Source organism: Mytilus galloprovincialis, chromosome 2 (assembly GCF_965363235.1).
Source record: "Mytilus galloprovincialis chromosome 2, xbMytGall1.hap1.1, whole genome shotgun sequence".
NCBI classification, from domain to species: domain Eukaryota; kingdom Metazoa; phylum Mollusca; class Bivalvia; order Mytilida; family Mytilidae; genus Mytilus; species Mytilus galloprovincialis.
The window spans coordinates 96,949,979-97,091,874 of record NC_134839.1 but is presented as its reverse complement, the minus strand read 5'-3'; the positions used below and the strand labels follow the sequence as shown (position 1 = coordinate 97,091,874).

General features: G+C 32.5%; 3 protein-coding genes and 2 long non-coding RNA genes across 6 annotated transcripts in view; 1 reads left to right on the top strand and 4 right to left on the bottom strand.

Moving 5' to 3' along the window:
- Positions 1-33,129: 33,129 nt before the first annotated feature.
- Positions 33,130-96,946, bottom strand: LOC143065018 (calcitonin receptor-like). Its single transcript, XM_076238289.1, has 13 exons — positions 96,568-96,946; positions 56,147-56,251; positions 54,376-54,446; positions 51,183-51,286; positions 49,254-49,380; positions 46,825-46,978; positions 45,552-45,609; positions 41,298-41,361; positions 40,932-41,011; positions 38,707-38,842; positions 37,614-37,655; positions 34,123-34,251; positions 33,130-33,573 (listed from the first exon to the last, which is right to left on the bottom strand). The coding sequence occupies exons 1-13, from the start codon at positions 96,662-96,664 to the stop codon at positions 33,520-33,522; spliced, it is 1,221 nt and encodes a 406-aa protein (XP_076094404.1). The 5' UTR covers positions 96,665-96,946; the 3' UTR covers positions 33,130-33,519.
- On the top strand, positions 76,599-83,362 carry LOC143065016 (uncharacterized). 2 transcript variants are annotated; one of them, XM_076238288.1, is made up of 5 exons: positions 76,599-76,722; positions 77,433-77,600; positions 77,806-77,964; positions 78,478-78,654; positions 81,889-83,362. In XM_076238288.1, exons 2-5 carry the CDS (start codon positions 77,433-77,435, stop codon positions 83,095-83,097), a joined length of 1,713 nt encoding a protein of 570 aa, XP_076094403.1. In that variant the 5' UTR covers positions 76,599-76,722; the 3' UTR covers positions 83,098-83,362. The 2 variants fall into 2 exon arrangements, with proteins under 2 accessions (XP_076094403.1, XP_076094402.1); XM_076238287.1 differs by having other exon boundaries at positions 79,408-81,930.
- Positions 96,947-110,937: 13,991 nt separating the features above from the next.
- Positions 110,938-116,843, bottom strand: LOC143065015 (uncharacterized). The gene is made up of 2 exons (XR_012975382.1): positions 116,710-116,843; positions 110,938-115,274 (listed from the first exon to the last, which is right to left on the bottom strand). It is a non-coding gene; the product is annotated as an uncharacterized LOC143065015 (long non-coding RNA).
- A 7,604-nt stretch (positions 116,844-124,447) lies between these two features.
- LOC143062469 (uncharacterized) lies at positions 124,448-127,254 on the bottom strand. The gene is made up of 4 exons (XR_012974768.1): positions 127,109-127,254; positions 126,438-126,525; positions 125,012-125,123; positions 124,448-124,539 (listed from the first exon to the last, which is right to left on the bottom strand). It is a non-coding gene; the product is annotated as an uncharacterized LOC143062469 (long non-coding RNA).
- Positions 127,255-133,169: 5,915 nt separating this feature from the next.
- The window catches only part of LOC143065014 (uncharacterized), a 22,966-nt gene continuing 14,239 nt past the window's right edge, over positions 133,170-141,896 (bottom strand). Inside the window, exons 7-10 of the mRNA XM_076238286.1 lie at positions 140,978-141,472; positions 140,079-140,290; positions 138,263-138,341; positions 133,170-135,309 (exon numbers count right to left, since the gene is read on the bottom strand). Coding sequence (XP_076094401.1) covers positions 134,918-135,309; positions 138,263-138,341; positions 140,079-140,290; positions 140,978-141,472 — 1,178 coding nt within the window. The 3' untranslated portion in view covers positions 133,170-134,917. The remainder of the gene's footprint in view (positions 135,310-138,262; positions 138,342-140,078; positions 140,291-140,977; positions 141,473-141,896) is intronic.

The following is a 141,896-nucleotide window of genomic DNA, read 5'->3' as shown; positions in this document are numbered from 1 at the left end:
AGAAAATTTGTATAAGATTCTATGAACATTAGTTCGGATTGAACGTTATATCTAAACTACAACGAGTGTACTGATTTCCTATGGCATACGCTAAGACATATCTGGAAAATAATAATGCCAATATTTATATAATCATCAAAGTTCACTGCAGCAATTATAAAAGTTGCGAAATGTTATCAATTAAATGGAAGAATGGTAAGGCGTAATATTATAAATTGTCTTATATAACCTAAAGAAGATGCCTTACATCAGCCTGATGAAAATTTCCTGGCTTCTTTTAAGACAAAGAACTTCTTAAAGTGCCTGTTAGCAGCAATATTATCCTAGTTTGAGACATCATTTGGTTACATTAAAAATTCACTCTTGGAGAATTAATTTAGCAGATTATAGAGGTGTTTTGGTTGTTTGGTTTTAATACTTTCAAAGCTTTTCATATTTTTTGACTCACGATCATAATATAAAAAGATGTGATATTATTGCCGATGAGATACCTCTCCAGCACAGCCAAAATGACATAGAAGCTAGGAATTATAGGTCGGGGTAAGGGCCTCAGCAATAAGCATAACCAATTCACGTAGCAGGCTATAATATGACCCGTAATGTCAGGATTACAGCACAAAAAGATGATGAACAGCAACACACGAAAACCACTGAATTACAGGCACTTGAAATTGTAATTGTATAAACAGAATGTGTCGTTTTTGAACGTGTTTGCGGTGGTCGAACCCTTCCCTTATCTTGGACAGTTGTATATCAGTTAAACATTATAAAAAAAATAGGTGTAAAGGTTTAACTCACCTGATCAATATAAATCATAAACAAACTATAAAGAACCAACGAAAGACACAAAGTACAGATCTGCAAATACTCGCAGTTAATAGCAGCTAGTACGAATCCAATACTAACTATTTATAAAATCATGTATTTTAACTTTGTTATCAACTAATACACATCCTACATCAAATGGATGTAGTTAAAACCAGCATGATAGTAAATAGTAAACATGATCTTGTGTAATAAAAAAATATAGGATTTGACAGAAAATGGTAATGTTGATTTTCATATGTGTATACCAAGAACATTTAGTTGGATTAAGTAAATTAATAACAAAATCAATATTTATACCAAAAAAAGCAGTAGTCAATGATCTTATTACATTGTTGAATTATTAATCTTATAGAATAAGTTTACTTTAAGAATCTATAAGTTTACCCATATAGAATCTAAATGTACTGGCTCGGTAAAGAACATCAACGTAAAAATTGAGATGTGCTATAATCGTATGAAATAACATTTCTTTCAATAGTTCATGAATAGTTAGACTTCAAAAACAATATCAAATATCTTAAACTTGGAAATGAGTGTTATTGTTGTTAAAATCTGATTTATATAGAGTAATATCATTTTGGTCAGTTTCTGTGAAATATATAAACAAAAAATATCATCAAAATTATATAAAGTTTTGTTAAATTCTCCAATTTATTAATTGGAATTTAGACGGGTCTCTACTTAATTTGAACATAAACAGTGATTCATAACAATACACGAATAAGTCTGACATTAAAGGACGATTGCTAATAGTTATAGTATAACTAATCGCCGTATTTGAATATCAAAAATAAGACAACGCGTGACCGAACGACGCATGGATTAAACGAGTGCGCAGCACGAGTTTAATCCATAGCGGCGTTCGGTCACAAGTTGTCTTATTTTTGATATTCAAATACGGCGATTAGTTATTCTTTTTATTACATTGGCAAATGACTTTTTTTATGAAATTAATGTAGAAAATGTAAGGAACTATATCTTTTTCCTACGCATTGACAATTTGTTTTGATCCGACGTTATCGACGTCTTGACAACGCCTATTGTTGTATGACGTCAGAGAGTGAAATAACCACGTTTATTTCACATGTGAAATTATCAGTTTTTATCTAACTGGGGAATCAATGTAATTCATTGCAACCAATGTAATAAATGAATGTTTCTATGTTTGACCTTCGAAACTCACAGTCTCAAAAGTACCTGATTAAGAATTGTTTTCACTCTTCAAACTCTCGGTCTCAAGGATATCTGATAAAGGTTTTTATGTTGGATTCTCAAAACTGTCGGTATAAAGGGTACCTGATGAAGTTTTTTTTTTTATGTTAAACTCTTTAAACACTCGGTAACAAGGAAACCTGATAAGGTTTTCATGTTGGACTCACCAAACTCTCATGGGTATCTAATAAAGGTTTTTATATTGGTCTCTCAAAACCCTATATCTCAAAGTTACATGATAAAGGTTTTTATGTTGGACTAACCAAACTTTCGGTCACAAGGGTCCCTAATAAGGGTTTTTATGTTGGACTCACTAAACTTTCGGTCACAAGGGTACCTGATAAAGGTGTTTTATTTGGACTTGCCAATCTTTCGGTCTCAAGGGTATCTGACAAAGGTTTTTTATGTTGGACGTTCCAAACTCTCGGTCTCAATGGGTACCTGACGAATATTTTGATATCAGACTCCCCAACCCTAGGTCTCAAGGGTACCTGATAATGGTTTTTATGTTGGACTTGCCAATCTTTCGGTCTCAAGGGTGCCTGATAAAGGTTCTTATGTTAGACTATACAAATCCTCAGTATCAAGGAAACCTGATGAAGGTTTTAATGTTTGACTCTCAAAGCTATTGGTCTCAAGCGTGCTTGTTAAATGGTTGATATATTGGACTCTCAAACCTCTCGGTCTCAAATAATCCTGGTGAAGAAATTTTTCATGTTGGACTCTCAAAACTCTCGGTTAAGCGTACGTGATGAAAGTTATTATTTTTACCTCTCATTTTGCCTCATAAATAATTTTAATGAAAGCTTTCTGAAGGTATTTAATTTGATAGGGAGCCATTGATTAATGAGGGCGTGACAAATTATCTTTAATGTCCTATTAGCTTTTCTGTTGTCCAAAGGTTGACGTGCGATGCTGATTGAACAGTGTAAAAGAGGGACGAAAGATACCAAAGGGACAGTCAAACTCATAAATCTAAAACAAACTGACAACGCCATGGCTAAAAATGAAAAAGCCAAACAAACAACAGCACACACGACACAACATAGAAAACTAAAGAATAAACAACACGAACCCCATCAAAAAACTAGGGGTGATCTCAGGTGCTCCGGAAGGGTAAGCAGATCCTGCTCCACATGCGGCACCCGTCGTGTTGCTTATGTGATAACAAATCCGGTAAATAGTCTAATTCGGTAGGTCACATTCAGGAAAGGGAAGGGGATTGTAGTTACGACGTAAGGAACATATCCGATATCATTTGTGAAACGGTTATTCCATAACGGTCAACCAACTCGTGATGGCGTCCGTAAAATTTACGAAGGGATGATTTCAACTTCACCATTTGGAACTCTTGGTTTAATAGCTTCCTTGTGAGCAGCAACCCTCTATCAAGAAAATCATGATAGGAAATGCAAGCACGGGAATATCGTATCAATTGGGAGATATATACCCCGTATGGAGGTGCTGCTGGAATGTTGCTACTTAGAAATGGAAAGTTCACAATTGAAAAGCTGAAATTATCTCTTTTGTCGTAAAGTTTTGTTTTCAACCGACCCTCATTGTTAATTTCTAGATGTAAGTCAAGATATGAGGCCGCCTTAACTGTATCTGTAGTATCCTTTATCTGTAGCTCGATTGGATAGATGCGTTCCACATTGCCACCAAATTTTGAATTATTTAGTGAAAGAACATCATCTATATAGCGAAAAGTAGAGTTAAAGGATATTGCTCATTTCTTATCTTTCTTCCTAAGAAGTTCCTGTATGAAGCCAGCCTCATAATAATAAAGAAACAAGTCGGCAAGTAGAGGGGCACAGTTTGTTCCCATTGGAATGCCGACAGTTTGTTGAAAAACACGTCCTCCGAACGTAACAAATATGTTGTCAATCAAGAAATCAAGCATCTTGATAATATCAGTTTCAGAGAATTTTTTGTTCGAATCAGAGTGATCCTTTACAAAGTAGGATTTATCCCTCCCTAAGACAAGATACTTGTATCTACGTTGGTCATTCTTTTTTTACGAAGCAAAGCAATACCAACTCTTTCAATTTGTCTTTTAGTTTGGAATGTGGAATACTAGTGTACAGAGTAGAAAAGTCAAATGTTTTAATACTGTTACAAGATGAAAGAGAGTTAGATTGTATGTACTCTAAAAGATCTTTGGAATTTTTAAGTATCCACATCTGATTCACGCCCCCTCTAGAATATGCAGTTTCACAATAACTTTGAAGCCCGTCTTTGATTGCTGATAAAATAGATGTTAATAATTTAGAAAGAGGTTTCGTGGAGCACTTGGAAGACCCAGCAATATACCGTTGTTTGTAAGGGCACTTATGTAGTTTAGGTATCCAATACAGTGATGGCAGATCCAGTTCTTCATCTTTGGTTGAAATTCCAAAGGAACACAGAACAGACCTATGATTATCCAGGATTTCCTCTTTGGTAAATGTCGTGAGGGTATATGTTGGGTTTCCAAGTGAATTGTCAATACCTAATTCGTTTATCAAGCAGTTAATGTAATGAGTTTTACATACAAAAACGATGTTGTTTGGGGCTTTATCTGCGGGGACAACAACATATTTGTCATGGAGGTAGGATAGGTGTTTTGCAACATTTGGGTCTTTAAAGATTGACGTAGCATGGGCATTGATAGACCCATTCAGTTTCTTAATTCTGATTTGTATCAACGACCTCACTGCCTTAATCCATTCGGAAAGAGTGTCTACGTCTTCCTTCTTGCGCTTAGCCCATTGCCTGGCATAATCCTCAACTGAATCCATCAAAATTTTAAAGTTGTATTTCCAATTGATGGATTTAGGCTCACGATATTTCGGACCTTTCGATAACACATTTCGTATAGAAGTGTTATTAACAATGTTGAGGTCACAGGTAATAACGTGGCCAGCAGGATTATATGTGAATTGGGAACTAGCACAAGTGCAATCAGGAGGTTTAGACTTGAAGTCGTCAATATCGAGATCCTGCAAAACGTGTTTGTAATTAAAAATTTTAGTTGCAATAGGTTTGGTATAGGTATAAGAAATGATTGGTACAGACTGGTCTTTGAAATAAGGAGGTATTTTCGATTGAACTAATTTATGATGAAGGATATTGCCTAAGTTGACGCCATCGATACCTTTGTTGGCAAAGGAAAGATTAAGGAACGATCTTTTCTCTTTTTCATCGTTGCCAATGCGGACTGGCTTGAAAAGTCTGTGACTTGCAATATCCGAAATTATAGCTGTAATTTTGTATTGGTTTGAATGAGGGTTTGTAACAGTGGATTCCAAACATAAATTGAACAGAGAATGAAGTTTTGAAAGGGGTAATGAATAAAGTTTCGTGCGAATGTGCTGAATACCTAACGGCTTTTGTATAAATGGCAGCAAGTCATTAATAGATACATCATGCAGAGAAGGTGATGTATAATGACGATGACTATGATTGCGTCTACGTCGAGGAGTCGAGTTGAAAATATTCATCACATTCACCGAGTTACACAAAGGACTAGATAGAATACCTATACCATCAATTTTGTCATTGCAACCATAAGGTGTCGCAGTTCCCAATTGTCTAATCCAGTAGTCCTCTTTTTGTCTACGGAGAGTTGTTGAAAGATTAGGATTGTTAGAGCTATGGTATATCTTTTCGATAATGCGAACTGTCATGGAAACGATGGAATGATCGGGCTGATTGAAATGCTGGTATAGAATGTCGTTAGCATTGAGGTTAATGTCTGATCTATGACCGCACATACGTTTGTTTAGCCTTCCTTTCGTTTCACCGACGTATACCAATCCGCAAAGGTTGCACTCTAATCCGTAGACGACATTTATCGATTTACAATTCAGATCATCGTAACTTCTGGTAAAATATGACTTCTTGGTCAAATTGCTAGTGAATTCAGCATCTGTAATTAAAAATTGCACAAGTTTTGCAGCCTTTGGTCTCACATTTCGAAATGCGACAGTGTTGTACTGTGTCATCAAAAACCAAAATGTCTTTTAGGAGAACTGAACATGGCTGTATATGTGTAATTTTGCTGTTGTCACTAGGACGATGATCTAAATGAGTCATGTTTGTGATATTTGTCATGTCTGGTGATGAGGGGACACCTGCCGTATCAGACGACACCGTGTCCATGGTGACGTCTGTTTCGGACCTTTTATACTGGGCGACGTCCGAGCCAGTTTCCCGTTAGATCTTCGTAAATTCATGCAATTGTAGTTTTGCTACTGGGCGGATGATGTCCTCGGGGAAAAAATGTAAATGTCATTGTAATAGTTTAATGACATTGTCTTAGAACTTAAAATTACTATTGACTATACTATTGTGACTCTGTCATCTTTATTCAATATTAAATTGATTAATATTAAATAGGTGCTTTGAAAACGCTGATGAAAAGTGGAGTTTTAAAATTAATTATTTTTGTTTATTGGAAACATTTATGATTAATACAATAGAACAAGATTTAGATTTATGAGTTATACATCATAATATAATATTTGTTTTCCATTTTTGTTTATTGGTTTTGACACTTTGAAAAAACATTGGTGCTTAACAAGCAGCGACATCATAAACTCAGTAAAGTAAAGGAATAGTTATTAAAGGTACCAGGATTATAATTTAGTACGCCCAGACGCGCGTTTCGTCTACATAAGACTCATCAGAGACGCTCATATCAAAATATTTATAAAGCCAAACAAGTACAAAGTTGAAGAGCATTGAGGATCCAAAATTCCAAAAGGTTGTGCCAAATACGGCTAAGGTAATCTGTGCCTGGAATAAGAAAATCCTTATTTTTTCGTAAAAAGTTTTGTATACAGGAAATTTATAAAAATGACGACAGTATTGAAATTCATGTCAACACCGAAATGTTGACTACTAGAAATACATTCATACTTATCTAGTTTTTTTTATCGAATTAGTTGGCCACGGCATTAACTTTATCGTAATTTACAAGCATCAAAACTAAATTTGCGTTCATGATGGCTGCACTTAGTAATCAATATATATAAAACTAAGTTCCAAACTGTAAGGTAAATCATAAAAAGGGCAGTCTTTATAAATTAACAACATCAACCCTTAGTGAAAAACAACTGTTTCATCGTAATGCATACTTTTTGAGTTGTCTTTCTTAGATACATCTTTATATTCAATTGAAGATTCGATTTTCTCCTGACCAAAAAAATATCTTTTGGAATTTTCCCAACAGAATTTAGCCGTTTTATTGACAGAAATATATTCATTGTCAAATATATATTATAACTGTCATATAAAAATAATCAAACTTAAATAAAATATTTAATAATTGAAGTATAGGGAAATTATACAGACATGCAGCCTTATTTCAGTAGTTAATGACAAATACGAATTGACATTGTGCCTTCCTGGTAACTCATCAGTAAACATAAGACAGGCAGGTTAAGAAAAAGTCAAATATATTGACACTACTCCATAATGTAATCTTATCAATCGAAAATAGTTGGCAGCCGAATTCTGTTTTTTTGTAATTATAGAGTTTATAAATACCAAAACATATACCAACTCAAATCATCCAGACGGCCAGGAATTTCAATACGAATTTCATCCTTGTAAACGCTTATATTCAGCAAACTATTATTGAAATCCTACCAACTTCTAACTGAAAAAAGAAAAATGTTAAGAGAATTAGACCGATCAGAGAAAAATATTTATGTACGGTTTGCCTTCACTTATGTGACTTGTTAATATTCTAAGAATTTTTATAATAGTAATAAAAAAAATTATGTTTTACAGTTGAACTTTCAATTAATAGTCGCCAAGTATTTTGATATTAAATTACAAAATACCATCTTTAAGGAAAATATGTAAATACAATATAAAAGCAAATATAAAACAAAACAGCCTACTATGCGGTAAGGGCTTTGCTCATTGTTGAAGGCCGTACGGTGATTTATAGTTGTTAATGTATGTGTCATTTTGGTCTATTGTGGTGAGTTGTGTCATTAGCAATCATACCACATACACTTTTTTTATAGTTATGTTTTTACTTGGTAAAGACACATATCATGCATATCGCAAAGCTATTAGTGGCACAGCATACATTACGACGCTAAAATGTCATCCCAGTATTACAATCGTTTTAGATGTCGTAAATGTCATTCCAGTATTACAATCGTTTTAGATTCAAATTGTAACACACAAACTTTTGTAGGGTCGATTTCAGGCATTTCGACGTTACTCCGTAAGAGATAGGTTAGTTGGATCAAGTATAGAATACGTGATTGTAGTACCATCGGACTTATATTTAAGTCAAATGAAGTAAATCGGTTCTTATACAAATTACATAATTGTAGTACCATCGGACTTATATTTAAGTCAAATGAAGTAAATCGGTTTTTATACAAGTTAAATTATTTTCCAGGTTTATTATTTGAAGATTGTAGTTATGTTTAATCGCCATATTAAGTTGGGATTGACAGGTCGACAGGACGACAGGTCGACAAACCGATAGGTCGACAGGTCGACAGGTCGACAGGCCGACAGGTCGATAGGTCGAGAGGTCGACAGGTTGACAGATTGACAGGTCGACGGGCCGACAGGTCGACAGGCCGACAGGTCGATAGGTCGACAGCGACATGTCAACAATTAGCTTGATTGACAGTCCGACAAGTCGAAAATGTAGCTATTTCTTTTTTTATAATTTTTAAAAGTTTAGGCAAACGGTTCTACAGATAAAAAAACATAAGCATCAACACATCCAATAACAGTATAAGCTATTTATAGTTTTTCATCTAATATATAAAAGAAGTGATTGTATATTTTATTTGAGAGGAAAAATTAAATTTCAACAAAACAAAACTCGTCAATTACTTTTTCTTTAAGTTTACAGTGGCGCTTTTTAATCCATTTTAGTTTATCTTTTATTGGCCGTTTCATTTTTTTTCATTAAAGATTGCAATGTCCTTTAAAAATTTATGGAAAACGTCTCCATTTGAAAACCCGTATCTGTATCTGTAGCAAAATTCATTTAATATGTCACCGATTCTTTCATGTCTCACTCCTTTCATTGATTTGATTTTCAGTTTTGCAAGCCCCCATATGCCTTCAATTTCATTTGTGCAGGTTCCATCTTGTGCTTTAAATTCTTTACTGTGGTTTACAGTTTTATGCACAAATCCTTCCTTTTCCAATGTGTTATACGCCGCCCAACAATCAGAGTTAATGTGTGCTCCTTCGGCAACATTTTCCTGAATAATTGGTAACAAGGTCTTACGATCTCTTTTTTCCACTATTTGCATGACCTGTTGACCTGCTGACCTGTCGACCTGCTGACCTGTCGACTTGTCGTCCTGCTGACATGTCGACCTGCTGACCTGTCGACCTGCTGACCTGTTGACCTGTAGACCTGCTGACCTGTTGACCCGTCGACCTGCTGGCCTGTCGCCCTGCTGACCTGTCGACCTGTTGACATGTCGACCTGCTGACCTGTCGACCTGCTGACCTGTCGACTTGCTGACTATTTAACTGAGTACCAAACCTTCCCTCTACACAACATAGTGACTTAATGACTAATAATCTATGGATAACATGAAACATCTTCTGACCTGTTGTCCTGCTGACCTTTCGACCTGCTGACCTGTCGACCTGTCGACCTGCTGACCTGTCTACTTGCTGACCTGTCGACCTGCTGACCTATCGACCTGCTGACCTGTTGACCTGCTGACCTGTCGACCTGTAAACTTGCTGACTATTTAATTGAGTATCCAACCTCATGCTAGTCCCTATCCACATTGACATATTAACAGCTGTTATGTTAACCCCCAAAAACACCGACCCACAAGAACATATTTAATGTTTCAGCGAATGAATATTTCGATTATTGCCGGAACTAGGCCTTCAGATTGTTGCGCGCCTAAACATATTTAAAGTATTGGCGTATGGATATTTCGAATATTGCCGGAACTACTTAAACGTATTCTATACTTGGGCCGGTTAGTTCAAGGGCACACCCCGGTTGATGACGTCCGTATAGTTCTGACATGCACACAAGCATCACTCAATTTAAAGTTTGTAAACCCTGATTAGTAATGCAGAGGGTTTAGTACTGCTTCGAAAGGGGAATTTGGCAATTAATTTGAAAGTTTAAATTATCTCTTTTATCATAGACTTTCGTTAGATATTGTCCATCATTATCAAGGAAAAGATAAAGATTTGAAACAGACCTTTTATTTGTAGTAATATCCTTAATTGCTTGTGCGCTGGTACATTCTTTGCAAGCACTAACAGATTATGTGACAGGAGATCATTAATTGACTAGTATCTTAAAGTGGAAGTAAATAATTTTGCAAGAGGGACGAACGGATATTTAATTGTTCTAAAATTTCCTCTTAAGTGAATGATATAGGGCTATATGTGCAATTCTTACGATTGCTGTGAATTCCTAGTTAATTTCAATTATTTTTTAACATATGAAACAATATTATTAGGTGCCTTGGTAACAACATATTTGTCTTGAAGACATAATAAGCATCTTCAAATTCCATCCCTTTTAAAGAGTTTTAAAGAGCCTAATGACCTTCTTTTACATCTTCATCATCCGCTAGGGTCATATTATATTAGAACAAATGGTTTTTTTCACTGTCAGTTAATTTTCTAAATTATTTGATAGATTACACACTTAACAAGGATGCATACATTCATTTTCTCCAATATGGAGACTTGTCAGTATAATTTGTGATGTATCTCTTTTCCGTCCTTTTAAACCAGTAAGATCGGAACCATTACATAATGAAAAGAGAAAAACTCCTTGCAGTTCAGTTTTTGAAGAAAGGAATTGAACATCAGCAACGTTTATCATCACAAACAAGTAGCATCTAAAATTCTTCGTTATTTTCAAAATCAGTCTTTTCCTATTGTATCATACACTTATAAGAAAACCATTTCACCTATAGTATTTAACTATAATGGAATTTAAGTAAATAGACTTAAATTCAGTTATTGCTGGGGCCACTGACGGATTGTGTTTCATGTTTTAGATTTACCTAACATGAGTGACGTTATATTCTGTGACGTAATTTAGTCCTTTTTAGAATTTCATCGCAGCAAGCAAGATGTTTAAATTTTGTAAGCGGAAAAATTGAACCCCCCCCCCCCCCCCCTCCCACTCCTTTTTTTTGTACGAGATACCTTTTTGTATTTATTTTTCAGGTTTGTGTCGGTGACACTGGTGATACAGATTTGACTGATGATGTTAACTTGTTTGCAGTTGAGAAAAGAGACTTTTATTTGAACTTTGAGCATCATAAATAGATTCCCAGTAACGTCAGAATTCGCTGCAAAGAATTTTAATGTTAACTATGAAATTTTGGGTTTTTGGATAATACAGACTACACTTGTGTATCCCACGGTGTTTTCTAAATTTAAAGCACCAGTGTATCCCACGTTGCATCTTTACATTTTCATATATATCTATCTATCTATCTATCTATCTGGTTGCCATATTAACTTCAAAGATATCTACATATACATATCTATCTATCTATCTATCTATCTCTCTCTCTCTCTCTCTCTCTCTCTCTCTCTCTCTCTCTCTCTGTCTATCTATCTATCCATCTATCTAACTAACTAACTAACTAACTAACTAACTAACTAACTAACTAACTAACTAACTAACTAACTAACTAACTAACTAACTAACTAACTAACTAACTAACTAACTAACTAACTAACTAACTAACTAACTAACTAACTAACTAACTAACTAACTAACTAACTAACTAACTAACTAACTAACTAACTAACTAACTAACTAACTAACTAACTAAAACTAACTAACTAACTAACTAACAGGATCTTGATTTAAAAGAATACAGAATGATTCAAAACAAAACCTGGTAAAACGACGGATTTTTAAGTTAAAAAAAAATAGTCTTTGTATGTAAATTGTACTACTGCGAGTGTCTTGGAAAACAATTATGAATAATTGAGCGCTCAGGTAATCACATACAAAAACATATCATTTGGCAAGGATGAGATTTTCGCGGAACATTAGTCCTTCGTGGTTTCAATAAGCGTTACATCGGCAGAAGGCGGCTTACATATATATGATGTGGCGCTGATTTCGTATTTGATACATCTTGGGAAAAGTTGTACCACTGATCAGCTTACATGCATTTATTTATTTTTTTCTTTTTCCCTTTACTGTTTTATCAGTCTGATACTGTCTGAATATACGTGAATAACTGATGTTTTAACAAACAGTTTACGACTAAAAAGGGTCACTCGATTTCCATAATACGATACTTAGTAAGCTGTTTGGTAACTTCACTATGTTCTTAATGACCGTTAATCTTCTCCGGCAAACAAAATGGAATCTTTTAGTATATTTCATTAAGAGAAGAAGGGAAGACCAATCGACTTTTATGGAAGATCATTTATTTTATTGTCCTGTAAAACTATTAGAAGACTTGTTATTTTGGAAGAAATGTGTCTGGATAAATAATTTCCATTATAATCAGTAACGACTCCCGAAAATAAATCAAACGTATAAATGGTAATGTCCATAGAATTATATAATTCAATTTTGTTTTTGAACCTTATATGGTTAAATGGAGAATAGGAAAAGATTAGTTCCATTAAAGATTTTATTTGATTGAAATTGAAGACGCTCGAGATATGTACTTTAGTTAGATGACAAAAAATGACGTTTGATTCTAACGTGGAATTTCGTTCCACTTAATTAAATGAATCTATTACGCACAAAAATGGGCAACAGAATTGTTCAAGCCGCACTTAGTTCAACAAGGGGAAACTTAGGTAGTGGAAAGCAAAAGGTAAACCTGCAGCTACAGATGTCGCTACAGTGAATGATAGGTACAACAAAAACATTCAGCCCTGTAGAAGTCTTCTAATTGAAATTTAGAATATGTACTGTTAATTGTTAAGGGCAGAGGATCGATTTCTGATTTTCAAACAATTCGTTATATATCAGAATTTGAGTTACAAAACAAAGGGAAATATAGATTGAACATGATGAGGGCGGAAATACAGATGAAGAGATATTTAAAAATGGCATTGTTGATATGCACGATGGTAAAGCACACAACAAATTTTCTCAAATGAAGTCCAGTTTTAACGATAGGTTTCAATATATTCAACAATGTACTAATCTTTTGGTATTAATATTGATTCACTCATAGGATCTTTGCATAAAAATCAACACATATGTTTTTGAAAACCAGTTGTTAGCATGATACGGGTTATGTTATTCACATATATTTTTATATATATGGTATGATACTAAACCCCTAACAGCGGTTAATAAGTAATAAAATTATGAAGATTAAAATGAATTACAACGAAGATTTTGCTACAAACAATGCACATTTTGCAAAAAAGCGAAAATCGATAAAACCATGGCTGATATCTTATTTTTTTTAAGTGTGAACAGGATAGGCATTTGAAGTCTGATTTGTCTATTTCATTATGTATATATAAATAAATATGGTATCTTTGATGAGTTTTAAAAACCATATATAGATATCACTAGGGAATAACTAGTAGTCAGTGCAAAGTTAAGTGAATAACTACGCTAACACGTTTAAACTCATTAACTAGAAATTGATTCAATTATCGAGGTGTTCTTATACTAACGTTTTCTTGGAATATTTAATATCAGGAACATTAAACAGTCAAGCAATTACAGTTGCAGCATCCGCAAATCGCTTTATCCCAATCATGTCAATAAATGCGATGTTAAGATTACAGAAGACTGGACTCTTGTACATTTTGCCATTTTAGGTCACTTCAATGTTGTATTTCGGCACTTAATGTCCAGATAATATAAACTGGTTATTTTTTAATCGAATAAACACGATTTTGAAAGGTTTGTTAATTATTTTTTTTGCAATTTCAAGTGTCAGATAATGGCTCTGAATGAATGAAGGAATGAATGATCTTTATTCTCATAAACCAAATACATAGTTACAGAGAAGATATTACAATAATATATTACATATATATGATATAGTATGTGTGAAATACAAATTAATATGATAAATATTTACAAAAATGATAAATAAACATATAGTTGTATTAACCAGGAGGATAGACTTTCACAGAAATAGATTTATTAAATCTATAAAGTTTCTCAAGCTCAACAATATTTTGGGTTGAACATACTTGTTTGAATTTGATAACATTTATATTTTTATTACAATATTGTGGTAAGTATTTGCATCTTTCATCTTTGAAATAATTACATGACATGATATAATGGTATTCATCACCAATGTCAGCTGAGGCGCAAAGGTGATACAATCTTTCAGATCTTGGGATGTTGCGCCACCTTCTCACCTCAATGAGCAAACGGTTATTCCCACATCTAAATTTACATAAGGTTATTAATAAATTAAATGATAGTACTGATAAATAGTGTTCAAATTTAAAAACATTTTGTACACCCCTTGGGCAAATTGTTCATTTCTGTTGACCATTCTTGAATCAACTGATCTCGTAATCTTTGCTGAACACTCAATACAACCCAACGTTTCTCAAATAAGTTGTGACTTTGCCATATATTTGACATTCCAGTCATCAAAAATTTTCTTTATATATAATATCTATTTACTATCATAACCATAGTTCTTGAGATTTACATATAACAGTTTATATAATAGACATGATAGTTTGCTCTTTTTCCCTTCTTGTAAACGACACCAGAAATTAATCATACGTGACTTGACGGTAACTGAAATCGGGTATCTTCCCAATTCCCCATAGACCATAAAATTGGGGGTTGAATTTTTTAACCTCAATATAGGTTTGCAAAAACGCAAATGAACTCTCTCAAGAATATCTAAATTTTCAAATCCCCATATCTCACACCCATAAGTTAGTATAGGAACAATAGCCTTATCAAACATATCGAGTTGGCACTCGATCGACAAGTTATTTAATCTGGATTTTTTTATTACAGCATACATTGCTTTAATCACTTGGTCATGTAGATATTTTCTGGTGAAAAGAAATGAGCCACTTCGAGAAAAAAAATACCAAGATATTTATAGCTACTGACTATCTCAATTTCATTTTCATCTATCCCAAATAAATAAGTTTCCACGTCCCCTTGTATTTTTGTCCATCTGATGAGTTAAGCCTTTTTCAACTGATTTTTATAGTTCGTTCTTATGTTGTACTGTTATACCACTGTCCCAGGTTAGGGGGAGGGTTGGGATCCCGCTAACATGTTTAACCCCGCCACATCATTTATGTATGTGCCTGTCCCAAGTCAGGAGCCTGTAATTCAGTGGTTGTCGTTTGTTTATGTGTTACATATTTGTTTTTCGTTCATTTTTTTTTACATAAATAAGGCCGTTAGTTTTCTCGTTTGAATTGTTTTACATTGTTTTATCGGGGCCTTTTATAGCTCACTATGCGGTATGGGCTTTGCTCATCGTTGAAGGCCGTACGGTGACCTATAGTTGTTAATGTCTGTGTCATTTTGGTCTTTTGTGGATAGTTGTCTCATTGGCAATCATACCACATAATCTTTTTTTATATATTCTAGGTATTCTACCTTTTGAAAATATCATAATTTTCATTTTATTTATATTTATTTTCAATTTCCATTGTTTACAATATACTGAAAATTTGTTCAACATACATTGTAAATCATGGCTAGATTCAGCAAGTAGTATTGTATCATCAGCATACAATAACAGAAAAAATTTAAAATATACAAAAAGTTCATTTTCAATATCTTTTGTTAAGCCCCAGTCCCACTAGACCACGATCGCACTACGCTCATCGCGGTCTAAAATAAATTCAGATCGTGGTGAGGTCGCGGTATGAGCGGCATGAAAATGATAATTTTCATTGCTTTCACGATGCTACTACGTCCTCATTACTCTTCTACAACGATCCCGCTATGATTATACCGAGTTCTTACCGCGCCTATTTTGCGACCTCACTACGATTATCATGATCTTTCTACGCTCACCACGTTTTCACTACGACCAAACCACGAGTTATCCGATTGCAACACGATCTTACCACGCTTTTACTGCGATTATAGTACTTTCTTACCACGATTATGCTACGTTCATACCGCGATCTTACTACGTTGTCAGTAATAACGTCAACATCGTGTTCCATATCAATACAATTCCATTCCTTCTATTTCTGATTAATACATAGATTTCTCGGAAACAATACAGTCAGGCCAAGAAACCTTCTAGATTACGTGGGCGTGGTGGTAGGGGTTGATGTAGAGGCAGAGGGAGCTCTGATAGTATCGAATCCTGATCAAGAAGAGATTTCAGACCAACCAATCCAACCTAAATTACAACCTTTTGCTGGTACATAAAGCTCAAATAACGATATTTTAGTGAATGATAGGAGAGATGACACAGGCAGATGTGTCAATAGATATAGGAAGATGTGGTATGAGCGCCAATGAGACAACTCTCCATCCAAGTAACAATTTATAAAAGTAAACCATTTTAGGCAAAGGTACGGCCTTCAACACGGAGCCTTGGCTCACACCGAACAGCAAGCTATACAGGGTCCCAAAAATTACTAGTGTAAAACCATTTAAACGGGGAAAACCCACGGTCTAATCTACATAAACGAGAAGCATTTGAGCCGTTAGAAAAAATGGACAAAAATTACACACAGACAAACAAAACCTGAATATATATAATATATTTTATGTGGAAATGACAATGAGAATGGTCGTAGTATAAACGTAGTCAGATCGTAAGAAGAGCGTGATGAGGACGGCAAAGGCGTGCTAGAATCGTACTATGGTCTTGAACAGCGTTGCGTAAACGTGGTATAGTCGTAATGGAAGCATAGTTGGGTCGCGGTGAGAACGTGATGGTCGTAGTGAGTTCGTAATAACGTCGCTGTGAGATCGTAGTGCAGTCTCTCCGAATAGAATCACGCTTCCGCTACGCTCTCGCTAAGATGGTACAGCGACCTTTGCGATCTTACTACGACCTTAGTGCGCTCTCACTACGCTTCTACTACGATCTGATTTCGCCACGACCGCACCACGATTGTTTTGAACATGTTCAAAGTTGGCCACGCTTATCACGATCTTGAAGACCTCACAACGACCGTGATACGACCTTACTGCGAGCTACACGATCGTACTACGATCATCAACATTTGCATTTTTTTCACAGATCGTAGTGCGATCGTGGCCTAGTGGGACTGGGGTATTACAGACTGAATTCCTTCAATATTAGAATTTTCTAAAAATTCTTGTAAATCATTTAGATACAAGGTGAATTTCTTATTGCATGCCTTGTCATGCCTTGTCATGTATTACATAAATCCTGTAACCTACGCAGAAAGACGAGCCCAACGAAATAAAACGTAAGGTTAACGACACTGTCGAGTGTGAATTAACCTTATTTCTTGTAATAAAATGCTTGAAGTAACGATTGATATAAAAGTCATCAGATATAAATTTCGCATGACTTATTTCTGTTTATATTTCTGAAAACGATTTAAGTCTTTGTAACAAATAACAAACTCTGTTTAATTATTGGTTGAATGACAACATTCTGTTAATGATAAGTTCCTTTCTGACAGTAAATCCATTAAGATATAATACAACAATCATTATGCAGCGTAATGTTGCATGCGTTTCAAAAATAAAACTTCGTCTTTTATCAGTGGTTTTGTTTTCGACCATTACAGTAACATTAACAATGACAAACGGATAAACAATCGAAAATAATTAAAGAAATAGAGATAACGTCTAGGGAATAACGTTTTTGTTTTGTCAATATTGGAATAGAATGTTTTTAATTATTTCTACGTGTATTATTTACACAATCACGGTAGCTCAAGGTCAACGTGTGATCTTCCACAATATAAAAGTGTATAAACAATTTGAGAAGATCTGAATCGTTCCTAGTTTGTTAAGATATGAACAGAGACATTCAATTTGTCAAACAACGTCTAGTACTTTTTCTAAAAAGAAAAGTTCATAAGAAGGTTCCAATACCTTGTTGATAAATACTGTGTATCAACTTCAAGTATAAGGCAACAACCATTTTCTTATCTGGGGGGGGGGGGGGGGGGATTGGGGGGGGGGGGGGGGCTGGGATTTTTATTATGTTCATAAATTTTTTTTCAGAACCTTCCTCCGATAAAATTTTTTTTTTCTTATGAGAAGGAAAGCAAAATTTTTTTCCCCATAATGTGGAACAGAAATACATTTTTTTTTTTTTTCTCAAAACCATAAAATTTACATAAAATTCATTTTAATTTTTTAATTGATGTAAAATGTAAAGTGCATGGCTCTGTCTGTATCCTGGCATTGGCTGTTGTCTCTGTTGTTTTTTTAGTCCACTTTCTACATTATGATATTCTCTGAGTCCGTCATACAGGTACCACAGTCCTTGAATTTTAATACTGCAATTGAAGTGGCCACCATTGCCATATGTAATGGCAAAGAGTGAGTAGCTCCAAATTATAAACATCCACTGTTTCCAACTATGATAATTGACATTCCATTGAAAAAAGAGGTATAAAGAATAATACAGAATGATACAAAGGAAAATACTACCGGTATACAAGTCTGTGTCATACACAATCAGGGCTACTTTAAAAGACTGTTTTAATATGATACCATATCTATCCCTGTTATAAAATGACCATATCATGTTTATAATAGTTGCAGTTTTAAGTATGTCTTAATGTAGTAGCATACATGCGGGAGATTTGGAATGCTTTTAAATATTTCTGGATCAAACACTATTACAGGAAAATACAAAAAGTAATAAGGTATAAATATAAATCTTAGCTTAATCTGTAGACTGGACAGATGTTTATAATCTGCTGTTCCGCTGTCTCAACTGTTGTTATTTTCACTATTCTCAAATTCAGCAGTGCAATTTTTTTTTTTCAAGCAGGTGACAGCATAATTTTTTTTTCAGCTACAGTGCAAAACATAATTTTTTTTTCGTTCAGCTAGGCCATCAAAATATTTTTTTCAAAAAAATCCCAGGCCCCAGCCCCCACCCCCCAGATAAGAAAATGGTTGTTGCCTAATACACGATGGTCTTGAAGTATATAGTCTAGGTACAGATGTTGTTTATCATCTTAATAATGTGTTATAGTATCTTGTCTAACCGTTCTTAATACAGTCTGGTTTTTTTTGTGATATCCATTTGACATGGCTCTGTACTTATACATCCCCAGTGTATGTAAAGTGCGGATCCTAAAATACCATTTTCACTGTATATGCCATGCATTTCTGATGTAGAATGGTAAATAAACAGACGAAAAAATTATGATTTTTGAAGAAAATGAAGAAAATTGTTCACATGTACTATATTTAGTAATAAATAATACAAGTTATACAAAATAAGAGATGGGAACGGGTTTTTAACGCGCCGAGAGCCATTCATACGTGAAATATATACCGAAATAGGTGAATATTTAGGACGTTTTACGAACAAATCGTGCAGGTGATTAAAAACTAGCAGGGAAGATGTAGTTGCAAAAAAATATTCATTACAACACAATTATTAATGTTGTATAACGTAGAATAGCTTTTGTTATTCAGTTTGCCCATATTGTATTGAATTCCACTATGATGCTATCTTTATGCGAGTCATGTTTACTGTTGAATAATGATACTTTACTTTCATTTTCACTGTAGAGCGATTCATTAGTATTGTATATGCGGTGCATTTTCATTGTATGAATTTTATTAATTTTTATGCATTAAATTCCAAATTCAGCCGACTTGCACAAACAATAATTAAAGTAAGAAAAGGATTTGATAGTGCTGACTTTGAGATGAAAAGTTTGATTGAACACTCCAATAAATTCAATAGAATTAATATTTATTTCAAATAAAACACATCGTTGTCATAATATAACAATATGTGGATCATTTCAGAGTTGAAAGTGTTTTTAGATTAATGCAAAATATTTTCAAATGCATGCCAATTTGATAAAATTCATGTTTCTGCAGTAGTCATTATACGCATGTGCAAACAAATTTTATCATTGGATTTCGAGTATGGGTCTATTTACCAATCAGAAGAAGCATGTCATAGAATTTTTTATAATTCATCAGAATCTTTATTTAAAGTGTAGTTATATTTATCCAATGCATTGAAACTTCATCACTGAATACGTACATCTCGCATGTGTATCGAAATAGAATGGGATAAAAACAACAATACTTTCTAATATTTTTTTATAAATCACTTTTTGACCAATTTCAATGAGGTTTTGAAGTAAGATTTTTGATTTTGGGTCCGGTTTTAAATTGGCCCACAGGGTCCAAAATAAAATTTGAGGTTCTTTGGTAGGCTGAATCCATACATGATTGTGTTTATTATTATTTTTTTAAATTTTTGGCCCATTTAACAAGTTTGTGGGATTCTTTTGGATTTCAACAACAGTTGAATATTTGGGGTACTTTGGAATGCTGAATCTTGCCGTGTTTTTAAATTTGGGATTTTGGTATTTTGGGCCAAGTTATCGAAATAGTCCACATTGAGGCCCAAAGGGTCCGAAATTCAACATATATTTTGATTTCATCAAAAATGAAGTCTAGCTTGAATGTTGTGTACATACTTACCCCATACTGTTCAAGGTTCGACCTCTGCGGTAGTATCAAGGGTGCTGTACAACACGTACATCATGTTCCAATGCAACTTTATCAGTATACGTTTTTGACAGATAAAATTTGCCATACACAACTTGACTTGCATTTCAAGCTTTAATGACTTTGGATAATTATATGTCACATTGTCGTTTTATTTTATACAATAAAGAACATGCAAGCAACAATCGAGCTAAAAACTATCTTTCCTTCAGAATATGGATGTTGAGGCATTTGGGGGCTCAACAATAGGGGAGGCAAGTGAAGATGAATCACAGAAAAAAGAAAGAAAGTTAAGGAGGGGTCTTCATACCAATGCACGTATTGCACAAGACAAAATGGGTAGCTAGTTTTCCCAGGCATAAGAAGATCCACACTAATGGGTTAAACAAATGTGACCAGTGTGAATTAAAATTTTAAGACTTCTCAATAAGCATAACATAACAACTGATAGCATGGAGAAAGCCTGATTTGTACTCATTATTCCAAACACTTCAAAAGCAGAACTGGGCATTGGCGGATCCAGAAATTTTTGTAAGGCGGGCCCGATGGCTGACCTAAAAAGGGGGGACGGGGCTCAAGTCATGCTTCAGTGATTCCCTATATAATCAACCAAATTTTTCCAAGGCCCCCTGGATACGCCTATGCTGGCATAGCTTACCATATGAAGAAAGCAACAGGAACTTTTAATCACATCTGCTCGTTTTATAGTAAAACATTAAAAATGCTGACCGCAGAGATCGAACCCTGAACAGTTGGGGCAAATTTGGACATAATATTAAAGCTTGATACTATCTGAATTTGGATTGTGATCAAATTTATGACGTTATACAGGTTTCTGACACAAGGTAAATGTGGTCGAAGATCTAAATCGTATGCGCAATACTGTGCTGTCAACGTATATTTGTCCCACCTAACAGAAGTTCCAATGGAAACTTTGTTATAAACATTGTCATATCTATTCCTGTTGAAACAAATATTCTATAACATTTATTCCGTTAGGAACATATACTGTAATATTTCTTTCTGTGGAAATAATATTCCAGAATATCTTTTCCTTTTGGAACTTATATTATGAAGGAACTTCTATTCCGTGACAGTGCAACTGAAGGTTTCTTCCCGCCCATAACATTTTGTTTTCCTTCTAGGATAAATAACCATCAAACCAAATCCCAGTCTTTCCTTTCTGGTAATGAACCTTGTAGTACAATTTTAGAGAGGTCTATACACTTGAACACAAGATATTGTCTGGAAACTAGAAAAATGTTTGTTTTGCCATTTCTTTTGTCCCTAATTTCTGCATGTTTGGGGCAATTATCCCCGAACAAAATCCCAGTCTTCCATTTGTGATAATGCGAAAAAGATCCAAAAAACGTCAAACAAGTAATTATCCGGAAACTACAAACATGATTGTTTTTTGTCCCTTTTTGTTCCTTCATTCCTAAACTGTTAGTACCATAACCCCAAAATGAAACCTAACATTCTACTTGTGGTATTGAACACTGTGGTACAATTTCAGAACAATCAAAATTCTTATACACAAGTAATTATCCTAAAACTAAAAACATGCTTCTTTTAGGCCCTTTTTTCGTAAACGGTTGGAACCATCATCCCCAACATTATCCCAACCTTCCTTTTGTGGTATTGAACCTTCTTTAAAATTTATATAGATCCATTTACTTAAATTAAAGTTGATCGGAAACCAAATGGGTCTTCGGACGACGCAGACGATAACGACATCATAGCAATATACGAACCGAAAAAAAAACATTGCGGGGAAACATTTCAGTTTACAGTTCACACATGTCAATACTGTGGGAAACGTATAAATGGCCAGCCAGTTTCTATAGACATATACAAGTTATAAATAGATATAAATATTAAAGTAATCAAATAAGTTTTTCATTTGTTGCAAGTTTAATTATTACATTAATCTACAATAAAAATTCATCGCATTTTCGAAATTTCTACATCAGAAATGAATGCCATACAGTGATAATTCATCGCATCTATAGTGAAAATGGATTGCTTTTAATAACTGATATCCTATGTTATAAAATTGAGAATGGAAATGGGGAATGTGTCAAAGAGACAACAACCCGCCCAAATAAAAAACAACAGCAGAGGGTCACCAACAGGTCTTCAATGCAGCGAGAAATTCCCACACCCGGAGGCGTCCCTCAGCTGGCCCCTAAACAAATATATACTAGTCCAGTGATAATGAACGCCATACTAATTTCCAAATTGTACATGTTGCTTTTATTACACATATTTGAACTTTAATACTGTTATTTTACATTAAAAAGACACATCATAATGAAAATATGTTAAAATTTAGTTTCAAATCAATTATTTTGGTATTTTCAAAACGTAAACAAATAAAGTTTTCCCATGATCCTTTATTCTACAATGAACATACTCGCATACAACAGTGAAAATGAACTGACTGGATTCGCACTTTATATACACTGCATCCCGTCATTGTTTATTGTACTATGGTAAAAAAATATATTCTTGTCTTTCATTTTTGCTAAGTCACTTTGTCTATATGCCGTTTTGTTTTTCATTGCATTGTACGTATGACGTGGCTCTGTACATATACATCTCGTCATTGTGTTATTGTGATATTGTATATTTTTGTCTTTCGTTTTTACTTTGTGCTTTATCTATATGCCTTTTTGTGTTTCTTTGTTACATATTTGTTTGCGTTTTAATAGTTATTATGATTAAAACGCAATGTTGACTGCCGTGACCCTATTTTTGACATGTTGGCCTATTATGTATATTTGTTTTGTTCACACATCGTTTGGCATGCCACAAAACCAGGTTCAACCCACCATTTTGTCATAAAATGCCCTGTACCAAGTCAGGAAAATGGCCACTGTTAGTTCGTTTTTGTGTGTGTTACATAAGAAAATTGTGGATAAAACCTAGATTTGTAGCTAGCTAAACCTCTCACTTGTATGACAGTCGCCATAAGTGTTTAACATTTCAAAAATTGGGTTATAGAAGTCAAAATGGTGCTATAATCTTAATCACTAAAAACAAATAAATATGTAACAACGAAACACAAAAAGGCATATAGACAAAGCACAGAGATAAAACAAAAAGCATATTGCCGTCTAATAACAAGCCATCTTGTAGTGTCATAATTTGAAAAAACAAACGCGCTATTCGTATCATCACACAAAAATTCACGTTATCCACAAAGGTGTAATGCCAATCCAGAGTTTTTAATAAAAGGGTTCAAAACTTATTCATTTTATAAATAAGGACTCACTCGAAAGAGTTGTTAAAGTACATACAGATTATTTCTGTTAGGTCGAAATTACCTAAAAATAAAAATAACCTGAGATGACGCATTCGCATAATAACATAACTTTATATGTTCAAACTCTTTTAGGTCATTTTTTAGTAGCAATAAACAAAAAACTATGTCAATTGGACATACTTTGATACTATATCTGCTCTTGAATTTTTACTAGATAACATTTTTGTTCGCTTTGGAGATTCCGTATATCGTCAGGTTATCGGAATTCCAATTGGGACTAACTGTGCACCACTTATTGCGGACCTGTTTTTGTATTGCTATGAGTTACAACTTATGACAAAAATCAGCAAAGACCCATCGAAACAACATCTGATACACAAATTTAATAATACTTTTAGATATTTGGATGATATTTTAGCTCTCAATAATGACGACTTCAGTATGTATACTAAAGAAATTTATCCTGTTGAACTTACTTTAAATAAAGCTAATATTAAGAATGACCACTGCCCTTTCCTCGATCTTGATATATATATATCATTAACGGAAAGCTTAATACTAAATTTATGATACAAAAAAGTAAAATCACAAAAATACTGAACTCAGAGGAAAATCAATTCGGAAAGTCCATAATCACATGGCAAAATCAAATAACAAAACGCCAAAAACGAATGGACAAGAACTGTCATATTCCTGACTTGGTACAGGCATTTTCAAATGTAGAAAATGGTGGATTGAACCTGGTTTTATAGCTAGCTAAACCTCTCACTTGTATGACAGTCGCATCAAATTCCATTATATAGTCACCGATGCGTGAACAAAACAAACAGACATAATAGGTAAAAATGTCAAAAATAGGGGTACAGCAGTCAACATTGTGTTATCATCTTAATCACTATAAAAACAACAAATGTAACGAAGAAGCACAAAAAGGCATACATCAAATTAACATCCTCATTTTGATTATATTATACGATTATATTTGTCTATGTAAAATGCACCCATCAAGGAAGGAGGGTATGGGTACTGGTGTAAAATTGCGCGTTTGAAATTCGCACAGGTAGACATGAAATAATTTTGTCGTTCAAAGTATGTCGGGATGCATAAATACAGTCACGCAAAATAGATATAACAAACACTGACTTAGCAGTTAAAGTAATAATAATAAATAAAATAATAGTGTGGTTCAAAGTATGACGTGATACATAAGTACAGAGTCACGTAAAATGTATATCACAAAAAAAGTTGGTTAACAGTAAAAGTAATATTAATGAATAAAATAATTCTGTCATTCAAAGTATGACAAGATACATAGGTACAGAGTCACATCATAAAATAATTTTGTCATTCAAAGTATGACAAGATACATAGGTACAGAGTCACATCATAAAATAATTTTGTCGTTCAAAGTATGATGGGATACATAAGCACAGAGATACAAGAGATGATTTCTCATTTCCTATCGTTAATTATCCATTTTTAGATGGTGACGTTCCCTTGTCACCATCTTACGGTGTTTATATATCTCAACTTGTACGATTCGCTCTTGTATGTAACAATGTTTAAGATTTTAACGAGAGAAATCTATGTATTACTGAAAAATTATTACACCAGGGTTTTCGATATCACAAACTAGTCAAAACATTTACTAAAGTTTATCATCGGACATCATTCGTAAATATAGCTCAACATGAAGACTTTCTTTATAAAGCACAAAAATGTCAGTATTCACCTCAGAAGCTAACAAAACCTTTAAATAGACTTATTAAGAAGGGATATAGTTACGATACTGTTGTCAGGTCATTAAAGATTGCATATTTTGGCGTTAATATTGATTCACTTATAGGGTCTTTGCATCGGAACTAAACACATTTATCATTAATAAACCAGTTGTTGGCATGGCACGGGTTATGTTCTTCTCATATATGTTATGATGGTATGATACTAAACCCCTCACGGGGAGGATTGTGCCTGATATTCATATGATGAAGACATAGTTTTTCAATCAGTTTAATTGAAGTCCGGAGCTGGCATGTCAGTTAACTGCTAGTAGTCTGATGTTATTTATGTATTATTGTCATTTTGTTTATTTTCTTTGGTTACATCTTCTGACATCAGACTCGGACTTCTCTTGAACTGAATTTTAATGTGTGTATTGTTATGCGTTTACTTTTCTGCATTGGCTAGAGGTATAGGGGGAGGGTTGAGATCTCACAAACATGTTTAACCCCGCTGCATTTTTGTGCCTTTCCCAAGTCAGGAGCCTCTGGCCTATGTTAGTCTTGTATTATTTTAACTTTTAGTTTCTTGTGTACAATTTGGAGTTTAGTATGGTGTTCATTATCACTGAACCAGTATATATTTGTTATGGGGTCAGCTGAAGGACGCCTCCGGTTGCGAGAATGTCTCGTTGCATTGAAGACCTGTTGGTGACCTTCTGCTGTTGTCTGCTCTATGGTCGGGTTGTTGTCTCTTTGGCACATTCCCCATTTCCATTCTCAATTTTATTTAGTGTACTGTCTTAATGAAGCGAAGGTTACCATCAATCTGTGACCATCTATATCAACCGATAAACATACCTAGCAGACATACAATCCCTTGTCTCTTTCATTTTAACAGTGTAAAGCGAAAACATAGTCTCATCAAAATATCACACCCTTGTCTCTTCTTTTTCTCCGAGATTATCAAGATTATCACTTGCTTCGTAATCTGAACAGATATTAGATGATTTTGATTAAATCTTGCCTTTCAGTTTCACATTAAATGTGTCCTTCATTATTTTTTGTATCACAAAATTATTGAAAGCAAAAGTTTATGTGTTCAGTTTACCCGTTTTTTGTTTGTTTTGTTGTTTCACAAATATAATACGATTGAGCTGACAAAAGTACGTTATATTAGCCGGATTTATCTTTTTAAAAAATGGGAGAGATATAACTAAAGGGCAAACAGACACTCTAAATCGAAAAAGATAGATGACAACATTGACATAGGTATACATTGTCATTGCTAATGAAGTAAACAGTCAACAACAGACACATTTCTATTAATGTCCTACTCATAATAGCCCAAAATATAAACCACCAATAAAAAATTACAGCCCTAAATTATTAGAAGAACATGAATCGACACCGAATTCCTGATTCAATTTTAAGCAGTTGTGTAGTATTTATGTAGAAGTAAACGTGTTTAACACTTATCAAAAAAAAAGAAGGAATATCTTTCAATATACACTTTGATTTCCGTTCGCTAATTCTCACGAGGGCACCTCCTACTCTTTGTCGGTTAGTGGAACAATATTATATACAGTTGTTATTGGATTTCACTGTGCTTATACATATTTGCATAACAGAATATTTATGTAAAAAAGAATTGTTATTGTACGACTTTTTTTCACACAAATCTTGAAAATTCTGACAATGCAGTGAATATTTGAATAATTTAATGGTAACTAAAGCACGAAATAGAACAGAATAATTTTGTGTTACTAAACACATCACCACAGTCTAACTTGACCAAAACAGAGTAAAATGGTTCTATTCATTTAAGTTATGATGATTAAATTCGATGGAACAAACAATGAAAGTAAAATCAATAGACTTTTTTATATGGTATATGATTCTATTGTATAAAAACTTAACACTTGAAAAAGTCCGAGAATGAAGAGTATAATACATATGTCTAGAATATCAAAATTACAAGGACAGTGACTTGGTAACATAAAGGGAAAATTGGTAAACCCATATTGTTTGTTTCAGTGAAAAATTACAGAACAAATCATTCAATAGCATTTCAAAAAAAGTTAAATAGTGATTAATAATCAGTAATCGTGTTTCTTTAAAACAATAAGACAAAGAAGTGATTGTACACAGGCATCAGAGATCACGAGCCAAACCATCATAGATTGACTCTTAATTTTTAAATTAATTTATACTTATAATAAAGTCTCTCATATAGTTCTCTCCACTCGGAATATTATATTTGAAGCAGCTGTAAAATGTATAGGCAAAACTGTATCTGGTGTTCAATTCAATTAAACAATCTTTATGTACTTTACATTACGATAGAACACGATTAGAGGTTGACAAATCATATACAATTTATAATTGGTTTGTGCGTGTTTTTCAATTATCTTGCCGGCGCAAAGTCTGTAAAAGTTATTAGCTTTGCTTGTCAACCTTGTTTGTACTGGTCTGACAAAAGATGTTTTGGTTTAATATAGATTAAATTGCACTTTGACAAGAAACCTATTTCATGTCCAAACAAATACAGACAAGACAAAAAATTCCTAAGAAAATAAATTTAATGTAACATGCTTTTTATCATAGAAGCACTGGCATGTCGTTATTTTGATTACGAATAAAATGTATGTTTTTATCAATAACCTGTTGCGTAACAAAAGACTGTTGTGAATAGTATTGTGATGATATTAGTTAAAAGGTTTGAATATCAAGAAAAACATTAGATCAAATATCAAATTAATATTTAATTGATTAAATAATATAATACTGACCGAGATTGTATATTTCAAAGTGCACTTAGATTTGATTTAACTTTCAAAGAAGTAGAAAGGTAAAGCAGTTTCTGAACTACAATTTATGTTCATGCAAATATGAGGTATTAATCGGAGAATTATAAATCATGGCATTGATCCCTTTGAGCAGAACATATCGACATCATAATATATGTACCGACGTTGATAAGTTTGACCCGAACTTCGATGACTGGAACAATTCGATTCCTGATAATGTGCCAGTACTTTGGTACTTTGGTACTTGATAAAATATGTATATCTTTCAATAAAATTAGCGGTTACAAAATATCAAAATAATTCAAGTTTAAGAAATATATTTCTCTTACGCAATCCTCCGTTTTCTTGACTGGGTTTGGCTTTACTTTTCCTCCTTTTTTGGTTTTTACCACTTCCTCAAGGATTTTGGAATATTTTTACCTAAAGACACCAATATCGAAATGCGCATCTGGTGCAATGAAATTGCTACTGTTAAGGATATTGTAGAACGGTCAAAATATTTCTTTTGTTTAATTTGCATCAAAAGTTAAAATCCGATCTTGGTAAGGCAAATCATTGTAATTTACCAAACTTTGATGGCTTTAATGTTTGAAATCGTCTCCGAAAAACAAATACACTTTTGAGTACAGGACGGCGTTATTACATATTTACATGTTATAAAGCTCTTTGAACTTATTTTCAGTTACTTTATGCAATTCCTCGACATGATATTGTTTATCATTGTTACTTTGTTCTTTGGTTTTCGTAATCTTGGATAACGATAGAAAATAGAGAGCCTTTCACTTATAGATTTTTATTGCATGTTCTTACGTATACCCTTTTCTGATGATCATGATAACATAGGGGACAGGTGAGATTGTAGGTAAAATTTCAACCCCGGCATCTGTCTATTTGCCTGTCCTATTAAGGTGGTACCTAACACTACAGGGAGATAACTCTGTAAAATCAGCTAACCGTTTTAATTACGTTGTGTTATAAAGGGGATAGTAAGCTTCTCAATGATCAAAATAAGTGTTTGTCAAACTGCTATATAACCAGTGTAATTTTTCTGATAAAAAGGTTGGTTCAATTTTTTTGAAATTTTTATATTTTTGTCAAAGGGTCAAAGTAAATACTTTGTCAAAATTTTAAGAAAATTAAACGAGCCAAATTAATTTTAGTTAAAGTGTTGTGTACCACCTTAAGTAAGGAACATATACAGTGATTATCGTTTGTTATATCTTTTTGCTTTTGTCATTTAGGGTACGTGGCATTATTGATAGATATGTTAACACATGATTGCCACTTAACCCACACATATGTTATTGTCCATATTTAAAGAAAAATGACTGCGTTTTTCAATAAATATACAAATAAGGAGATAATGTATAATTCCAGTGATACAAATAACACATAAAGTCATCGTACGGTCTTCTGTATTAAGATTATTGCAATTGGAACAATTATACGTTAGCATATATCTAAATTATGACAATAGCATATGTTCTGTTCATACCAATGACATTTAGATAACTGAGACCCGGGATAGCGAAGTGTAAAGCAATTAGAGAAACCCAATGCTATAGCATAATCAAATGATAATGTTTGCAACACCATGTCGTATAGTAAGCAATACCTGGGATCACAAAATGTTCAACAATCAGAGAAAGTTTTGGTTCTGATACATGAATAACGGAGACAGTAATAAAATTAACGGTACCACTTTTCTTGCACCAGATGTGCATTTCGACAATACATGTCTCTTCAGTGATGCTCATGGCCAAAATATTTAAAATCCAAAGCTTATATAAAAGATGAAGAGCTATAATCCAAAAGGTCCAAAAAGTATAGCCATAACCATCGACAAAAAGATGGGACCTGGACAAGAACATAATGAATATGTTCATGAGATCGTATGCAGTTTGATATCATTATGGGTAAAACCCATGTTGTGTCTATCTATATGATATCAACAAGAACATTTTTGCGCGAAAATTATAAAAAAAAATATTTGAATATAATACATTAAAACAAACACATAAATGGTATACCGATTTGTGTATACACACATTTTAAATCTGAATCTTTTAAAGGTATTAATTAAAACCAATGCATCAACGGCTTTATAAGATTTCGTTCCTTTTTATGGACACATGCATGTTGTAGTAAGTTTTGTTTTAATGCTTTGTCTCATAAATATGTTTAACAAATATTTTGGTAGGAAAAACTTGCATCTGATTTTGGTGTGTTATATTCCTTCAAATATATGATTATTTATTGCGACGTTGATAACATCTTCCACTTAAACCAGCATGTGAACAATGTTCAACTCCTTAAAGGGAAAACAAAACAGAATGTCATATTTACAAAAAAAAAAAAAATATAAATTCAATTTATTTTTAAAAAATTTGATAACCATACGTTTGTATATATGTCAATTTATATAGATTATTTTAAGACACTAAAATCATTTGAGTAGAAGTACAATAAATAAATATACTTGATACACTTGATTTTAACTCGCCATACAAAATAGAGTCATTTGACTTGAGATAACACCATAGTCTAGCTGCTAAATTTGTACGATAGTAAAACTTGCAAACCTCCATCTTTGTAATTATTTGATGGAGTTTGTACGACAAAATATTGTTACTGTTACACCGCTGTCCCATGTGTAGGGAGTGTTGGGATCCCGCTAACAAGTTTAACCTGGCCACATTCTGTATGTATGTGCCTGTCCCGAGTTAATAGCCTGTAATTCAGTGGTTGTCGTTTGTTGGTGTGTTGCAAATATGTTTTTTTTATTATTTTTTTGTACATAAATTAGGCCGTTAGATTTTTCGTTTGAATTGTCATTTCGGTGCCTTTTATAGCTACTATGCGGTATGGTGTTTTTTCAATGTTGAAGGACGTTCGGTTACCTATGGTTGGTTATTTCATTTGGTTACGTGTGGAGAGTTGTCTCATTGGCAATGATACAACATCTTCTTTTTTATATGTTTCAGATTTGCGTCTAAGTACTTGACAGATCTTTGTCTAAAATTCATGTATAAAAACTATCACCAAGAAGTGATCTACAAATAAGTCATCATGGAGTAATTGCCCTTAAATGGCTATTGTTTACCTTTTTTGCGTTTTAAGCAAAAAAATAAAGAGAGTACCTGTATATAAGAAAAAAAGACCGAAAAAAAACAAGATAAATTTTATTCTAGTCTACAAAGTTTCAGAGGATTGTCATTTGTAAAAAGAGGGACGAAAGATCCCAGAGGGACAGTCAAACTCATATATCGAAAATAAACTGACAACGCCATGGCTAAAAATGAAAAAAAGACAAACAGACAAACAATAGTACACATGACACATCATAGAAAACTAAAGAATTATCACCACGAACCCCACGAAAACTAGGGGTGATATCAGGTGCTCGAGAAGGGAAAGCAGCTCCTGCTCCTGCTCATGTTATAACAAACCCGGTAAATAGTCTAATTCGGTAGGTCACATTTATGTTTAAAAGATGTCCAGGTACCAAGGTAAAACAGCTTTTAAACCATACTTCTTTATATTAGAGAATAACGACGCCATACAGATTAGGGTTTGATAAATAAAGGCAACAGTAGTATGCAGCTGTTCAATAATCATAATATGATTGAGCAAACACAAAAGCGTTTGCAACCTTGACTAATATCGATATCATCATGCAAGACTGACATATAACAGTTGCTATTGATCGTATTACACAACTACTTTTTCTATTTACTACTAAGTATATATTAATTTCAAATATCACCTTTTAATGAAGGACGTAATTGTGTAATTATACTGAACTATATTTCAAGTTTAACGGTTGAAAACCAGTAGTCAGCACGTCGGTGTTGACATGAATATCAAGTATTTGTTTTTTTTTTAATAAATTTACTGTTTGCAAAAGTATAATTATTCGAAATACTAAGGATTGTTTTATCCCATGTATAGATATATTTGGCACAACTGTTTGGAATTTGTACTTATTTGGCTTTCTTTTTATTTTGATCTGAGCGTCACGGATGAGTCTTATGTAAACGAAATGCGCGTCTGGTGTATTAAATTATGAGCCTGGTACCTTTGATAACTAAGCCCACTAGTTATTTATTCGACATTGATTTTATTTGTTAATTTTACTTATTGCAAATTGGAAGACAAGTGAAAGGTTAAGCTAAATATAAAACCAGATTTAATCCACCATTTTCTACGTAAAGAAATAGTTGTACCATGCTAGGTATATGTTTCCTTGCGTTTGATGTTTTTAAGCTTTTGATTTGCTATTTGTTAAATGATGTTCCTTTTGCAATTTGCTGAGGAGTCGGGTTGTGTTTGTTATTTCACGTTTTGCATTCGCACAGTTTTTTTCTAAATAAAAACATGTATTTTTTTTTTTTATTTAATTTTCATTTTTGTTCATATACGTTAGTATAATGATACACCTTAATACCATCACACAACTGCAAAAACGTACAGCCTTTGGATATCAAATACCCGTATTAGAGTGCAGGACGACGTTGTTACATATCAATATGTTTTTAAGTACTTTTAACATGTTTCAGCAACAGTTTAAAATGCTTTGAGATAGCAATGTTTTTTATAGCTTAGTAAAGCTTTTAACTTTGTTTTTTTTTTGTAATCTGGAATACAGATACCAGCAACAAAACTGCGTTTCCTCTACATATTATTTATTGTATGTTGTTATATTACCTTTTTGGATCTACATAACTATACATTTTCAATGATAAAACATTCATAGTATACAAAGATAATATTAAGAAATGTTTGTTTTTAATAAGATCGTATACCAAAGATTTTGGTAAAATTGTTTAGTGAAAAACTTTATAAGTTTTTGTAATATAAGACATAACGTTAAGACACAATTTTCATAATAATTCCGTACACCAAAGAATATGGAAAAACTGCATTACAAAACACTACATATCGTAAGCGACTACAAAATGATATATAAAAAAACTTCTATTCTTAATTCAGTTTATCGCTGATGTTTTGCACTTCTGTTTTCCCTGAAGAATTATTTGTATCTGTAACTTGCTACATCTATACATCACATACTGTGTCTTGTAGTGGTACCATTTCTGGCTTATCTGTGAACTGGAATAGGATTATCATAGTATTTTTATCATTTTATCATGGTATTTTTATCATTTTATCATAGTATTTATATCATTTTATCGAGACTAGGGTTGAAATACATTTTAATATAAATGTAAACACAGTAGCCATAGCGTTGTCAGTTTATTTTCGACTTATGAGTTTGAGTGTTCCTTTGGTATCGTTCCCTTGTGTGAAATCGTAAGTAAACTCATCAACTTCATAAATTAAAAGCAGTTTGCTTCGTCTTTGTTTTTGTGAAATCATATAACCTATAAAGAGAAACGGCGAACAAGACATGACACAATGATCGTAACAAATCTCCCTTGAAGTTCAACCGGTTATTTTTTATTGGAGTTTAGGATAGTCCTTACGTTTTTAAAGATGACCCTTCTACACTGTTTTTATTTTCTACAAAATATTTTAAAAGTAATGCAAGCTTTAATATGAATAAAAATTGAGTCTAAATTCATAAACAGGCACGAACAGGGACGAACAGAGGCTCGAATAATCAGACTTTATAATTGAATCACAATTCTAGTAACAAACCTTTTTGTTACAATCGTCAGCCATATTTTCTGTCACGGTATAATGTGTAGATGAACAGCGATGTTTTCGTCGCCCGCTTCCATACATCAACCAATGCTGATCCCATTTACGTTTCAAAATCGCAATGATCTATAAAAAAAGAAAAAAGAAGAAGAGTACATAAAATCTGTTAAGGTATTGTCACTATTGATTTCGACTATTTACAAAATAAAGATGAACAACTGTTATAAAAGCTTTTGAAAATTGTTAGTTGTATATAAGTGTGTCAATTCACGAGGCGAGTACGCTACTGTGAACGTGGAATAGTTCGTTTTTGTTGGTTTGTTGGTATTTGGCTATAATTGCTGGAATGAAAAACCAATTCTTTGTAAAATAATAGATCTTTATTAATTGCTGGTCAATGTTCAAGTGACCACATGATAAACAATACATAATAAGTTCATACATATATAATTGAAATAAACAAGTCATTTAAATTGAATGCAGAATAATATAACGATGGAAAATATATATTCGCATTATAAAACAATAAAGATAAAATGGGGGAGCTAACTAGCTCAATTAAATTAATGTGCTGATGCCAAATAATGTCAACATGAGTGAGACAAGGGCCTCTTTTTGAATTTTAATAAAGTGTTGCTATGGTAACCAAATTATTCACTTTAAAACAAGGTTAAATTAATGATGCGTAAACAGAACATTATTACTTAAACACAAGAATATAAAAATGTTATTATTATAAACAACAATGGAATCTGGACCATAAAATGCATATGGAAATAAGGAGAGAAATGCGTTTTATTTTCATTTCTCGTTCTGACTTTAAAACAAACATTTATACATGATTCAAACGCATACTTAAACTGTATAAATTACTAAAACAATATACACAACTCTGGTTGTTACCTTTTAGCCTTCATAGTTAATAAAATACACATTCTCAATAATTTTGCATTTGACGCTGTTTATTTTATTCTTAAAAATGGGAGATAACTCTTTAAGATATAGCTAATACCGCTATGTTACTTGAAATAAATAATGGAATGAAACGTACTATAACTACTTGCGCTTTATAATCATATTCAATATAACTACTAAATAACTCAATAAAAATACCAACGCTTAATAATATTTACACGATAAAGCAAATGACTAATATAAGTAAGTCTTGTCTTTCAAATACTTTAACATTACGAACTATGAAAATATGTACAAAGTCGCTTTATTTAAACATTACAGTTAGATAGTTATTAATAAGAATGATAAAAATGCTAAATTCAATAATAGAAAACTTTAAGACTTTGTCTCTAAAAATAACTATTTACATTAGAAAATTCTGTAAATGTAAAAATACTTTTAACTTCAATTAAGCTGTTACGAATGCAACTATACCCTTTTTAGTTTCTAATATCTTAACATGTAGAAAATAATCATTTAAAATATCAATGCATAAAACATTAAAATATTCATATTAAAAATATCAACTTTTAAAACATAAAGTGACACTCACCTGGAATGAAAAACCAATTCTTTGTAAAATAATAGATCTTTATTAATTGCTGGTCAATGTTCAAGTGACAATTTCATAAAATACAAGTTTTGTTTCATTCCCAGGTGAGGCCCAATTAAGGTAAAATAACTATGTACACAAAGTAAAATATCTCATAAACCCTGTCACTGGCCCCATGTCACCTAAGAGCTCAAATCTACGATAGCGTGGTCTTAATCAGGACATGCTAATCCAGCATATTGTTAAAGGTTACATAATATTTGCTATCGCTAATAGATAATATATTAGACTCTAATTTATAGCTTTTGTAAATCTTTTGTAGAAAAATGTCAAATAATAGCTATTTTAATTCTTTGTCAAATTCTGGTATTTTATATAATCTCTTTTAAAATTAACTTATAAAAGTTGGGTGACATGACGACAGTGAAATTCTTTTATTTATAAAATAAATCAAAACTCATTTCTATTAAAACTATAGTAAAAATATGTAAAAGATCTATAAGAAAAGTGATGGTGCATTTTCCCCTATCACACTACCAAGAGACCACAGAGTCGGTTGAACAGTCTGCTAAACTTTTTTTAATGATGTTTTCGTGTATATTCGTGTATATATCAACGACAAACCTCTGTTTAACTCTTCAAATTAAAAAAAATGTCTATATAAGAAAATTTATTTCACGTTTTCATAATTGTAATAGCTCGGATGTATTTTTTTTATTCCAACTCAAGAAGAGTTGGAATAAAGTCTTGAAGTGTATTTTTGATTCATTCTGAAACTAAATTTTATTGAATTTTGTTGTGTGTGGTCTCAAACATTCTGTCCATTTAACGTTTCAAGGGATTAATTGCGACGTATCTTCCAGATTTAAATTATTTGTACGTACATCAGTTCTGTTGCTCTTTGTCTACTTTGATATAGCTAGTAGCCTCATATTAATTACCTATGTAATTGAGCATTTGACATTTATAAATATTCATTAATAAGGAGACAAAAAATATCTTGCAATTTTTATGAGATCAGAAGTAATCCAAAATAACCCATTTTGATTGTGCATTCCTTTTAAAATAGAGTGGTCCAAATATTCTTATTTAAATGTCACATGTATCAGAACAATGAGTCTACACTCATTTCAAGGACCGATATTTCGTTTTTTACATTGTCGATACTTCTAATATACTGCCTTGTTTAAATAAGGAAGTGTAGTGTAGTTTGCAATTATAGGAAATACCTTTGACAGCCCTTGTCATTGATTTAAACAACAAATGTTTTTTTAGTATATGCAATCATTGAAATAGTCAAATGCTATTGCACCATCGCAAATACGGTCGTGGTATAACTAATACCCACATTAAAGTGCAGGACGACGTTGTTACATTTTAACATGTTTTGAATTACTTCAACAGTTTAACTAATGCTTTTCATAGCTTAGTTTGTACTTTGATTTTTATAATCTGGTTTACCGATACTATTAAGATAAGTGCGTTTCTTGTACATATGTCTTGTTGTGTGTTTTAACAAGGACACTTTAAAAATATAAATACCTCAAAATTGAAAAAAAATTATTAAAGGTCCATGTTCTTTTATTTCCAAATGAGATCTATGGCCATAAAATTTGCCATATATATTACCAAGAAATTACTTTTTCATATTGAACTAAATGTTGACCAATTCAAAACTTTGTCTGTTCCTTTTTGAAAAAGGAAATTGTGAACCTGTAGTTCGATAAATTATATGACAATGTTGTTAATACTTTTAACTCGATCTCTGTATCGTAATAGTAACTAGTATGATATAATATGCATACGGATAATAAAAAAAGAAATACCAATTAACAAAGGCATCCTCAATTGGCAATTATGTTATTGTGAGATACTATTGATAAATCACGAAACAGATTGTATCAACTAAGGTAAACTTGTTATACCAAGCATGTAATGGTAAAGACAGGATAACTGAAATCTGTAAATAAAATGAACTTACCTCGCTATTACAAAAGCAATACATGATGGATACGAACGAACCCTAGAAATAAAAAAAAATCAACTGGATTATTTTCATTAACTTTGTACATAGGAGTCCTTAGTGATTTTTTAACTAAAGTAATTTCATTTCAGTTTTTTTCATTTGGTTTGTATTCACTTATACTTGGACATTTATAGCTCCTAGTATATCCATGTTGATTTTATTATGTTTACGAAGGAACCAATACTCCGTTGTTTTCAAATGATTTCTGCCTCTTTATATCTTATTATGATGTATAATTCACCCTTAATGTTACTTTGAAGGTTATATTTATGTATATGAAGTGTTTAATAAGAATAAAACGACAATAGTCATTTCGCGATCATTAAATCCATTTATTTAAAGCTCTCTTACAACTAATGAGCATTGTATAATCTGGTAATTACGGATTCATTAATTTTACGATTAATGTATTTCTCAGTGTTCATGGACCAGTGTTACAATTTATAGACCGTTATTGACACAAATAACCTAGTGGAGAACGATTTATTTACATCACGCTAAAGAAATAGTATCACTTGTCACATGTTTCAGAACGTTCCTTAATATCTTGGGGGAAAAGAATTATATACACATTAGAATATATTGGTAATCATAAACGAGGTCTGCGAATAATGTAATGAAAGAAGTAGAAGAAGTCGAAGTTTTTTTTTATATAGTATGAAAGAATGAAAGAGAGTCGACAAATACCAAAGTAATATTTAAACTCATAAGTCAAAACAACTGCGAATGAAAATGTGTGTGCTAATTAATTTCAATAGAAAATATCAGACTTTTTTCCTTTATTTGTATTTCTATAATAAAGCGTTTCCGCTTAAGATGTTGGCATTTGACCACAAGTTTTCCCTTGAAAGTTCGTATGATTTGCAGACGCCATCATGGTTTGGTAATACAATGAACAAATTCTATGATACTGATTTCCGTGTTCAAGACAATTTCATTTACATATATTTTTTTTCATGATAAGTATTCAGTATTCTTTATCTATTAGAATAAAATGTTGTAAAAATATTTTTCCATTTACATAACTCTTATCATAGGTCAACAATACCTGCAGTGAAGTTAAAACTGCCACTGAATACACATAGATATCTGATAAACCAGAACTTTCACTTGGTCTCATTGGTAATACAAGATATTGTAATCCTAGTAATGGAAGTAACACCAAAGTGGCTCTAGCTGCTTTCCTAAAAATTTATATTTGTATATTTGTTTAAACAGTGACTTGAGTTTACGAAATAGTATTAGGCAACTTCAGAAAATATTCAAACATATTGAGCTGTAGGAAAATCTAGATAGAATATCTACATAATCAACTTGTATTGCAACCATAAGATGTTGGACTTCATGAATGAAGATGACTTTCTTTTATCTAGAGGAGATGTAATAAGATGATAATTGTGGTAGATGTGTTTGATCATACTAACTCGCTTGGAAAAAATTTAATGATCAGAATGAAAAAAATATGGACAAACAATGTTATTCATTATAGGATTAAACACATTTTCTAGAGGTTATTGATGTGTAAACCGGGGCAATTAACTCACAAACTGAAAAAGTTTGTGAGTAAGAGCCCCAGTTTACACATCAATAACCTCTAGAAAAAATGTGTTTAATCCTTATAATTCTTAAGCCAAATAACCGTGATTATTAATTAACATTTTTTTGTGTAAACGCTAATATAATAACCATCGAATGTACAATTCGCCGTTTCAGAATCTAATGCATCCTAAGTAATATTTTCAAAAGTGTACACAAAAACGTCCTGATTGGTAAACAATGGAAATTTAACAAATGACATGGCATTATTTTCATTTTAGGGTACGAACAATGAAATTACCAATGATGCTTTAGATTTTGAAACAGCCAATTGACATGCCGTAACTCAAGGAGTTGGCCACTTTTTAAAATCCATAAATTCGTAAAATGCAAAGGAATCTAAAATAAAATAGCACCTACCTCCAAAACTTCATTTTAATGAGATATTATCTGAAGTGTTCAAGTAACGAAATAATCTATCTAATGGAAGTTTTATTCGTATGACGTCGTGTTTTGCCATGACGTAAATTCGCCAAATCATTTTTGAAATTTCGCGGAATTTTATTTGAATTCGAATTCGAATTCGAACTGTTATGCATTTGTTTTTTAATCTCAATTTGCTGAAAATCCCATGATCACTGCAAGCTTGTGTATCGCGCATGAATAGATTACGAAAGTAGTTTCGGAAACATGGTTTATCGACGTGTAAACTTAGAGAAAAATTCTTATTGACCAATCCAATTCAAGTATTCATAGATATGCAAATCATATAATAATTATAGTGTTTTAAATTTAGAATGGACATGGGGAATATGCCAGAGACAACAACCCGACTAAAGAGCAGACAACATACTTATTCAAATCAGCAAGGAATTAAATATGAATTAGTGTATCGTAGTCCTGGTGAAGGAAAAAGGTTTAATTAAATGAGTTATGCAAGTGAGGATTAATTTAGGTTCGTTATTGAGAAAAGATGATTTTCAAATACATGGCCGGACATTGTGTAGATTCAGACATATGGTGACCAACAATGTTGTCGGTACACAGATCTCATAAGAGCACTTTACTTGCTCTTTTAATGGTTAATAAATGTTACATTTTCATAAACACAGAACACATTTCTTTCGACACATTTATACAATGTAAATACAGTTCAAATGAGCATTTAGTCATACACTGATCGTACATAACAGGCAAAAGTAGTTACCGATACTCAAAACTTGTACATTATACACCCATTTTGTATTAATGGCACATGGAAAATTTCAATACCTCCAAACGGAATAAGACGAGGCGAATCGACTCAGTTAGAGTCCCCTGTCGATCACGCACTGCCCAAAATTCGAATCCAGAGTTAGTGACAACTTCCGTGACAGAAAACAGAAAACAATCAGACTACTATCGTTGTGTCTTCCGATCTTTGACTTCTTACACATGTATCTGGTGAATTCAGAAACAGGTACTTCATTTCTTTAGAATACCGAGGGATTGCCATGTTCTTATACCTTATTGTCAATTGTAGTTCTTCTTTCTTTTTAAGAATTTTGTTTTTATACCCCCAGGTATATATGATATACACCAGATTTACAACACTGATCGGAAATTGTATTTTCAATGCTCATCATCTTTTAAATGATTTTGTAATGCAATTGGTTTGTACTAAAGTATAAGCAAACTATCTTAGATGAATCTCTTCCAAACACCGTGGAAGGAGTCAAGTCTTAAATCGTAACCTACTTGCTTTGTGATGCTTCTGGAATTTTCTGCAACTTTGTCATCAATAGTCTAACAATATTAACAAGGAACCCTATGTTGATCTAAAATATGCAAAGTTTGATTTAACAGAAAAATTTACATGTTAAAGACATATAAATATTTGATGTGATGTTTAAACATGTGTAAGCCAGTTAAAGAATATAATAGCAAACACATTTAAACTTATGGATGATAGCAACCTTTCTGTAGATTTTTTTAAAACTTTTTTTACCATTATTTACTTGCATTTTCATGTAATAAAAAAAAAACAAAAAAAAAACAGCATAGATATCTTTATGCAAGTAAAAAAAATTGTGTCTATCAATTCAATGCATTTTGAATACTTACACAAATGGAAACAACTATTGGACCATACATAATCCATTGCAAACTACTTTCTTCATGCCAACATCTAAAACATAACATGTAAGAATTACAACAATATACTGTAACATATTATATCAATTTTAATGATGATAAATATAGATTCTAACATGGCATGTTTCATATCATACCATTTATCAGTCCTTGGTCATGGTATCATCCCGAGAGCCGACAGGCTCGAAGAATGATTTTAATCATGGGCTTATAATGGGTCTGACATGAAAAATGACATGTTATGTTCTTTTTATAATATACTTCAGCAAAGACATAAAGACAGGAACTTTTTTAAACTCAATTTCACATTCTGTCATCATCGGATTTATCACAAATGATAGGCAGGGAATTAATCATTTTAATATTTAAGACTGTATGACATTTTGACAATTGTATGGATGTGTAGAAGCTATCATCAAAACACATTGGCGTCACTGATCATTGTTTGTAGACTAAACGCGCGTCTTGTGTATAAAATGTAATACTGTTATCTATGATAAGTTCATTTATATTGCATTACGTTTGATATTTTTCAACTTGCAGCTGGATATTGTCCAATATCCACCACACTGACACGGGTCGACGATAATTATATGCTGAATTTACATCAATGATTTCAAAAGAAATACGAGATTTGATGAAACATATTGACAATTAAGTAAACATTAAAACGCTTAAACTAAAACTTGCAGTGAGGTGAGAGTTATTATTTGGGCAGTTTTGAGTTTTGCCTCAATGTTCCAAGATTTAGAACAGCAATAAAAGCATTTGTCCTTTGATGCATGTACTTATTTTGTGTCTTTGATGGAAATCCCATATCCTTTTGTTTTTCTGTTATTGTTTAGACGAATGAAAATTGCTTTCCGTATCGGACTGGGGGCTTCGCAGAGATTAGTTACATTTAACCGTTAGTCAATCACACGTTTACTTTTTCAATATACTAGTTATATATATTAATTTGAAAAAATAATGAAATTTTACACATTTACGAGTAAATGTCAGACTAACAGAAAAACAAACAGCAATTAACGTCCCTGTATCTATGAAACTGGTATTGAAGAAGGCATTCATTACGAAAACCAATCGTCGAAATGTCGAATGTCATTAACTAAAGCACTATATATCTTAAAATAATTCAGAATGTGTCAATTGTTGTAAAATACCTTATGATATAATCACTTTTACAACATTCAAATTATCTTAATCTGCTGTTTTCACATCTTTTAATGTAAAGATATTTTCTGTGGGAATATCAATCATTTTCGTAATGTATATTGCATGTAGATTTTAATTAACGAGTAGGATTCGATCAATTTCTAAGATGAAGCTGTTGAGTTCAAACAATCAAGCATGAACCAATCAGACGGTATAATGAATTGCTAACAAAAGGTTAAGACAATTCCTGAAGAAGTATTTAAGGACGACCATATTTCTGCACTAATACGTTGTTGTTTTTATGACATATGTTGGAATGAATAAATGTATCCAATTTAAAACAATATGTTTTGCGTATCAAATACGGAAAATGTAATGAATTTTTGAACTATAAAAGTACTTGATAATATTTTTAATTTTTAAGAAATTGTTGTTCTGTAAAGCCTTTGTTTATTCACTATTTCAATTTTAATTATAGACAATGTCAAAATCAATCCATACTCCATTAGAACTACCAAGATTTTAAGGATGATAATCGTTGTTGCATATTTATAGAAATAAATCAAATTTGAACAAAATCTAGAACCATTTCAATTTTTTAGCCTAATGTCAAACCGTTCCTGGTATTTCTAAATTTAATACGGTGACTTGATTTCGGGCACACCGGACGACTCATTATTGCCGGAACTTTCAAAACAGGTGACGTCTTTGTAAACAATGATTTAAAGAGTCTTCTTAATTTATTTCCGTAAATTTTATATCAAAATAACATCCTGGAAAATTACTTTTTTGGGATAATTTCAAAAGTATTGAATTCTATGCATATTAATATTGAACCGGCTTTTAAAAAAATGATATTTTTACTTTTTTCCCACGAAATTCTTTTACATGCAAATTTCAAAATTAAATATGAAAAGTGAGTTAAGACGGTACATTTGTATTTGCATATTTCAATAGTGCATATCATAACTGACGTGTGAAATACTTCAAGGAACAATCAACGAGAGATTTTTTCTGTATTGTTTGTCCTTAAAGGGAGGTATACTAGTTGCCTCCTATGTTTTGGTTGTTACCAGAATCATGGATAATTTCAGTGACTGGAAATGATTAAGGTCTATGATCCCGTCAATGTCCCATAATATTTGTTCGTATGGTAGGTATACTTTGGATCAAGTATTGAATGCAAATTTGTGTGCAAATACATCAGATTTGCATTCGCTAATGACGGTTTTCTATGTTAGAATAATCATAATTCCATTATGTAGTGTTTTCTGTTTTAAAGCGATTTGTTTGCCATCTCCCGTGAGACTCTCTAAACCAATGTCAATTACCATGGCGTCAAAACAACCTTGTCAATCGTTATTCAATGGTGTTTTAGTTTCTTGATTGGTATACCCTTTGCTCATTTGTGTTTCATGTTATTTGCAATTTAAATTATTATTATCGTGTTCAATGTTGAAAATATTCACATCTTTAATTTATCTATGCATTAGTCGATGCTTATTTAAAAACAATAAGTAAGTAATCACAAATTATTAGTAAGTACATTTTAGATAAATGTCCACGAGATACCAATCTTACAGCAGAAAAAATCAAACAGAACCAAACTTCTGGAACAATTGATATCAAGATGTCAGCATGTAGTTTTCAACGATAACATTGTTTCGCTCTATATCACGTCTTAACACACAGCGTTCTAAATGGTATCGAATCACGCATTGCTCTAAATTGAATCGAGTGACACAGCTCTCTTAATAACATCGAGTCACACAGTGCTTCTAGACACATGTACATATTCTGGCACCGAGTTAACAGCGCACTATATGGCATACAGTGGAGATCACTTCTCACCTTTCATCAAATCTGTCAGAATTTGTCAGGGAAACTGTTCTAGGACAGTATGTACAACTGTCATCCTGACACCTTTTAGACAGTTCAAGCTAGAACAGTTCAAAGCTAGAACTGATTTGGTCAGTTCTACCCTAGAACAGTTTTAGACAGTTTTACGACTAGAAAAGTTCTAAGACTAGAACAGTTCTACGATTAGAACTGATTTTGTTAGTTCTACGGCTAGAATTGATTTAGTCAGTTCTATTCATAGAACAGTTTTAAGAACTATTTGTCTTAAATATAAATAAGTCAAAAGAATATAATATATATATTAAAACATTCTTTATCAACGATAATAATAACACTGGATGGTGACCAGTGAGATTCCCTAGCTGCAGGGACTTTGTTTAGAACAGGTTAGGTCAGTTCGGCTAGAACAGCTTTAGACAGTTCGGCTGACACTTCTACAGTTAGAACTGATTTGGACAGTTCTACCTAGAACTGAGTCTGACAGTTCTAATTATAAAATTAACAGTTCTAATGTAGAACGGTTCTAGATAGTCTAGAACAGTTAAGAACAGTTCTATGAGATGTTATTCTGACAGTTCTAATGAGAAGTTAGAAGTGAATTCCACTGTATATGGTATCGTGTCATACAATGCTCTATGTGTCACACAGCGGTAACTATTTATTCGTCCTCAATGCTTTTCAACTTCGTATATTATTTTGGCATATTTGTTTATATTCGAGCGTCACTGACGATTTATTTGTAGTCGAAACGTGCGTCTGGTGTACAGAATGGTAATCCTAGTATATATGATGAGTTTAACTGCATCGACTCGCATCTAGTTCAATGGAATATAAAATTGAAAATAGATAAACAGAGATGGTGAGACCAATAGGCGTGATTCGTGTTTGGAGATTAGCACATACAGGTGATGGTTAAATTAGTTTTTTTAATACTGAGCAAATCCTTGTAAACATTTCAATAACTTGAATTATTCAAAATTTTATTTGAAATAACACAAATAAAACAGAAAACCTAAAATCTAATTAACCTCTGTATTATGTATTGTTATGTCGTACATGTAAATCAAACGATAACAAAGCATCACAGAAAAAAGTAAAATCACAAAAGATTTATTGGTTTACAATAATGACACAATGAGGTATCATAACGTCACATGTTGTATACTAAAGTAAATTAAATCTTTTAATGTTAAATGGTTTCACTCTTACCTTTTTCCTGTTCGACTTCTGAGAACAGTATAGATAATGGTTGGAATAAGTGGGTATCCTGCAACATGATATCACTTGTTTATTTATTTATAGTCAACATGAATGTAAATGTAAAAATGTTTTAAGTAAGGAACAATTTAAAAATGTTGCTTGACGAGACCGTAAAGATCTATCTTTTCACTACGTTATCTAAACCGGCTTAAATTTCGAGATTTTGATTTACCTGCAGGATGAAAATAATATAAACCTTTGTTTTAAATGTTTTGCTCGGTTAAAAGTTTCCACTGGAGCAGTTCCTGAACACAAGGCAAAACTACAACAATCAAAGCTTGCAAAATTCTTCATTGATATTTAAGAAATTAAACACAAAAAGATATATTTTCAATCATAGATACAAGTGGATACATATTTGTACTGTAAATACTTTCCCTATACGTTCAGACATTGTTCCTTAGGAAACACTAATGTGTACTCCTTTATTGGGATAACAAAATATTTGATTATGCTTAAATCGTCTTTTTTATATTTTTAAGATGAAATTGTATTATTATAAAAAGTCTTTATCATTTAACATTGGCTATTATCATCTTTTTTTGCATTTAGTTTCCTGTTTAATGCACCTTGTATTATGATACGAACATTGTAACTAGTTTCCGAATTTAAGCTTTTGTTCCGATATAAACAGTATTTACTATGATTACAAACAATGGACACTTGATACTTTGTATTTTGCTGTTCACATTTAAACCATTATCTTTTGAATAAGTGTTTTGTTGTTATAAAACGACTTCAATTTCAGTGGAATTTATGAAAAAAAAAGTCACATATCTCAGATTTCAGGAATTGGATTCTAGCTTCAAAGTTTGAACAAAACTAAAGTTTTCCATTGTAAGGTTAAAAGGCATTGATTTATCAAATACATGGCATTTTTTGTTTGTTTGTGTAAGGTCATACCTGGAACCAACTTTACACGTTTGAAATTGTATCACATCACAGGAAAAGGAGATAGATTCTTATCATATAACAGTACATGTATCAGAATAGTTTAAGGGTAATGATAATCATATTTGAATCTCTATCGAACTGTCCTATTCAAATTCATTAAAATGATTTTCTTCTTTTAAATTTTAGATAGTACATGTTTTGTTTCAGATAACCAATTGAAACTTCAGTTTATTTTTTTTTATCTCTAGCAAACTCGCCATATTGGTTGCTATGATGAACAAAACAAGTGTATATACTTTAAAAAAAATATAGAAAAGAATAAGCTTACCCCATCCAATTGCATAACATATAAATGTTAGTATTTTTCCGTTGCTGAATACTCTTATTAGTACTGTGTGAAGGTAAAGTCCTTCGCAAAACATCCAGGCAAAATTACATTGCATAAAATACTGTGCTAACACGTGGAGAAATTGACACCACCACTGAAAGAATGATAATTTTAATCTTTTACTGCACCAGTTGTGCCATTCTTATTTCGAATAGTACATGTCTTATTCAATATGAGTTCTTCGTAATATCAAGATTAAAAAAAACAAAGATCAACAAAAGTGGGGCGAAAGATACTAGAGGGACAGCCAAAGTCATAGATCGAAAATTAACTGACAACGCCATGGCTAAAAACAAAAGGACAAACAGACAAATAATAGTATAAAAGACACAACATAGAAAACTAAAGACTAAGCAACACGAACCCCAACAAACACTGGGGGTGATCTCAGGTGCTCCAGAAGGGTAAGCAGATACTGCTTCACATGTGGCATCCGACTTGTTGCTCATGTGATTACAAACCCGGTAGATAGTCTAATTCGGTAGGTCACATTCGTAGTGAAAAGGGAAGTGGATTGTTGTTACGACAAAACATATCCGAAATCATCTGTGAAACGGTTATTCCATAACGGTCAACCAACTCGTGATGTCGTCCGTAAAATTTACGAAGGGATGATTTCAACTTCACCATTTGTAACTCTTGGTTTAATAGCTTCCTTGAGATCAGCAACCCGGTATCAAGGAAATTGTGATAGGAAATACAAGCCCGGGAATATCGTATCAATTGGGAGATATATACTCCGTATGCAGGCGCTGCTGGAATTTTTCTACATAGAAATGGAAAGTTCATGAATTGGAAGCTGATATCATCTCTTTTGTCGTAAAGTTTTGTTTTCAACCGACCCTCATTGTGAATTTCTAGATGTAAGTCAAGATATTAGGCAGACTTAACTGTATATGGTATAACCTTTATCTCTAGTTAGATTGAACAGATGCGTTCAACATAGTCACCAAATTTTGAATTATTTAGTGAGAGAATATCTATATAGCGGAAAGTTAAGTTAAAGGATATTGCTAACTTCTTATCTTTCTTCTTAGAAGTTCCTGTATAAAGTCAGCCTCAAATATTAATAAAGAAACAAGTCGGCACAATTTGTTCTCGTTGCAATGCAATTGCAACAGTCTGTTGAAAAACACGTCCTCCGAACGTAACAAATATGTTGTCAATCAAGAAATCAAGCATCTTGATAATGTCAGTTGCAGAGAAATTTTTGTTTGAAACAGAGTGATTCTTTACAAAGTAGTATTTATTCCTCCCTAAAATACAGTACTTGTATCTACGTTCGCCAGTCTTTTTTTATGAAACAAAACACACGTGTGTTACGACATTTCTACACTCGAGACAGTTACATTTTGATTTTTTTAAATACTTAAAAATTAAGTGTTGAGAGTGGAGAAACATCGTAATACAAGAGTTATAGTGGTGGAATCTGTTTATCTTATGATTTTTATCCTTCTTTTTCAAAGAATGGGGACCTTTGTGTACTTTTGATGTGAAGTCATCAGGCATGGTCGCCTTTTTTATGACGTCACAAAGTAAACTTTAAAAGAAGTCAAGACAATTTAACGTCACAATTATATTTCGACCAATCATTTGCCGAGACCAGATTTTTCACTCGCGGGAAGAAATGTTTTTTCTCACACCGATCAAGAAATATGAAAAAAGCACAACAATTAAAGAAACGTCAATCCTTGACATTACTGAATAGTCCTTGTAATATATACCCCGTTTCTATAGGATAGTTTGGTGTGCAATCAGGAAAAAAAACAAGTCCTTGATATTAAGAAAACATCACTAGTTACTCTATATTTGAGTCACCTTTCTATTTTACTTTTTTGCTTAAAATATCTGTATGTTACTATGATTTAACAGCATTATTCATTTGATAATCTAGTTCCTTTATGTACCATACTTCAAAAAATACCGTACCAGAAAAATATTGATCAAGAAACAGGCGTCATTCGCACTGAAATCGGTATCATACGGTAGATTAGTGTCACTGGGCACGTCTGCTGATTGGTTCGTGGCACAACAAAGTATCAAATTATATTCTTCTTAAATGAAGGCATGATCTTAAGAATATATTTCATTTCCTTAATTTTATAACTGAACTAGAGCTGCGGTTGTAACTTCCTCGTGCAAACTTAAAAAAGATTATTTTAGAAACATGTCCTTGAAAGCACGTTAAGACGTATCATGCTTATATTTTCATTCAAAAAACTGCTTATCGCAGCAAACCCAAATAAAAAAAACACCCGCTGTATCATGAATGACTATTGCTTTTTTGTGTTGCAGTTACCAACTTTGCAATTATATTGGAGTAAATGTACTGATCACCTTTTCGGAGAAACTTACAAGAATATACTTACCGGGTTAGCATCTATAATATCTCCGTCTAGTACGACTAGTTTGTAGTAAAGGATCCAGGTTAAACCAGTAAACACGTATGATAGGAAGAGATTTTTATGGATCAGCACCCTTCCACATCGCAACTGTCTAAAGACAAAGAAATTAATAATTATAATTCGTTTGAACCAAAATGTTCGGAAAAAAGTTTTGAAGAGATTGTTTGCATAAAGTTATCAGTAATTATACACCATAACAAACACAAGAAAATTCTTTAAAGATATATTTAATAAAAACATAGAAGTTTTCATACTAATTAATACTTCGTATTCAGTATTTGTAATCCTGGGTTGGTTTTTCAAAAAATATTTGTTTTGGTATGTGCAGAATGCGATAAGATATAATAAGCAATCTATATAGCACTCGATGACCTTTAGACATGATCAAAATCCATTCTGTATAGTAAGATACAAAAAGGCGCCATCATCACACAATGAAAATAAATCTAAAAGAGAAAACTAACGGCCTCAACAATTATACATAAAGCGAATGTGGCAGACTGCAATCAACGACAACGACTGCTATAATGGCTGACAGATATCCGGAATGAGGCAAGGTTTAAATATTAATGAGCGCTTAATCCTTCCTCTAGTTTATGACAGTGATGCTACAGCACAACATAAAAATAAACGAAAAAACTCAGCTTATCTCCTCAGATCGGCATTAAGAATTTTTTTTTAAAAAGACAAAAAAAAAGCAAGTTACCGAACACAGAATACTCGCAATTACTGGATGCTAGTTCAACTAGTAGATAATCTATTTTTACTAGACTTAAATATAAATCCATAGTAGGTTTTGGTGTCCCGGAATCGTAAAGAATCTGAGCAAATCATAGTAAAAAGCACTGTCAGACTGTAAGTGAACAGCCATATATATAAGATGATGTAGTATGGGTGCCAATAAGACAACTCTTCATGCAAGTCACAATTTCTAAAAGTAAACCATCATAGGTCATATGGTGTTCAACACGGAGCCTAGGCTCACACCGAACATCAAGCTATAAAGGGCTCCCAAAATGACTAGTGTAAAACCATACAAGCAAGGGAAGAACCGTCTATACACATTTGTATTTAGTTATATTTTAACTTATTAAAACACAATCTATGTTTGTACCTATGACGACAATATGCATGAATGTAAAATCGATAATCTAAGTCAATTCAAAGAATCGATCAGATTAAATGGTTCATTTCTAAATTTATGGGCTCTACAAACTACATCACCTTAAAATTTAGCATGTTATATTTCTTCAAGTAAAGCCAAACTTCCATGCAAACCAACCTTTGTATCTATGAAACAGTTTCGTAAACGTACATATAGGTGTGGTATGATTTTTTGTGCCAAAAACAGCTGTTTTTGAATAACATCTTACATGTAAGATTGAACAAAAATTGAAACCATAAAATATAAAATATGATATACGTACTAAACGTGGGGGAAATATGAAGAAAAATTAAATATGTTATTTCAATTTTCCAATGAATATTAAACATTGATGCTAAGGACACATGGATAAATATGACTCTAGATTTAATATCCTTGTAACTTTCACAAACTAGTGTTGTAATCATAGGTTTATAAATATATTCATCACTAACGTATAATGTCGAAAAACAAAATTGAGTTCGAGGCTATCTCTTGATTGTAGATATGATAAGTTTTGTTTTCAATATTTTTGACAAAGTACGTGTACTTTTATACTTTTATTAATTATATTCTGCAATTTAGTATTCCTACTGTAATGATTAAGTTGGAATTGTTTTTGTTTTGCATTGAAATCAGTATTACATAACCAAGGGTACTTCTTTGTCTTTTATCGTTTGTTAAAAAAAGATCTAAAATATAAGAAGCCATTAAATTTTACAGAACTTGAAAATTTCATCGTTTCCTACCTGAATCCGAAGAAAATGGATAATGCAATTGTGAGCAGCAGTAAAGACAACGCATTTCCAGCAATATATACATAAACATAACCTTGACTCTCATGGCTAATATCCTACAAAAGAAGACAACATTTCAACTTTAAATTTAAGGATTTCACTGATTTTGAATTAACCAAAACCAAACAACATAAGTTTTTATTTAATTTTTATAATAGCGAAATAATATATTGTGGGTTTCCGTTCATATTCCTAAATTAAATAACTGCAATGATATAAGTTATTTTTAAATTTTGTCAAACATAATATATATATGTATATCCTTATTATCACAAATAAAAAGTTATTGTGGAAGAAGTATTCTGCATGAATTAAATACGTATCCATTTTTTAATACCATTTCGCTATTCCATTATAGTTCGAACTGAGTGAAAAATAAAAGACACCAAGGATTATTTCCACGATTTAAAGAAATCAAATAAAAACATGGACAAATTACCATCCTTTCTGTCTGAACTTTGTTTTGATGTTATCAAACATGTTTGATGGTTATATTGTACATAGAAATGAAATAAGATAATGCATGTTTTGCTTTATTACAGTAAAGGAAACCGTAAAGATTTCAGCGTAGTCTTTACATCGTTATTTATTGCACAATATTGCCAATGCATTTTACAACATTTTCGTTATTGCATCAACTACATCAATACTGTCCATAAACAATTATTTACGCTTTGACATAAGACTAAGAGATCATATGCAGACTAATGTTGCGAAACTTCTATAGTAAGATCACTATACCGGTATACACGGGGTTCTTTTAAACAATTATGATATACAATGTAAATTGTTGATGGTCCAGCAGACAAAACATTGTTCTTTATTGAAGATGGTTTGCTGATTATCTGCAATTATTACCAAATAACAAGATGGCTTAAGACAAAAGCTACATGAAAATTAGAAAAATACTCCTTTATTAAGATCGATTTCCTACTGAATCACTATATTTAAGGTCATTCAACGATGGTTTGCTTTATATAATTTGTTTTTGTAATGCAAATATATTATTGCATAACTAAAGCGACTTGTCACTGCAAATGTACTGGTCGTGAACATCAAAACGATTGCCATTAGTTGAACCGGAACTGTTTACTATTCTGGATGGCTTTTGGCCTTTCTCAATTTTCTTGGTGTTTTTGTGGCTCACTCTTGAAATCCTTTGTATTTAAATTTGTGGACTTGTGGGTTTTTTCCCGTTAATTTTTTGCCAGTTCCTTAACTCATGTTTTTTATTGGACTTATACTCATGGTATTTGTTTTCATATACGTATGGATGATTGCAGTCGATCGCTTTTTATAGATTGTTAAGTATGGGATCTTTCCTGAATTATATTTATGCCAGACTCCAGTTGGAACCCTGTGTTTTGAATATTTACTAACATCGACATCATGCTATTTACAAGCGGTATCGATTGTAAGTCTTTCAAAATATACAGCGCGGTAAAATAAATCCCAAGAAATTAATTTTTCACAGCTGTCTTGATTTAATCAGTTTTTGCAGATGAAAAAATACATCAAATAAGCGAAACGATAAAAAGAAAATAAAGCCCAATTGAGTACCTTTATATTTAAAGTGCAACATGCAGTGCTTTGAACAGCAATACATGGTAACTATTAAACCTCTTCAATATTTGAAGCAGAAGAATTATAATAGCATGCTGGTAATATGTAAATATATATCTGTTTTCGACTAGATTTTATTGAACATTAACTTAATAAAGACACAGGTTTGTACCAAACAGTACTACACAAAATCTGTTTAGGCTAAGGTTTAAAAAAGTAAGTAAATTATGCAAATAAAAATCATGATATATTCCTTTTACGTAAGCATTAATTTTAATCAATTTTTTGATATGTCATAAGTACATTAAATGTATATACAAACATTGCGATATTGTTTTGAAGCTATGGTACGCTCGCATTACCTGTAAAGCTAAAATTTGCCACATTTTTGAAAACCTATGACATTTTAATTTGAGCATTGTAAATATCCTATCCAAATGGCTATCATTTACTTTGAAGAACAGTTAAATGTAATGTGGTTAATATTAAAGGAAATGTGGACGATACCTTTGATTTATAAAATGACAGCAGTCGAACGTCACAAATTAAGTAAAGGTCGGGTCTTCAAGAGTTGAAAAATAGTTGTGAATTAATTAAAAAGGTCTGCCATCGAAAGTCTATGTTGCGAATAAAAAAAGCATACTTTTCTACATTGGCTAGAGGTATAGGGGGAGGGTTGAGATCTCATAAACATGTTCAACTCCGCCGCAATGTTGCGCCTGTCCCAAGTCAGGAGCCTCTGGCCTTTGTTAGTCTTGTATATTTTTAATTTTAGTTTCTTGTGTATAATTCGGAGTTTAGTATGACGTCCATTATCACTGTTCTAGTATACATATTTTTTAAGGGGCCAGCTGAAGGACACCTACGGGTGCGGGAGTTTCTCGCTACATTGAAGACCCATTGGTGGCCTTCGGCTGTTGTCTGCTCTATGGTCGGGTTGTTGTCGCTTTGACACATTCCCCATTTCCTTTCTCAATTTTATTAGAATATGACTGCAATAAGACGGTCACTTACGATGTTCCTGACTTGCAAGATGCACATTATATGTGACGAACTTAGAATAGTCTTTTATAGATTTCATCACTCCCCTTTGTTTGTCTCTTTCACTTGACTATCATATGGCCAGTATAGAAAAATACTAACATCAAGTATAACTAAAGATTTTTTTTTTATGTTTTGTCAGTTTAGATTAAAAACAGAATTTGGGTTCAAACTCTGCAGCCTTATTTTTAAGAAAGAGAGGATGTCATAGGAGGTAGGCTTGTAAAACATTATTCAATCAAAACAGACAACATGGAAGGAAACACAAAAAACAACAAAATATCCACTAAACAATACATAGAAAATGCTACACAGAAAACTAGATATTAAGCAACGCCAACCAACAAAAACCATTGTTGAAATGAGATGACCCAGAAGGGAATACAGTTACTGTTCGATTTGTGGCAATTGTCGTGTTACAAATTGCAAGTTTAAATTATTAAAATTTTTGAAACAATGTATATTTCAATATTTTTCGTTCTATATAATATAAGGTAAAACAATGCAATAATAACTTTAAATACATTTATGTATAGCTTACGTTTAAGTGAGTATAATTTTCCCCTCTGATGTCCCATGTTCCGTTTTCTGTACAATGATAACTTATTCGGTCTGAAATGGAAACAATATTTTGCTTTTTACAGCGTTCGTAGTTTGTCTATCAAAACATTTCAATTTCGGAAGAAATAAGAAGCATGCACTAAGTTTACCAACTAGAGATATTTAGTGGAAAATCAGTAGCCGTTAACCCTAGCTTGCACAAGGCTTTGACAAATTGTAACAGCATGAAATAGAGTCGCACAAATACTTAAATCCACGAATTCGAAAAAAAACATAGATAGAAGAAACATATACAATTAGAAAGTTAAATCTGTTTTACACGATTTCAAATGTGGGCAATGATTGTTTATCCTCATGGAAGTTAAAATGAACAACATATCAGCAATAAAAAATATATAATTTGAAGCTTATTTTGGAATGGCGACTGATAAAACAAAAACCCACGCGAAATGATGATTGTAATTGATAACAGAATGCCAGATCAACTAATTTACACTGCAAGGATCAAACCGGGGTAAAACTATGATAATCCCTAAAGTTTTCTCATCTAGCAGTTAAAATTTGGCAAGTTCTTTCGGAATGAAGATGTTACATACGATGTTTCTTAGCTGATGAGTCTGTATGCGAGTTGTTGCAAGGAAAGATGTATGCCCTAACAAACCTGCCCTGATTTTCGATTGGCAGTTCGAATTTCACGTTCGTTCTTAATTACTTTGCAGACTGACTTATCTATTGTATTAATTGGTAAGTTGTGCTCCTTCTGGATACGTGTGACAATTTGCAACTGGTTATTTAAGCAAGCAACAATCAATCTATCTATTAAATTAAATATCTGCAATGGATGTTTGTCTCCTCGCGGTTTCAAATTCAAACAAATTTCATAAGAAAAAAAACATTCTTAATAGTATGAGGTACAAATGTATACAAGAAGGAAAAGCCTTCTTTAAAACTAACATATACGGAAACAATCCCAATGAGACAACTATCAATCAGAGACCAAATGACATAGATGAACGGCCTTGAACTACGAACAACACTCATACTGTATAGTTTGCTGTAAGAGACCCCAACATGACAGAATGCAGTATAAAGTAATGTCTGATGAATAAAAAATAAAATGAAAAGCAAATATTTATAAATAAAACACCAAAAATCGACGGTAAACCCACTGAATTACAAACTCCTGAAATGGGAAGGCGCATACAGAAGGCGACAGGGTTAAACATATTTGCAAGCGCTCAACTCTCCTCTAACATGGTAATCAAAATGGTTTACATCATAATTATATTTTGTGAAAACGAGATTTTTATAGTTCGTTCTTATGTTGTACTGTTATACCACTGTCCCAGGTTAGGGTGAGGGTTGGGATCCCGCTAACATGTTTAACCCCGCCACATTCTGTATGTATGTGTCTGTCTGAATTCAGGAACCTGTAATTCATTGATTGTCGTTTGTTTATGTGTTAAATATTTGTTTTTCGTTCATTTTTTGTACATAAATTAGGCCGTTAGTTTTCTCGTTTGAATTGTTCTACATTGTCATTTCGGGGCCTTTTAAAACTGACTTTGCGGTATGAGCTTTGCTCATTGTTGAGGGCCGTACGGTGACATATAGTTGTTAATTTCTGTGTCATTTTGGTCTCTTGTGGAGAATTGTCTCATTGATAATTATACTACATCTTTTTTTTATATTTCATCGTGGTTTTTAGATTTTTAAGTAAGAAAGAAAAATAAATTAAAACTAATACGCACAGCTATTGATTGCTAGGATCCTTGATTGAACTGCTGTTTCACCAGCCAGTGTGTGGTTCCAACATGCTCCCATCCTTCCAGCTGTGCCATTACAAAATAAGTTATCTTAAAAACAAAACATAGTACTTATAAAGTTTAATTCACCGTTCACCAACTATTCATACAATGTTATGACATGCACAGAAAAATAAATGTTATGATACAGAAAGACAACATCAACAAGTGTAATTTCGGTCAACCTATTCAATAATTCGGAATTCTGATTACCAAGTATTTATTTGTCAATCAAAATCAAGAACCAAACAACAATTATTGATTGGCTATTTACTGACTGTAATATGTGACAATGACTTGTTGCTCCAGGAGGGTATCTCATACACTGATATTGATGCAAATCCTATTCAGTTTGTCAAACAGTTGGCGTTCAAGTTATGATACACGACATGATAAATGTAATTTTTAAAATGATTGTCGGGTATATTTGTTTTTGTGTGTTGTATCAGTTGCAACTATTTTCTGCTCACAATTCAATTACAGTCCACACGACACGTGATTCAAGATTAACTTTTATCAGGTAAATACCAGAAGACAAAATTTCTTCGTGGAATAACAGCCCGTGGGACTTTTTCAGTATAATAGTCACAGCAGTCCCCAAGCAGCGGTATCGCCCTAGAGCTATTAAATGAAAGAAAAAAAATACTTTTAAAGTTCGTGTGTCAATCATGATAAATGAACAAATTTCTTTTCGGCAAATAACTAAGAATCTTTTTTTTTGAGAGAGCTTATTCCAGAAATCATCTTATAATGAACTGACCCTCTCAAAATAATTTTCAATATGTTTCGGCTATCAAAACATCGACAGATATCATAAGGTTTTATCAAGTCTAATAATATGAAGAAGTAAATTTATTAAAAAAAAATTGTAGTATCATTTTAAAAGTTATTGAATGTGTCTGTTTTTCTCTTCATTGAACATCGTATACTGTACTTTACCTTGACAAGGAGTAAATTATTTCACTTGTTACAGAAGATTCTATGAGATTTGAGTAAATTACATGAAACAAACTAATATTTATAGAAAACGATGACAATTTGTCAAACAGTGAAGGCAGTAATTGGAGACTAGAGATCGTAATATCTAGGGAATAAAACAATCTGTGTACTTCAGTCCTTTTAATATAGTTTCTCCAAAAGGATACGATTTGATTACAAGTATGAAATTTGTCAAATGTTACACAATCTATGTTATGACCTTGAGGTTATTTTAAACTGTAGTACTGTTATTTGTCATCACCCATATTTAATTATTATTACATTACAAGTATGTTTCATTATAATACGTTATTTTGATTGGATAACAGCAATACCACGTCATTCTGAACTTAACCTTCATTTCAAAATGAAATATAACATAATGATTCATGATAGCACGAGCTTCCACAATAAAGAGCACAAGTAAATAAAAGAAGAACTTTATAGAAATCGTTTTTATTTTGTGATCCTCTAAACAAAAATGTAATAAGAGGTATTGAATGTTTCTGTAAGTCATTTTATAGGGTTGTAAAAGCGGTGACCGTGTGAACATTTTTAGAATGAAGCGCTTCTGCACTTCATACAAAATGTGCTTCGATCAACGCTTTGCAAAACTTTAGGAATCATTGGTGCTCAATGCTTTTCATCTTTGAACTTTATTTGGCCTTTTTAACTTTTCTTTATTTGAGTCTTTGTAGACGAAACGCGCGTCTGGCGTAAATAAAAAATTTCTATCCTGGTATCTATGATGAGTTTTTTATACCCCAAATTTACAAAAGATTCAGTCAATTCTAAAATAAATTGCTGAACCTAATAAGTTTCTATCAGTTAATTTATTTTTAAAATGCCACCTTATTTTGTTTCGTTGAGAGTGATCTTGATATTATTTACATTGAAATACACTCATAACATGTGCAGAACAAATACATTGATTGATTGTTGTACGCTTATTAATAACCTCCAATGGAAAATAGTTTATGCATTTTCAGGAAGAGACAAAATTAATAATAAATAATTTTTATTGGCTCTGAAAGTTTAGTCGATTGAGATAAAGGACGGGTAATTTGAACTCCATATTTGAAAGTTTCAAGATAGTGGAACTTTTTCTACCTAATTCATCAAAATCCTAAACAACGTTAACTAAACCAATGCTCCTTGTATTAAACTGTCGGATGAGTCCAATTCACCATATTATTTTTTTTTTATGCCCAAGGTGATCTCTTGGGTACAGTAAAAATTTGAAATGGTAATAACCTTTAATATAAAAACAATGTTATTATTTGACTGCATAAGTTGTTCATTTAAGTCAAATTCAACGATATTGATAGCTCGTCATATAGCTATACATGCCATACGTGTTAAAATCTTTCAGTCCTTGGTTTTCAAGATTTTAAGTCTGAGAGTTCCTGGTAAAGATATTCAAGAAAAGCACATCGCACAAAATTAATAGCTTACAGACGCACTTTTTATAACACCCAAAAATAATGTAATTTATTATAGAATAAGCAAATAAAGTATTAAAGTAAAATGACAGAATTCATCCACTACATGGAAAACTATAACCAAGATGCGATTTTTAATAGCATCATGACGCAAACATTAAGTACTTTTAGAAGGCAATAGATCTATCAATAGTTTGAAACAATTAAAGATCAAGACAAAATAAAACTCAGGAACAGTTCATCACAAATGCTCAGCAATGATGTAATATAAACATATGTTACTTTGACATGTGAACAATACCTCTGAAGAAGACCTATGTAAATGTAATGTATATGCATATTTGAATAGTGTGCAAGTTAAATACAATCAGAAAGTGTAAACATTGCAAAGGCGTGATCCATGCAGAGCTACATCTAAATTCATTAAATAATCATCATACAAACTATATTTATGAATTTGAAAACAATTACTTTTCCATATTATGAAATAAAATAAAAACAAAAATAGTAGTAGAGCCAGGTATCAATCTGGCCTTGAAGTTATGAAACTACCGAGTCAGTTTTTTGTACTCATACTCCAAAATCAGCCAATCAAAATGTTGGATTTCATGTTTCGAGCATGATTTTTGTGCTCCGAGCACTTCGCAAAGTTTTATGACTTCAACCCCTGGTGATATAGACCAGCGTTCTTAAGGAGGTAATCTGAAAGTGTGAATAAATTTTGTTTGACTTGCTGTATATGTGACTTGTGGTTGGAGATTTAACTCAAAATGCAAGCGCTGCAAGAATTTTGCTTCACAGAAATACAAAGTTCACAATAGGAAAATCAAAATAATCTGTGTTGTCGCAAAGTCCTATTCCGACTCGCATTGTCAAGTTCTAAATGTGGCAGACCTTGTCTGTTGTATATTTTATTTAAAGTTTAATGTGATTAACGGTTTTACATGATCACCGCGCGCACTTTGAAAAGGGCATCAAGTGTTAATGCCAGCTTCTTTCCATTTTCATTGAGTAGCTTATGTTTGAAATCTGTTATACCAGCTGTAACAACCATAAAGTACTATGCCAAGGCAGATCTAATAAGTCATACAAAATACGTAAAAATCAGATGACAAAGTCATAAATAATTGAAGATACTAATCTCAATCAGTATAAAAATATACAAACTTGGTTTATTGAATTTTGAAAAGATGACTCCAAATGGTCAGCATGATTCTTTGTATTATCTGAGAAGGTCTTAATATTCTTTCATAGATAAATTATCGGGGAAGATCATGTTATACACAGTATGTTATAAAACTTGATATAAAAAAGTGTCAAATAACGGTCTTTCATGCTCATGCCAATCTATCGCGCACATCTACGTAACTTTAACCTTAACTAAAAAGATCATATTGACATGTGAAGTTCAGTTCGCAAGATATATGATGGACGGCCTGTATATCAGACAAGCACTTATTTCTTTATCATCCTTTTATTAGATCTAATGTAGCAATAGATAAGAATAAATTGGTCATTAATGACCCATGTAAAGATGTGGTGACTTCATGTGGGCAGTACTTACACATAGGAAACATTAATTAGATCCCATTTATTCATGTTAATAAAGCTTCCTTCTATTTAAGGAATTAAAGATTTACTGAAGTAGTTTGAGATTACACAACTCAAATGGGGCTGGTTGAATGCCAACTTTTATTGATGCGTATTTTATTACATTAATGAAACAGTAATCAATTTGTGTATTGCTGTTAACATGATGCACGTACATATAACTGAACATCAAACTAATAGATTAAGAATGCCATTATTGGTAAAAGCTGTCGACAGTGTATGTATAAAATGGACTGTAAAAAGTAAACAAACTTGTCTACTCTATCTCCTATTTTTCCGTATTAAGCGCGTAATTGCACTTGCAATATGTTAAATTTCGAAGGAAAAGTAATGTGTTTATCATCTTTACTGTTTTTTCCTGAAAGGTTATGTAACAAAGATCAGGTTGCATTTGACGAAACATTCAAAGAGTTACTCCATTTCAACTAAGTTACCTCTTGTAGTTCTAGAAAGACCAAACAGGCCGCATTAACAAGAGAAACAATTTGAAGACACAGAAAAACATATAAGTCAAATGATAAAAAGGAGAAGGCAATGTACGAAAATATAAACAATATAAACTATATTTGTCATCAATACTTAGTCTACACTAAGTTTATTAAGTTCAAAAGTATAATATGCTCTGCATGTGATGGTCATCTAAATTTAGAAGAGGGTTTTGACGATGCTAAGTACATTCATAACTCAATAGAAGAATAATGGCAAAGTTACTCAATAAAGTCGATATTTTTAAAAACCTGAACAGATTCGTATATTATTCCAATCTGTAACAAGCAAATATATTTTATGTCAATAATATAAATGATAAATTAAAGTTGCCAATTAATAAAATTGAGAATGGAAATGGGGAATGTGTCAAAGAGACAACAACCCGACCAAATAAAAAACAACAACAGAGGGTCACCAACAGGTCTTCAATGTAGCGAGAAATTCCCGCACCCGGAGGCGTCCTTCAGCTGGCCCAAATATATATACAAATATATGAACAAATATATACTAGTCCAGTGATAATGAACGCCATACTAATTTCCAAATTGTACACAAGAAACTAAAATTAAAATAATACAAGACTAACAAAGGCCAGAGGCTCCTGACTTGGGACAGGCGCAAAAATGCGGCGGGGTTAAACATGTTTGTGAGATCTCAACCCTCCCCCTATACCTCTAACCAATGTAGAAAAGTAAACGTATAACAATACGCACATTAAAATTCAGTTCAAAAGAAGTCCGAGTCTGATGTCAGAAGATGTAACCAAAGAAAATAAACAAAATGACAATAATACATAAATAACAACAGACTACTAGCAGTTAACTGACATGCCAGCTCCAGACTTCAATTAAACTGACTGAAAGATTATGATTTCATCATATGAACCAACAACTGTTTTTAGAATAAATGTGTTTAGTTCCGATGCAAAGACCTTATCAGTCACTCAATATTAACGCCAAAATATGCAATCTTTAATGACTTGACAACAGTATCGTAATTATATCCCTTCTTAATAAGTCTATTCAAAGGTTTTGTAAGTTTCTGAGGTGAATACTGACACCTTTGTGCTTTATAAAGAATATTTCCATAAAAAATTGGATGTGAAATACCTGAACGTATTAGAAGTCTGCATGTTGAACTATATTTACGAATGATGTCTTTATACCGATGATAAAATTTAGTAAATGTTTTGACTAGTTTGTGATATCGAAAACCCTGGTGTAATAATTTTTCAGTAATACATAAATTTCTCTCGTTAAAATCTAAAACATTGTTACATACACGAGCGAATCGTACAAGTTGAGATATATAAACACCGTAAGATGGTGACAAGGGAACGTCACCATCTAAAAACGGATAATTAACGATAGGAAATGAAAAATCATCCCTTTTATCATAAATTTTAGTATTCAGCTTTCCATTAGTGATATAGATATCAAGATCGAGAAAAGGGCAGTGGTCATTGTTAGTATTAGCTTTATTTAAAGTAAGTTCAACAGGATAAATTTCATTAATATACATACTGAAGTCGTCATTATTGAGAGCCAAAATATCATCCAAATATCTAAAAGTATTATTAAATTTGTTTATCAGATGTTGTTTCGATGGGTCTTTGCTTATTTTTGTCATAAATTGTAACTCATAACAATACAAAAACAGGTCCGCAATAAGTGGTGCACAGTTAGTCCCCATTGGAATTCCGATAATCTGACGATATACGGAATCCCAAAAGCGAACAAAAATGTTATCTAGTAAAAATTCAAGGGCATATATAGTATCAAAGCATGTCCAATTAACATAGTTTTTTTGTTTATTGCTACTAAAAAATGACCTAAAAGAGTTTGAACATATATATTCACATTCTGATTTTTTGAATGGCCATTTAATTAGGTGTGTGAATTTTTTCTTAATGAGAATGTGAGGCAATGTGGTATACAGGGTAGAAAAATCAAAACTTTGAACAGATTCAAAATCATCAATATAAGCATGCAATTTATCAAGTACTTCCAACGAGTTCTTGACACTCCAAAAGTAATTTATTCCACTATTTTCGAAGGCCTTATTTGAACAATTTATTATCAGGTTTTTAATTGTACCAAGTGTGCTGGTAAGAAGAATAGACAATTTAGTAGTTGAACAATGGCTTGAAGACGAAATAAATCTATATTTGTAAGGGGTTTTGTGTAGCTTCGGAAGCCAATACATAGTTGGGACTTTCATTGTATTTGGCTCTGCTTGTAAAGCGGTGGCTAAAAGTTTATGTTTGTTACAGATTTCGTTTTCTGAAAATGGAGTCAGTTGGAATGTTGGTGAATTGGTGATTTCCTTTTTCAGAACCTCAATGTAAAATTTACGTCAAACAATAATAATATTATTAGCAGCTTTATCGGCCGGGACAAAAACAAATTCCTTGGCTAGTTCTTTTAGTTTATGTTTGATACGAAAAATAGGTTTATTGTGGTTATTGTTTATAGTAAAATGTTCTTTAAAATGTTGAATACGTATATCAACTATCTTCATTACTGAATTAAAAAAAGAGTCCAAAGATTTTTTGTCAGCTTTTTCCCGTTTTATCCATTTCATACAGTAAGTATGGAGTGAGTCGTGGATGATATTACGACACTCAGTCTTGCGTGGAACAAATGTCAATGAGGAATAAACTTAAGGCTCTTGTTATTAAATATAAAAAGAAAGATTCAAATGGCCCGAAGAATGAGATCACATATATTTTTTAATCTTCCTTGCATTATATTTCTTAAGAACTGTCCCTTGTCCTGACAAAAGCTATCAGTTTTTCGTACATCTGGTCGCTGAGATCGTTAAAAGAACAGTGCAGTTTTTTTTTTGTATGTTAATGTACTTGGATTACAATGTTTATGACTCGATTTTTGCTTAAATCATTACAAAAGAAGGGAAATCAATTTACAACCAAAGGATTTACTTTTATTTTTTTAACTCTCTGTTACAAATTAGGTAGGCTTTATTACCCTGAAGACATCCGTTTTATAACCACTGAGGATCACTGAGACCACATACAGTATTAATTAATCAGCATCGTTTTTAAGATTTTATGTAGTAAATAATAAATTTGTCAGGAGATGCGGCTTCGTGTCATAAACGACTTTTATCGTAACAATAAAATCCTAACTAAGAACTCGACAATAAATGATACTGAAAATTTAAAGGCATAGATTACGCTAAAATTATAACACATCATTAGGCTTATGTACATCATTTATTGCACTAATATATATATTTAAAAAAAGGAGATTGTCCGTCTTCTGTACAATATAATAATCTTACTCATGTGCGACATTTTGTCTGAATGTGGTTCCGCTAAGCGGTTGAGGCATGGATGACAGGAGTCGTTTACAAATTCGGCGCACCCAATATCCTTTTGGAGTTCATGCGATTCCCTAGGTTTTGTTTGGTTAACCTTAACCTGTTTCATTTTATTAGATTTTTTTTAAAGATTTGGACATTGGTAAACAACTGTTGCTTCTTACATGTATACAGCTCAAGAATGTATGGTTTTCATATTTAAAGATAAAGAACTTTGTGTTCTGTTTCATTCTCTTTCTACTTCTGAGTATCTTATTTTTTTGTGGTTGTGATGCTTCCATCTGCTGTACTAATTATATTTTAAATTTTGAGTTTTGAAACTTCAACTTTGAATCCCTAATGAACGATGCAATCCTAGATTAATACTCATCAATGAAATTCTAAATAACAAAACACCGGAGAATCTACGATATTGCATGCCATTACACAAGACAACGAAGTAATGTTATACTACGCACGACACGTTTATATGAAAGTTGTTTGACGGTTGTTTGATATTGGTGTTCCCTGCTCTTATAGTTTCATATCGATTTTCCCCCTTAGGTATTATAAGATTTTTCCTCCCACCATCTATTTATAATCAACTTATGACTCTTAACATTATAGAAAAAGCCGTATATAACATCACCTTAAATGTCTGTTGTAGTAAAGTTGTTTTGCCATATCGAGGTCGCGTTCGTTTGTATCACACATTTCCTTTTTATTAGAAATGGAAATAATAAATAAATAAATACAAGGCAACAGTTTTGATTCGTTTTGAAATTCAACGGTCTTGTAAAAAGTAAAATCACAAAAATACTGACTCCAAGGAAAATTCAAAAAGGAAAGTCCCCAATCAAATGGCAAAATCAATAGTTCAAGCACATCAAACGAATGGATAACAACTGTCATATTCCTGACTTGGTGCAGGCATTTTCTTATGTAGAAAATGGTGGATTGAACCTGGTTTTAAAGCTAGCTAAACCTCTCACTTCTATGACAGTCGCATCAAATTCCATTATATTGACAACGATGTGTGAACAAAACAACAAAAACCATAGGTAAAAATGTCACAAATAGGGGTAAATAGTCTAATTCGGTAGGTCACATTAGTGAAAAGGGAACGGGATTGTAGTTACGACATAAGGAACATATCCGATATCATCTGTGAAACGGATATTCCATAACGGTCGACCAACTCGTGATGGCGTCCGTAAAATTTACAAAGTGATGATTTCAACTTCACCATATGGAACTCTTGGTTTAAAAATGAAAATTCACACAATTTGGAAGCTGAAATCATCTCTTTGTAATTGTTTCTTTACTTTAAACAGTCAACTGCCTTTATCACCACTGTACCCAATGTCCTTAGTACTAAAGAACTACAATACACATAATTATATAAAAAGCTTTGAAATACATGTAAATTCTCTTGATGTTAGTTCTTTGATATTTTATAGTCGACTAACTTTAAAGAGAAAGATGGTGCCGACAAACATTGCGATCCAGTTTTTCGAGTGTTTTTGCAAATGATATATTGCAGTTCTTTCTTTCTGCCGTGTCTGAAATATTTAAACGATGATAAAGAAGACAATGACGTGTAAGGCTGTAGGATTTCTAATGAATTATACGAGGCATTACACATAATCAAACAGACGACAAACGATCGAAATGACGTCACCGACGCAGTAATTAATAGGATATTAACGGCAGTTCATATATGTTCTCTTCAATATTGACTGATTAAATGGTCATTCCTACACACAGACTATTGGTAATGTTATGTAAGTATTTGGTTTCAAGATTTTTGCACATGAAACAATAAGTACGCATCAAATTATCTTTCGTTGGTGCTTTAACCATGTTTTGAATAGAAATTAGCCGTTAATTCGCTCCTCAAATTTTTATCGTACATGTATATTAAAAATTCTAAAATGAAATTCCAAAAGAATACAATGAAACATTAGATTTTTGAAATTTTTATTGTTCTTTTCTTTAAACTGAACTAAATTGCTATTTACTTTATAATATGAAGTAGAGACAATTATAAAATTCTACAAAACGTGTAACAACTTTTCTCAAATTGCTGTCACCAGACGCTGTAAGAGAGTCTGAATAAACATTATTACACAGGAATTTAATTTTAACAGGATTTGAATCATCTAAGAGTAGAATTGAAGAGTAGGAACAAATATATTACACTTAGTCTACCTCGAACAGAGGAATTCATTCAAAATACAAGGAAAATGGTTAATTACGATTAAACAACGCGAAAATTTTAAAACGTTCAATAGTTGCAACGCGTGGCGCCAGTGTGCGCGAAGACAGATCTAGATGACATGTTGCTTCATGTACCGTGAATAACAAAAAGAAATGCTCAAATATTTCTATCACGTTTTTTGTATCTACAGTGTCAAATACTTGCTCATTCCTAACATGATATTGCAAGTCTCAAATATGAAGGTTTAATACAAGCAACTTGTTAGTGATAGTTATTTTGAGGAAAAATTCAGTTATCGCGGATCGACAAATGCTATATTGTTAGGAAATTGAAGCGCACCATGAAAGGAACGCTCCCTATCGAAAACTAATATTCTTTCTAAAGAATACAATGGTGAACTCTATTTGCAGTAATTGGCAGCGGTCTTGCATATAAAATTAAATTGAAATGTCATGTACATTATTTCTCATGTAGTTCGTAGTACGAAGTGGCATAGTTTACTGAAGTGTAAGTTTTATTCATGACTGCTATTCAAAGTGCCATGGTAGTATTTGTATTCATTCAAATCTAAATGCCCGTATGAGAAAACAACGAGAAAAAAACACTCTATTGCTTAGATCGATGGCTTCAAGCTATATATGCTGATAATTTACACCTAGCAATAACGAAGTCAATATTTTAGGTAATGAACTTTAATATATTTGTTATTTTACAGGTAATTGCATGCATACATTTAGTCTATCTTAATCCATCAACTATATCTTTTTTTATATATAAATACGATAACTTCGAAAACAAAGTAAGACTGTAAACTTTTCCTTTTCTGCGAGTTTCGTTGAGTAGTAGAAATACAAAAACAAAAGGATTCGCTCATCAAACTATGTTAGATATTCTTGTAGATATTTTGTTCAAACATACGTAGTCAGCAATTGCTGGATCTCTTTAGATACCGTCGTAATATAATTGAAACTCATGTTCTCTCTCTCTCTTTTTTTTTTTTTTTTAACAGATACCGTCGTAATATAATTGAAACTCATGTTCTCTCTCTCTCTCTTTTTTTTTTTTTTAACATTGTTCCTTTTCGATTCGTGTGTCATCTTGACGTTATCTTAACGGCACACTCTCTATTAATCAGCATTTAAACTTTTAAATTTTGTTTTAATGTTACCATGATTTGATTTTATAAAACAAAATTGTCTGTAGCGGTTAAGAAAAAATGATTAAGTAGGAATTTTCAGCTTATTGAATAACAAATTTGGTTTACCCGAGCAGCAAGAACTTTAATGTTAAAATAAAACGATAAACAGGAAAACATCAATATGCCATGACATAATTACTGACTTTCGTAAATTAACTTTCAATCTCTTCTAGTACATCCAAAAAATAAATAAACCAGTTACAGAAAAACAAAAGTTGAGGTTTTCACAATTATAGATTAGAAATTGGTAATTATGTTTCCTCAGTAGAGTTTTCTTCCCTGATGTCAAAGAATAAGAATTTTCTGAGCAATAATAGATGATCAATTTTTATTACAAGATCTTACTGATATAATTCTAATGAAAGATAATTAATTTCAACAAATTTTAAGCTCTTATGCAGTTAAACATCTGTGTTAATTAGATTATACAGTCATCTTCATTGCAGAGAGGGGATAAAGGTGAAATGGCATGTTCAATATATATCTACATACAAATCAAATTCAGCATGAACGTATTATTCTAAATTCTGTACGATTGACACGTGCTTATGCCCGCGTCACACTGTCCCGATTTTTATATACGATGGACAACCGAATGCGAAAATTGTAAGTTCGTACGAAGTTGGTCCCGATCTCGTTAAAATACAAAAAAGTGACTGAAGCAAGTACGATGAATAACGAAGTCTATACGATGGTGCCGAAATTATATACGATAGCAAAAGATGGACATACGAAGGTTAACCGAAGACGGGTATTTAAGCTTCATATCTCAGCCGAAGCCTACACGATGGATCACGAAGGCTACACGATGGGTTACGAAGGCTACACGATGGATTACGATGTCTAAAAGACGTCGTGTACAGCTTACGATGCATTTAAATTATATGCCGAAGGCATCACGCGTTTTAAATTGTTTGATCAATATTGAATATATATTATATTGTACATTTAATTTCTGGTTTAATCATAAGACGGAAGATCGTGGGCTTGAAGGGTAAAACAGAATTTCGACAACATATCGTTTCTGTACAAGTCTGCCATGCATGGCGGGAAATCGATCTTTTTGTCTAATTCTTATAAAACTTAGTTTATTATCCTCTCGCCTACTACATGTAAGTTGCGTGTAGATAAAATTGTTATGGACACTCTAGAACTAAAATGCTCAAAACTTGGTATGGTGCTACTCGTTAATAATGTTTTAAGCGCTATTGACTTTAAAGTTCAAAGGTCAAGGTCACAGTGGCAGTTGTAATACAAGGCAATATCACTCTTGTGGACACTCTAAAACCAATATGCTTCAAAAGATTTTAACCACATTTGGTATATTGTTCCTCCTTGTAATGATCTGACCTTTTTTACGTTCAAGGCCAAAGGTCAAGGTCATGCAGATGGACTTGTTTTTTCTCCTTGAAATAGCATAATACACAGGAAATTGGTTGCTCATTTTTTTACCTGCTTGTTCTAAAGACAATATTAAAGGTATTTCCAGTTACTGAATGTTTTTGTTGATTTCTAAAAAAATAGTTTATGTATCAAATATGCATATTTAATTTACCATTTTCTGCATGTGTCATATACAAATATAGTGTCCATATTTGTCCCCAATATGTTACATACGAGGGGATGCCACGCTCGGCATTGCCTTGTTTGAACTGTAAAATGTGTGCACTAGTCTGAATAATCACCCATAATTATGCCCATATTTACTGATCTATCTTAAAGGTAAGGTAATGGGTTCGTTGATCCCTTTTATTCAAAAAGAGCTCTTTCCAGGAGAATATCATAATAATATAGACAAAAGGAAGGATGTTGGGGAAAGCAACAAATGCGGCAAAATATGACATATAGAAAACAAAACGGTTATGGAGTAAACATTCGTGTGACGACAACTCAGACGATACATAAAAAATCAGAATAATGAAGAAAAAGTTGGTTTCCCTATATACGTGTACCTGTAGTGTTGGTGTACGAGGCGCGTTTATGATTTTCATTATGTTACTTGATATGAAAAATTGACAAAAAATAATATTTTACTTGTAAAATTAAATCCTGAGCCTGTAATAGCTGCTCTTCTTGTTCCATTTGAATAAATAGAAACAACGCTGTCGCCTTTCTTATTCTCATAGAATCATATGATATGAGCTCCATGTTTTGTGAACGTCTTTCTTAACTGTCGTATTAGACTGACCAGTGCATATCGCGCATGGCACTTTAAATGTATTTTAGTGCGAAAATTAACTTACATTTAGCTGAATTCATTGCCGTCGTAGTTCCATCTTGTCGCCTTCGTACTTTTATTCGATGGCAACACGACGGGATTACGAGGTCTTTACGAAGTCGTGTTGCCATTGTAAGACCTTCGGGTAGCTTCGTGATTCATTCGTGTAGACATCGTAATGTCAAAACTGCCCGATGGAAACGATGGAAACACGAATGCAATACGATGTTCAAAGATGCATTCCCGGTGACATTACGATGATGAGGATGGTGATACGAACTGAATACGAACCCTCAACATCGGACGCACCTTCGGGAATTTTTTAACATGTTAAAAAATTTAGAACCCTTCCCGAAGTTGTCCCCGAAGGCTAGAAAAAGTGGCCGATGGTTCTACGATGGTTAAAGATGGCACTACGAATAGCCCGATCTGGATACGATCAGTCCCGATTTTGAAAATTTCCATAATCGTGTTGCCATCGGCGTAAAAATCGGGACAGTGTGACGCGGGCATTACGAATTAACATTTATCTGTAATGAACAGAGCAAAAATTTTGGAAGCCAAAAATGAAAACTTATTCAAAACTTAGAAATCGAAAAATGTCTCACCTGTTAGAGTGCAACATAATTTTGAGTACAATTTCAAAATAATTTTACAGTAAGATTTAGTTATTTATTGAAGTTTGCTGAACGTCCAGTTGCAAATATTTCCTGTATGTTTAGGGCCAGAACTGACTAGCTATAAATTTAGTTGGTATGAAGTTGGAAAGAGACTCGACCGTGATTAAGGATGGCCATCTAAATGCTAGGATCTAGAAAAAGTACTAAGACAGGGGCACACATTTTGCCTTGCACCATGTCCCCTACGATTATCTTAAAGAGTCGCTGTAAAAAAGGTTTTTTTTAAATGCGTGTAGAAAATTTTACGTTAAGTTATCAAGTTAGCTTTTGGTGTTGCAAGCACTAGAGGCGCACATTGTTTACAACTGTAAAATATTACATTGTTTACGTTTTCATTGTTCTATAACATTGTATAAGATATAGACAGATCAGGTAAAATGTTGAAAGACTTTAGAGCTAATTTCCTAATGCATGTAGTGCAAGACTTTTGAGGCTGGTGATACTCCCCGAGGGTATCACCAGCCCAGTAGTCAACACTTCGGTGCTGACATGAATATCAATCATGTGGTCATTTTTATAAATTTCCTGTTTACAAAACTTTGAATTTTTCGAAAAACTAAGGATTTTCGTTTCCCAGGCAAAGATTACCTTAGCCGTATTTGGCACAACTTTTTTGGAATTTTGGATCCTCAATGCTTTTCAACTTTGTACTTGTTTGGCTTTATAAATATTTTGATATGATCGTCAATGATGAGTTTTGTGAAGACGAAACGCGCGTCTGGCGTACTAAATTATAATTCTGGTACCTTTGTAACTATTTCGTTAGGTTACTTGCTTGCTTTGTTTGTATATTATACAATTGAAATTGGAATAACATTAAACCAACTTTAAATACATATACAGGTTAAACAATGCCTATCTATATGTTTTTGCAGCTGTCAATCTTAATTACAATGCTTGAGCTAATATTTATATAAACAAAGCAAGCAAGCCAACCAATGTCTTACGCTGTCTTAAAGCATAAGAAATAAGCTGTGACTAAGACCCCATTCACACTAGCATTTTTTTTAATCGATCTAATTTGAATCGATCTAAATAAAACCAGTTAGCGTTCACATTATCTTTAATCATAACGATCTCTATCGGTCTAAACCGATCCACTGCGTTCACACTTCAATTAACTTAAACGCAATCGATCTAACCTTTTTACCCGTAAAACTGTAAACATTGTGTATAAATAGAACTGATTTATTAAATTCATCTATTGATACTCTGACACACACACTTATGGATAAAGTTATTGTTTTTCCTGAATCAGAAGTTAACATTTTGGTACAGGTGTTATTGCCGTTTTCTTTAATTTTGAAAAAAAATATCTGTAGTAACGAAGTTACAACACGACGAAGTATTGCGGTTCCTGAAAAGAAAAAAAAAATCATCATAAGAAAAGAAGACAAAGATTTCGCAAATCTTTACGTTGGCGAAGACAAAATGTTTTCAGTTTGTTTTAAATGTCTGTAAATAGAGAAATATGGGTTAAACAACGAACCTCTGAGATAGTTTTGGCGCTGTACATGCGCATACGTTATTTTCGATTCAATCGTACTAGTTTAAACCGATCTCTGCGTTCACATTTAAAGTAAGATCGGTTTACTTTAGATCGATTTAAACTAAACTACCTCTTTTGGTGTTTTAAGTTAGACCGATTGAAGATCGATTCAAAGCGTTCACATTGGCCCTTAAATCGATCTAAAGTGAACCGGTCTAGTTTAGATCGATAAAAATATCCTAGTGTGAACGGGGTCTGATAGTATATTAAGTTGAGTACGAAGGTGGTATTGGCAACTACAAGCCCCCAAAGACTAATTTGGAATATAAATCATGACTAAAACTTTTATTTCAGTGATATGCATTTGTCGTACTGGTAATTTTCTGCTATTTACAGTTTCTCTCTTACTATCTCTTTAAAAAAGCAAAAAGGCAATAACTCCTATACCAGCCGATCTTGTCTTTTTGTTCATTTCTGCTATCAGAGTTACAAGTTTTAGGTATAATGATTGTCGCAAACAAACAAATGGGGTGGGGGAATGGGAAAATCTTAAAACGACAATAACTCCTTATATTTTATTAACAGTTTCCACTTTCTTGACATATCAAAAGATCCAGTCTTGCTAAGTTCCCATCATACATAGGAAGGAATAGATTAAACTTTGAACAAGACATTTAGTCATTTAACTAATTGCAAATGTCAAAGAGTTTTTCTGTCTAAAGTTTACGACTTGAGTAAATAAATTTCTAAATATGAAGCTGTTGATTCCAATTATAGATTACCTTGGGTTGTTGTAACTTGATCAGTTTCCTTTGCAAATTACAAAAGCCTCATTCACTGTCACACATAATTCAATATATACTTAATTTATCAAGTAGCAAGTGGAAAATTTGTTTTTCATTTTCATTAATCAGTTGAAGAAAATAACAAATTATTCAATTCCATTTTATAAAAGACCATACGAGTTTTCAGTCAAAACCATTATGTGAGGTTTTATGACACTATAAAAGCCTTATCTTCTAAAACGAATTATTATTATTATTATTATTATTATTATTATTATTATTATTATTATTATTATTATTATTATTAGTTTTGTTGCATATTTGTTTTTATCTAATTCTATTTTGTATGTGCATTTATGTAAATATAAAAAAGAAGATGTGGTATGATTGCCAATGAGACAACTGTCCACAAGAGACCAAACTGACACAGACATTAACAACTATAGGTCACCGTACGGCCTTCAACAATGAGCAAAGCCCATACCGCATAGTCAGCTTTTTAATCACCATATTGTATCCCTGTTCTAAGACAGGCTATCTGGAACATGCCTTTTGTTGTTTGTTGTTTGTCTTTTTTTGTTAGCCTTGTTTCGAAGCAGTGAAGCGTTCGTGGCTGAATTGGTTTATTGAGACTTGCTGTCATAAAGAACTCTTTTTTTATAACATGTTCGTTGTCTGTTATAACGTTTACATTTCCTTGAAAGTTCATCAATATATAACAGGCAATAAAAAAAAAACTGGGGAAAATAACAAGACTGAGTAATTAAACTTTTAGAATTTGCATCTGAACAAATTTCATGCATGTACAGAAAAAAGCAATAAGTAAACTGCATAGCGATGCATGTGTGAACTGTCAATATGCTATGCATATGACGTTTGTGATAATTTTATTTATTAGTTCTTAAAAATTAGTAATGAGGTTGACGTTACGTTTTGTAAATAGTTAAGTTTCGCAAGTAACTATGAAGGCTAGATAATTCTTTACAAAATTTATTATTGGGAGTATAATAACTAAATTAATAAGTGTGTCTGTTTTTGACACCTGACATTGATCTCTATTGAATTGAATGTTTATGTTTTGTTATTAAGTCTGTTTTCCAGTTACTATGAAGACAGGACAATTGTTTATGTACACGCAAGTTTTAGCGAGTACACCAGCCTTGTGATAAGGCGTGTTCCGAAATTAATTTTATAGTACTAGGTTTGCAATGTTTATAAAACTCAGTCACATGACAGGGTCACCATGTCCTTAACATCTCCCTCAAGTGAATACGGTTTGGTCTTTATTAAAATACTGTATTTTGTATATTGCAGGCGGAAACCCAGTTGAAATAGAACAAAAGAATCGAAGGTCTTTGTTAGAGAAGGTGATAAATGCTTACTGTAATTTTACCAATAGTAACAAAAATTTTAAAAGTTAATAGAATCAAATAAAACGACAATTTTCTTCTCAATTAGGAAGTGTTTTATTTTATAAAAACACTATTTGCATAAGTTTTCAATTTATCTATTACATAGTAATGCAGAACAATTAGATATCAAGTCAACGACATGGGTATCAAGTTGGATGTAGAAAATGCATAACCTCCGATTTAAAAAAAATATATATACCACGGACGGAGAACATATCAATCTATTAGTTCAGTAATTTTCGTGTCTGACTTTCCATTATGTGACTCAAGAAAAAATCCCAAAAATGGGTAACAATTGTATCGAAAAGAGAAAATCGAGTGCACCTTTTTATGTTAGGCATGTTTGAGATGTATATTTTGTCTTTAAAACGTACAAAGCAAGAGTATTTGATGTATCATCTCGCCTCAGGTTCTATCATTTTCATATATCAAAGCTACAGGTTGACTTTATAACATAAAAAAAAAAACAGTACGAAAAGATGAAATATATGTGTCAAGTGAAATAAAATACCTATCTAATTAATCACAAAAACAGAGAAGGTGTGTTCGAATAGCGTTTTTTTTTTTTTTACTAAAAGTACTTGACGAAGTTGGATGATGAAAATGCATTTCTTCGAAAAAATTAAATTTTTGTGTGTGATAACTAGGGTTTATAACCTTCAACCATTGAAAATGTTTAGTCTGCCCTTCCACGAAATATTTATATAGATTTTTTTTTAAATATTTAAGAATTTTCGAAAAATCCACCTGACAACCGATCAGACGATAGTTTTAAGTTGAATCAATGCAGACATGATGCTCATTAGCTTGTAGATACATTTGGCATATAAGGATCGTATTGGTGCTATGTGGATAAATGTATCGGTTTTCAAGAGCAAAATTGGCAGCGCGTCATGCCTACAATGGCTTCAATTTCTACGATTGTGAAAATGAACTGGCGTAATGGGAAGATAATTTGTCGAAGTAGAATCCTGACTGTATTGGTGGCCCTGTTGATGTACATGTGTTAGTATGATAGTTCTCAACTGGTTCTGTTCACTGTTTATGTCAAGGTTTGTAACTCGAATTGGAGGATACAGTAGAGTAAACAGAATATCAATATATCTGTTTGACCTTATTTGATTTATTCCCGAATATAAGACATTTTGTGTGTCCAGAGTATCTGCTTACTTACAATCTTCTCAAAAGAAATTTCTATTCTAGAAATAAAGTTCGACACAAAACACGTTGGTATGGAGGATTTAATCCACTGCAGACACTACAAGTTGAAATGGCCTCACCTTATTTTTTTATTTAAACGAGAAGGATAAGAAAAAATTTTAAAATGACAAAAATACTGAACTCCGAGGAAATTTCAAAACGAAAAGTCCCTAATCAAATGACAAAATCAAAAGCTCAAACACATCAAACGAATGGACAACAACTGTCATATTCCTTAATTTTTACTCCATGAATTATTATAATTACTTTTTACGCCAATACTATATTGTTTTTCTAATTATTCAGTCCATTATAATACGCGACCCGAAAGTATGAAAAAAATACATCAGACAAAGTAATCTTTATAAGGGGCTAATGATACACAAGAGAGATGTATACATTTCATATAATTACTTGATTCAAAATTGAATTGATCATAGGAAGTAGGTCATATATGATAAACATTAAAATAAAAATGTATTCATTTTGAAAAATTCAGTTCACATATACTTCCTGCATTTACCCTGCTACACTATCTACAATTTTCGTCGTTTTTAGGGAATTTATAAAACAAAATGTGTTGTACATTTCCAGGGTTTTTTTTTTGTGTCTATGTTATTGTATACCTAAATTCTCTAGCCCAATAATGTTTTCTTTCAAATAGCTTTATTCTTCCTGTAAACCCAATTTATGACAGCTATGTTGATGATCTACATCCTCCTAGCTTTGAACACTACTCAATTTATTATTTCATAATCGGTATATTTAAGCAACATCATTCCTGTCATTACTTGACCATCATTTCTCTAGGTAAGTGTTTTTAATCGATTGTGCAATGTGTTCATACTTAAAATATAAAATAAAGGTATGCCTAATTCATGTTCATCATGTAAAAATTATAGTATAAGTTTACACAATTTTTACAAATCGGTCGTGAAAAGTCCATCATTGCAACGGTAGTGAGTAAGAGGACCGGATCCATTATGTTATCTACTTTTACAATACCATATTTGTGTGATAACAAGTTTATTGCAGTAATCGACCTCTTATTACAGTCCCATTTAAACGTTCATACGTTATCTCCACCATTCGTTTCTCTACCTTAGATGATAATTATTTTATCATCAAAGTCATAGCATCATTTCTTTAATCATTCAAACTTATTATCACGTGTCATTAACGTAACCGGCCATGACATTTATTGCAAAAACCTTTCAAACAGAAAGTCTGATAGAAAGTTTGAATACAGTTAACCTATTTTTTTCTATGAAATGATGAAATACTAAGATATATTACTAAGAGTTGCAAAAATCTCTTTTCCTGTGACTGGATAACAGGTACATCAAAGATAACCTCATTGGCCAATTAACTTAGGCGGAAGTCCATGTGATTCTGTCTCATTTGTTTAATATCCACTGAAGAGAGCGGACCGTGTCCTGACTGCTCAGGCCAAGTTGGCAACATACTTCATAGGAAAGGTATATATTTTTTATTTTAAATGGCAAGAGGCCATATGATATAAGAATGACAAGAGGTCATGTAATTTGAGAATAGCAATAGACATAATACATTTTTAAATGGGCAAGAGGCCATGAGATATGATACTGGAAAAATGGCGAGGGCCAAGGAGATGGTTTGATTTATTTGGAGATGGTAATATTTATTTTTTGATAAAGCAAGAGGTTTTGAGATATAATTGAAGAATAATGACAAGGGTTATAAGGTATAATTTGAAAAAATAACCAGGGCCAAGGAGACATAATAAATTTTAGATTGGCCGGAAAGTCCGACACCACGAGGTCGAGTGCGAAATAAATTATATCTATAGGACCAATTATTATTATTTATATTCTAAACTGGTTGATAAGATATGTTCATTTCATAGTTTCTCACAAAATTTAATGAGGTATAAAGATTTTCAACAATCCCGTCGTGGCGAAAGGTGCGCTCGACACGTGTTATCATAGATTTTATAAGATTTGATTTATATAATCAAATGATAGACACTTTTAAAAATGTTGTTTGTTTCTTTAAGATTATAATGATAAATAACATTTGCCTATGTTCGTTTATTATGTGTGGTACTTCAGATAGTTTTTAAAAAATGCCAAAAGGGGATTTCCCTCAACAGGTGCGCAAGGTCATTTGATGTCTAGACTAGTGTGTAGAGTTGTGTATTTATTTTCAGATGGTTTTACCCACGTGTTTGAAACGGAGGCACTCATTAAAAGGGGTACGGTTAGTGGCAGCTATTAAGAGAATAAGAGGAGGACAACCACAGGGCTTAAAGGAGTTTGCCCGTTTTCAAAAGGATAACAAATTGGATAATTTATCCATGGATGATCTGAGGCAACAGGTTTGTAGTACTATTAATCATTTCATTGTTTGACTTGATTTATCTTGCTACTATTTTAAAACCATTTATAGACAATCATATGCAAGTCAAGTGTTTTGTAATACATTATAAATAAACCAGTTTTATTTAAATTTAGCAAGGTTACTAGTACAAGAAGTAAAACAAAAGCTCTGTTGAGTTTTATTTGTTTTAAATTATTGATCAGGTTCTGGATTTAACTGGTGCAGAACTACAAGATTTACTTCAATTTGCCAATAGAGATAATACAGTTGAAGAAGCCAGGTGGGCCACACATTGTTTGATACTGTATGCAAATGAATATGGGCAACCTAGTGGACAAGATTTAACCCAGTCACAAGATCAAGTAAGTAATTTCTAGTCCTGCACTTTGAATGTAATGTCTTGGCTGGCAGATAAAATTAAATCTATTGAATTTTATATATACAATTCTGCACATTGACTAGGATGACAAGCTTAGAAGACAAATCAATGATCGCACTAGAGAATTTCTAAAATTGTATGCCAATGAGATAATAACCTAAGAAGTAATTGGACAATGCCATCATTTATGGTCTTTGTGTGGCCTTCACTTATGAGCAACAAATTGTACCACATAACGAGCATATAAAAATATAAAATTGTCTTGTTGGTTAATACATAATTACTTGTCTTACTGTGACGTAATCCATACTGGTTGAATCCAAGTATATGTTTATTCATATTTATAAATGAAAATATTGACAACACTGTGGTAATTTACATAGAATTTTGATATTAATAGTGATTCACTGGCATTGACTGGTGTTATGTAATGTGTGTTAATAATGATACCGGTTTTGTTTCTGTTTTTAAGACCGATTTTGTTTTCTGTTTTAAGACTCCCACTACTAGTGCTAATCCTGTCAATGTGCAGATGAGTGGTGACATTGTGCAGAGTAGTGGTGACAACAACAACAATGGGACAAATAAAAGGAAGAGGGACGATTTGGAAGACAGGATTGCTAACTTAGAGAATACTACAAAAGAAGAAGTTGTTAAGAACTTAAAGGAGAAGGTGAGGACACTTTGTCTGCAAGATAATCCTAGTGATTCACTCATATTACTTACTCTGGAGGAACTTGCTAAAGCTGCAAGACGGGTTAATCATGATGATGCCGATACCTTTGAAGAGTTAACACGTCAGGCAAACCGACATCAATTAAAATTAGATATCTCTTCTTTGTGTTTGTCCGTACTGGGTGGTAAGGTTGCGGATGCAATCACAAAAGCTGTGTCGAAGTGTTTAAAAAAAAGCAACCTGAAAAGGATACTACTCCAAAACCTGAAGATTCGCCATTGCATAATTTATACCCGCAATACCAGGCTCCTTGTATGTATCCATACAATGCTATGCCTTACTTGCAACCGCCATATCCAGGTGGCTTTAATAATAATTATAGGGGTAGACCCCGAAATTCTGGAAATTTTGGAAATTCTGGAATACGTCAGAGAGGTGCTTGTCTGTTTTGCGAGAGTACAAGTCATCAGATAAGAGACTGTGACAAAATGAAGGCTGCAAAGGGAAAATAATGTTTTTCGTATATTTGTATGTTCAATTAATTGGGGAATTTTAATTTTAATTGTGAAATATTTTGTTTTTTATTTTATTTTATTTTTCTCTATTTGAAATGTCTTCATTTACAATTCAAGGGTCACTGATACCCTAGTGGTTCTACATGTTCCACGTGGATTGTAGGTGAAGGGGTTTCTCCTTAAAGTGCTCTTATGTTGGTTCTTGGATATAGAGAGAGTTTTATTTTCTCTTCAGAATAGTAATACATTGGGAAGTTTAAATTCATTCAACATTCATGTTCCAGAATGGGAAATGGAAAGTGGTTTTAATCCCGAAAAGGTACAAGTACGCCAAGAACCAGCATGGGTAACACTTGGAGGTGAAACTCCTTCACTTACAACACACGTTCCTTCGGCTGAAGAAGTTCTGAATGGTGCATGTGGTGTTCATTTTGATAGTGGGACTTTTCCTTTGCGTGATCCTGATCTTTTTCTAAGCGGTCAGATTCATCACCATTTGTCTAACTGGAAAGATATTCTAGTAGGGACAGATGATAAAGATATACTAAAATGGCTTATAAATGGGGTTGATGCTACAGATTTTTTCAGATACTTTAAAGGAAATTTTAAGGGTCGTTTCTATGATTCGGATATCCCTCCAAATCAATATTTTCAAAATTCAAAAATTTGTAAGCAACATGTTGATTTTATTTCAAAAGAATTATGCGAGAAAATTGCTATGGGTTCAGTTAAGCTGTTGGGAGCAGTTGGTGAATGTGAACCCCCTAGAATAGTAATGCCACTTACAGTCGAACCCAGCAAGCCACGTTTATGCCATGATGAACGTTTTTTAAATTTGTGGGTGAAAGATTTACCATTTCATCTTGAAACTTTGAAAGATATTCCTAGATTAGTACAGAAAGATGCATTAATGGTAACATATGATGAAAAGTCAGGTTATGACCATGTTAAACTTAGTCAACATTCATTTACATATTTTGGTATTCAGTTTGGGGGATTTTACATGACTTACACAACATTGCCCTTTGGTTGGAAAGCAAGCCCATTCATATACCAGTCAATAGGGATGTGTGTAACATCATATTTAAGAAAATTAAATGTACTGAATACATTATATATTGATGATAGGTTTTCAGTAACTCGAGGGGGCCCATTGCAGTCTAGTGAGGAGAAAGAGTTCGAAGGTAGGAGGTTGGTTTATGTTATGCTGGAGGTTTCGACAAGGTTAGGGTATACTCTTTCGCTTAAGAAGTGTTCATTGGTTCCAGAATTTTGTAAGAAATTTCTTGGTTTTTTCGTTGATTCGGAAAAGCAAGCATTTATTTTACCAGAGGATAAGCGGGAAAAATTTATTGAGTTGCGTGAATTTATTTTGTCTTCTAAGGAGGTAGACTTGAGAACTTTACAAAGGTTTTCTGGAAAGTGTATTAGTATGCAATTAGCTGTACCTGGCTGTAAGCTTTTTTGCAGGGAGGTGAATGCTGCTATTTCTGTTTGTACTAAATGTAGTAGGCCTGTTAGGGTATTTGGACCTCTTAAAGAGGAGATTGAATATTGGAAATTTTTGGACAAATGGGAAGGCTTCTCAAAATGGAGACCAGAATTTCATAATAAGATTGACATGGTTACAGACTCTTCAGGTTATAGATATGGGGCACTTGGGAATTTAGGTGACAACCATTTGACTATGGGTGATTATTGGTTGGCTGATGATACTAGACCTATTCATGAAAAGGAGGCTGAAGCCATTTTGAAGGCATTGCAATCTTTGGGAAAATCTTTATTAGACTCTCGGGTTGATGTATTAACTGATAGCATGGCGGTAATAGGAGCCTGGAATAGTCAAGGGAGCAAATGTCCGGCCTTGAATTGTATTATGAAGGATATATTTCAGTTGGTCGCTGGGCAAAATGTTGATTTGCATCTAAGTTTTGTTCCATCTGAACTGAATAAGGCTGATGGTCCTTCTAGAATTTTGAACACGGCTGATACTATGTTGAGTAATGCTTCATGGGTTTTAGTTGATTCTCGATTTGGTCCACATACTGTTGATCTTATGTCTTTAGACTCGAATGTAATGCAATCAGTAGACAGTAGGCCACTTAGACATTTTACCCCATGGTTAACACCAGAAACCTCTGGTGTTAATGTGTTTTCCCAAGATTTAAAGGCAGAATCTAATATGTATGTATATCCACCCTATGTATTGATTTTTCCTTTGCTATGTTTTTTGAAGGAACAGTCAGTTTCTTGCACAGTTGTGGTACCTGAACTTTATCCAGTTCCTATGTGGTGGCCAATGTTGACTAGTTGTTCATCAACCTCCATTCTTCTAGGAGCTAGGGGTCAAAAAGGGGTTGTAAAAGCACCTTCAAGGAAAGGCTTTGTTGTTGATGAATTTGGTTTAAGATGGCCATTGTGGGCATTCAGAGTTTCTTTTTCTTGATCTTATTTTTGTTTATATTTCATGTGAAGTAATACATCTGTAATACGGATATTTCAAGTGAACTTAAAATGAATTGAATGTTTTTGTATAATTTTAATGTACCAGTGTTGCTAATCTTTTTATTTATGAAAAATATGTATATTGTTATTGGGTAATGCATGTGCATTGTATTTCTTTTGAGGTTATAAGTCCTATTAAGATATTTTCAATTTTTAATTGTTAAATTTTTTGTCATTGACCTAAAAATGGACCTTATATTTGTCATTGCAGATAAATAGTGACATTGATTTGGAAAAAATTGAGGGAAGAATGGACGAGTTAGATAAACGAATAACTTGTTCATCAGGTCACAAGAGGAAGAAAAGTTTTCAAGGTTCTTTTCTCCAATTTCTCCAAGATTTAGATTGCAAACATTTGTCAGTTTGTACACCTGATGATATTCGAAGATTTTTAATTTGGAAGGATTTTTCTGGAAAAACTACTATTCACGCTGTTCATTGCAAACATTTAGGCCAAAAGGGGGAGTTTGACTGTTTTTGTCCAAAACGACTGGCTTCCGGTACAGTTGAAGGGGTGATTAATCAATTGGTTAATATATTTGATGATAATGGCTTTGGGAGATATTGGGACATTTTTTCTAAGTCTGGTAACCCTGCTTGTGCCCCCATAGTAAAAGAATATCTTAAACTAATCGGGGAAGAACAAGCCAGTGCACATGTATTGCCAAAACAAGCTAAGCCTATATTTTTATCAAAAATTAAGGCAATGTGTTCATACATTGATAGGGAAATTAAAAGCCCTGGTCTGTCATTACGGGAGAGGTATATTCTGTATAGAGATAGAGCTTGGATGAAACTACAATTTTTTGCAGGTGATAGGGCTAGTGACCTTTCTTTAGTTGTTGCTCAGGAGGTAAAAGTATTAAATGATAATAGTGGCTTGGTTTTTCAACATACGTTTGGAAAGACACTCCGAGGTGATAAGGGAAAGAGTAATACATTTGTTATTAAAAAGTGTGATGACTTGTCTATTTGTCCTGTACAAGGTCTGCTTGATTATGTTAATTTTTGCCAAGTCAGTACAGTTGATATGTCAGTAGGTTATTTGTTCAGAATAGTTTCTGAAAAAGGCAGAGTGTTGGATAAGGCTGTCAATTACTCTGTCATGTATGAGAGATTGCGTTATTACTTATCACTGTTGGGAATTTATGAAGGAGAAACCCCCCATAGCTTTCGATCAGGTTGTGCAGTTACCATGGCTTTATCAGGGGCAGCTGAAAATGTAGACCAGGCAATGAAACATATTGGTTGGTTTGGCAGAACAAGTGCCGAGTACTATAGTAGAATTCATACATTAGTTGATGCAGGCAGTATTGCATTGAGATTATCTCAGGTTGCAAATGGGTCTGAAAATATTGAAACTGTATTTAAAGAACAAGCTGACTATTCTAGTTTAGTTCATGTTTTTAACAAAGAGTAAAAGTAATCTTAATTGTGATCTAGCCCTAAGATTGAGGAAGTTTAATGAAGTATTTGCACCATATTCATTGTACTTGCATTGGTAATTAAAATGTTTTCATCGTAACTATCATTTTGATAAGTTTTATTTGAATAATTGAAATTGCACAAGTTATTATTGTTAAATTTATAAAATACCCATGCATACATTTTGTGAATCTAAGAGCAATGTATAATTATGTTATCTGTACAACACTTGTTATGTAATAAATAATATTAAGAAAGAAGATATGTTTTATTTTGAGTTTTGGGAAGAGGCATTATACTGTATTTGAGATTTTGGGTTTCATCTTCAGGAAGTCTGTAGAGTTTCTGCTACCCATAACTTAATGGAACTGTAGCAAGAAGATATTGGACACTGAGGATATGGTCATAACCTCATTGGCCAATTAACTTAGGCGGAAGTCCATGTGATTCTGTCTCATTTGTTTAATATCCACTCAATGAGGAGGCAAACGTTTGACAGAAAAGGCAACGTTTGTACTGTAATGTATGTTTATAGCCTGCAAGTGAAGTTATTTTAATCCCACCTCATCCCACCCATTGTCTGTTTATAGTCGTGTGGTACCAAAATGTGATATACAGGATTGTATGTGAAATGTTGAGTTATTTTTGTTTTTAATTTATTCAATGCAGAGGCACCACAAGTCCTTCTAGTCTTTGATGTTTATTGTCCATCATAATAGGAGTTGAACAATAGACATGATAGAAATCATGACACCTAATTGCTAATTTCATGACATAGACTTGATTGGTTTTGTTATACTGAGTCATTTGGATTGTTGTTTGCTTAAAAGTTAAGCATTGTCTTGTTTAGAATCTATAGGAAAGGTATATCCCCATTTTGGTACTCCAGGAGTGTTCGATATCATCTCACACCAGTTCCCTGCAGAGTTTCTGCTACCCATAACTTAATGGAACTGTAGCAAGAAGATATTGGACACTGAGGATATGGTCATAATATATTTTTCAAGTAGTGGCTTTTCATAGATCGGATTTTTTTCTGAAAAAATTACCTGTAATTCCAATTTTCAGTATTTTCTCGTTATAATTTATTTTCATCACTCTCCTTTAGTTTTTATTACAAAATTGTGACTTGTTGATATGCAGAATATGCATGAAACGGAAATATCATTCAATTTTTCTTGAGCCTGTCTTAGGAATTTCTCGTAAAGATGATATGCAGCACTTAGAAAATTCTGTTGTTACTGTATAGGTACTAAGAGTATACACTGAGAGTCTCATCTGCGTTTTTTTGTTGAGTAAATCGTCCTCGATTCGCGTCCATCTCAAATATAGCACAAATGTGATGTCGAGTTTCAGTTACTCTAACCGTTTGGCGGAATAGTCGCATTTATGAGAATTTCATTAGATATTCAGATGTAAAATTCTTAGAACAACAAATTGACTAGAGTATTAATTGTGGTACTTTGTTAGATATTTTTAAAAGTGCATTCTTTGCATTTTCTACCCTGTTTGCCGGATTAATTTACTACATCTATGTAATAATTAATATACTGTGGATTCATTATTATTCGTTGGATACCAATTTTCGTGGATTTCGTGGGAATAGACGAACCGCGAAAATAAATATTCAACGAATACCAGATTTTCTATAGGCTTGTATGCAGATTTTTCCAAAACCACGAAATTAAATATCCACGAAAATGTAAGTTTTCCTCAATCCACGAAAATTGGTATCCACGAAAATAAATGAATCCACAGTACTAGTTATTGTTTTTTAATTATTCGAATGCTCTAGTTATACTTTTTGTACATTTTGGATTATAGCTACCCATCTTTTTAATATGCTTTAAATTTTCAAATATTTAGGCCTCAATTATCACTGAAGAGACATTTATTGTCGAAATGCGCATCTGCTGCAGAAAAAGTAGTACTCTTAATGTTATTATTATTGCACGCAAAAGATCATCTATTACGTATTGTTAACCTTAAGATGTAAGATAAGTGAGTTTTTAAATTTTAGCACTATGACAAACATTTTAACACAACGAATTTCCACACCATGTGAACAAACTGACCATCACTAATTCCTATTTGTATAGAGAAAGTTGCTATCATTTGACGTCAATTAACTCTGCTGAATCACAAAAAACAAAAGGACTGTTAAGTTATTATTTTAAATTATCTTACCGATTACAAAGATGACAGCAGAAGCTTTCTACGATAATGAATAAATTGAGGAATTCGTGACGTCGTACGACATCCATGGAAAAAGCAAAACAACAGATTTATAAAGGTGACAGGTGCCAATCTATGTGTACCAGAACATGTGTCCCACGCAGCACTATTTCAAAGTTAAGAAATGATATAGTTACGATACTGTTGTCAGGTCATTAAAGATTGCATATTTTGGCGTTAATATTGATTCACTTATAGGGTCTTTTGCATTGGGATAAGAACATCCTTAGTTTTTCGAAAAATTTAAAGTTTTGTAAACAGGAAATTTATAAAAATGACCACATAATTGATATTCATGTCAACACCGAAGTGCTGACTACTGGGCTGGTGATACCCTCGGGGACGAAACGTCTAAATCAAGTCTGTTTAACTTTTGACTATAGTTTGATATTGTGTGACCACAACCTCCAAGCTTACTTTGTGCATTTCTATTTATTTTCTATCAATCATTGTGACAACATCATTAGTGTTCCCATCCAATTAGTTTCTTCAAAATATGTCTTATTGCTTTGATAATTTCCATGAATAGAAGTTTTATTTCTCTATTATTGTAAAAATGTGATTAAATGAGAAGTAAAAAGGAAACTTGCATTGTATGCCAGTACATTCTATAGGAAGCAATGACAGGAAAGTTACAGTACACTCGATCCAGGGACAAATTAACGCTAGCAAGAATAGTTCACGTCTTCCCGCACAATGAATGAATGTTCTTCTTTTAGACATAGGGAGATAAAGAAAAGAAACATCTTTGACAAAAGAAAAAAAACATAAACATAGCATTAATATTTGACATGCAAATAAGATGGTAAAGATTTCAAGAAGTTGAGGATGGGCAAAATAAAAATAAAAAGTACAATCAAACTGGGAACACTATTACCATAAAGAAAACCGATGGAAAGACAATCAGCAATCATGATAATATTGTGACAGATATTTGACATACATTTTGCACATAGCTGACGTTACAATTATTAATTTAATTTTATTTAAATAAGAAAGGTAATTATTTTGTTAATCAATATGTAACGCAAACAGTTCTCCGGTCATTTACAGATTATTTATTATCACCAAGTTTGAATTTTGAAACTTATAGGTGTCAGTCGATCCCGGCCTGTCTCTACATCGGCAACAACGCATGGCCTGCCTTTACAGCGGCAGCAATACCAAACACCACCGAAGGCATTGTTCTCAGCTAGTTCCCCCTACTAAGATGATCACGGCTAGTCCCCCAGCATGTAACAACAAAATACCAACTCTCACAGAGTCATTCTTCTGTTGAGAGAAAATGGGTCTTCAAAGAAAAACTAACTCTGCAGACCAACATACTACAACATTAACATCCACAATACGAACATACGAATTTCTTGATATAATATATGGTGAGGACCTTTTCAAAGCTGACACCAACATGAACATCTAGACCTTAACAGCATACCAGAAGCTAAGACAGTGTTTCGACAATTCGAACCGGAATCCTAACAGTTGGACATTATTTTTGTATCGTTCGGACTATTTAATTCTATATCTTTCCAGTAAATGATTATTTGTGAATAATCAGAATACACCATTGAACAACGACACCAGCTGAATATCAAAGAACATATTATTATAAGAGAAGAACATTTTATCAACATCAGTGACATTAATATTAAATTCATAGTATTGTGTATTTGAATTGTAAACATATATTTTCATGAAACTGCGAGTACATCGAAAGCTTATTATTTCTAAAATCTAAATTTTTAATTTAAAATTTTCAGCTATGAAACAAAATGTTTATTTTCATTTCACAAATCGTATTGCGTTTCATGTCTTAAAATTTTAAGAAAAACTGTTCCAAAAGACTGCCTAAATAAGTTATCAAATTTATGTTTTTCATAAAACGTTGTAAATTTCATTCATTTAAATCATCCATTGAATAACTTTTCAGGATGATGTTAATTAGTACTTCGTTTGTATAAAAATGTATTTCAAACGCATGTCAATATTAATATTTGCAATCAGTCGTCTTTAAGAGTAGGTTCAAACTTCATTAAGGGTTACATAAAGTAAATATCCTTGTTTGTAAGTTACCTATTAGGAACAAGTTAGTCAAATTCTTGTTGCCGTTTACTGTACATTTTGGATAATCTAATACCGATACAGAGTTATAATAATTCAATATATACATATATAGGCAAGCATATTGCTCAGGATACCTGAATAGCAGGGACGCCACAAATAATAGATAATGGGCCACCTCAGGAGCAGGGACGCCACAAATAATAGATATAATGGGTTACCTCAGGAGCAGGAACGCCATCAAAAATATACGCATGGGTCACCTCAGGAGCAGGGACGCCACAAACAATTGCCAAAATGGGTTACCTCAGGAGCAGGAACGCCATCAAATGATAAGACAGTAACTTAGAGACTGCTATAAACAAAATCAAATTCTGTTTAAGATTTATTCAAGTTTTTCATACTTCATATATTTTTGCAACATTTTGTTTAAACACTTTGCATATATTTCTAATTACATTTCATCAACTGTAAAAATAAAAGTTCATTTGTAAGCATATGGGTAACAAACTTTCAAGAACAACAATTTATAATTAATACATAATAGTATTTTATCATCATAACATCAATCAAAATAAAAAAAATAAATAAAGAATTAACACCAATATTGAATAGTATGATTAAGGAATCTAAATAATGAAAAAAAAAGAAAAAAAAAGAAAAATATTAAAAATAAATTCAAATTTTTTTTTATCGCTTAAAATCAAATACTAAATGCTATACGTTTCTGTATCCATTGGTTTTCATCACTCAATTGTCTTCTATATTGTTTTGAGGTTTAAATATGGATATTGATTATTCACTTACATTAATAATTAAAAGTTATAAATCCATTTTCAAATTAATATAGTAAACATAAAATTGTACACAATTTCTATAAAATATTCTTTTTTATTTATTTTATTTTGGAGTCCAAAATTTCTAAGGAGAGTGATGTACTGTGACAGATATGTGACATACATTTTGGACATAGCTGACGTTACAATTATTAATCTAATTTTATTGAAATAAGAAAGGTAATTATTTTGTTAATCATTATGTATACTGTGGATAACGCAAACAGTTCTCCGGTCATTTAAAGATTATTTATTATCACCAAAGTCAAAGTGACCGCTCTATTATATATGGAACATTTACTTATGCAACATTTTGACCTTATTTCAGACAGTAACCATAGTAGGTAATTTTTAATTAAAAAGTGACAATGAATGCCACGTTGGCATAACATCAATTACATGATTACTATATAAGTAGAAATTATGCTTTGAGACGTCAAAGTTTGAATTTTGAAACTTATAGGTGTCAGTCGATCCCGGCCTGTCTCTACATAGGCAACAACGTCCGGCCTGCCTTTACAGCGGCAGCAATGCCAAACACCACCCAAGGCATTGTTCTCAGCTAGTTCCCCCACTAACATGATCACGACGAGTTTCCCCCAGTATGTAACAACAAAATACCAACTCTCACAGAGTCATTCTTCTGTTGAGAGAAAATGGGTCTGCAGACCAGCACACTACAACATTAACATCTACAATACGAATATCAACCAATTTCTTGTTATAATAATAACCCTACTTAAAGAACTAAAAAAGGGAGCTTCGAAAAGACTTTAGTTCCTGTTCCATAAAGGCAACAGTAGTATACCGCTGTTCGAAAGTCATAAATCGATTGAGACAAAAACAAATCCGGGATACGAACTAAAACTGATGCAAACACATCAATTATAAGAGGAAAACAACCAAACAAAAGAAAGTACAATTGTCGTGTATAAATTAGCGAGGAATTTCCAGAAAGTGTTTACATATTAATTACACCTTATGTAAGAATCCTGGGTTTTGATTGGTTGATAGTCAGTGTATGTTTCACCAATTTACTGTTATCAAATGAATATCATTCATTTTTTAACGCCGCCGGGGTATTTTCAAAAAGGATATGCGTTTTTTACCCTCTCTGTCGTGGTATTTACCAAACAATACTCTATCCGACTGGACGCTTGTAACGTTACGATCATCAATGCGTTTTTGAACGTTAACATTCGTTGTAATTAAACATATATATCATGTTAAGGAGGGATATTTGCGAAAAATACCAGTCTTGAGAATGAATTTCCCTCGCCTTACGGATCGTGAAATTTTACATTCTCTCGACTGGTATTTTTCGCAAATATCCCTCCTTAACATGATATATCTGTTCAAGATTCCACAACTGCAACAAATGTATTACGATATTTCTCCACTCGAGACAGTAAAATTTTAATGGTTTGCCTAGCCTTTTAAATAATTAAAATTTAACTGCTGAGAGTGGAGAAATATCGTAATACACGAGTTACAGTGGTGGAATCTGTTTCTCTAATAATTTTTATCCTTCCTTTTCAAAGATTTGAGGAAATATATAAGAGAAGATGTAGTATGATTGCCAATGAGACAACTGTCCACAAGAGACCAAAATGACACAGACATTAACAACTAAAGTTGTGTACTTTTGATGTGACGTCATCAGGCATGGTCGCCTTTTTTTCATGACGTCACAATAAGAAAATGTAACGTCACAATTAAATTTCAACCAATCATTTGCTGAGAACAGATTTTTCACTAGTGAAGAGAAATATTTTTCTCACATCGGTCAGGAAATGTGAAAATAGAACAAAAATTAGAGACATATGTATAACGTATCATCTCTATCTAAAAGTCAGTGATAAAATTTTGAATATATAAAAACAGACTTTTTCCACGTTTAAATGATTTTACACATGTCATTTTGGGGGCCCTTTATAGCTTGTTGTTCTGTGTGAGCAAAGGCTCTGTGTTTAAGAACGTACTTTGGTTGTTAGTGGCTTTGAACTAGCTGTCAGATAACTGCGAGTACTCTCAGATCTGTTCATTGTGTCTTTTTGTGTCGGGATGTATAAGTACCGGGCCACGTCCACTGTATTTTTGTCCATCTGATGAGTTAAACCTTTTTCAACTGATTTTTATAGTTCGTTCTTAGGTTGTACTGTTATACTACTGTCCCAGGTTAGGGGGAGGGTTGGGATCCCGCTAACATGTTTAACTCCGCCACATTATTTATGTATGTGCCTGTCCCAAGTCAGGAGCCTTCAGTGGTTGTCGTTTGTTTATGTATTACATATTTGTTTTCGTTCATTTTTTTACATAAATAAGTCCGTTAGTTTTCTCGTTTAAATTGTTTTACATTGTCTTATCGGGGCCTTTTATAGCGGTATGGGCATTGTTCATTGTTGAAGGCCGTACGGTGACCTATAGTTGTTAATGTCTGTGTTATTTTGGTCTTTTGTGGATAGTTGTCTCATTGGCAATCATACCACATCTTCTTTTTTATATTTGACCTATAATGTTGTTTTTTTTTTTCTTTAGAATTGCCCACATACACTGTTTCTTTTAACCAGGGTAAATGCCAGACAGTTCATAGTTGTTTGATAGATTCATAATCTAAAATTATTTATAGGCGGATCCAGGTGGGGGAGGCATTCGTGGGAAAAAAATGGTTGATTATGTAAAGAATCACTCTAGTGTGACTGGAGTGCCCTCCTTCTAGGTCAGCAGCGTGCCCACCTTACGATTCGAGCGTCACTGATGAGTCTTTTGTAGACGAAAAGCGCGTCTGGCGTAAATGCAAAATTTAATCCTGGTATCTATGATGAGTTTATATGCAACCATTGGATCGAATCCATTGCTGGTGGAGTTTAAATTCCCCAAGGGTATCACCAGCCCAGTAGTCAGAACTTCTGTGCTGACATGAATTAGCATTGATATTGTCATATTTATAAATTAACTGTTAACAACACGCTTGAATTTTTTTGAAATACTAAGGCTTTTCTACCTCAGGAATAGATTACCTTAGCTGTTTTTGGCAAAACTTTTAGGAATTTTGGTCTTTAATGCTCTTCAACTTCGTACTTTATTTGGCCGTTTTGACTTTTTGGGATTCGAGCGTCACTGATAAGTCTTTTGTAGACGAAAAGCGTGTCTGGCTTAAATACAAAATTTAATCCTGGAATCTACGACTAGCATAATTTACAACCACTGGGTCGATGCCACTGCTGGTGGAGTTTTAATTCCATGAGGGTATCACCAGCCCAGTTGTCAGCACTGTGCTGACATGAATTATCATTGTGGCAAATTTATAAATTAACTGTTAACAAAACGTTTCATTTTTTTTTAAATTCTAAGGCTTTTCTACCTCAAGAATAGATTACCTCAGCTTTATTTGGCAAAACTTTTAGGAATTTTGGTCCTCAATGCTATTCAACTTCGTACTTAATTTGGCCTTTTGAACTTTTTTGAATTCGAGCGGCACTGATGAGTCTTTTGTAGACGAAACGCGTCTGGCGTAAATTCAAAATTTAATCCTGGTATCTATGATGATTTTATTTACAAAAAGTTATTGAGCCGCCACTGGTATTATAAAAAAAACGGTTGTCTAAATTCTCTGTCAGTCGGTGTAAGATCTAGAAACAGTGTACTTGTTGTCATAAAACTTGTGTTTTATTATCTTTAGCCTAAACCATAATTATTTACAAACAATGACCTTTTTCATTGTATGGTATTATATGGATAATATATTACTGAACTTGGAATCATGCAGCATCTTTATTATAATAAATATTCATCTTTTCTGACGTCAATTGCATGATCATTAGTAAAGAGAAGCCTTGTCTTAATCCATTTAAGTACATGTATGTAGTGGTTATATCTTTTGGTCAGCTATCCGCAGACTATCCGATCTCTGATATTAAAATTACACGTTAAATTCATTTTTAAGAAAATGTTTAAAGATGACAAAATGTATGCACGATGCTAGGAGCACGTGATATAGGAGTGCGAGAGATAACGTAGTTATCTTTTTTGTGTAAATATCGCCTTCAAGATGGACAACCAACTCCTTAAAATCGTATATAATTACCGGCTAGGAGAGAAAAGGAGTCATGTCAACTTTTCCATATGACAAGGACTAAAAAGGTAGTGGCGAGGTAGTCCTTGTAAAAGGTATAGCTAGGACTAAGTATGAAAATTGACGAGAATTTAGGAGTTGTGGCAACTTGTACTTGTGATATGTGCATGTACTAACTGGTCCTTGAAATATGCACTAACAGGCATAACAATGACTATGTATGAAATCAGACGAGAGTAGAGGAGTCGTGGCAACTTGTCCTTGACCTAATTCCAAGTGCCATAGTCAGGTATAAGTTTTTAAAGCGACGAGGAATCGCTGTGGCCACTTGTCTTTGTCCTATATGCCAAAATGCAAAGCAAGGACCAAGTATGTAAAGCGACGAGCGTACAGGAGTTATCACTGTGGCCATCTCAATGTTGTTTACCTGAAAAAAACCTTTTCATATATGTCTGAATTTAAAGACGTTAAAGATAAATAAATTTGGGGTCTATGATCAATTGTAAAAATTGTGTTTCCGTCAATATCAAACATATTCGTGTATTCACGTTCAGCAATACGAGTTTTGAATTGATGGCTGTATATATGTCAATGTCAACATTTACGATTGATATCATGAATTTCGTTAAAACAAATGAAACATGTTCTCAATATCATTTTATCGTTTGATATTGCAAAGACACCCAATATCCCCTGTAGAATGAAATCAAATGTCAGCTTTCGATATATCTCATTGTTTGTTGAATGCTATTAAGGTTTATGACCCTTTCTGTGGCCTGTGAATTATGAACTTTTCAAACTACAATAGTATCAAAACAGCAAAGATAATAAATAATAGAGATGGGCCGATTTTTACATATACCAGGGGGAAACTTCGTGCAAAGCATAATTATTTATCGTTTCTTTGCATTTAATAGTAAAAGGGAATATGGTGAAAATTAAATGAAGAATTTTGTAGAAAATCCACAAACTTTAATACAGAGATTTTTGTTATAAAATTTGAAACATAGTTTACTCACTTGTTTTTCTATGATGTACTAGCATTTATTGTTTACAAAAAGTTCTAAACAACCTTAAAATTCCAACACACCTCGTACTGAGTCACTAAAGTTGAGCGCACCCTAGAAGGTGTACTTGAATTAGTATATTTATTTTAACCAATATCTAAATTTATTAACCTGTTTAAAGGAAATCATTGCTAGCACTGCATGCAATAATCCTCTATCTATCAAGTACTGAATTACCAAATATGACAGCACAAGGGGAAAGGCTGTGGATTTTCTATAAAATTTCCACATGTTTAGCATTGAAGCAATACAAAGGTACATAATCCTTAAATCATACCAGGCTATTAATTTTCTGTTTAAAAATATTTCATATTTTGTTACCCTGGGGACTTTTATAGCTTACATCACTTAGTCTATACGATAGGTTGTCATATTGCAGATTTACATTATTATTTGTACGCTTTTGGTAAACAGCACAACAAGCTGTAGATTCCAACTGAAATGCAGTATTTAAATTTCATTGGTTTGCCGGGAATATACTTTAGAATACAAAAACCTATAATTCGAACACGGTGATGTTAAACAGACGTGTTAGAAATATGCATTTAAAAAATCAATAGAAATAAATAATATTTCATATTTTGATTCAGCCTATAAACTCTTCAAAATCATTTTATACTTCAAATTTAAAAGAAAAACATAAATATGTGGGATATACTTGAACTGCTAAGTTTTAATATAAATTACTTGTACATTACGTTACTTCTAAAACGAAAATCCTTTAATTTATCAAGATCTAGTAAAATTTATCGCAATTGAATTACTGGTTTCCCGTACTCTAATTCGCCAATAGCTTATTGGTATTTTGCAATCTCCCAGGTGTTTGTCCATTATACATGTACGTTAAGGATTGTTATAAATGTTGTTCAGTGGTTATATTATTTTCGGTTCATATGTGATCCTCGTTTCTCGTTTTTTTATATAAACTAGACTTGATTTTCCGGTTTGAATTGTTTTACACTAGTCATTTTGGAGCCCTTTATAGATTGGTGTTCGATGTGAGACAAGGCTCAGTGTTGAAGGCCCTACTATGACCTATAATTGTTTACTTTATATACATTGGCACTAATACCCCATCTTCTTATTCATATAGATTTATATATGTTTACATTACAAATCAACATAGTTTAGGTGATAGACTTATGAAAATAAATAACAAGGAAAAGAATTATAGTTTGTCTTAAAGAATATTCTACTAACTTAAAACATAAAATAAAAGATCGTGCATAGATAAATGACAACACAGACGTACATTGACATTGACATTATATGCGTTGGTTCAAGATAACAATTTCATTTACACCATACTTACAAAAGATTCTTTTCATATGATTTTAAACAAGGCATATTTTTGTCCACTCGTATATATTACACAAGAAGAAAGAAGGTACTATGTAATAGTCCACATACAGTTTTTTTTTTAATTTTAACTTATACTAGAACACACCCGTATATCGCGGGTCCGTGACTGAATTAAAGTATATAACTATGCGCAAGTCTTATTTTAGTATTAGTATTGTCATCTGATAAAGTCATGGTGATTATAAGATACACAGTTTTCTCTGCTTTCAAATCTTTCTGTTTGAACCCGTCGAACTGGAACTTATTTGGAAAACAAAAGGTCCTGGAATGGAGTATTTTTTAATCAACAGCATTGTATATTAGTTATAAATATTGAATTCTTTGATTCGCTGTTTTACGTCATGCCCGCTAACAAATTGAAAACTGTACCTATACGCCTTACTTTAGTCCAGATTTTTAGTATTCGTATTGTTATCTTAGAAAGTCTAACTGATCAAAATACTACAATAGGTAACAATTTGACAATTAAGAAGTGTCAACCCTGTGATTATGACCCGTGTAATACCATTTAGCATATTAATCCTCAATACACCGTTTGGTGGTGCGCCTGTCAGATGCGGAACGTACAGATAAGGTAATCGGTAACAGGTGAATATACTATTGGTATCGGTATCGGACTCGACCCGGAACTTCTTAATTATTGGCAATATTAATTACGTGGAAAACAAAAGGGCCTGGAGTGGTGTAATTTTTAATCTACACCTTTGTACTATATTAGTTATATATAAAGTTGAATTTTTTTATTCGTCGTTTTTACGTGATGACGGCTGACAAATTGGACCTCGTAATTTTAGTATTATAGATACATATCATGTACTTTAGTTCAATATCTAAAGGACTTCTTTTTGAATGTTAACACACAGTGTATAAAGTAAGTCAAACTAAGCATTGTTAAGTAAAAACACTGATAAAAGAACAGTTGACGTCAATTTACACTAACGTTATGTTATAGTATTTGCATTATCTGTAAAATTCCAATTAATGGACCCATTTACAAATAATACAAATCATTTAAATGCTATTATCGTGTCATTTATATATTTCAACAATATGTTAGTACTTAAGCATATCTCTACTGTTTTACCGCATAAAGTGAAATTGGTATTGTGGATAAATTATTATATATAATACCATGACAATTTACAGAAGGTGCAGGTTAAACTATTCAGTCGTTATGTTAGAGTATTATAGACAACATAATGAAATCAAATCTGATGATTGACAAAACAGACTTTTTTTCAGGTCATAGTATGTTGAAAGCCATACAGATAGATACAGCAAGAAAAAACATTGAACATTTTCAAACGATTTTAATTTAAAAAATAAACGATGGAAAAAAGGAAAAAAGGCAAAAATATTCTCACAGATAAAAATAATAATATTAACTTCAAATTGTACGTAATAACTTTAAAAGTAACAAAACACCACCGAGCACATCTTCTTATTTTTTGGGGCATAAGTAATGAGTAAAAAAGAAAATACCATTCGACAGAAAAAATTTATACTCTCATAACTTGTCAATATAAATATTTAACTTGCACGTAAGTCATCGTATGCAAAGTTTATGGAGTACTGGGTCAGTCCTTTCGTCTTTTTTCTATAAGATTTTTTTGTAATTCTGTTTTAAAGCGCACTATCTCTTATAAATTTTTACAACAGTCTTGTTATTCTTACCTACATTGTAACTAGACATCGCTCATGATAGCATACGTATTTTTTCTTTTTACTTTCTATTTACAATGAGCAATTGGATCATAGACAATTTATAAGTTATAGCATCGTGTTTCACGCACAAAAAAAACACGATTATACAATTATACAAGTCTTACCTCCAAAGTTGGGCTTAATCTTAGAAATTCTTTCTAAACACTTGGTCTGTTCTTCGCTTACTGTCTCAAAAAATGATAACGTTTCTTCCGGTGTCATAGTCCTTGTATCATAACATAAACTTCTTTACACTTATGATAAACTTTATGCCTTATTTGACTTCAGTTCTTTATTTTGATAGCTGAACAATTGCCTTGCGCACAAGTATGTATCGATCTAGTACAAGCGGGTTCTTTAACAGATTTCGTAATTACACAGAGGAAAATAAATATGGCGATTCTAATGATAAACTATGATATTGGACTTGCTGCAGATGTGGCATTAATAAACCAATAACTAATTTTGTTCACATCACAGTAATGTTTTAGCTATAGTTGTTTCATTCAAGCATAAAAGTGTGAAAGAAGAACGCGATAAAATAAAGAAAAATCCCACATTTAAAAAAAAGAATCAAATTTAAAACAGCCGCAATTGCAAAAAAAATAAACAACAGCAAAAGCACTGATTATTTGAAAACATATTTTAAGAATTCTTTATTTCACTAAATACTCCTTAAAGAAAAGAAAAATAAGCAGGATAATGTTTCAACTTATAAAAACGAAGCCGGTTTTAGAAAATTAACACGAACATCCATACGCCTAAATATAGAAATATCTTAAATTAAAATCAAACATGCCATAATTAACAAATAATGATTTCCAATGTTGATCTATTACACATAAGAAGCAACGCTAATTTACAGTTAATACTGGTAAATCTATTCCGAATAAACAAATCAAGAAAAAAATCTTGAGGGAAAGTCAAAATAGAGAATAGAACACGATCAGTAAATTTTCTAATCAGACGATATTCTGGAGCGTAAACAATTGAACTACTCCACAGTATAATGTTTTCATCCTACAACTGTGATACATCTCATCTCGTAATTTGTAAGTATTTTTCGCTAAATCATCGCTTCACCTTTTGGGCTTATCTGTTGGAGACCTCTTTCAGAAAATAGCTCAAGCAGGCTAATAAGCCATATTTGATTCGTCTTGACCCTTTATCTATTATGGAAAAATTGTTTGCTGAATGTTATTACACTTGACTATCAATAAACGGATGAATTTAGCCATCGGCAAGAAAACCTTGAATAGACACTTTATCACTGACAATGGCCTTTAGATTATATGTTACCGAGGTATCCATGAACAGGAGAATTCTCTTTTCATATTCTACATTTTCACAAATAAATTTCATCAGTTCTAGATATGTATAGGACAGATCTTCATTGTTAGCAAAAACGAATAGAATGAAAAAAATGCATTATATTAGGTCGTTTTACCCCGTCATTTGATGTATAATATCTACAGTTTATCCATAATTTTATTTTGGAATGGAAAGAAGTCGATATCATAGCTTTGTATATTGTCATTGTAATTGCAAAACGGATAGGAAAAAAAAGATGGATAGATCGATAAAAAAAACTTTGTTATTTTTAAACTGATTTCAATCATTTTCAGTGGCTTTATTCAGAGATCAAGCTATACTTTGAAAAAGAAAGTATTTATATAAGAGGTTAGAACTGTAAAAGCGTATATGTATTTGTAATGCTTTGATGGACATAGGTGGATTTTGGTATTCTTTAAACGTTCGGTTTGACCTAAAAGCCCTTCATGTATTCAAGTATTTATATGTTGCATTGGCTTTCAAATATTGGACAAGAGAGTCCACGATAAAGGCAAATTAATAAAAGCGCGTCAAACGAATCAAATATATCAAATGTTTTCATTTTATCAACTCAGATTAGTACTCTGGTGGTTTTATTTGTAATTTGGATGTAAATATATTAAATTTTAATCACAGATAACTGTCTCTATCACTCTTATAGATTAGTAAGTGGTCGATGTTATCCTAATGAACTGCGAAAAAAAAAATCTTTTTATTGTTCTGAATCATGTCATTTCTTAAAAAGTAAATTTCTCAAAAATACTGAACTTAGAGGAAAATCTATTCGGAAAGTCCATAATCACATGGCAAAATCAAATAACAAAACGCATCAGAAATGAATGGACAAGAACTGTCATATTCCTGACTTGGCACCATCTTCGCTAGCCAAGGGTTACGATCCACTCCCGCTCTCTTCACCCTTGGCGGATTGAGATAATATTTCGGAGACACAAGGTAAGGATTTTTATTGGTTGCAGTAGAAACTCGCTGCATCCAATCAAAAAGCGCCTATAACATGATCACGTGTAAATGTAGAAAGTGTTTGTAAACAATTGCCACGTGTTTATTGTGCAACAAGTCTTTACATCACTAAACATACGACTATATTTAGTGACAACTTGAATGTTTTTAATCAACAAATAGAAGTTCCTGTGTATGTTTCATGCACAAATGCATGGATGTTGACGTATATTTTCGTTTTCGGCTTTACCAAGTGGGTAAAATCTTGACACTACCGTGTTTTTACCTCCAAATTGAAGAGTTCAAGTGCTACCATTGGTCAAGAATAATGTATTCGGAATGGGCGTGACTTTAATCTTCCGATAGGTGGCGCGACATTGATATCACAAATGTTGGCTCAATCTGCCAAGGGCGAAGAGAGCGGGAGTGGATCGTAACCCTTGGCTAGCGAAGATGGACTTGGCACATGCATTTTCAAATGTAGAAAATGGTGGATTAAACCTGGTTTTATAGCGCTAACCCTCTCACTTTGATGACAGTCTCATCAAATTCCGTTATCTTTACATTAAATTATGGTCTCTCCTTAGAATAAATTACATAAACAATGTCATTTTACTTAGAATTTGATATGCACTAGACAGACAAAGATCACACAAGCTGTCGGTCTGGTCTAACATTAGATCCATTTCCAGATGTAGACGGATGCAGAAGATACACCACAAATATATTACGAAAGATGTCATTATTAATATATTTCAAGATATTGTCTTCTGATTTATGATATACTTTGTATTTAACACCTTCTTTTGTAGAAATTGTTTTGATTATACAACCACTGTTATTCATATTGCAAGGCATCTAAACTTGGAGTCTTTGTTGATTTAATTTTGTAGCCGGGTAAAGGAAAGAGGGAGAAGGGCTTGCATGAAACAAATTATTTGAAATGTTGCGTTTAGGAATTAATGTTAAAAAATTAATTTAATTAAGATTAACAATTGTTTATTCTAATTTTGCGAACGGAACTAGACGAGCCTAGGTACAATGATTGACCGTGATCGTAAACACATACTATTTGAAGGCAGTGATCGAAAAGAAAATGTCTATATAAGAACTGCAAAATAAAAACAAGATAATGAGACTCTCAACTAAATAAAAGCAAGGCACCGAGAGTAAAACCCATTTATGAAACCGACAAAAAAGTGGAACTGACAACAGCAAATTACATTAATGGAACTGACAATACAAAAAGGGCTTTCACAATACAACACAGCTACATGTATGGCAACGATAATTTATGCCTCAATGGAACCGTCAACAAAACACTCAACAATGGCAGCAAGTTACAATAAAGGCACCGACAAAAGAAAATAAATAATGGCACCGACAACAAAACACAATAATAACAGTAACAACAAAACATAACAATGGTAGACGCGACAACAAAGCCAAACAATGGCTAAGACAACGAAACCCAATAAAAGAAGCGACAACAAAACACAACAATGGCTAAGACAACGAAACCCAATAAAAGTAGCGACAACAAAACACAACAATGGCTAAGACAACGAAACCAAATAAAAGTAGCGACAACAAAACACACACATAATAGCTACAACAAAATACAAAAATGATACCGACTACAAAACCCAATTATAGTAGTAACAATAAATCACAACAGTGTTATCGACAATAAAACACATTACTGGCATTGACAACAAAACAATATATAGTGTAGCGACAGCAAAACATAATAAGGTCACTGACAATAAAACTAAATGGAAGCGACAAAAAATCGCAACAATGACCGCGACATTAAAAAACAATAAAAGTATCGACAACAACACATGCTGTAGCAATGGTACAGACATAAAAACACAATAATGACATTGACTACAAAACACAATATACATTTGTAGGTAGCGACGACATAACACAACAAAGACAATGACAAAAATATAACTTTGCATCTGATCTAGGAATAATCTCTGCGTCTCCCACTTAACAATCACGTGATTTGATGGATGCAGAATATTAAGATAATGTCCACAGCATATGATCTGATGGAGTTAAAAACAGTTGTGATTTGAAACTTAAATTTAAAAAAATTGAAAAATTATAAAAATATCAACGATCAACATCAAATTCCTTATTGGATAAAAATCAGAAGTACCTTTGGAAAATCTAGCAGTCTGAGAGTTAAAAATTTGTTTCGATTATTTCATCCACGTCCCCCTTGATTCACGTAGCTTTATTCAATAGATATAGGACGATGTGGTGTGAGTGCCAATGAGACAACTCTCCATCCAAATAACAATCTTTTAAAGTAAACCATTATAGGTATTCTGTTGAATTATAACGGAAAATTTTTAAAAACTCAAAAACAATTAGCTGAGCAAGGCAGGAAAGCTGTATTTGCCTTGAAATCAAAAGTATCATCCTTATATTTGAATGTTTTCACATACCTTAATTTGTTTAATACATATATAAGTAGTATTTTATGCTAAGACAGTGAGATATGGGGCGTTCATAAAGCTCCAAATATTGAAAAAGTTCAGTTATTTTTGCAAAAATATTTTAGGTGTCAAACAATGTACAACGAATGTAATGGTGTATTATGAGCTTGGTAGATATCCTTTGATATATTCTAGATTGTATAATATTATAAGACACTGGTTTAAACTTTTATCAACGAATAATTGTATTCTTGAAAAGTGTTACAAAGAGCAGGTACGGAATCAATGTAATAACAGAAATAGTTGGATTTATCAACTGAAGTATTTATTGTTTAATTTGGGTCTGAATGACTTCTGGTATAACCAAGATAATTTAGTTGTAAATGACACTCTTAAGTATTTTATTAAAACTAGAATATTTGATCAAGCTAATCAATATTTGAATCAATTATTGGATGGCTCGCCAAAGTGTTTTTTTATATAAATATTGTGTAAATAATGTTCGTTTACAATTTTACCTTACTAAACATGTGAATGTTAGAGTGTATCTAACGAGAATAAGATTGTCTTCACATAACTTATTTGTTGAAACAGGACGATATCACGGTGTTAATAGATCAGAAAGAAAATGCACTCTCTGTACTTTAAATACAATAGAAGACGAGTTTCATTTCATTTAACAGTGTGATTGTTATAATGCAATTAGGAGACAGTATATTAAGCCATATTATTATAAGCGTCCATCGTCATTTAAGCTTATACAGTTGTTGAGCACAGAAAATGTAAAAGACATATGTAACCTTTGTAAATGTCTTTTCCATGCATTTAAACGTAGAACAGACATGTTATAAGTTACCAATACTTAATATAGATTATTATTCTTTTCGGATGTATTCATTTATCAGTTATGTATGTTTTATGTATTTATTTATGATATATTGTATTTGCATATATATTATATTTGTACTGATGAGCATCATTTGCTCAAAGTAATAAAGAATTGAAAATTGAATTGAGGTCATAATATACGGCCTTCAGCACGGAGCCTTGGCTCACACCGAACCAAGTATATTTTCAAAGTAGTTGAGACTAAATTACAAGAGTCTTACCAATTTAGAGTACACACGTTTCAGTTAAATATTACCATACCAACAACCTGTAGATATATATAGATGGTAACACCAAAGTAAAGTTAAGTCTTTTTTCCTTAATTCTATTTACGACCACTTCCCACTGAAAAGATTCCAATTTAAACGTTTCGTAAATAACATTCAATCTTGTGCAGTGCCTAAGGTGTATTTGTTATGTTGAGAAATTTCAGAACACACAATATTATGTTATGATTTTTTTAGGCGTGTTTTAAACTATAAATATGCGAATCAATATTGATTTGAAAAAAAAAGGAAAACGTAATGATGTCACAAGTCAGAAAAATATTAACCATTATCATTTTGTCTTTTTCGCCCAAACAAAAGGTTTAAAGAATTTCCTACGCACGTTTTTGTCTAATATGTAAAAGATGTGCAAAAGATACCAAAGGGACAGTCAAACTCATTGATCGAAAATAAATTGAAAACGCCATGACTAAAAGAGAAAAAGACAAACAGTACACAAGACACAACATAGAAAACTAAAAACTAAGCAACAGTTCCATAACGAAATGCCTGATCAATACCACTTCTGTAAAAATTTTAACGTGAATAATTATAAAGTTCCACAAAAATTCCATCTTTTGTTTAAAACGATATCAAAAGGATGACCAATTTAAATCTGATATATTTGCCTCTTTCCGTGAAAATACACCAAGTCGGAGAGTTACTTTTCTTCTAGTATGAAAATAAGCATATGTGGTTTTGTTGCCAATGAGACAACTATGCACCAGAGCTGAAATGAAGTGGATTTAAGCAATTATAGACCACCGTACGGCCTTCAACAATTAGAAAAATCCGTACAGTATAGTCAGTTATAAGGGTCCCCCGACATGAGAAATGTGAAACAATTCAAACCAAAACACCAACATCATAATTTATAACAACGCAATTGACGAAAATTAAACCTGACAAACATGAACCAACGAAAATCCACTAAAAACTAAGGGCTCCTGACTTGGGACATGCAAATTTAGAATATTATCAGAGCATATCGCCGTTTGTTTATTTGATGTTGTAATTCCAAAATTTGCCGAACATTAGTGGCTCAATTTTTAAAGCAGCTCTGAAATTTGGTAAATATTTCTTATCATAGTACGCCAATACTTATAAAATATATGTTTAAAGTAATATTTAAGCCCATATGTTGACCTCTTGATGTCTTTTGAGTTTATAGTGCCGAAGGGTCACCGACCCTTTGGAGTAAATCCAGCCATTTGTTTTATATACACCAGAAAATAGTGCATATATTTAGAACCGTCTGTCTGTTGGGAGACGTGTCACAGCATTGTCACATTCGAGAGTCTGTTACACTTTGCAACTTTAACTTATTGATCTAAAATATGTACAATTATTCTACTGATTCAATCGTTAAGTAAATTAAAATCTAGAATAAAATACTATTGTCATCAGTAGCAGGTTTATAATTCGAATGGAGCAATAAAAAATTCAAAGGTCTAGGAACAACAAAAATTTCAGGAATAAATCAAAAACATGTACATTAACATTGAATAATCTATAATACTAAAATGACGAGGTCCAATTTGTCAGCCGTCATCACGTAAAAACGATGAATCAAAGAATTCAACTTTATATATAACTAATATAGTACAATGGTGTTGATTAAAAATTACACCACTCCAGGCCCCTTTGTTTTCCACGTAATTAATATTGCCAATAATTAAGAAGTTCCGGATCGAATCCGACACCGATACCAATAGTATATTCACCTGTTACCTATTACCTTATCTGTACGTTCCGCATCTGACAGGCACACCACCAAACGGTGTATTTAGAATTTTGCTGTATACTGTTGAGTAAGAAATACTCCATTCCAGGCCCTTTTGTTTTCCAAATTATTAATATTACCAATAATTGATAGGTTTCAGGTCGACGGGTTCAAACAGAAATATTTTGAAAGCAGAGAAACTGTGCAAATTTTTAATCGGCATGACTTTATAAGATGACAATACCAATACTAAAATAAGGGATACGCATAGTTATATACTTTAATTCAGTCACGGACCCGCGCTATCACGGGTATGTTCTAGTAGCTTTTATAATTGTCATCTTTATGCATTTGGCAAGTTCATGTTTAATAAGTGTTATCGTTACTTATTTGTTTAGTTTTCGTACATAGGTCAGGTGTTTCCTTAAAACTAGTATCATAATACACGTATTTACGTGTTCTTTATTCTTATTTCGAGTTTCATTTTTATCTATATCTTTTTAGATTTGTTTTGGTTTACATAATCTTCGTTTTGTCTATCATCAATTAAGTATTGGCTACACCAGTCCGTTTTTGATTACTGAAAATAAAAAAGGGCTCACTTGTATCATCTTTTTTTTTAGATGTATCTTTATTTGGATTTTTTTGTAATCATAATCTTCATGATTCAACCAAGTGCACTTCAATATAATTGCATTAGACCACAATTGTTTTGTATGAACTTTTTTTGTTAATGTCAAATTAATGTTTTTAAATATCTTTAGATTGTTCTCAATTAATAGATTCTATTTATTTATAAAATGGTTTAGTTATATAAAATCTAATATTTACGAATATAGTTATCCCAGTTTGCTAAATAAACTCTTAATGATAATATCATGGGAATTGGCAATATATCAAGAACCGATTCTGTTAACATTTTGGATATAGTTTCTAAAACTGTTCGTAAAAATCGTTCTCATGGACGCAGAAAAAATCGCAATCAAAGAAAATTTCGGACCAACCATACAAATATTTCGGACCTAATTTCCATTTCAAAAAACAACGGCAGACATTATCTGTTAACCAAGCTTTGTTCTTTACCTATAAATAAATTAAATAAAATTTTAGAGGATTGCAACACAATTTCATATTACAGTCCTAAGTATGAAATTGTCCAAATTATAATGGCATATTGTTATTCTAAACTGTTTCCAAAAATTGATCGCCCTGAAGATCATAAAAAACATTTTATTAAAATAAAGTATGTCAATAAAGGTTTTGATTTTGTAAATATTGCCGGTATTTTTAACGACCATTCTGTTAAAGACCAAATTCCTGGATATTTTGATAATACTGAACTCCCTCTCATTTGTTATATTTACAAGAAATCTACCCGAAAATATGTGTTTAATTATAGCCAATTGTGTAAAGATGTAAATATCACTGAAAATACACCTATGTCGTGTAATTGCAGTAATTCAGAATACACCTATGGACCAATTTCCCATGTTATAACAGGAGACCTTAACATCGTTCGCGACCGAGAGTTAAAATCATTCCTCAGTAAAGGACCTAAATATCGTCCCCCGTCAACTGTTAACTGGAATGAGTGTCGTAATATCATCAACGACTCACTCCGCGCCTACTGTTTGAAATGGGTAAAACGGGAAAAAGCTGACAAAAAATCTTTGGACTCTTTTTTTAATTCAGTAATGAAGATAGTTGATATTCGAATACAACATTTTAAAGAACATTTTACCCTCAACAAAAACTATAAAAACCCTATTTCGCGTATCAAAAATAAACTAACAGAACTAGCCAAGGAATTTGTTTTTGTCCCGGCTGATAAAGCTGCTAATAATATCATTATTGTTTGACGTAAATTTTATATAGAGGTTCTGCAAAAGGAAATCACGAATTCACCAACATTCCAACTGACTTCATTTTCAGAAAACGACATCTGTAACAAACATAAACTTTTAGCTACTTCTTTACAAGCAGAACCAAACACAATGAAAGTCCCAACTATGTACTGGCTTCCGAAGCTGCACAAAAAACCTTACAAATATAGATTTATTTCATCTTCCAGCCATTGTTCAACTACTAAATTGTCTGTTTTACTTACTAGTACACTTGGTACAATAAAAAACCTGATAATAAATTGTTCAAATAAGGCCTTTGAAAATAGTGGAATTAATTACTTTTGGAGTGTCAAAAACTCGTTGGAAGTACTTGATAAATTGCATGCATATATTGGTGATTTTGAATCTGTTCAAAGTTTTGATTTTTCTACCCTATATACCACTTTGCCTCATATTCTTATTAAGAAAAAATTCACATCCCTAATTAACTGGGCATTTAAAAAGTCGGAATGCGAGTACATATGTTCAAACTCTTTTAGATCATTTTTTAGTAGCAATAAACAAAAGAACTATGTCAATTGGACATGCTTTGATACTATTTATGCACTTGAATTTTTACTTGATAACATTTTTGTTCGCTTTGGAGATTCCGTATATCGTCAAGTTATTGGAATTCCAATGGGGACTAACTGTGCACCACTTATTGCTGACCTGTTTTTGTATTGTTATGAGTTACAATTTATGACTAAAATTAGCAAAGACCCATCAAAACAACATTTGATACAAAAATTTAACAATACTTTTAGATATTTGGATGATATATTGGCTCTAAATAATGACGACTTCAGTATGTATACTAAAGAAATTTATCCTGTAGAACTTACTTTAAATAAAGCTAATGATAACAATGACCACTGCCCTTTCCTCGATCTTGATATCTATATCATAAACGGGAAGCTTAATACAAAAATTTATGATAAAAGAGATGATTTTTCATTTCCTATTGTTAATTATCCATTTTTAGATGGTGACGTTCCCTTGTCACCATCTTATGGTGTTTATATATCTCAACTTGTACGATTCGCTCGTGTATGTAACAATGTATTAGATTTTAGCGAGAGAAATTTATGTATTACTGAAAAATTATTACACCAGGGTTTTCGATATCACAAACTGGTCAAAACATTTACTAAATTTTATCACCGGTATAAGGAAATAATTCGTAAATATAACTCAACATGCAGACATCTTATACGTTCAGGTATTTCACATCCAAAATTTTATGGAAATATTCTTTATAAAGCACAAAAATGTCAGTATTCTCCTCAGAAACTAACAAAACCTTTAAATAGACTTATTAAAAGGGGGTATAGTTACGATACTGTTGTCAGGTCATTAAAGATTGCATATTTTGGCTTTAACATTGATTCACTGATAGGGTCTTTGCATCGGAACTAAACACATTTATTTCTAAAAAACGGTTGTTGGCATGACACGGGTTATGTTCTTCTCATATATTTTATGATAGTATGATACTAAACCCCTAACGGGAGGGATTGTACCTGATATTCATATGATGAAGACATAATCTTTCAATCAGTTTAATTGAGGTCTGGAGCTGGCATGTCAGTTAACTGCTAGTAGTCTGTTGTTATTTATGTATTATTGTCATTTTATTTATTTTCTTTTGTTACATCTTTTGACATCAGACTCGGACTTCTCTTGAACTGAATTTTAATGTGCGTATTGTTATTGTTTTACTTTTCTACATTGGCTAGAGGTATAGGGGGAGGGTTGAGATCTCATAAACATGTTTAACCCCGCCGCAATTTTGCGCCTGTCCCAAGTCAGGAGCCTCTGGCCTTTGTTAGTCTTGTATGATTTTAAATTTTAGTTTCTTGTGTATAATTCGGAGTTTAGTATGACGTCCATTATCACTGTACTATTATGCATATTTTAGGGGCCAGCTGAAGGACACCTACGGGTGCGGGAATTCTCGCTACATTGAAGACCCATTGGTTGCCTTCGGCTATTGTTTGCTCTATGGTCGGGTGGTTGTCGCTTTGACATATTCACCATTTCCTTTCTCAATTTTATCTAATGTTAAAAGTTATACGTCATCCGAGTTATTTTGTATTGAACTGCTTAAAAAATCTCATTTTTCTCCTGCAAGGAGGTTCTACAACGAAAACAACAACAACAACAACAAAATGTACTATTATTTTAATTTTAGTTTCTTGTGTACAATTTGGAAATTAGTATGGCGTTCATTATCACTGGACTAGTATATATTTGTTTAGGGGCCAGCTGAAGGACGCCTCCGGGTGCGGGAATTTCTCGCTACATTGAAGACCTGTTGGTGACCCTCTGCTGTTGTTTTTTATTTGGTCGGGTTGTTGTCTCTTCGACACATTCCCCATTTCCATTCTCAATTTTACAGTTCACATACAGAAAATGTCGCTTAGTTTGAAACAAAGCGGTTTACGTACACTCAAAATTGTCTGTGCATTTCTCAAAAAAATAATTATATACCAAGAATATGAAAATGCACTACTAAAATGGACAGTTGACAAAGTTGAATATAAAACTTAAAGTTCAGTTGAATTTTGTGAGTCAATATGCTGTAATAACTGAATATTCCTCAATTACCGACCGTGCAAGGGCTGTATAGCCAGTTAAGTTCGTTAAACACTTCCATTTGTTGTTCCTGGATTACATAATACATATATACGTTTTCTACATGGAGAACTGCAATTGCTAAGGAGATAAGTTTAATTAATTGCCAGTTTAAAAGCCTGTAATTAGAGATATTATACTAAAGTTTTACTAATCATTAAACAGATAGTTACCTCAAAAGCTAAATATCTGAAAGATAACGATTAACAAATTATGCGTTTAGTCAATGGCCGTATTTAAGTCAACATATTTAACCGGCCAACTGGAAAAACCTCTTACGTAAACTTATAAACTATTCTGTACGCAAACTATTATTGGTAACGGTTCAGAAAGTATGGCTTTCTCGGAGTAGAGTCAGTTTTCTGTTGTAGCAATGTCAGTCTTGCAAAAATGTTATTGGCGTTGCTGCATCTATAATATACATATGTATGTATTTAAGGTATGCGTCTCCGCTGAGTAAAGAACAACAAGATTTCAAAAACATTATAATTTAGTTCATTGGACTTGTTTTAGTAGTCGCATTATTTCCATATTATTGTAACCTTGAAAATGAGATGTGGTATATGTTTCCACCATATAATAACCACTGCATTAAAGGATAAGGACAGGCACATACAAAATCTAGTAGGGTTAAAACATGTTTGTGGTTGCCCATCTCCACCCCACCCCCCCTACCTTGAACAGTGTTGTAAAGAGACAACGTTATAAAAATCAGTTGAAACGGGCTTAACTCATCAGATCGATACCAATCCCCATAACAACTAAGTAAACACAAACACTAAGGTACTCGCAGTTACTAAAAGTTAAATAAAGCAATAACAACTGATAAAATATGATGTATCTAAGACTAACATGTGCAAAAGAGGGGCGAAAGATACCAGAGGGACATTCAAGCACATAAATTGAAAATCTGACAACGCCATGGCTAAAAGATAAAAAGACAAACAACTCATTGTTGAAGACCGAACAGTGACCTATAGTTGCTAATTTTTGTGTCATTTGGTATTTCGTGGAGAGTTGTCTCATTGTCAGTCATACCACGTCTTCTTTTTATAAACAATAGTGTACACAAAACAAAACAGAGAAAAAAACAAGGCATAGCAACACGAACCCCACCAAAAATGGGGGTGATCTCAGGTGCTCCGGAAGGGTAAGCAGATCATGTTCCACATGTGGCACTCTCGTGTTGTTCATGTAAGTACAAACTCGGTCATAAGTCCAATGCGGTATAGGTCCAGTCATGAAAAGGGAACGGGATTGCAAGGTTCTTCAATAATTGATGAAATGTTTTAATACAGATATATGATGCAGCATTTCTTTTTTATACTTCACTGGTCGCGTTTTTAATTATAAGCCTTGTACCTTTGATTATACCAGATATTTTGTAGTCTATCTTAAATTCTTATATGACGACTTTATTTCGCTTGGTAAACAAAGTTGTCTTCTAATTAGCACAAAATGTGTTTGACGCATGCGCATAACCTTACTGCTTACATTTTCGTTCTTTTCCTTCATTTTTATCTTTATAAAATATATACAGTTTTAATGCCTGCATGAACTGTTATTATGCATTTGTAATTCAAACAACATGTATTTACTCTGCTATTAATTTTCAAACTAATTTCAACTTGTATTTTTGTCCATCTGATGAGTTAAGCCTTTTTCAACTGATTTTTATAGTTCGTTCTTATGTTGTACTGTTATACCACTGTCCCAGGTTAGGGGGAGGGTTGGGATCACGCTAACATGTTTAACTCCGTCACTTTATTTAAGTATGTGCCTGTCCCAAGTCAGGAGCCTGTAATTCAGTGGTTGTCGTTTGTTTTATGTGTTACATTTTTGGTTTTTCATTTTTTTATATAAATAAGGCTGTTAGTTTTCTCGTTTGAATTGTTTTACATTGTCTTATCGGGGCCTTTTATAGCTGACTATGCGGTATGGGCTTTGCTCATTGTTGAAGGCCGTACGGTAACCTATAGTTGTTAATGTCTGTGTCATGTAGGTCTCTTGTGGACAATTGTCTCATTGGCAATCATACCACATGTTATTTTTTATAATTACATTTAAAAATGTAATGTTTATACTTCATGGGGAGGGATAGGAACAGCCAAGCATAATAATTGACATAACTCAACAGCTACCACCGTACACCCGGCCCAACATAGAGCTTACAATTAGATGAAGACACCTGTATATCTTTAAAGACCATTTTTGATTTAACCACTTAGTTTAGATTCTTTTGAACTAATGATTCATTTGTTTGCCTAACCAACATATCTCATTCATAACAATCCATATTGGCTGATATAAAGTGAAGAAAACGTCAGTGTATCAAAGATATGATGGTTAGTGGCAATGTATGTATCTGTTTATTTGATCTGGCACAAGCGAAATAACTCTATTATTCCTAAAACAGTAAACATTGCATGTTAACTAAAAGATATATTATAAAACACTGCTGAAAGTTTGTATATTATAATATTGAAATAAAATAAAACATATCGAATGATCCTGACATGTAGCATCTAGGAAAATTAGAAAATATTTTATACAAAAAAATCAAATTTCATGTACAGATTGCGTTTTGTTCAACGCTTTTCCACCTCAATATAATTACCAAAAGATGCATTCAAATCTTCATGCATACACATACAAAACCAGAAGAGGTTAGGATTTAATTTTCTATAAAGATTTAAAACACTTGCTTCATTTATTAAATTACAGATAAATAATTGAAAAGGATAAGACATATTAAGAAATCCATATAATTGTCTTTTAGATTTTTATATTCATCTCAAAGTCTTATTGAAAGCCGATATTCAGTTTACAGATAACATATTAACATTTGCTATAATGGACTCTTCGAATCGACTACATAACAAAATAATATACACATTATTTACAAAAGTCATGCACACAACACATTTTAAAAGTCAAATACATGGTAAGGTAACACACAAATACATGGTAAGGTAACACACAAAATACATGGTAAGGTAACATACAAATACATGGTAAGGTAACATACAAATACATGGTAAGGTAACACACAAATACATGGTAAGGTTACACACAAATACATGGTAAGGTACATGGTAAGGTAACACACAAATACATGGTAAGGTAACACAAATACATTCAAAAAGTCCCTATAGTAAGTGATACATACATGGCTAAAAATGACATACAAATGATCTTAAAAATTCGAGAAATACAATATAAACATATTTATCAGTATGTGTCACTATCAAGTGTTTCATGTGTTTTCAGGTACACAGTGGCGGATCCAGGGGGGGGGGGGGGTTCCGGGGGTGCGCACCCCCCTTTATTTTTGCCGATCAATGCATTTGTATCGGGACATATGTTTTGCACCCCCCCTTTGCCCTGGGTGCCCTGGATTAGCACCCCCCCTTTCGAAAATTCCTGCATCCGCCCCTGGTACAGGCAAAATTTTACGAGATATTTTTAGAAGGAGTTACGTTAATACTCTACTGGCCACTCAAATATACGTTATCTCATAAAACATTTTTGAATTGTACATTTTAATTTTTTATCACATTTTCTTGAAATGACCAAGTATGATTTCTTTTTTAATTTATCTTCACTTTTGTGCCATAAAAGGGCGAAATCTTGAACAAGTACCAAATACATGACAGTTTGCTGTTCCTCTGATATATTTACGTCTTGCCGAATACTTACATTTAATGTAAATAAATATTTACAAGCTGATGATATTTTTTTTTTTTTAAATATTATGAAAGACATATTAGATGGATGTTTCATATAGATAACGACCTCAAGACTTTAAATAATCACACTTCCTCTAATACAATTCAGTCAAGATAAAAAATCTAAGTCAAGAACTCACTTGAGATCAACGGATGTGGATAAAGGCAGCTATAAACAACCGTATGGCTATCATAAATGAGTAAAGCACATACATAAAGCGAAGCTACAGAAGACCCGGAAGGAAAAATTGGCGAACACAGATAAAAAAAATCAACGCCCTAGCTAATGAACGAACACAAAAAAAAACGAATAAGGCGGATAAGTGTCAACAACAGTCAATGAACTATGTTTCTGGATGGATATAGACACATAATATCACATTGTTTAAATTGTGAGTACCCAATTACTTCCGAAATTACCCCATGAGCACAATCTGAACAAATCTATAATTGGAAAGGCTTGATTTATCAGATCGACACACTACAGGCAAAATACACTGAGAATCTATCTATAAGTACTCTCAGTTACTAAAGGTTATATCAAATTTAAAGCAAATCACATACATCAAGACATAAACAGTTTGTTCGATTAAAAAAAAATCGACATATAAATATACTTTAAAAGGACAATTATTTAAGGATTTCTAAAACAGTTTGGTACATTGAAAGTTTTCACAATGTTCAGTTATATTCGCATGTGATAGAAGTTGTCGACTGTTTGTCTGATTTTATGTTTTCTCACTTTATTGTTGACTATGGGCGTAAACACACGGTGTACAAGATTTGGTAGGATCGTAATTAACAATATACTTATCACATGAAATATCTCATGCTTTTCGTCTGTTTCTTGAACATCAACAAATCTAGACACATATATTATGGAAGCAAATACTAAAAATGTCATTATACAAATCTGAATTACTGTCATAAAAATAGCAATGTGAAGTGGTCGATGTTTTCGTACAACATACTCGTATAAATCTCTCTCAATACCAGGAAGCTTGTTTTTCTCCCTTAATTGTTCCTGCTCATTTGAATTATGTTCTCCTATCACCACCATCTCTTGTTTGATTACCACAGTTGACTCAGATAAGTCAGTGCACTTGATCTCCTCTCTTTTGGACTTTTCACCCTTCATATGTTTCACGGCTTTAATAGTTTGATGCAGTAGTTCAAAGTAATCCTTTTCAATTTCTATGATTATATGATAGATGAAAAATAATAGCATGATAATTGAGTAAACAAAACTAAACGAATAATTAGGAAATATAACAATTGACAAGTAAACAAAAAATATGATTTTGGCCAAAAAGTTAAAAGATTCTGATATAACAATACAGGACATGAACAAATAATACATTAAACACAAGGGTGACATTATCATGAAGAAAATCTTTAACACTTGATGTCTATCTAGAAACTGTCTATTTAGATACATTGTATAACCATTGACCATTGTGGTGAGAAATTTGAAAATTGGAATGCCATAGTATAAAATACATAGTATTGTTTCAGTAAAACAAATCACAACATAAAACAAAATAAGAAACAAAAATAGTAAATACTGAATACACTGATTCGATGGCACAGCTGCATAAACTTTTAACTTACATCGTTTCCATCGTTTAACAAAAAAGTTAATTACAAATTGCCAAAATGTTGGGTTGATAAGCATAAAAATATTGGCTTTCAACACTGCATGAACCTTATGATATCCAATCTTATTGACACAGGATTTAAGAGACAATTCTTCAATTGTAACTGTGTGTAATCGCAAAAGTGTCCATCTACCATTTCCATCGGAAGAAATGCCTTTTTCAACAGCTTTACCTAGATCTCTCGGAAGTGCAAGAACTATAATTCCGATCATTAGATATGTTAGAAGCGCAACAAATGGACCTCCAATCATCGGTAGAAACAAGGGATGGCAGTCGACAATTCCACCTGCTATACTTGCAAATCCGAAAGGTATTTTAGCTTTAACTAGTGCCGGAACAAGTTCGGGCCACCCTAAATGATACATTAAGATCTCAACATAAATCGCTATAGGTGCTATAAAGACAAAAATGACTCTTCTTATTCTAGATGCTGTTACTGGATGTTTTATTCCTAAACCAAACATGCCTAGTATTAACTTAGAAAATGTAACAGGGCTTCTAGTTTGTAAATACACCCATTCATCTTTATCCGAATCTAAATCTTCATATAAATTTGATTTGTCCTTGAACTTGTTGCCGGAATCCATTGCACGTGCACTAAATTTCATCAGAAAAATTGGAAAGAAACAAAAGAAAACGATTCCAACGTAATATGGTAAAACTTGGTATCCGTTCCATTGCATGTTATATTCATCTTCACATGATAATATTCTCTCGTCTTCCTGACAACAGTGAAACCCAAACATCGCATATGGAATCCCAAAGTATACCATCATTGTGTACAATATTGTATCCCGGGCTTCCTTATATTCCTTTATATAACACCACTTTAAGCTGTGGTTATGATGAGACTCTTTAATTTGGATGTTTATTTGTGTTGATAAAGCATGCGTAATACCACAGTCTGTATTAATATTTCCTATTAAAACGTCACACCCAGGTGGATTCACAGTTATATTTAATGGAATATAAGACAGCATTCTTGAATTTAAAAATCCAAACGAATAAAGGGAATAATCAACTGGCCAAGCAGTGAAAAAATCGCCTCCATATTTCCCCCGAGTCGTCATTGTCCAGTCAATTGGTAAAATTGTACCATTTGTAGATTTGAAAGGCGATGCAAACTGTAATCTTATTTTAGCAGATAGACTTTCCGTTTCTTTAAATTGTAATTTCAAATTATTTACAGAGTTATCATCAATAATAAAACTACACGTGTTAATCTTCGAAAGGTTGCAAACTGTATCGCTTGTAATGACATTTACGCACAAAAAAATAAATACCACTGAGAGTTTCACATTGACCTGTAAGTAAACATGTAAATATCAAAACATATATATTTATATCATGTTTAGTTATCAAAGGTACCAGTCTTCTAATTTGATACGCCAAACAGGTAACAGGTATCGGTAAATAACTGGTCTGACGGATTTTATGAAATTTTAAAATTGCTAAAAACTAGAGTATTAAGAAATACATGTGAATACTAAAACAAATGTTACTGTCACCCATAAGAAAATAGTCATTTTATTGTTTGATCGGTTTATTTATTAATTACTAGTTGCTTGATTAAGGTCTACTTGTAAACATTTCGTACACACTAAAATAGAAAACAAACTAACCATAAAATGTGTAGGGTCTGCAAGTGAATTCTATAGTTTGTTCTTTTGTTGGACTGTTACACACCTTGCACAAGGTTACAGGGAGGGCCTTAGTGCTCACAACTGTTTGTTTGTGCCTGTCAAGTTAAGGAACCTGTACATATATTAAACGCTACAAAGTAACAGAAGGCGTGTAGTTTTTTTATTCGTTCGTATGTCAGAGATTTTTGTTTCCAGATGCCATAATTAAACTCTTAATACTTTACACCTCAATGCAATCGGTAACATTTGTTAGAGAGATCTTTGGTGAGTTTGAGGTCACTTTGACAGAGGTCAATTGCATAGTTACTAAAGACCCAACCGGTGTGTGTGTGGGGGGGGGGGGGGGGGGGGTGGAAGTGGTTTACAGATGCCTGATCAAATACTACATGAACCTATGAGGTCGAACTTACCCTGGGTACATGTGAAGAGACCCATTGATGTTTATGTTCGTATCTCAAGAGTTAATGTCATAGTTTATACAAATAGACCACAATGTGTACAGAAAAGTAGTTTCCGGGTGTTAAATGGGTTTGAAACTATACTTAGATATATGGAGAGGATTATTATTGATGTTGAAGTCATGATCAAGGTCATAGTTACTTACAAAATATTTGTGTGCGACAATATGGCTGTATAGGAATATAAGAAAAGAAATACCTACCATATATAACATGAGGCCACTAAGAGCTTTTTACCTTTAAAATTATATTAAGGGTTTGGGTTGGCGTGTTGTTTGTTCGCTTGTTGATTCGAGGTTCTTAGTTCACTTGTTATCGTTACATGTAGTTGCTGTCTATCATATTTGTGTTACTTTCACTCGTATTATTTGGTCTCTGGTGGTAATTTACTTTAACAAGGACTTTTGTAGACGAGTTGTTCATAATTCTGTACCCCTGCCATTTTAATATTGCTGTTATAATTATGAGTGTATAATATATCAGACATCTTGAAGAAAAATAGGATCACAAACAATTAATTTAAGAGACATGTAGAATATTATATTGAAACGTTTTATCTTCTCCAGCAAGAGAAAACAAACAAAATATAATAGTTAGTTATATTCAAAAAGCGCACTATTTATAAAATGTATTCTTACCATATTCATGTCCTATAATACCTTATTTTTTTCAGTTTAAACTAAATCAAACATAGAAAACAGGCATTCACATTGTCATCACTTAGGAAGGGAAAAAACCATTGCCTTATATAACATATATAAGCGATTCAACGGTCGGTCATTGAATAACTTCCCGAATAAATCGGTACAGACCAATAAATATATACGTTCTATTTTGGGATATAGAAATTTCTAAATATCTTTATTTATTTCTTCATCGTGATGATAAAATTTGATACAAAATGTTTATTTGTGTATTATGAAATTAATAATTAAAAAGAAATTTTATATTCCAGCTGATCTACATATAAACTTATTTTATTCATTAAAAACTTATTAATTTGATTTATTTAACCAAACCTATAGCGTGGTTTGTGTACTAGTGTAGCAGACTAAAAACATTTTATTTATGACGATTTTGTGCTTAAACATGATAATGATGTTTTGCAATCAAAGGGTGGGACATCAAATATTTTATAATATTTTTTGTACAATGTAAATCTTAAATCAATGTTAAACTTTCACAAACAAACCATATTATAGTTATGTTTTCGTAATTTCTACCAAAAAAAGAATGCATTTAAGAATATTAAAATAAAAAAAATCTGATTTGGATTAGTTTTGTGTTCAATGGAATGTATTCCGACTATTTAGATATCTATATAATAATATATTTAGTGACTATTTTTTAATCGAATTTAATTCAACATTTTGGTGTTGACATGAATATCAATAATGTGGTCATTTTTATAAATTTCCTGTTTACAAAACTTTGAATTTTACGAAAAACTTATCCCAGGCATAGATTACCTGAGCCGTATTTGGCACAACATTTTGGAATTTTGGATCCTCAATGCTCTTCAACTTTTATCGTATCATTTAATAAGAAAAGATGTGTTTCACTGATTTATATAAAATTGTGAATACATGTATATTCAACAGAAACGATAAAAAAAATCTACGATTAAATTGCAATTCTTCAAATAATGTAACAATTTAGGTAAAAACTACACAAAATCGCATTTCCCCTCTCTTTACCCTACAATAAACTTTCCTATGAGCCGTGGATTGAGGAAAAAGTTCACGTAAATTGAAGATGACATTTGTTAAATCGTTTATTGGCCAATCAAATCGGTATATATCATTTAATCTGCACGGTCGGGAGGACCCTTTAATCCGAAATCCTACGTCGTTTGGGTTAATTAAAGTCATCCGAGCCGTGCAGATTAAATAATATATTCCGACTTGCTTAGTCAAAAACTATAACTGTTATTGTTGTTTTTACTGTATATATTAACATGCTCTTGGTGGGGTCTTGACAAAAAAAAGTTTCATGTTTTTAAAATTTAGAGTTTTTACGTTTATTGTTTCGTGTTAATATCTACCACCTTGTATCTAACTATTTGTAAAGTAGAAAGATCGATTACAGAATTAAATATTTTAACTTTTTATCGTTATCCAAAAATACTCCAGATTATAAATAAGAACAGCTGTAGGAAGATTAAATACAATTCCATTTGATATTTACTTCCGCGATTACTTCCTTTACTGAAGAAGTAAGCATATCACAATACTTATAATTAAATGAAAATGGAAGATATCAGAAACACTTTCCCCCATGAAATTCCCTTGCAGTTTTTATAAATTACGTAACAGTTTTCCCTGTGGCATATCATTATTTAAATGTAAATACAGGAAATAACCTTGTAACATAATATAACTATGTCCACGACGTGGTGGGAACGGAAATTTCAACTTGAGGTTTGATCATTCGCCAAGGATTTTGTTGCATATGCTTTAATTATTTTTCGTAATTTTGGAACTTTAAACTCATAAATATGCAACAACAAAAAGAATCGACAGAAACATATGAACATTTTACATTAAAGGAAAAAAATACCTAGTTTTATACCATTACGTTGACAGATCTTTTTAGGGTCTGAATTCAATTTCAAATAGGGTAAAATACAAATGTTTACAATAAGAGGAATACCGGTCACATCTGACAACATATAAATTGAACACTACTACATGCTCATAAGGCTACCCTAGTACGTTCGGAAATCGTTCGTGGTGATTTTTGTTTGTTATGCGTGTGTCAAAAGTTTGGTTGTTTTACTGTGATGTGTCCATTTGTCATGCAAAAACTCTGATGAAAAATGATAATGGTCCTAGGTTTGTATGATGTATGATCGTCTGTTTGGCTGTTAAGAACGTTAAAATACGCAACCACGTCTGTTCGTCCATTCATAAAATGGGGACAGTTATGCTGCCTCAAGTCGAAAGAGGGAATACGTGTACTTTTATATAATTTTATTAGAATCCTTGATAGCCAATATTTTGAAGGTTGCCTTTTACATGACGAAAGTTTTTCAGACCCTCGAATTTCAATAATATAACAGACCGGCTCATACTGTCGACCTATTTTCCATAGCCAACCTGGATTATTTTATAATTATGTTCGTACTGGATATACATGCTATGCTTATGCCTAGCCCTTGAATGTGACTATTACAAATTTGTATATGTTATAAGCAACATGTCGTCTACCATTATTCGAAAAGAAACAGCCTAGTACTATTCGGGAAAACCGGCCGTGTTTAACAACAGTTTTAGAAAGTTTTTGTTGCTTTTACTTGAGGAATAAAAAGATGTGCATGCTAACGTCAAGGAGGCAACAATACAATACTCAACAGATAAAAAACAAAATTCTCTAACTTTGACAAGTCACATGAATATTCGGAAAGCCAGGTAACATTTATTTCTAGGGCCCTAGTTTCCCCATTTTTAATCTCGAAATCTCGATCACTAACAATAAGAAAATACATAACATACAATACAATTTGTGTAGAAAACGCCATTAACTTAACAGTACATTGGGTGACGAAAACACAAGTGCAAACAAAATAATAAAAAAGAAAGTGCAATACGTATGCTTTCAGAAATTTTTCTATTCTTTATTCTTTTATCTGCGTTTGTATTCCATACAAGTTGTTGTTCCAATGCAAAAATACTCGACATAAATAATAATGGATATTTATCTTAAAATTGTCAAAATCTTTATGGAATCTGATCATTATCTGATAAAATCTAAAAAAATTTCTGAACTGAAAATTGTGCTGTTGCCATACTGGAATCTTTGCATTCTTGAATTTTGTTTTATATTACAAAAACACTGTACGTTCAATATGTAAATACTACGGCATGTACCAACGTTTCTATAATCATACAGCTATCTTTTGAAATATTCAGCCTCTATACTGTGTAGAATATACATGGATATTTCTAGTAAACACACATATCTTCATAAGAACTGTGTTGAATTGTACATTTCAAAATTCCATCATCTGTACATAAACAGAAGTTAACGTTATCCGCTTTGGAAAATTCGTGGTTTGGTTGTATATACTTTCCATCATGAAAACAGTATCCTAAAAAGAAAAAAAAACGTCAGCCCGATAACACAGATTATATCGTTGTAATTTTGCAACTATCAGTCATTCCATATGTAAGATGTCAGTTCACTACAGTCGATTTCCCTTATTAGATATGATTTAATAGGTTTATTGTCCTGTTATAACTAGTACTTTGAATTTTTGTTCCAGTTAACTGAACCATGGTCATAGATCAATTTGCAATTCTGCACTTTTTTTAAATGAGTAGAAATATATAAAAAGACCATTTAATTTTAAGGTAGATGTGCATATGTTTTTTTCCTTAAAACATGTATTATGATCCCCAATTTGATGAAATAGAATATTGTGGTCAAGCAGGTGACAGAAAATATATTCTCCTTCCAGATTTTTGCCATTTCTTTTTACAGTGTTTAAATTTGTATTACATAAATGTTTACATATTCAATTCGATTACAGACCTGCACATGGTCTGCAGTCGACTATATTGGTACATGGATTTTCCTCACACAACGTGTATCTACAGACATCAAAAGTTTTCCCCGGCAGACACATCTTTGTATGTTTCCCTGTAGAGCCTGGAGGGTTCTTAAATGGACACATATTATAAAATTTGAAGCATTTTGAGGTATGCGGCTGTGGGGGAACTGAAATTAAAAAAAAAGAAGAAAACCGACTGAATACATTCGTTGAGATATATATTTCTAAACACAAACTGATTACCAAATTGAAAAGTATCTATTATTCATGAGCATTTTTGTACAGCAGAAAACTGAAACAAACGGTGTCTAAGCCTATTATATTGAAAAGAGGTCTATAGAAAATATAAACAGATGTATTAGAAAGACACGAATAAGCCCGCCTGCATCCTTATATCGAAATGTCAACGTATTTCTTAAGAAGTGGGTTAATGGAAACATACCCTGAACTACATTTTGTTATACATAAAAGTGGGTGAATTCTACTTACTAGTTAGTACAACAAGTCATTCTCAAAGTCAAACTTCGCCTATATTCGCAACTCACAGAAAAACTTCCACACAATGATAATTCAACATAAACTGACATTGACATAAGTTAAAAGCGTACTCCATAAGATATTTGTAAGCTTGAAAATAACATTGCTATACAATAAATGTTATGCTCAGTAGTTTACTCAAACAATAATTTATTAATACGAACATTTTGCAATCGTGGAGACAAAGACTTGTCTGATATCAGGCTCATTAAAACGTTTTTGATAATCTTCCTCTGTTCTGTGAAGTCCTAAGTGTTCACCGTAACTATCCCCATACCATACCAGTAGTTCAGTTCCAGGTTTAATACATTCATAAGTCACATAATATATCTCATAGTTGTACTGGAGGAGGTATAGATTTTCCTCGTCCACTGTATTGGCACAGTTAACATATCTTATCCAACTGGAGTGAGTTTTAGGAGAAGCATCAACATAGTGCTTTATCCGTTCTCCAGACTCGTATTTTACCTAATAAGGAATAGAACAGTGTATGAGTATGACAATTGCACATGTAATTATATCTTGTGTAGATGAAGTATGAAGTAAAGTTCACCAGTTATGTCCTAGTTTTACAGTACTTTTTCCATGAATTATGGAAATTTTATCAAAGCTGCAGTTACTATATTTTAGACACATTTTAAAAAAAATCTATTATAACTGTTATGATTTTTATATTGTTTTGATGTTGTATAAAGTAAGTAAGTCTGTGCAGTTGTTACATCTATAATATAAAAGTAATAATTATAAAATTAAGAATGGAAATGGGGAATGTGTCAAAGAGACAACAACCCGTAAGAGCCGAAGGCCACCAATGGGTCTTCAATGCAGTGAGAAACTCCCTCACCCGAAGGTGTGCTTCAGATGGCCCCTAAACAAAAATTACTAGTTCAGTGATAATGGATGTCATATTAAACTCCGAAATATACACAAGAAACTAAAATTAAAAATCATACAATACTCCGATGTCAGAATACGTAACAAAGGAAACTATAAAAAGGAAAATGATACATAAATTAACAAAGGGCTACTAGCAGTTACTGACATGCCAGATCCAGACCTCAATTAAAATGATTGAAAGATTATGTCTTCATCATATGCATATCAAGTAAAATCCCTCCCGTTAGGGGTTTAGTATTATACCATCATAAAATATATGAGAAGAACATAACCCGTATCATTTCAACAACTGGTTTTAGAATAAATGTGTTTATTTCCGATGCAACGACCCTTTAAGTGAATCAATATTAAAGTCAAAATATGCAATCCTTAATTATCTGACAACAGTATCGTAACTATATCCCTTCTTAATAAGTCTGTTTTAAGCATTTTTTTTTTAGCTTTCAGTGAGGTAAATGCCGACAGTCGTGTACTTTGTAAAGAAAATATTACCATAAAAAAATTGGATTTGAAATACCTGAACGTATACGGTTTTCACTATCGGACTAGTTTTGATAGACTGCAGGGATATATTATCATATTTTTATTTATAAAGTAAGTAAATAGTTTGTTGTTGTATCATAATCTTATTCGCGAAACCCTTCACAATAGAAAAATCTTTAAGTTGCCGCCCATGACCGTCTTGATCCACTGTATAGTGTTTTGTTTTATGTCATCGTTAAAGGCAATCAAAGGTACTGTCCCTTGAATTTATTGAATATATTTTTGATAGCTCATTCGATTTTGGTGTGTTGTGCATTCGCCCGAAATCATTCCTTTTTAAACGAAACAATGAAAGTAAAGAATGAAATAAAATCTGAAATTATTTCGACGAAATAATATGCATATATTATTATTTTATAGCCGACTATACGGTATGTTGAAGCCGTATGTTTTTTTCTATAATTGCTTATATTAACTTTATCTGAACTTTCCATTCAAGTGAATATTTTCACTTTCATCTCGTCACTTACGCTCCAAGTGTATGCCCAACTTATATCAGGGAGTTGTGTTTTGTATAAAACTCCATCGTATGGGCCCAATCTGGTATCTTTTGGAATTGTTGTCTCTGCGAATACACCTAGACCAGAATTAAAAATTGTTGATTGTCTTATAGAAAATCCAGGTGGCGTTGTAGCTAAAACATGGTCATCATTATCAATGTCTGTCTGAAAAACAACTGTATGTTATAGTAGATATAGTTGAAAAATTACATTTATATCTTTAAAAAAGACATGCAGTATATAAGACATCTTTAGACCAAAGACCGCGAAGACCAACGGACAAAAACGTAAATAATAAAAGGTCACAGTACGACCTTCAACAATGAAGAAAATAAAAAGTTAGCTATAAAAGACACCAGGAGAACACAGTATTAAAAAAAAATAAAGAGAAAAAACAACGGTCTTATTTATACTACAACAATAAACGAAAATTAATTATTATAGACACCAACTAATATCAATCACTGAGCTACAGGCTCCTGACTTGGGACATGCACATTGTAATGTTGCGGATTTATACATGTTTGTGAATACTCAACCCTTCCTAAATCTGGGACGGTGGTGTTATAATACAACATCAGAACAAACTGTTAAAATCAGTCACCTTCTTGAACACTTGAGATCACTCTAAGTTTTTGGTTGAGTTTGTGGTGATTAGTCTTTAGTTTTCTATATTCAATTAATTAAAATAAAATTGAGAAATTGATAGCCAGTGATCCTTTCAACAAAGTAACGCGGTCTTCCATTTTTTGTAAGGTATTATTTCATCATCATCTAGTCGTCTTCATCGTTGTACTTATTATTAATGATACAGTAAATATACTATACACAGCTACTTTTGCATAGGTACTATTTCTGTACTAAAAATCTGTAGTACTGGAAATCTACTTTTAATATTCATTACTATTTTGTTACTTTAAAATTATTGTAATATTTAGGTACCTGCATTTTACAGTACTTAATTTGTACTTGAAATTTAGGTACTACAGATTTTTGGTTGCTACCGTTACATTTTCAGCATTTTTTATAAAAGTTTTATAAAAGTTTTTCTGTTTCAAATCTCTTAAAATTATGATTTTCAAACATGGAATATTGTATTATTTCTGTACCAAAATATTTAGTACAAATCAAGTACTGTAAAATACAAGTACCTAAATATTACAATTATTTTAAAGTAGAGAAATAGTACTAAATATTAAAAGTAAATTTCCAGTACTACATATTTTTAGTACAGAAATAGTACCTATGCAAAAGTAGCTGTGTATAATGCAAACATGAAAGATGGAAAATGCAATTTGAGTACAAATTGTACAAAATGTAGCCCATTTTTTGTTAGTGGTTTGAGTAACACTTAGAACATAATGTACATGCCTCGACATTTTTAATAACATACAATCCATTTTCCATAGGCAAGTCAGGGTTTTCACAATCATAACAAACTGAAAAAAAAGAAAACAAAATATATTTCAAAACTTAGATTAATATAACTATTTTCAGCAGCTACATGTATAACATATGAATACATTTTCGTGACATCTGTTAATTTTGATAGATACAAAGATCTGGTTATGAAGTATAATGGGATATTGTATCCGAATTTGTACAGCGATGTTATTTATAGAGTCCGTAAAGTGTGGTGTTTCCATTACAAAATAAACATTTATTACTTTGAATTTCACAAATACAACTATTAACATATAATATCACCTTATTATCCAGTATACCTAATATATTATAAGCAGTTTGGATTTGCACAAATTTTCTTTATTTGACGTGATTAGGTTTTGGGATTTTAATTAAATACTAAAAAGACGTCTCATCAGTGAAAAGTCAACCAAAATGAATAATGACACAACAAAAAAGTTAATGTTTTTTTTTCTACCTAATCTTAAGACAAAATAGATACCATACCTGTATAGAGAAGATGATACTCAATTATTAGCATCAAAAATGCTAAAGAAGACATTCTGCGGCTGAATTTGTACTTTGCTCGCAATCAGCATAATTCTAGTATGTGTACACACTGAAAATGTAAAACATATGCAATTGCATTCCTGATTTCATTGTAAAAGTGCTAGCCATGTAGGCAAGTAAACGAAAAAGTGAAGGAACGGTTAACAGTAGCTCCACAAACAAAGGTTAGAATTTTATGAAATATTTTGGCTTTTTCACAGCATCTTTCGGTTCATCCATGTACAGCTCGTAAATTTTAGACTGCTGTTAACGTTTTTAGTAAACTTTCCAAATGCTTAATAATATATCTCTATGATCTTCTTATAAATTTCATTTCACAACCAAATCTTGATTAACGTCTACGTCATTTGAACTAAGGATGTACACCTCTAAGGAGACAAACATTTCTTGAGGATTTTTTTTTGTTCTTAACCTGATTTTTGGGTTTATAAAATATGACTGTAAAAAAAACAATTGGTGAAGAAATAATCATATGGTTGTACACGTCTTTCTTTTCTACGGCCATTTGAAAGCATCCAAATTGAATAATGATAACTTTCCCAAATCTCATCACTTTTACCTATTTTTGGTATATAATCAAACTATTTTCATACTTTAGATAAAGTTGAAGTAGATCAATCTGAATAAATCTAACTAAAAAATGTATAGGTAGGTGTTATTATGAGAACATTTTATCATATTGTGATGCTTTTTCGTGTCAAATTTATCATGCTGTCAATTTTGCCAAATTGGCATTTTTCTTATTATAGAACAAAAAAAAGCATATTATTTCTTCTTTGTTACACAGGATTGAAAAAATACATATCTGAGAAATTGGAAAAGAAAAAAATGGGTATGGGGTGTATATGCAAGGTTTCTGGTAAAATCATTTCTTGTTCAATTTTCTCAACATTTTGGCTAATGAAACTTACTTGATAGGTTTTAAAATTTTATTACTCAAAAACTACTTATCATAAATACACTATTTTTTCACAGAGGTAAGTACAAATGTATGGTTATAATATTTTCTAAATTCATTGATATTTTCCACTTGTATTACATGTTTTTGAAAGAATTCCAAAAAAAAAGATTTCAACGAGACCGAAATTTCAGAATAATACATCCTTAAGTGTAAGTTATCATAATTGACAATCATGCCACGTTTCTATTATTAATATTTCAATTGATATTATATATTATACCGTATTAAGACAGGGCGTAACCAGTTAAAATTAAGTAGTGGGAAAATGTATTACTCAGGGTATTTTTACGAAATGAATTAAAAAGATACCTTTTTTTATTTGTAACAAAAAAAGTATTTACATCGTGATGATATGCTGTTTAAATTGTTCCTCGCAATGATTACATTGTACCAACTTCTTACCTTTTTGATTTTGTATCTCCCAACTCCTGGCATACCTTTCTTGTTTACATTGTACTTATTTTAAACTGGACTATATCAAATTGTGTGTCTAAAAGGGAAAACACAATCGGTCTATTCTATGTACATAATTATCTTGACAACAGATGCATTTGTTTGTAAATTTAAAAATAGATAGAACTATATGAAATAGATATTTGTGTAGCGTTTATATGTGAATTTGGTTCATTGTGTCTACTTTTGCGATTAAAATTCCTGATCTACAATAGCATAAACAAACTTAAAATGCATTACAGGGTTGAACATTCAGAACCTTATAAATATGTTCCCAAAATTCAGAAAAGATTTTGTTTTCCTATTTAAGAATAGAACAACAAAGGATATGGGGTATCAATCCATGACACAAAATAAGCACATCCACAGCAAAACAAACCCACACGCACAGAGTGATCTTAGTAGCTGTAGAACGGTATACTGCACCGTATGATTTTCGAAAGCGCACTCTAATTTGTACTCGATAAATAACACAAATGCATGTTACATTTTGGGCTAGACAATAAAGTCAAAAAAGCATCAAGTATATTACTAATTTATTACACGAAAAAACTAAATTTCTTAACATGTGTAATACAAGAGTTGTCTGAAATCATAACACTAACTATCAAGATTCTTACCTTTTCCATGTGTTCCCACATGAATTCCGAGATACCTTAATTGTGTACATCCTACTATACATGATCATACACAATTTCGATTACAAAAAAGGGAACAAACCATCTATTCTATGTAAATAATCATCCTGACAACAGTACCATTTGTTTGCAAACATAACTAGACTTATTTAAAATATGTTTAGCGTTTGTACATGGTGACTGTAGTTCATTGTGCCTTATTATGAGATGTACTGAAGAAACTTTAAGGACCTTGAGATTAAAATTGCTGATTTATTTATATTTAAATATTTATAATGCATTTAAGAGTTATAAAGAAGTTTATAAATATGTACCTAAATCCAGTACATTGCTTGTTGTATTTTTGAATATTCAGAAATTAATTTACTATTGCAGTAAATGGTGGTATTGTATTCAATGTAAATGAAAATGATATAATACAAAAATTGTTGTGTTTACCCAAATAAAAAGAAGAAAAGAACGACAAAATAAATTTATGAAGGCAAAATAAATCAAACAGAATGATAACAATTAATTCAAAAGAGTTTGAATACAATAAACTTCAAAACAAACTTAAAACTGACAGAGAAATTAAAATCTATTTAAACCCAAATCGTTAAGATCATATGTCGAATTAGAAGAGCGAAATTCGAATTAACCATCTAAACGAGGAGACCAGTTTAGTGAAAACTTCTCCAATTATTTAATCATCTAAACCAGTGCGACTGAGTGTTCCGAAGCTAACATGCACTGAGCATTTTTATTTTTTAGATATTCATTAGATTCATACATGTAGTTTCTATTAGCTGGAGGAACATTTGAATAAAGAAGCTGCACAATAGTTTGAAACAACAAACACGATTGCCCTAATTATAAGATGAGTAAAATTGAGCCCATGATATACAAAGTAAAGCCGTTGAACCTTACATTTAATATTAATATGCCAATAAGGTTTATCCACCGAAGCTTTCTTCGACTATATATTTGATGTACGCGTATTTTCAAACGTAATAATTTTATAAGTAAAGGCTTTTACAACTGGGACAGAGAAGTCACCATCTGCTAATTTGAGTCATTCTATTTTTCTCAAATGTAAAGATTATTTGTTGAAATATGATTCCGCACTCCCAGCTCTTATCTTTTTTTTATATATATAAACCGAGTGTCAATAGAAACGCTTACATTTTGAAGACTACTCTATACGCTCACAACATATTTCCAGTGTTGTTTTTGTGTATTTAGACCAGTATTAAAGATCACATTTATATAAACATTTGTTTAGTCATTATGATTTTGAACGATGTGGTTTATAAAATATAAATGACAAAAAGAAACAAGTTTAATAAGTACTTGATAAAATTTCTTGTGAAAGGCCATTTATACTACAATACTAACGACATTTTGAACTGTAAAAAAACTAAAAGTTTCTAACCGATGTGTTACTATTCACAGATAACTAGTTTGTGCTTCGAATGAAGAAGACATACCAGGTACAATGTTTAATTTAAATCCCCCCAAAAAAATCCGCTATACCTTTTATTACTTTTATATCTAGACGACAACTATTTTTACCTCACCTGGCCCGAAGGAGCAAGTGAGCTTTTTCCATCACTTTGCGTCCGTCGTCCGTCGTCGTTAAATTTTACCAAAATCTTCTTCTCTGAAACTACTGGGCCAAATTAAACCAAACTTGGCCACAATCATCATTGGGGTATCTAGTTTAAAAAATGTGTCCGGTGACCCGGCCAACCAACCAAGATGGCCGCCATGGCTAAAAATAGAATATAGGGGTAAAATGCAGTTTTTGGCTTATAACTCAAAAACCAAAGCATTTAGATCAAATCTGACATGGGGGTTAAATTGCTTATCAGTTCAACATCTATCTACCCTGAAATTTTCAGATGAATCGGACAACCCGTTGTTTGGTTGCTGCCCCTGAATTGGTAATTTTAAGGAAATTTTGCTGTTTTTTGGTTATTGTCTTGAATATTATTATAGATAAAGATAAACTGTAAACAGCAATAATGTTCAGCAAAGTAAGATTTACAAATAAGTCAACATGACCAAAATGGTCAATTGACCCCTAAGGAGTTATTGTCCTTTATAGTCAATTTTTAACAATTTGCATAAAATTTGTAAATTTTTATTAACATTTTCCACTGAAACGAATAGACCAAGTTCATTATAATTAGAGATAATTGTAAGCAGCAAGACTGTTTAGTAAGGTAAGATGTACAAACACATCACCATCACCAAAACACAAATTTGTCATGAATCCATCTGCTTTCTTTGTTTAATATTCACATAGACCAAGGTGAGCGACACAGGCTCTTTAGAGCCTCTAGTTATTTTTTTTAATTGATAGAGGACCTCTTATCGTTTCAAAACTTAATTATGGCAATAATCTGCTTTGATCATTAGATAAAGCCGTCCCATGATAACATAAGGTACGGCCACAATTTTTCTTACAAGAAATGCTACAAAACGTACTTGTACAATTTCGAAATATCCTAAACACGTTTCAATATGGCAAAGAGTATGAAATAACATTGAATGCGCATGCATATGCAGTATATATTACATAGTTGATACGACATTCCAGAGGTTGCATTCCATATAATGATTTCCTTGATAGAGGGTTGCTACTTACAATGAAGCTATTGAACCAATAGTTCGAAGTGATGAAGTTGAAATCATCTCATCGAATATTTGTGGAGTATCTGTTTCACATGTGACAATGGATAAGATCCAAGTGTCATTACAACAATTCCCTCCTTGTTTTTCCAATGTGAAATACCGAATTAAACTTATTTCATGGTTTTAATTTACAAGAACAACACGAAGTGTTTTACAATATGAGCAGGATTTGCTTTTCCTTCTAGAGCATTTGATATCATCCCCAGTTTTTAGTTGAGTTCATTTGGGTTTTAATTTTCTGTGTTTTGTTTAGTTAACTGCTGTCTTTTGTCGGGTTTCTTCCTTTAATTTGAATATCCCTTTGCTATCTTTTCTCCTTCCACCAAAATTAAATTTAGACACCTGCATTTTATTCAGTTTGTTCTGGTCAGTTTTATGAACACACAAGCTATCTCATCAACAATGATTCTCTTCCAGATTAAATCAAATCGATCAGAATCAAATCTTTTATCACAAAATATCATCAACAAAAGCTTATGGAAAATGTAAACGTATCGAAAGACAATATAATGACATTGAAGTCTCTTTATCGATAATTTCAGAAATAGTATGCGGTTAATAAAAGTATAGCTCGGGTACTACATTTTTGAATCTTTGATGTAGGGAAAAATGTGAATACTAGCATATGAACACAAAAGCATATTTACTGATGGCATACCAAATGCAGAAAAAAGATCTGATGGTTACTGATCTACTAGATCCAATAACTACGTTTCTCTGAAAAACATTCGGAGCATAGAGTTGACACAAAGACAAAAAAAGAATATATTTCTTAACCAAAAGGAAGCTCAAAGAATACTCGTAGAGAAAACTGTCAAGTATTCAAGTCAATCTTGCCTAAAGGGTTCCAACACGCTAGGTAAGTACCAAGTCAGGAATATGACAGTTGTTATTCACTATTTGATGTGTTTGAGCTTTTTATTTTGCCATTTGATAAGGGACATTCCGTTTTAAATTTTCCTCGGAAATCGGTATTTTGATGAAATTACTTTTTATGCCATGCATTCTAATATCAAGAAGGTGTATCATAAATCGATCAAATAACATCATTCTATTGATAAAAATACATTAGTCCGTCAGATATTTACCAAAATATGTACATTACAATCGTCAGATGTATTTATCTTTCGGGGCAAAAGTTAATGCATAAGATTAAATCCGACATAACTTTCATTTTGTGAGCCAATATTTGACCAAAAAATACCAAATATTTCTAGAGTTCAAAAGACATTAGTCTGTCAGATGTGTATACACGGCCGACACTCGGCTAACCGAGAGATTGGTCGGTTAATCTATATTGAGTATGCGGCTATATCGGCGGTGGGTCTGTTAAGCGGGTTGGCTATACGTCTGTTAAGAGTAAAACGCACAATTTAATGTTAAACTTTATCAAATATACAGATTTTTGGCACATTATAAGAATCAAATCAAAAAAAGAAAAGTGTCTGACAAAATGATATCTATCATAGAATATTTTCCACCTTTAAAAACATTTCATAGTCTGCGCAGTTTTCAGTAAAAGTAAAAGGCGTCGCGTAAGTATGTAGTATTTATGATTACACGCATAGCAATTTTTTTAATAAAAGGCGAAACAAACAATTTTAGATATAATTTAAAAGACACAAAATACTACTTTGGTTCTTTAATATAAATTGACAATAGTAAATATTTTATAATTGTAATATAACGTGAGTAATACCACGTTTTAGTGAAAATTATTGAAATAAAGTCTGTTAATGGGTTGGACAATTGGAATTGTGTCAGTTAAGAGTTATTTAGCCACGAAAAAAGTTGTGCTGCCTTTATATTTCCCATTGAAAAAGTTAAGAATGAGATTTTCTTGAATAAAACAAATGATAATACGGTGCAACGCTATCCTTCCAGTAAAAGCATTTTTATTTTGACTTTCTTTGCATTTTATTGAAAAGTGTGTCACTTCAATATAGCGTGATCTGGGTTGGCCGCTGGAATATGCATGAATTTATTATTAACGATTTCAATCAGCCTTAATTTTTGTGTCTGCTCAAAGTAGCATGTTCTCGAATCCGACTGAACGTGTCCTTCTAATACAACACAGGGTACATATAACGTGTTGTCGTTCTCATATGCACATGATATTTGTCACTGGACGTTTAACCCTAATTCGTCAGCATCATCCAATTGGTTCTTTTCTTCTGTTGTTTACAAATCCTTCTATATAAAGAAGTAAATGGAAAGAAGCGAATGCAGCTACATTTGGTTGTATTAAGTTTTAATTCATTTTAATCCGTTTAGTTCCTTTTCTACAGATGTGCAGAGGAGACCTGCAGTTGTCCACATGTACACTTCAAGCATTTGTCACCAATATGAGTACTTCGCAATCTGTTACTGTTTCAACACCCAGGGGGTTTCATGTTTTTATTCTTAAACAATTATTGTTTTTTTTTCCTCACTTTTTTAGCAATGCATCTCTCTTTAATGTCCTTATCTTTTATTTATATTCTGTATCTCCATCCAGATTCTCGTGTATACCATGAGGGTCCGGATTGGGGGTGTTGTTTATTTCTGTATTCTTTAAATTGTTATGTTACTTTTCTCTACATTTTATTTATCTTACTCATTATTCTTTCTCTATTTTTTATCGAGCCTGCAACTTTTGTTGCAGAAAGCTCGACATAGGGATAGTGATCCGGCGGCGGCGGCGGCTACGGTGGCTTCGGCGGCGGCGTTAGATAACTTCTTAAAAGCTTTATATTTTAGAAGGTGGAAGACCTGGATGCTTAATACTTTGTATATAGTTGCCTCATGTTACGAAGTTTCTGTCAGTCACATGTCCAATGTCCTTAACCTCATTTTCATGGTTCAGTGACCACTTGAAAAAAAAGTTCAGAATTTTTGTAATGTTGAATTCTCTCTTATTATAAGTAATAGGATAACTATATTTGGTATGTGCGTACCTTGCAAGGTCCTCATACCCGTCAGACAGTTTTCACTTGACCTCGACCTCATTTCATGGATCAGTGAACAAGGTTAAGTTTTGGTGGTCAAGTCCATATCTCTTATACTATAAGCAATAGGGCTAGTATATTCGGTGTATGGAAGGACTGTAAGGTGTACATGTCCAACTGGCAGGTGTCATCTGACCTTGACCTCATTTTCATGGTTCAGTGGTTATAGTTAAGTTTTTGTGTTTTGGTCTGTTTTTCTCATACTTTATGCAATAAGTCTACAATATTTGTTGTATGGAATGATTGTAAGGTGTACATGTCTAGCGGGCAGATGTCATCTGACCTTGACCTCATTTTCATGGTTCAGTGGTCAAAGTTAAGTTTTTGAGTTTTGGTCTTTTTATCTAATATTATATGCCAAAGGTCAACTATATTTGGTGTATGGAAATATTTTATGATCTATATGTAAGTCTCGCAGGTTTTATTTGACCATGACCTCAATTTCACGGTTCATTGCACAGTGTTAAGTTTTTGTGTTTTGGTCTGTTTTTCTTAAAAACTATAAGTAATAGGTCAACTATATTTATTGTATGTAAGCATTGTTGGCTGTACATGTCTGCCTGGCATGGTTCATCTGACCTTTACCTCATTTTCATGGTTCATTAGTCTTTGTAATAGCTATCTTGGTTAATGTTAAGTTTATGTGGCAGTTGTAATAAATCTTTATACTTAGGACTATCAACATAATATTAATGATTAGTAAAGAAGGCGAGACATTTCAGTGTGTGCACTCTTGTTATATTTAGGCATCCTAATATATTTTACTAACTGATGTTTAGTTACATTACGACGTTAATCTCTGATTTATAGACTGGTTACCAATGTAGATGACAAATTGGTGTCATTCATGACAATTAAACAGAATCCACATGATATATGCGACCATTCTCGGATAAAATCAATTTCACTTTAATTTCACACTTTTTGAAACCATTTTTATCAATTTTCAATATCCATTGCCTAAAGTGTTAATTGTTCATGAGTTTTGTTTCCGTATATTTTATATTCCATTGCTCATGTTTTGTTTCCGTTTATATAATATGTTCCATTGCTCAAGTGTTGTTTCCGTATATTTTAGCCGCTCGTCTTGAGCCTACCAAATTAACACACCATAAAGTAATAAAATAAAACTTTTATTGTCCTTCATAACTCTTAACAGACCAATTAACAGACCGGGTTTTATACATCCGACCCATTAACAGACCAGGTTTTAAATAAAGATTGATTTATGTAACCAAAATACAGATTTTCGTGTAGATTTTTCACACAATGATATTAATTTGGTTAACACACATACTGCCTGACTTTTTTCAATGTTCAACATATTGCATGCAAGTAAATTCAACCTAGGTGTCATTTTGTGTACATTTTGTGTGTGTAAAATGTGTATAAATTTATTGATGAGTAACTTGCCTTTTCATTTTATAAATCGTACATAGAAGCTAGAAAAATAATAATTACACCACTGGATTCAGTACATTGAACAGTTTTGTTAGACATAAATGTTTTTTATGATAAACATATATTTAAAAGGTTATACAATGAAACATGCTGAGTTTTCAATGATTTTCTCGATAACACCTGATTAACAGACTTTAGCCAACCCGATTAACAGACCAATCGCTGATCTAGCCGCATACTCAATATAGATTAACCGACCAATCTCTCGGTTAGCCGAGTGTCGGACGTGGTATATCTTGAATTGTATTTAACTTTGGGCGGCAAACACCATGCATTGAATGCAAATTCTCTGAAATTCTAAATCAGCATATTCCCCATAGGGGCCCATCATAGAAATTCGGAATACATACTACTCTTACATGAAATATTGTCACAATCATAATGAAAAAGTAAAAGGTAATAAAAGAAGCATTTAACGTGTTTTATCGTCTTATGCAAAGTATGATCGGATTCACTGAAATATTCAAGATAATGTATCTTGCTTTTAACTTTGATAGCCTCTTTTTCACAAATAATGATCAAACAAGATAAATTTCAACGCGATCAGTATATATTTTTAACTCAACATGATGGTTTAAAGTCACCACGCTTGAACAACATTCGTCCAACAGTATAATATCCTCCATATCTGCATATTATCCTCATATTTTTGCTGACTTCTTCAGTTTTACGTTATATTATTAACCCATCGACCTATACGAATTAAGGTATCATCAATTCTGTACACAGTACTACCGGATATCTGAATAAGAGGTGATAACCCTAGAGTTACTGCCATTGCAATGGAAAACAATATTTTGTTACTAATATTCTGCAACACGAATGCATATAGTCCTACAAGTGCAATTATGCATACTAGATTAGCAATCAGAAAGAAAATTAACGCCTTCTTTCTCAATCTTTTCAATCCTAATATCCTGTCTTCGTTTGATAATCCTTTTGATGCGGACGATCCGACAACGTTGGAGACGAGTTCCTCCCAGAATTCAAATTCAGTTTGGTTATAGTCACTCAGACTAACAGATGAAGCACTCAAACTTCTAAGTGACGTTGAGTCAACTGAAAAGGAAACATTTTTTCTTTAAAATTTAACCAACATGACCGATTAAAACAGTTAGGTTATTAATTAATATGTATAAAACGTTTTTTTTTGCTGCAACAAGATAATAAAATATTGTATTCACATATAAAACATCTTTCCATTCAATTAAATGGGTATTTTAAATAGATTCCGGGTACATTATATCCATTTTAATTTGAAAATTCTTACCGTCGTTTTACAGTTTTTACTATCTATTGATAGAATTCTCATGTTTTTCAAGTTTGACTAATACGTCCTATAGTTATACCCACAAGGTCATATTACTATTTATATACTTGCTGTTATGTAAATCGACGTGAGTAGTTCGGTGAAACTTCAGAGCAAAACAAATGTGAAAGTCACGCAGTTATGTCTTTTTCTGTTTGATGATGAAGAGCAAAAGCGATTACTCTATAAAACATCTATATTGTAACAACACACAATTCTGACAAAGACTTATCACCGATATGGACAAGCCTTAGTGTAATGGTATAATTGCTCAGTGGTGATTTATTTCTTTTTAATCGTTCAAGTACAGAAGATATGTTCCTCTTCTTAATATTATGAAAGAACTGAAAAGGCATTCCTTTTTTTAATATCAGTTTTGGAAATGTATTTTCTTCAGTATGTGTATTCTATTTATCTATACAGTAATTATGAATAAATAACACTGCATTTATCATTCTTACAATGAATTGGTGTTGGGATTGCCAGCACGAGTCCCCAAGTTACCATTTAAAACACATTGAAAAGGTTGTTCCCAGTTGAGGAAAACATTTAAAACGATTGTGTGGTTTGAATAAATAATCAGAAGCCTGGTACCGTGCCAAAAACAAGAGTCAACAGATACCTAGAGCGGATTCGGAAATCATTAGTCCAATTAAAACAAAAATTCTGGCTAAAACTATTTTTAGATTCTAGCGCAATTGTAAAGTTATGCACGAAACTGAAATCTTCAGTTTAAAGGTACTTCACACTTACAGCCGTCAGATCACTCCAGCCCAAGACAAAAGTCTTATAAATGTAAAATCAAATATACATTAAGACCTTTGTAATGAATTTTTTTATAAGAAAGTCAAATATACATGTACTAATATTTTCATTTACGCTAAATTAAAAAAAAAAGAATCTATACACGTCTAGTTTTTTATAAAACATATGTTATTTTTTTAATAGAAAAATATGTTTACTTGATATTCTACTTAGTTTATGTTAATTTAATAACTCTATACAATTAATTTTTAATCGTGCAGTGGAACATCTCATTAAATTCAAAATGAGAGGTGGCCTGTTGCAAGGCAAATTTCTGTCCCTATCCAATATACCCTAATTTCCAGTGGCAGTTCAAATTTCCCCGACCATCATTCTAGATGGCCTCTATTGTATCAACCTACCTATAGTATTTATTGTTAACTTGTTCTCGTCCTGAATATGCATGAAATATTTGCCACTGGATGTTAAGCAACCAACAATCAATCAATCAATCAAAATGAGAGAGAGACAATTGGCTTTGAAACAGGTTATCTCATGACCCGTCAAGTAAGTTGCAAGTGTTAAAATGCTGAGAGTGTGGTGCACTCCATATACGAGGCATCTGATTTAACGTTCTCTGTCCGACGAGTATTTATCACATATCAAGCATGCCCTGTTTACACAGGCAGGGCAATATTTCTAAAGCTCACAGCATCCTTCGTGTAATCGCTGCACAATGAAGAATTTGTAGTTTTAATTGCTTTTGGCTATTGAATAAGCCTGTCCCAACGACATGACAATTCATCAATTCAAGGCACAACTGTAAAGAACATTGTTACTATTAGTATCTTTGTAAATGGCCAAGTACTGTACAAGTAGATTAATGAAATATATGTTAACTTCTTTTGTAGACGAAACGCGCGTCTGGCGTATATACAAAATTTAGTCCTGGTATCTATTATGAGTTTATTTACAACCACTGGGTCGATGCCACTGCTGGTGGAGATTTATTTCCCCGATGGTATCACCAGCCCAGTAGTCAGCAATTTTTTGTGCTGACATGAAAAATCATTGATATGGTTATATTTATAAATTACCTGTAAACAAAATTTTGAATTCTTGAAATACTAAGACTTTGCTACCTCAGGCATAGATTACCTTAGCTGTATTTGGCAAAACTTTTATGAATTTTGGTCTTCAATGCTCTTCAACTTCGTACTTTATTTGGCCTTTTTAACTTTTTTGGATTCGAGCGTCACTGATGAGTCTTTTGTAGACGAAACGCGCGTCTGGCGTATATACAAAATTTAGTCCTGGTATCTATAATGAGTTTATTTAAAACCACTGGGTCGATTTCACTGCTGGTGGAGATTTATTTCCCAGAGGGTATCACCAGCCCAGTAGTCAGCACTTTTTTGTGCTGACATGAATTATCATTGATATGGTTATATTTATAAATTACCTGTTAACAAAATTTTGAATTCTTGAAATACTAAGGCTTTTCTACCTCAGGCATAGATTACCTTACTTGTATTTGGCAAAACTTTTAGGAACTTTGGTCCTCAATGCTCTTCAACTTCGTACTTTATTTGGCCTTTTTAACTTTTTTGGATTCGAGCGTCACTGATGAGTCTTTTGTAGACGAAACGCGCGTCTGGCGTATATACAAAATTTAGTCCTGGTATCTATGATGAGTTTATTTCTTTATATATGGACGATGTGGTATGAGTGCCAATCAGACAACTCTCCATCCAAATAACAATTAATAAAAGTAAACCATTAAAGGTCAAGGTACGGCCTTCAACACGGAGCCTTTGCTCACACCGAACAACATATGCCTCATTTTATTCTTACAAATGAAACACAGAAGGTATAGCAGAGTAACAATACTAGTTAACGGATGTACTGTGTAAACTCTAACAAGTAGGGTATTATAGAATATAAAGCATAATTATGTACCTTGTTGCAATTTCCGCCGTTTTTTCATTTTCCGTTTAATTTTTGGTAGATGAAGAAATTTTGGTACAGTGGCAGATTGCTAGAATATAAAAATTAAAAAGCATATACATGATTTATCATATGTTTTACTATGGAAGTTTTGGCAAAAAGGTTAAACAAGAAAAAGGGCAGATGAAGATAAACATTATTTCTTTTACTTCTTGTATGTGTGCTAGAAACATAGTTTATTATCGGCGAAGTTATCCCAATTTCTAACAATGTTGTTATTGGTATCCTTAGGCTTTGCTAATTTTAAAACACTTTAGATTTGGTGATATGCTTCATATATCTGAATATGGTCTTTATGGAGATATCTATGTCTATAAAGTCTTAATTTCGTACCAAAAAGACGTTGTTGGAATATTTGTCCTTAATAAGACTCCATATATTGTAAACATGTTAAAATGAATAGTCGGATCCTTTGCATATCTTCGGACAATTGACCATATCGAATTGTGTTACTACCTTCGACTATGCTGTATGACATATACCATACATAGTGACAAAAGTAAAAATGTCAGAAGAGAACGTTTCAATAATAGTGCCATGTAATTGCATTAAGTAATGGTGGGCAGAATCTGATACAGTAAAGTTGGATGTTGTTTTTTTATTTTCTGGTAAACTAATGTGATTAAAGTAAGTGCATTTCTAGCTTGATTTCTTAGTTTGTATTTTTCCGTTTTTTATGTATCTGTTTCAGTTTCCTAGTCAATTGATGGACACAAGAAAGTTGAGAATGCACAAATCTAGTTTCATTCGCTTTTTCTTTGTTGTGTTTAAAGAAAGAAAAAAATGATAATGTTTTATCACACATAAACAAAAATATTCAGGTCCCAAATAATCTTTTGTTATACTTTACAAAGGTGTCACTCAAACCCGGGAAGAAGTATTTTGAAATTTTCCAAAATATTTTGTTTAGTCTGAATCAATGTCAAAAACGACCCATTTTCTCAAGCAAGTTTTTTTTTTTCTCAGAAATTCAAACTAAATGAGGTTGCATTTCGAATCATGCATGGAAATACAGTAACTTAACGTCATATGCCAAACTATGACGTTGTTCGATATATGACATTACACCTGGAGGTATTCGATACGGTATTTGCTATGCGATACGGGATATGCTATAGATACAGTGTAGGTGATACAGACTGAAAAAGAACCTTTATTAGATATACACAATTGCTGTATTTAGTGCTTAATATATGATAAATGCTGATATATTATCATGAAATTGTAAATCCGTTCTGTTTTTATGGCCCATTAATAAGCATTCTACTCTCTGGTCTGTGCGTCCGTCCATTTGTCTGTCTGTTCGTCCCTCAGTCTGTCCCGCTTCAGGTTAAAATTTTTGGTCGCGTTAGTTTTGATGAAGTTGAAGATCAATCAACTTGAAACTTAGTACACTTTATGTTATGATCTTTCTAATTTTAATGCCAAATTAGAGGTTTTCCCCCATTTTCACGGTCCACTGAACATAGAAAATGATAGTGCGGATGGGGCATCCGTGTACCGGGGACACATTCTTGTTGAATGTACATTGAATTTGCTTTGATTTATGTTCCAGTAATGCTTTTAAAAGATAAAAATGTTCAGTTTTCAGTTTATTGTCTTTGCATTGAAGGATACAAACTGGGCAACCTTTTTTTTCATTATTATAGATGGTTAACAAATCGATTTGAAAAATTTGTATCAATCCATTTAAATTTAGGAAAGAATTGACAAATACAATCGTTCTAAAATAAATGCAAATTTATTACATTCATCAACATTTACTTACATTATCACGTGTTCCCCATGATTGGTCAACAATATTACACATAGCGTAGAGAGGTAGTATCATATTCATAAACGGAATAAAGAACAAGTAGACGACACCCGTTACTAGTATCCATATATCTGTTGGATATAGCATAGCTCCATAGATGTAACTACCAAGTACAATCATTACTATAAACCCTTCTGCACGTTCGAAATGTCCACTTTCAAAGCCTAGTTTGTAAAAGTATAATATGTTGGCTTAGCATACTGCAGAATGATATTTGTTAACAAATGCGAAATCATATAATGATTATTTAAATATACAATAATTTGGTTCGAAATTATTTTTATGTTTCTGTTCTATTCTGTATAATTCCTTGGACAAGTTCTCATACGCTTGACACAAGTCGTAAACATTTTCAGTTGTTATCTTTTACAGTTTTTCTCCTGATGGCAGTTTGGTATTGAGAGGAGACTATCATAGTAGATTTACAGCTTGAAATACTACAGAGACACTTGAAAAAGACTTGTTAATTAAAAAAAAACAGCAATATTTTGCAGATGTCTTTTGAGGATATTCGTCTTCTTCCCTAGCTACCCTAGTGACATATGTGTACATCTGGTAGTATTCATTATTTGACGTACATATTCTAAGAAATTCTGTGTTTTGAAGAAAAAAAAAAGGTACACGTTTTTTTGGGTATTAATTGGCTCTGCCTAATTAGAACTTACGGGTGAAATAATCATTTTTTAACTTTAACTTCTGGTAAATACATAATTACTTCAAACATATTTGTTATTTGTTGAGATTATTGATAGGCACGTCATGTGTTTCCATATCTGTCTGATGTTTATTCACAAAACAAAATTGTTATTTTCATTGTATGAAAGTAAACAATGCCATGCTATGCTACCTACCTTTTGCTAAGTCTTCAAAAATAATTGTAGTAGAAGCTACAAATATGTAGCATGTTCCTGCTCCAAAGACAATGATCAAAATCTTTGTTATTATCAACTGTACTGTTGACTCAACTTCACTGAGTAACATCAAGCAGTATGCAAAAACTATAGCAACTATAACAGGAGTAACAATGATTAGAGGTGCACCACTCGCCAATTCCAAACCGAGACACAGCATAACGATTGTAGAACCAGGATATAAAAGCATTATAAGAAATAGTTGCAACAAGTAAAAGGCATACAGATAAGAAAATGCATCGTTTGTTGACAACAAGGCTCGAAGCTTTCGGATAACCAATACTGCGTTTGCATAATCTGACAGTAACCATCTACGACGTTGCTTCATGAACTCATATGTATCTTCTGGGCAGAACGTTGTATTTCTAGCATTGCTGGAATATCTTAATTTCCATCCTTTCAACATCAATAATGTACACATCCATCTGTCTTCACCTGAAATCATAAATTTTACATGCAGTATATATTCCTAACCGCTTCTGATTTAGTGTAAAATACATTTTTTATTTTATTTTCGATAAGTGAGATAATAAGTACTGAAAATTCAGACAATATTGCGAAGTTTCAATCATTTCGAATAATGCAACTAGGTGATAATCAATAACAGCTTGCATTCTTGTATATAGTACAACTTGAAATCGCAATAGTTAATCTCATATTTTGTCCAGTCTTTGAAATCGCATTTATGAATGCATGCAAAAATATCTGAATTTACTGAATAGAGTTAATCATTTAATTTCTGAGTGAAGTTCATGTCAGATTTATGATGTATAAGAATCGAAGAGAGCTTATTAAAAATATGATCAAAAGAGGAAAAATTTGAGAGAATATTGAAATGTGTGAATAATGCAAACACGTC

Excerpts from the sequence above, each read along its gene's own strand:
- LOC143065016 (XM_076238287.1), top strand. The coding sequence starts at position 77,433 with ATGGTTTTACCCACGTGTTTGAAACGGAGGCACTCATTAAAAGGGGTA. Across the intron at positions 77,601-77,805 it reads TGGATGATCTGAGGCAACAG|GTTCTGGATTTAACTGGTGC; the intron begins GTTTGTAGTACT and ends ATTATTGATCAG. Across the intron at positions 78,655-79,407 it reads TTAAGAACTTAAAGGAGAAG|AATAGTAATACATTGGGAAG; the intron begins GTGAGGACACTT and ends TTTTCTCTTCAG.
- LOC143065018 (XM_076238289.1), bottom strand. The coding sequence starts at position 96,664 with ATGACACCGGAAGAAACGTTATCATTTTTTGAGACAGTAAGCGAAGAA. Across the intron at positions 54,447-56,146 it reads GATCCTAGCAATCAATAGCT|ACCGAATAAGTTATCATTGT; the intron begins GTGCGTATTAGT and ends TTTCCATTTCAG. Across the intron at positions 34,252-37,613 it reads ATTGCTTTTGTAATAGCGAG|ATCATTGCGATTTTGAAACG; the intron begins GTAAGTTCATTT and ends CTTTTTTTATAG.